The sequence below is a fragment of the Myotis yumanensis genome, unplaced genomic scaffold (assembly GCF_028538775.1).
Source record: "Myotis yumanensis isolate MYYU_CA2020_CCGP unplaced genomic scaffold, mMyoYum1.0.hap1 SCAF_5, whole genome shotgun sequence".
Classification (NCBI taxonomy): Eukaryota; Metazoa; Chordata; class Mammalia; order Chiroptera; family Vespertilionidae; genus Myotis; species Myotis yumanensis.
Genome location: NW_027223756.1, coordinates 78913258 through 79018818, shown reverse-complemented (window position 1 = coordinate 79018818; position 105561 = coordinate 78913258). Strand labels below are relative to the sequence as shown.

The 105561-nt window shown below is 53.0% G+C and overlaps 6 protein-coding genes and 1 long non-coding RNA gene across 17 annotated transcripts in view; 1 reads left to right on the top strand and 6 right to left on the bottom strand.

Moving 5' to 3' along the window:
* FSD1 (fibronectin type III and SPRY domain containing 1) overlaps window positions 1-6186 on the bottom strand; it is a 13652-nt gene extending 7466 nt beyond the window's left edge. For both annotated transcript variants that reach the window (XM_070415826.1, XM_070415827.1), the window contains exons 1-7: window positions 5946-6186; window positions 4908-5003; window positions 4607-4738; window positions 3795-3896; window positions 2045-2067; window positions 1724-1845; window positions 974-1183 (exon numbers count right to left, since the gene is read on the bottom strand). In XM_070415826.1, coding sequence (XP_070271927.1) covers window positions 974-1183; window positions 1724-1845; window positions 2045-2067; window positions 3795-3896; window positions 4607-4738; window positions 4908-5003; window positions 5946-5960 — 700 coding nt within the window. In that variant the 5' untranslated portion in view covers window positions 5961-6186. The remainder of the gene's footprint in view (window positions 1-973; window positions 1184-1723; window positions 1846-2044; window positions 2068-3794; window positions 3897-4606; window positions 4739-4907; window positions 5004-5945) is intronic.
* A 6992-nt stretch (window positions 6187-13178) lies between these two features.
* Window positions 13179-20782, bottom strand: SHD (Src homology 2 domain containing transforming protein D). The gene is made up of 7 exons (XM_070413890.1): window positions 20455-20782; window positions 19582-19899; window positions 17469-17574; window positions 17202-17390; window positions 15897-16020; window positions 14698-14817; window positions 13179-13651 (listed from the first exon to the last, which is right to left on the bottom strand). The coding sequence occupies exons 2-7, from the start codon at window positions 19867-19869 to the stop codon at window positions 13432-13434; spliced, it is 1047 nt and encodes a 348-aa protein (XP_070269991.1). The 5' UTR covers window positions 19870-19899; window positions 20455-20782; the 3' UTR covers window positions 13179-13431.
* Window positions 20783-34253: 13471 nt separating this feature from the next.
* Window positions 34254-41563, bottom strand: EBI3 (Epstein-Barr virus induced 3). The gene is made up of 5 exons (XM_070413889.1): window positions 41293-41563; window positions 40142-40273; window positions 38900-39078; window positions 37672-37829; window positions 34254-35078 (listed from the first exon to the last, which is right to left on the bottom strand). The coding sequence occupies exons 1-5, from the start codon at window positions 41358-41360 to the stop codon at window positions 34926-34928; spliced, it is 690 nt and encodes a 229-aa protein (XP_070269990.1). The 5' UTR covers window positions 41361-41563; the 3' UTR covers window positions 34254-34925.
* A 1425-nt stretch (window positions 41564-42988) lies between these two features.
* On the bottom strand, window positions 42989-59918 carry ANKRD24 (ankyrin repeat domain 24). Of its 5 annotated transcripts, none has more exons than XM_070413886.1 (21): window positions 59863-59918; window positions 58899-58985; window positions 58655-58785; window positions 58485-58573; window positions 57449-57513; window positions 56867-56924; window positions 55327-55397; window positions 55029-55135; window positions 54708-54895; window positions 54191-54219; window positions 53557-53637; window positions 53310-53417; window positions 51582-51626; window positions 51396-51494; window positions 50468-50540; window positions 50129-50247; window positions 48441-49958; window positions 46159-46326; window positions 43905-44030; window positions 43576-43641; window positions 42989-43495 (listed from the first exon to the last, which is right to left on the bottom strand). In XM_070413886.1, exons 1-21 carry the CDS (start codon window positions 59899-59901, stop codon window positions 43439-43441), a joined length of 3324 nt encoding a protein of 1107 aa, XP_070269987.1. In that variant the 5' UTR covers window positions 59902-59918; the 3' UTR covers window positions 42989-43438. The 5 variants fall into 5 exon arrangements, with proteins under 5 accessions (XP_070269987.1, XP_070269985.1, XP_070269986.1 ...); XM_070413884.1 differs by having other exon boundaries at window positions 42989-43472; XM_070413885.1 differs by having other exon boundaries at window positions 42989-43472; window positions 46159-46320.
* An 11153-nt stretch (window positions 59919-71071) lies between these two features.
* Window positions 71072-82194, top strand: SIRT6 (sirtuin 6). Of its 3 annotated transcripts, none has more exons than XM_070415824.1 (9): window positions 71111-71179; window positions 72835-72876; window positions 73391-73518; window positions 75488-75670; window positions 77912-77971; window positions 79933-80028; window positions 80112-80192; window positions 80727-80850; window positions 80938-82194. In XM_070415824.1, the coding sequence occupies exons 4-9, from the start codon at window positions 75510-75512 to the stop codon at window positions 81277-81279; spliced, it is 864 nt and encodes a 287-aa protein (XP_070271925.1). In that variant the 5' UTR covers window positions 71111-71179; window positions 72835-72876; window positions 73391-73518; window positions 75488-75509; the 3' UTR covers window positions 81280-82194. The 3 variants fall into 3 exon arrangements, with proteins under 3 accessions (XP_070271923.1, XP_070271925.1, XP_070271926.1); XM_070415825.1 differs by having other exon boundaries at window positions 71130-71179; window positions 72838-72876; XM_070415822.1 differs by lacking the exon at window positions 72835-72876 and having other exon boundaries at window positions 71072-71179.
* A 720-nt stretch (window positions 82195-82914) lies between these two features.
* CREB3L3 (cAMP responsive element binding protein 3 like 3) lies at window positions 82915-92890 on the bottom strand. 4 transcript variants are annotated; one of them, XM_070415818.1, is made up of 10 exons: window positions 92780-92890; window positions 92158-92286; window positions 91467-91767; window positions 90474-90586; window positions 88301-88438; window positions 87645-87751; window positions 85820-85888; window positions 84210-84294; window positions 83898-83994; window positions 82915-83697 (listed from the first exon to the last, which is right to left on the bottom strand). In XM_070415818.1, exons 1-10 carry the CDS (start codon window positions 92804-92806, stop codon window positions 83384-83386), a joined length of 1380 nt encoding a protein of 459 aa, XP_070271919.1. In that variant the 5' UTR covers window positions 92807-92890; the 3' UTR covers window positions 82915-83383. The 4 variants fall into 4 exon arrangements, with proteins under 4 accessions (XP_070271919.1, XP_070271921.1, XP_070271920.1 ...); XM_070415820.1 differs by having other exon boundaries at window positions 83898-83950; XM_070415819.1 differs by having other exon boundaries at window positions 91467-91764.
* Window positions 92891-94622: 1732 nt separating this feature from the next.
* Window positions 94623-100443, bottom strand: LOC139010845 (uncharacterized). Its single transcript, XR_011471564.1, has 3 exons — window positions 100387-100443; window positions 99022-99146; window positions 94623-95217 (listed from the first exon to the last, which is right to left on the bottom strand). It is a non-coding gene; the product is annotated as an uncharacterized lncRNA (long non-coding RNA).
* Between the last annotated feature and the right edge of the window lie 5118 nt (window positions 100444-105561).

Below are 105561 nucleotides of genomic sequence, written 5' to 3'. Positions count from 1 at the left end.
TTTGATTCCCACGCAAAGGATAAACCAATCGCTTCTCAGGCCATCTTGTAGGCTGGTGGCTTTTCTTTCCCGCAATTAGCATACTTATTATTAACTATGTTTGCTAATTACAGACCAGGAACAGGCTGATTACAGCCCAGGAGCTGTGGTGCTAGTTATCCTGCCAGCAAGGCTCCCCCGCCCTGAGGGTTTCCCTGGCTCAGGACGGCTCTGACACCCAACTCTCTCCCCCATCAGACCCTCCCCTACCAGCTGGGTGGACTCCCCCAAGCTTTCTTTTTTTTCTAACAAGCTTTTCTTTGTTTTTATTGATTTCAGAGTAATAATTGTTATTATTACTTCCTGAGAGAAACATCAACACTGCCTCCTGCACGGATCGAGCCAGCAACCCAGGCACGTGCTCTGACCGGAATCGAACCCAACCTCCTGGTTCATGGGAGGACGCTCAACCACTGAGCCACACTGGCAGAGGCTTTCTGCTTTCTTATACCTGCCCAGGAAATCCCCCAATCCTGAGAGGGTGGCCCCAGAACACCAGCTCCATGAGGGGAGGGATTTTTGTCTGCTTTCTCACTGCTGTAAGGACAGCACCTAGTACAATGTAGTCACTCAATAAACTAGAATGAATAAATGAATGAATGAATGAATGAATGAAGGAGAGTAGAGATAAGATGTGGACAGAGGGTGCCTTCTTCCCCTGTGTTCCCTCATCTGTAACATGGTGATAAGCCTGCCTGTTACATGTGGGTAAAAGGTTTAGCACACGGTGAGCCCTCAGTAAGTGGTGCAGGTGCTGTCATCAGTATCCTTGTTATTACTACTTCCTGCTGCTCCTGATCAGTCCATCCAGGCTGCTCTCCCACCCATGAGTATGGGGGACCACCCACCAGCCTCCAGCTGGCTGACAGGGAAACGGGAGCCAGGAGGGACTGAGCTGCACAGGGGGGTTGGCAGCTAGGCCGAGCGCCCTTACCGGTCAGGGTGTACTCTGTCTGCCGGATGCCCTCCACAACCATCCAGGGCTGGTCCTCCTTGAGGCGGGGCGGGCCCTCGAAGTTCGTCCGTCGGTACTCCAGCACGTAGTGGTCAATCTTGTTGTCCTCCTCCGGCATGCGCCACACCAGCGTCACACAGTTGTCCGCCACCAGAGACTCGGCCAGGTCGATCACGGGGGCACTGGGGACTGGCCAGGAGAGGGTGAGGGGTCAGGGCCCTGCACCAGCAGGGCAGGCCTTGCTGACCCCGTCCACAGGATAGGCCTCCTTGGGGATGAGGCCTCCTCTGGATCCCATGCATGGGGGACCCTTCAGAGTTCTGGGGCCTGGGAGTGCAGCCTCATCAGGTTCCATTAAAGCGTGGGCGGGGGGGGGGGGGGGGCAGAGCTTTTTCAGGGTTCAACCAAGAAATGGCTGGGCCTTTTCAGGATGCCACCACCTACAGGTAGAACATTTCCAGAATTCTCTACCAACTAGGGGCGTGGCCTCCATGGACCGCCACCACTGCTGGGCGGGCCTTTGGGGCTCTGCCACCAGGGGCGGGGCTTCCTCAGGATGCCACCAGGTGTGTGGCCTCCTGGTGGCACCAGGGCGACTTCTTTATGGCTCCACCCAAGGGCATTTTTGGGGTCCCCACACCTGGCTGTCAGCCTTACTCCAAGCCTTCTCTCAGGGCCTCCCAGACACCCCAGCCACTTCTCTGAAACCCTGGGGCGGTCCCCTCTCACCTGGCAGGAACTTGAGCGCCTGTAGCATCCTCCTCTCCTGGGCAAAGTCCACCATGAGGTGACTCATGTTGTCGCTGACCTTGGCTTTCAGTGACAGCCGGAAGGCAGGGGCCATGGTCACACTGCAAGGAAGGAAGTGGAGGCAGCCTGCTGGCAGGCATCTCCGGGGGGGGCCCCCTGGCCTGATCCTCTGAGGTATGGGGGTAACTCCCTTCCCCTGGTTTTGGTCCAGTGCTCTGGGCCAAGGGACCCTCACCTGGGTGTCCCCACCGTCATACCAGGGGCGGGGCACTGGGGTGGGGGCCAGATCCAGTATCTTACCCATCTTTAAGTTGCTTGGCAGCCTAGAAAGAGGGACAGAATAAAATTCAGAGTTGTCGCGACTGCATTAGAAAACCACTGTACAGACAGGAAGACTGAGGTCCAGTGTGGCAGCCATGCTAAAGTCCCTAGCGCTGGGGCAGAAACCCTTGGCTGCGCCATGAAAGGGCAGAAGGGCAAAGACACCACCCCTCCCCCATCTCCTGCCCAGTGCCCAGAACATACAATTGGCAGAGTTAGCAAATAAAAAATACAGGACAGCCAGTTAATTTGCATTTTAGATCAACAATGCTTTTTTAGTATAGGTATGTCCTATTCAATATTTATAACATACATATACAGTAAGTCCTCATTTAATGTCATCAATAGGTTCTTAAATATATATATATATATATATATATATATATATATATATATATACATACATATATAGATTTCAGAGAGGAAGGGAGAGGAAGAGAGAGGTACAAATATCAATGATGAGAGGGAATCAATGCTTGGCTGCCTCCTGCACATTGGACCGAGCCTGCAACCCAGGCATGTGCCCTTGACCGGAATCGAACCTGGGACCCTTCTGTCCGCAGGCCGATGCTCTATCCACTGAGCCAAACCCGGTAGGGTGTCAATAGGTTCTTAGAAACTGCAACTTTAAGCGAAATGATGAGTAATAAAATCAACCTTATCATAGGCTAACTGATATAAACAAGAGGTAGGTTCCTATAGCCTATTTCTGGTCACAAGAACATCACCAAACTTCTAAATAAAGACCCCAAACACTTCTAATATTACACATGGAAATAACTGTGAGCTGTACACCCATTTAAGAAGGATTAATAAAAACAAGAAAGAGAATGATTTCCAACCTCCTGATTCCAGTTCAGGGTTGCAGATGGCCAGAGCCTCTCCCAGCAACTCAGGGCACCAGTAGGAACCCACCCTGGGCAAGACACCTTCCCATCACAGGCGCACTTACACCCACCCCACACTCGATTCGGACTGGGACAGCGTAGACACGCCAACTCACCCCACCTGCCCAGCTTTGGGATGTGGGAGGGGACTGGAGTCCCTGGAGAAAACCCACGCGGATATGGAAAGAATGTGCACACTCCACACAGAGAGCGGCCTCAACCAGAATTTTCCCCCCACATCAGTGTTATAACAAAACAACTTTGAATAAAATAATGTTATCCAAGGACCTGCCGTACTAAATATTGCATGGGATATAGTATACTAAAAAATTACTCATTGTTAAATTTAAATTTCAAATACATAATTATTTTAATACAAATATGTCCTATGCAACATTCGAGAAATACTTATATAAACATTTGCATGGGATATACTCATACTAAAAAAATTATTCTGTGTTAAGTATGAACTTCAGGTTAACAACAAATAATTATTATTTACTTATTTTTAAAACTTTTATTTCTTGATTTTCAGAGAGAGAGAGAGATTTGTTGTTCGACCAATCCACACATTCACTGGTTAGTTCTTGCACGTGCCCTGAGCAGGGATCTGCAACTGTGGTCATTGGAATGATGCTTCAACCACGCCACCTGGCCAGAGCCAATAATTTTTTTTTTTTGGATAAGTATGTCCCAAAGATCACATGCAACATACTTATCCTAAATATTGCATGGGCCATACTTTACTAAAAAGTTACTCGTGGTGGCCATGAAATGCAAACTTAACGGGGTGTCCTGCATTTTGTCTGGCAGCCCTACCAGCGTGGCTTCTGAGGCCCCACCTGAGGAAAGTCCTCGCTGTCTGTGGCCTGCAGGGTCTGGTTGGCCGTCTCCAGAAGCTCCTCGGAGCTCTCCAGGGCCCGAGTGCAGGCAGCCAGCTGGTTCTGCGGGTGGCAGGGCACTGAGGGAGGAAACCTCTCACCCCAGTGCATCAGACCCTCCCCGGCCTCCCCGGGCCTGTGGGATTCAGGGCACCACACCCTTTTCCAGCTCCAAGTGGGAGCGGGAGCTGGAGAAAGGTTGGGTGTTGCTCCTCGAAGAACATCGGCATCACCTGGGGATCCTTCCTCAGACACGCACGCGCCCAGGCCACACCTGAGCCCAGGGCTCTGCGTCCCCGGGGGTGGGGATCTGGGGTGTTAAGAAGTGGCCCAGGAGGTTTCAATACAGCCCCCACCAATCCCACAGGGAACCATGGGGGGTGTATGGCCATCAGATCTGGGGGACCAGTGGGAAGGGCTGAGAAACGAGTCACTGGGTGAGAACAGGAGGGAGGAACAGCCAGCTGTGGGGGCGTGGCTGTGGCAATGGAAGAAGCGGGCGGAATGGATGGGGGATTAAGAGGGAGAACAGGTGGGTGGGGGACTGATAGGTCATGGCCAAGGAGGGGACAGGCAAGAGACCAGGGAAAGAGGCGGGAGGCCAGCATCATCAGGGTGTCTGGCTCTGGACACTGGGAACACGGGAGCATCTCCAAGAAGGGACACAGGAAAAGGGGCAGGTTTGGAAACAGACATGAGGCCAGCTGAGATCTGAGGGGTGCAGTGGAGATGGCATCTGGGCAGGGGTCTTGGAGAGTCCCCCGAGCACACACCTGCAGCTCGTAGGTCCGGCTGGCACGGTCCTGCTTTATCTTCATGAGCATCCCCTCCTTCAGCTCCTCCAGGAGGGAGAAAAGGGACTGGAACTCCGCCTCCAGGTCCTCCTGCACCTTGGCGGAGTTCGCCTTGGAGAGACGTTGCAGGTCTGAACAGCCAGGACTGGCCAAAGCCCATGCTCAGATGGGGAAACTGAGGCCTGGACATGGCAGCCGGGCCCAGAGTTCCACGGTTATCAGCAGCAACAGGCTCGCTCACAGGGCTGCCCCCGCCCTCCCGTCCATCACCTGCCCTCACCTCCATGTTCAGCAGCATCTGCTTGAGGGAGTAGATAAAACTCTGAATCTCTTCATTCTTCACAGCCAGCGTGGTGATGATCTTCCGCAGAGCCTCCTGCCCCCAGGGGAAGCGCACACACATGGCCAGTAAGCCCCTCCGCCTGGCCCAGCTCCCTCACTTGGAGCTCATGGCTCCAACCTCCAGAGATCCAGGGAGATGTGGGGCCACTGTGCCAATGCGCTTGGGCACTCAGCAGGAGGCAGGCCCTGGGGGAAGCTCTGGTCCTACCTGCCCTCACCCAGCAGGTGGGCACCATGAAGATACCCATTTTACAGGCGAGGTGACTGAGGCACAGAGTGAGCCTCTCAGTAAGGAACAAACCCTAGGCGGGAGCACAAAGCCTGCAAACCTCCGTCCTGAGGGCGGGGCATGATCAGGTGAGGGGCTCGCTCGGGAAAAGAAAACCCCAAAGGAAAGTGATGCCTGCAGCAGATGGGCTGACCTGGGGAAGGGGGGCCCTCGGAAAAGGGCTTGGCAAGGAGAAAGGAAGCTGAGGAGAGCGGGTGCCAGGGAGCCAGGTAAGTGGGGAAGGGGATGGTCTGGAGGAGGGGATGCCGGGAGGGCATGCCGGGAGGGAAGGCGGCGTGGGAGGGTCTTGCTGGGGCCTGTAGCTCTGACCCAGGCTCGGACGGGTCTGTTTTCTGGGGGCGCAGGGTCGGTGGAGTCACCTGTGCTGAGCTGGTGGGGCGGGGGCCGGGACACGCGGTCCGCAGTCCGGATGGAAGGCGTGGGGGATGGGGTCCAGGTTGCGCCTGGGATACGGGGCGGAGGTGGGGGTGGGGGTGGGGCTGGGGGCTAGGATTATACGGGGTCTCCGCAAATGTGGGGGGCTACGTTCCCAATGGAGGGGCTAGACTGGCCAGACTGCGGCGGGGGTGGAGTCTGCACTGCAGAGCAGCTGGGGGCGGGGGCGGGAGGGAGGGCGCTGCGGCATCCCCTGGTCCCCTCTCTTTGGGTACCCGAGGCGGGTGCCTCCGCGCCCCGCCCTGGTCTTACCCTCTGGTCCTCCATGGCTGCAGCCCAGCTCGTCCCGGCCCGGCCCGCGGGCCCCGCTGGCTCTTCTGGTCCCCAAGCTGCCTTGGCCGCTGCCGGGAGCCAATGGCCCGCCGAGCCCTCGCCGCGCCGCCGCGCCCCCCTTCAGCGCTCCATCACTGGCCTCAGCGCGCAGGCGCGACCCCCACCCAATGCGGCAGGCTGGGAAATGTAGTCCCGCGCTGGGGTCTCCGCGAGCAGGGAGACCCCTAATCGCTCACCCACCCACCCACCGCCAACCCCGCACCCCCGAACCTGGGACGCACTCGGTGACGTTGGTAATTGGCGGTGATGGCTGAGCGGAAGGGAGCCTGGAGCTGGGAGATAGGACGTCTGGGTTCGACCCCAAGCCCTGCCCTGTGACCTAGAGCCCATCCGAGTCCTCCCGGGGCCTCAGTCTCCCCACGGGATCACCCACACTGCTGCTCACGCTGGAGTTCCACCGAGAACTGGCCCCCGAGATCTGGCCCCTGACGACTCACAGCCTTGCATTTACTGAAAAGCCAAGGTCTTTGCCCAGCGGACGTTCTGGCTTCCATGCCTTCTTTCCCTCCGAGATCTGGATTCTGCTCTTCCACCTCCACTGCTCCCCGTCCCCATGCCCCACTGCCCACTGCGGCATCACCTGCCCTTCCAATCCCCCCCCCCCGCCCCGCCCCCCCCCCCCTCGCGCCGCCAGGTGTGTTTATATATAGTCTTCCAGAAAGATCTCCACTCACTGGGACACATTCCCACTCACATATGCAGATGCCTTTCAAATAAAATAAAATAAAATAAACTTCGAGAAACTGAGGCAAAAGGTGGCTGGGAATGGAGCCCCCTGCAGCATTGTTCCCCAGACGTCTGCTGCCTGCCCAGCTGACACACCTGCCTCTGTGTCTGGGGCAGAGATTGCGGAAGGAAGTCTGTCACATGAGAGGGATAGAGGTGGTGGTGGGTGCCAGCCAGGAGAGGAAGGCCCGATGGGGCAGGAATGGGGTCCATGGGCACAGCCCTGGTCCTCCTTGGGCCTCTCTCCCCTCTGCACCCCCTTCTGTTGTCCACCACTCCAGCTGCCTACCCCTTCCGCTCAAAGCTCCTCTAAACCTTAGTCTCTCTGCTCTGCCAAATAAGGCCTGTCTCTCTCTGATACTCAGAACCTTAGGAGAGTTGAAGGGGTCTAGCAAGGGTCCTCAGAGGGGGCCCTTAGGATAAAATTCAACCAAAACCTACATACCAGCCTTGCGTGACCTGGCCTCACTGGCCTCTCATCACCACATCACCCCCGCGGCCTTCCCTCCCTCCCCCTTGGCCGCCCACTGGCTTGTCTCTTTTTGTTTTTTTCCCAGCACACCAAGCTTGATCTCTCCTCTGGGACTTTGCACATGCTGTTCCCTCTGTCTGAAACACTTCCCTGGATTTCATCTCTCTATTCTCAGCTGCAATTGTGTCTCAAATGCCAGGAGCTTAATGTAAACTCACCCCTTCTGGAGGATCTAACAGGTGCCAAAAGCAAACTCTCTTTCTAATCAGCCCTCTTCTTCTCTCTTTTTACCATTCAGACCCTGGCTCAAATGTCACCTCCCCTGAGAGGCCTTCCTTGACCACCCTCAACAAGTAGATTCTCACCTCATCCTTATCCCCTATTGCCACTCCCTCTTCCTTTCCTCCATTATTATTCTTATTTCACGACTTCCTGTGTCTCTCTCTGCCCTGGGCCATCAGCTGCCCGAGGGTGGGATTTTTGTCTGTCTCTGTCACCTCTGTGTCTGTGTCCACAGTGTCCAGAACAGGGCCTGGCACATACAAAGCGACGTTTGTGTGGCTGAGAGCTGGGCATGTCATAAAGTCCATCTTGAAATTTCACAAGTGCTGAGAGAGTTATAGTCATTTCACAGATGAGGCCACTGTAGCTCAGCAAGAAGAAGTGAGCCTGCAAAAGATCATACAGACAGCAAGGTTCAAACCTCTTACTGCCTCACCACAGTGAGGGGCTCTGGGAGTAAGACCGCACGTGTACACACACACACACACACACACACTGACACACTGAGAAAGGCCTCACTCACCTCTTCTGCTTCCCAGCCTGGAAGGAGCCACAGGCCTGAGTGTGCAACAGAGGCCCATGTTGCTGCAGGGGAGGCAGGACAGCCAGGTGACCTTGACCTGTCAGGTGGCACAGTCTCAGGCCTGGGAGCAGCTCCTTGTTGAGTGGACCCAGGACAGTGTTACCTTGTGCCCACCATACATCGCCAACAGCAACCTCAGCCTGGAGGTCTGAGAGCCTCAGGGATGACTCTTCTGGCGACCACCTGGCAATCTCGCTGCAGCTGGACCGTGTGACTATCAACAACAATGGGAACTACTTGTGCTGGGCAACCATGGAGATTCCTGAATTGGTGGAGGCCAAGGGCGATGGAGCACAGCTCCTGGTGGACAGGTGTGAGAGCAAGTGGGGAGAAGAGGCAGGGACTTGGGACTTCCAGAATCTTAAGACTAGAATTTCAAACAGCTGGAAACATAAGCTCTAAATTCAAATCAGATTTTTAGGAACAGAAATCCTCCAAATGCCAAGAACATCAAATTATAAATCACAGAACCAAAGGCATGCTGAAACTTACAACTCTAGAACAGGGCTCTGGCAAACTTTTTCTGTAAAGGGCAATCTAGTAAATAGTTTGTTTTGTGAACCAGGGGGTCTCTGTTGCAGCCACTCTGCTCTGCCTCTGTAACCCCTGTAGAGGACAGTAGGCTAATGGCGGCGCTGGGTTCCAATAAAACTTTGAGCCCTGGCTGGTGTGGCTCAGTTGGTTGCGTTGAGACTTCACAATTCCATTCCTGGTCACCTGACAGGGTTGTGGGCTCAATCCCCAGTGGGGGCTGTGCAGGAGGCAGCTAATCAATGTTTTTCTCTCTCCCCCTCTTCCTTCCTTTCTCTCTCAAATCAATAAAAAAAGAACTTTAAATGATATAAATGAAAACAGTGATCATCTATGGGGGTGGTATGTACAGGGAACTTTCTGCAGATTGAAACATTCTATATTTAGATTGATATGTTGTTTATATGTGTGAATACATTTTGTAAGCACTTATTGAATTATACATTTAAGATTTATGCATTTCACTGTAGGCAAATTTTAAATTAATAAAATATTTTAAAGTATAAAATAAAAAATATAAAAAGGACTTTATTTGAAGAAACAGGCAATGGGCTGAATTTGATCAGCAGGCTGTATAGTTTGCTGAACCCAGGTCCAGAATATCACAATCATAAACTCTTAAGTACATATAATTCTGGAGTTTTTATTAAAAACAATTCCAGCCCGAGCCGGTTTGGCTCGGTGGATAGAGTGTTGTTGGCCTGCGGACTGAAGGGTCCCAGGTTCGATTCCGGTCAAGGGCACATGCCCTGGAAATGGGCTCGATCCCCAGTGAAGGGCGTGCAGGAGGCAGCCAATCAATGATTCTCTCTAATCATTGATGTTTCTCTCTCTCTCTCTCCCTTCCTCTCTGAAATCAATAAAGAACATATTTAAAAATAATAAAGTGAACTCTTCTCTCTTTACAAAGGAACTACTTTTCCAGGCCACTAGATACCACACTCACGGCCTTCACAGCTGCCCCCTGCCCCCCCTCCCCCCCACAACACTATCTTGATTTCTAGCAGCATAGATCCATTTTGCTGGTTTTCTATTTTATTTAAATGGAACCATAGAGTGTATTCTTTTTTGCATCTGATTTCTTTTACTCCATGTGTCTGGAAGACTCATTCATGTCGGTGCATGTGGTAGAGTATCCCAACATGTGACCCCACTGCCATTTCTCGGCCCGATTTCTACTGATGGGCACGTGGGCAGCTCCGGGCCTTGGCTCTCATGAACAAGGCTGCCGTCGATTCTCTAGAAGGTGTCTTTTCGTCAGCTATGTACACAGTTCCGCTGCACCTGGGACAATTCTAGAATCTCGAAGCACAACATAGAATCTTGCCGTTCTAGAATCCTAGGGCTATAAAATTCTCAGCTCTCAGAACTATAGCTTATAAGGGGTGGTGAACACACTGCAATATACAGATGATGTATTATAGAATCATATACCTGAAAACCTATATAACTTCATTACCCAATGCCACCCCAACAAATTCAATTAAAAGTAAACACCAATGAACCAAATGGACACTGCAGACTTAAAAAAATAAAAAGAACTGAAGTGTATGTTCTCACTGGGGCAGATCACTCCCTAAAGAGGCAAAAATCGGTTCTTGGGGAGCAAAGAAAATTTTATCTTTTCTATGTATAAACCATAAATATGCACTTAATGCACAAATAGATTTACAGTATATCTGTGGTATTAAAATTTCATGGGGGAAGAAATTAAGATTTTTTAAAAAGACTCCTGAGGGGAGGGGTGACAATAATAAACCGTCGAGAAACCCTGAAATAAAGGAATGGACGGTTCTAGAATCTTAGAACTGCACTATGGCAAACACTTTAAATAAAGAGACGCTTAGAAGTCTGCAGTCTGAGTAGACCAGAGAATTCTAGAACCCAGAACTGAAAGTCACTGACTCAAAGCTGGAGGGAGCTTTCCAGACCAGCAAAGGCAGCTGCCTTGTTTTGCAGACGGAAAAGCTTAGGCGCAGAGAGATCCAAGTCATGCCTGTGACACACACAAGCCAGCGCAGCAGCGGCTTTCCCTCCAGCCCGGCTCACACACTCCCCACTCTGCACAGGACGGCCTCCTGGGCTGACCCTGGAGCAGGCGCAGGAGACCCAAGCCGCCTCGCCAGGGCTCTGCTCTCTGGTGGTTTCTGATGGCCTCGGGCCCATGCCCAGCCCCTATCAGACAGTGCAGCACCGCCCTGGCTCCCAGCCCCTCTCAGACAGAGATGCCCATTCCCCGTCAGCTGGCAGGACCGCCCACTGCCTGCCTCCAGGGCAGTGGACTCTGGCTGTCCTGGCACCCCTGACCCCTCCAGTGATGAGGGGGCCAATCACCAATGAGCAGAGGCACCAGGCTGTGAGCTGTTGGCAGCTGCAAGGGAACGAGTTGGCGCAGGTCCCCGTCCTCACAGTGGCTTTCCCGCCCCGCACAGCTGTCTCACAGCCCCCAGGCACCACTGCCGACCTTAGGACCTGAAGATGGAGGTTCAGGTGCAGCAGCAGGAGCCTTTGGCTGGGGTCATGCCAACTGCACAGACCTGGAAGCATGTCCCTGCTCCGCCATTCACTGCTGTGTGACCTGGGGCGGGGACTTGACCCCTGGTGAGCGGGGTGACGGAGGTCACCGTGAGGGTGATTGAAGCCTGTGACCCCATGGAGCTCATGATGAAAAAATCCACAGCAACCCAGCCAGACAGGAATGTGTGTCCTTTTCTCAGAAGAGGAAACAGGTTTAGAGTCGGCACCTGCCCAGAGTCCAATAGCACGGCAGGCCCAGGGACCAGAGTTCCCACCGGGGTGGGAGGCTGGGCCCTGAGACAGAGGTTTCTCCTCCGCAGGAGGCCTGCTACCCAACGAACCAGACCCCTGGCTTCCCAGGGGAGCCTCACCTGGGGTCCCTCCTGCGCCACCCCTGCCGAGTGTGTCTCACCCACCTCCTGCCCTTTCACCCCAGGCCTCTTCATGCTGCTGGAGGCCGGGGTCATGACCTTGGCTGTATCAGGCTGGGCACCTGGCTTTGGGGCTCCTGCCTCAAGGACGCAGGTGAGGGCGCAGGTAGTCACGCCAGGGCAGATGGTTCTGGACCCTTCTCCGAGGGGCGTAGGTGGGAACTGCAGCCCTTCACAAGCATGGACTGTCCCCCCACCTCCCACTTCTGGAAGGAGGGAGGGAGGGCTGAGGGCTGAAAAGAGGGTAAGAGGTGGAGAAGGCTGCCCTGTCCATCCATGCTCTTCAGAAGCAGAGACAAAGCCCCCGGAGGTGAGCTGAAGAAAAGCCAGGCTCTCTTAACTGATTGTCCCTTCTTTATTTTCTTCTTTTTAAATATATGTATTTTTATTGATTTCAGAGAGGAAGGTAAAGGGAGAGAGAAACATCAATGACGCGAGAGAATCATTAATCAGCTGGCTCCTGCACACCCCCCACTGGGGACCAAGCCCACAACCTGGACATGTGCCCTGACCGGGAATCAAACCACCACCCCTTGGTTCATAGGTTGACGCTCAACCACGGAGCCACACCGGCTGGGCTGGCTGTCCCCTCTGGGTCTTTGTCATCCCTCTACAGCAACACCCTCTGCTGCCCAGCGGGTCCCAAAGAGGACGGAGGCAAGGCCTGTGGAGGGGAAGGGGCTGGACATCCCCAGGGAGGACCAGCAGGGCCGTACCTTCCATTCCACCGTGTTTCCCCATCCCCAACCCTCGGTGGCATCTGGCCCCCAAACCTTGCCCCAGCCCCAGCCCGTCACCCCACTTCTACAGGCAGAGCCTCTCCTGGCCCAGGCTTCTCTGGGCAGCCACGGCCAAGACGGGTCCTTAAAGTGGGAAGAGGAGTCAGAACCCCGGGGACTCAGACAAGACCCGCCAGTGGCTACACGGGATGTGACTGGTCTCGGGAGTCCAGCAGCCCCTCCTGAGACCCCTGTCCTACTTCTTTGACCCTGGACCTCTCCCTTGTCCCCAGAAAACCCCATAAAGGCTCATGAAGAAAGCAAAGCCAGAGTTTGTGGCAATTTGGGGGTGCTAGAAAGATTCAAGGGGTCCTCTGGAGCCCCAGAGATGGCTGAGAAGTCAGTCCATATGGCAAGGGGGCTCCCATCTCGTCCGTGGAGGGACATGTCCAATTAACAGAGAAGCGACACCCCCAGCCTCCACACAGTGCCCAGGGCTGGAAGTCCCTCTCCCCAGCTGGTACCCCCCAGGCAGCTCGGAGATGGGGGGGTGGGGGGGGGGGGGGGAGAAGGACTCCCTGGCACTTATCAGCCTCCTGGGTCTCCTGCCCAACAGTCACCTTGAAGTGACACCAGCTGGGCCCAGCTCCCCTCCCCCACTCCTGCCGTTTCCATGGGGACAGATGTCCTTTCAGCCAGCAGCATCAGGCCTCAGCCGCCCGCCCCAATGGGGAGGGGAAAACGGGTAGGGGTGGGGCTGGCCTGAGAGCCCTCTCTGGGTTTCTTTATCTTTTTTATCTGCGGGACTCCGCTGACTACAGCTTTCTGAGTTTTGGTCCCTGCCTGTGAGCCATTCAGGCTCCAATCCCAGCTCTTTCTGCGAAACGAGGAGCTGGGGACCCCCTTCTCCCTCCAAGGGTCCATCTTTTTCATCCTTCCCAGTGGCTGGGGTCCCAGCCTCCCAGAAAGGACACTTGAAACACACAATAACTTATTTATTTTCTGGATTGGAGGAGGACTTTCTTACAATCTTGGGCCCTAGGACCCAGAAGGGGGCTGAGAGGGCAGCCCCGATGCAGCCGGAGAGCCTGGCCGACCAGGAACCTTTCCCTCTCATCTCCTCCAGGACTGGAGCGAATCAGCCTCACGGAGCAGGGCCGGGGGCAGAGGCTCCGGGGCAGGGGCTCTGCGTGACCACCGGGTACAGCAGGGCCAGGTGCTCGGCGCCCTGCACGGGCAGCGGGCGCGAGCTGTAGTGGAGCACCAGCTCGGGCACACTGGCGAAGGGGCCGCTGTGCTGGCCCAGCACCAACTGGTTCTCTCGTGTCCACGCAAACTTCAGATGCAGGAAGCCCTGGCTGCTTCTGGGGAACAGCATCACAGGGGCCGTGAGCACCCCAGCCCCCAGCAGGCTCTCCAGCCCTGAGGCCACCCCATCACTGCTCCTGGAACCCGGGCACTGGTGTCCCCAGATATTTCTGTTAAACAGCCAGTTGGTGCCAAGGCGTTGGCTTGCTCCGCAGCAGGAATACCTTCTATGCTGGTGGAGGAGGCCCTGCCAGGGGATAGCCCCTCCCCTGAAACATGAACTGACTTTCTCTCCAAACCTCCTGACCCCTGGTGCCACCCCACCTGACCTCCCCACTAGTTAACCCCCAGTCTGGGGTCTCTTTCCTTTCTCTGTCTCGGGTGGGTGGAATGATGTAGAACCTGGGAATCATTTTATCCACATCATTAATATGATTCAGGTACTTCCTGTTTCTGGGGCACTATTCCCAACATTTTTTCATGTATTTTTTTCCATTTAATCATTGCAGTATTACCATGAAATCCATGCTATTATCCTTTCATAAATGAGGAAACCAAGGCCCAGAGAAGGTGAGTAAATGAGCTAAGGTCACACAGCTAGAAAGTGGTAGAGGCAGGATTTGAACCAGCCTCCAAAGGCCTCTTCAACCTTGGGCTTTTAGGGATCTCACGCTCAGATGCCTAGAGGATCTTAGGAGTGCCGTATGCTCAGACACACCTCGGAGCTTAGGCAGAGAAGCACGTAGCGCCAGGGTCTCAAACTCGAATGCCCAGAGGGCCACTCAGACTCCAGCCCCGGGACAGACACAGTGAATATACTTTAACTTTTGGACTGGGGGGTCCACAGAAAACTGACATCTGCTTCTCCATCTCACCCAAGTCCCAGATCTCCCGTGTGGCGTCCACGCCATCTTCTTGCATACCTCCTGTGACAGGGAGCTCATTCTCCGTAGGTCTCCCTGGAGGTCCCACCGATAGGTCCCATAAGTCCCACCCCTGGGCCTGAAAGCCCAGCCCCCTGGCTGCTGGAGGTACACCCCTCTGCTCAAACCTGAAAACATGCCGCATGCAGTCCTGTGACCTCCAGGAGGCGGGGTCTCACCTGAGGGACAGGGAGCAGTCTTGGGGGCTGGTCTCGCTGAGCCGCACGAGGTAGCTGCCTTCCTTGCAGAGCAAGAGGAGGTTCTCGGCGTCTGCCCGGCTCAGAGGCCCGTGAAACCACCTGGTGTGGGGGCAGACGTCTCAGGAAGGGCCACCCCCCTTCACACACACTGGGGGTCTGGCGCAGGCACAGTGGTTAAAGGGCTTCTGGCCCCCAGGCAATGAAGAGAAAAACTCCCTTGGGTTTCTCAAGAGGAGCCTGTTTCCCCCGGGGAGGCGGCAGAGCCCAGGCCAGGGTGGAGCCGCTCCACCTGACCTTGACCTTAGCCTCCCCGGCTGGATAACTCAGCCCCGCCCTAATTCCCCAACTTGAATCACTTGCTTATCACTCTCACAAGATTTGCTCCATCCTGTATCCCCACCCACCTGGACCGCTCTTCACTTAGCATTTTTCTTTAACGTGTGCAAAGAGAGGTAGCAGCTGCAAGCAAGGTGTCAGAGAGGGATGCGCATCAGGGACTTCGTGGTTGTTTGTATTGAAAGAAAACTGAAGAGAATAAACGTTTCTCCTGTGCGTCAGTGTTAAGTAGCCAGGTTGGTATCGCCCACCTGCAAGGTTTGGGAACGACTGTGATGAACACAGCCACGGGGCTCGGACCTGGGTGGGGGCTTAGGGAGTCCCTCAGGGCTCCCGGGCTGGAGGGACACAGAGAAGACCCTCACCCGCCCAGCCTGTGCCTCTTCACAATCCTGTTCTCCCCAGTTTTACCCCAGGCCTGTCCTGGGGGTGAGAATCTCTCTGGCTCTTCGTTCTCAGGCTTATGCGCCCCACTCAAGCGGAGGGAGGAAATCCCCCCTTTACTCTGGTTGAGCCAGGCACCATCTTGGGGGGTTTCAGCTTAAGGCCCAGATAAGTGACAGGCTCAGATCCTGTCGCCAGGAGATACAGAGCAGGGATCCGAACCCTGAGTCTGATGCCAGAGGGAGTGGAGACTCCATCTGATCCTGCTTTGCACCTAGCAGCTAGGTCCTAGCTAGACGGTCTGGCACACAGCAGGCGCTGGCGCCCGAGGAAGAGTAGTTGAAGAAATGAATGAAATGAATGAGTGCATGAACCAGCTCCCCTAGTCCGGTGGATCTGTAGCTGTATGGGGCCAGGAGGGATGCGACCCAGGCCCTCCATCTTGTTTCCCCACTCACGGCTGTTTCTCCAGGGGCAGGGCAGGGTCCACACGCTCTGCGAGATGGGGGCTTCTGGGTGGGGGTTTCCGGAGCTCCTTGGCCGAGCCTGGGGTCCTTTCCCACTCGGGACTGTCAAACTGCACTGAAGGGGGGGAGGGTTGGAGAGCAAAGGTTTAAGTCCAACCTGCCTGGGAGGAAGGGGTGGGGGCCCGCCAATGGAATTTCAGTAGGAAGGCGGTACCAATGGAATCCAGAAGAGGAGGGGCTGGGGCCGAATTGGTAAAGGAACGACCAATTGACTTTCAGAAGGGTGTGGTCATCCGCAAGTCTAGTGGCAGAGAAGGGCGGGGCAGCTTCATGAGTGACAAATCAGAGAGCAGGGGGCGTAGCTAAAAGGGTGGGTTGGAAGTTCTGTCCCATTCCCGGCAAATCACAGAACTAGATAACAACTCCCCATTATACAGACAAGTAAACTGAGGCACTGAGCTCAAATTCCCCTCCCAGTCTTACAACATATGGGGCAAAGTTGGGTTCTCACAACTCTTCCTGGTCCAAGTTATTTTCTTTCTTTCTTTCTTTTAATATATCTTTATTGATTTCAGAGAGGGAGAGGGAAAGAGAAATAGAAACATCAATGATGAGAGATAATCATTGATCGGCTGCCTCCTGCATGTCCCCTACTGAGGATCAAGCCCAAAACCCAGGCATGTGCCCTTGACCAGAATCGAACCTGGGACCCTTCAGTCCGCAGGCTGACATTCTATCCACTGAGCCAAACCAGCTAGGGCTATTTTATTTCTTAAAGCTGACCTTATTGTTACTCCTTTTATAGGAGAGGAAACTGAGATTCAGAGGCTTGTCCAAGCTTACCCAAGTCTACCTGATGACAGCTGCTAAGAAATGCTACTCTCTCCCCCAACAACTCCTATGTAATTGAGCACTTTATAGCACTCAATTTCCAAGCACCCTATTCTGTGGATACCATGATGACCCCCATTTTACAGGTAAGGAAACAGACTTAGGGAGATAAAATGATTTGCCCAAGTAAGTGACACAAACCCAGGTCAAAGCCTTCCCCTTCACTATACTGAGCAGAGTAAGTAGGTCCTATTGCACTCTACAAGGTGTTCCTGTTTCCAAGGAAGATAGTTTCTTCTGGGAAGAGAAATTTATGGCTATTAGTCATTCACACTTTAGTGAGAATTAACATGCCACCAAAGTGGCAGATAATTGGGGTCCACTTTGTAAGTTGAAACAGGGGATGTGACCAGAGCAGAAAATAGAGGGACTCAAGCATTGAGAGTGCCTGGGTTGGAGAAGCACCTGCAAATGCCTTGGAGATGTGGTCTTTCTTCCACTCCCAGGGCTGATCATACTCATCCGCTGGCCTTTCATCTTCCTGGGGCTGCCGGCTCTGTCCAGGCCTTTGCCCTGAAAAAGGCCTGTCTCCTGGCTCCCCATCCTGCTCCTCATAGGGAGTGTCATACAGCTGCACTGCCCTACAAGGCAGTTCTGGGAGGCCAAGGACACTGGTCAGATCCCACTCCCACCTGGGACCAGGTCATCCTCCCCCAAGCCCTGCTCACTCACCACTCACGACCCGCTGGGCATCATAGGGTTCCATGTAGCCATCATCTGGGGGTGGCGGATGAGGCTGGGCATCAAAGGGGTCCGAGTACTCGGTGTCAACTTCTGACTGGGGAGAGAAGGAAAGGGACACCAGGTGGCTCTGGATACGCCCTGCCCCCTCTGAGCCCTCTGACACACCCCCTTTCAGCAGTTCTCTTTTCTGGGGGAGGAGGGAGTCTCCGCTACCACCCAGGAATGTTTGCAAGAAAGATGCCAGCTTCCCCTACTCCCTTTCTTCATGCAGTTCTGATCCTTCCCGACAGACCCCCTCACCTCCTTCCTTTGATCATTTTTTTATATATACAGTGGGGCCTTGACTTACGAGTTTAATTCGTTCCGAGACCGAGCTCATTAAGGAGCTCGTTAACTCAAATTATTCTGTCAACTCAATGCAAAAAAATCGGCCGAGAGACAGCTGGTATCTCAAAAAACTCGTTAGTCGGGACACTCATAAGTCAAGGCCCCACTGTATTTTCATTGATTTTAGAGAGGAAGGGAGACAGAGATAGAAACATCAATGATGAGAGAGAATCATTAATTGGCTGCCTCCTGCACGCCCCCTACTGGGGGAATCTAGCCCGCAATCTGGGCTGTGCCCTTGGCGGGAATCAAACCTGGGGGACCCTTTAGTCTGAACCCGGCTAGGGCAGGGTTTTTTTTTTAAAGAGAGGAAGGGAGAGGGATAGAGAGTTAGAAACATCGATGAGAGAGAAACATCGATCAGCTGCCTCCTGCACACCCCCTACTGGGGATGTGCCCGCAATCAAGGTACATGCTCTTGATCCGAATCGAACCTGGGACTTTTCAATCCGCAGGCCGACGCTCTATCCACCAAACCAGAGCAGTCAGGGGTAGGGCAGTTTTTTTTGTTAATCCTCACCCAAGGATGCTTTTTTCCATTGCTTTTAGAGTGGAAGGGAAGGGGACAGACAGACAGAGAAACATCCATGTGAGAGACTCATCCATTGGATGCGTCCCACTCACATGTGCCTGAACCTGCAACTGAGATACATGCCCGAGACCGGAATTAAACCCGAGACTCCAGTCCTCTGGCCAACACCCTCTCCACTGAGCCAGACTGACGAGGACTTCAATAATTTTAGAGTTTATCAGCTGCCAGCACTGTTCTAAATGCTTGTTATATACTTACTTGTCATATCAACATTCCGTAGACACATTATCCCCATTTTACAGAGGAGGAAACCAAGGCACAGAGCGGGTAAGTCACTTGCTCAGGGTCACAGAGCTGGTAAGAGGCAGGTTTTGATCCCAGGTTGTCCGAGTCCCTGCCTCCTACTCCCTTTCTCTGTACCATCAACCCAACACAGTCTCTCCTAATCCTCCCCAAATCCTTCTCTGTTTCCACTGAGGGTTTGCAGTGATCCTCTAAGAAAAATACTATAGCCCCGCCGGCGTGGCTCAGTGGTTGAAGGTCAACCTATGAACCAGGAGGTCACAGTTGGATTCCTATTCAAGGCACACGCCAGGGTTGTGGGCCCGATCCCCAATAGGGGGCATGCAGGAGGCAGCTGATCAATGATTCTCTCTCATCATTGATGTTTCTATCTCTCTTTCCCTCTCCCTTCGTCTGAAATCAATTTAAAATATATATTTAAAAAAGAAAAAGAAAAATACTACAAAAATCATGGGCACTGGAGGCAGGTCTGGAGTTAGACCGTGACCACAGGCAAATTGCTTCTATACGTTTCTGTGAGCCTCAGTTTCCAGGTCTGTTAAATGGGAATAATAACACAGGCAGTTCAGGGAGTAGTGGTGAGGATGTTTTAGTGCCCAGTAGGGGAGCGAATTGCTCAGGTCTGTTTTAGAAAGCTTCCTCCAGCTGCCCAGAGGAAGGACGCTGGGGGAGGGGCCTGGAGAGGGAAATCAGGGGCGAGGACAATGCAGGGCCATCAGAGAGGTGGGTGGACCAGCACTGTGCGCTGCAAAGGGGCAGACATCAAACTTCGCCCAGCAGGTGAAGGGCTGGGGAGTGTCTGCGGTCGCACATTCAACATGCTCCCCAAGTCCAGGGCCCAGCCTGGTCCTCCCCGCCCAGTCTCTTAGGGCCACGCACCTCCGCCCCTGCACTGCCCAGCAAGACCTTGGCTCTGGCCACCTCGGCCATGTCGGCTGCCTCCACCTTGATGAGCCGGTGCTTGGGGGAGTCGTACTTGGAGTCCCCGGGGCCCGCAGGGTCTGGCTCCAGGCGGCTGTCCGCGTCCTCATAAGGGTCCTCGAAGTCCAGGTTCTTCTGTTCCAGGTAGGCCCGCAGGATGTCGCTTTCCGTGTAGTCGGGAGTGGGTGGCTGCGGAGGGGGCCTCCGACCGCCAAAGCTCAGGTAGTCCCGTAGCCACTTGGCCATTTGGGCCCGCGTCACCCCAACACCTGGCTACTGTAAAGGGGAGACACACATGCCCTCTTCCGGGCGCCTTCCTCAGCAGATTCCCCGGGGAGGAGGGGGAGGAGGGGGAGGAGGAGGGAGGAGGAGGAGGAGGAGGAGGAGGAGGGGGAGAGGAGGAGGAGGAGGGAAGGGGATGGGGAAGGGGAAGGGGAGGAGGGAAGGGGGAGGAGGAGGGAGGAGGAAGAGGAGGAGGAGGGGGGAGAGGAGGAGGAGGAGGAGGAGGAAGGAAGGGGGAGGATGAAGGCAGGGAGAGGAGGAGGAGGAGGGAAGGGGAGGAGGAGGAGGGAAGGGGAGGAGGAGGAGGAGGAGGAGGGAAGGGGGAGGAGGGAAGAGGAAGGAGGAGGGGGAGGAGGGGGAGGAGGGGGAGAGGATGAGGAGGAGGGAAGGGGATGGGGAAGGGGAAGGGGAGGAGGGAAGGGGGAGGAGGAGGGAAGGGGAGGAGGAGGGAAGGGGAGGAGGGGGGTCAGGTGTGCCCCTTGGCTGGGCTCAGGAGAGGGTGAAAAGGAGAGAAAAAGGAGACGGAGGGGGCGGAGACGCAAAGCCCACCTGAGCCCGGCTCTGGAAGGCCACGGGGGAAGGGGGTGCTCCGCAGGGCCCCGAACGCCGAGCGCGAGGTCGTCCGGCCAAGGCGAGGGGCATCCGCGGGAACGCGTGGAGCTCCTGCGGGCGGCGCGGTCCCCGCGTGCACCTCGGCCACCAGGCGCCCGGGAAGCGCCGGGATCCCTCCCCGGGGCCCAGGGGTCGAGGAAAGCGCCGCCTGCGGACGCCCCAGCCCCGCTCAGACGGGGCGCCTGGGTTCGCGGCGCAGCGGGCGGGCTCCCCCGGGGCGCGCGCCCCGCCCAAAGTTGGGCCGCCGGGACCTTGACCCCGACGCGGTGTGCCTCCTGCGGCGCTGCCCTCTGCTCCGGGGGAGCCCCCGGCCCCCGGCCCCCAGCCCCGCCGCCCGATGCGGCCCCGCCCGCGGCACAAAGGGAAATAAACCCCGCAGAGCCCCTTCGCGTTTTCGGAGACTTTACCGCCGCCGGCGCGCGGCCGGGAGGTGGGACTCCGGGGAGGGGCGCGCAGGCGGGCGCTCCGGTCCCTGCCAGCCGCGCGCCGTGTTGGGGGCAGCGAGGCTAAGGGTTCTCCGCCTCCCGCTCCGCGGCTGCCCCCTCCCTCCCCCTCCCGCGTCCCCTCCGAGGTGCCTGGACCTTCCGTTCTGGGGAGGGAGGGAGCCGCGGCCACGGAGGGAGGGGGTGCGAGGCAGGAGTCGCGGCGCCGCGGGAGCCGGACACTGACCCGGAGGGCAGAGGCGGGCGGGAGCCGACAGGCGCTGACCTTCAGGACAGTGAGAGGCGCACGGGCGGGTTGGGGGAGAGGGCGGTGGAAATTGGCCGGGAAATGGGGGGCTGGACTTGACCACGAGACAGGGCGGGTTGACCAGCAGAGGGGGTGAGAGTGACCACCACGACTGGGCGTTCAAATTGGACCAGGGTCTGGCGGCGAAGCTGACCCGGAGATGGGGGTGTGGGGATTGTCGCAGGGGTCACCGCAGCGAGGCTGACACAGAGGAAGAGAGAGGGAAGCAACGCCGGGGATCGGCTCCCCCCCCCCCCCCCCAGGACTCCCCAGGGGGACTAATGGCAGGATGGGGAGAGGGCTGGGGCAGCTGGGCAGGGTAAGGGAGATGGTATCTGCCTGGCGAGTGTCCTCAGCATCTGTCCCTTTGTGGCTTCTGGGGAGGGGGCAGGGAGAGGGACAGAAATGAGGGGTCTGCTGGGCCTGGCGGCAGCTGCAGTGTCTGGGGACGAGGACACTAGAGGTTTGGGGGAGGGAGAGCGGCCACTTCCAGAGCCAACACATTTGCCTTCGTTCCCCATAATGGATTGCTCAGTCCCCTAATACTGGAGTGAGAGAGGGTGGTCAGGAAGGGTGGGATCCCAGCCCCCCAGGCTGGGCAGGTGCCTATGGCGCGGAGGGGAGGGAGGACCCGAAGTCAGAGCTGACGGTGCTGTGAGCTGCCCCTGGGAAGAGCAGTGGGGCTAGGGCGATGGAAAGGGGCAGCAGTAGAATTTGGGGAACCAGCTAGTACTGTGAGGAACATTAATCCTGCTCTGTTCACCGTGATGGTTTTATTCTGATGAAAGAAGGCACATTCCACCCGGGCTGGAGCTGACCCGGAGACGGAGACGCCGCCCTTCCTCCCCACTTGGAGCTGCCTGTTCTCATGGAAAGATGAACAACTTTGTGCAGAAACCGGAACCGCCAGCCCTTTGAGGGTCCCCAGCCCTTTTGCACACCTGCAGGCCTTTGCAGACCTCCAGCCTGTACCTGTTAACTGCCCATCTGGCACTCCTTTTGGCTATTTCCCTGGGTAACCCCAGCCCCTGCATATCACTCAGCCCTTTGAAGACCCCTAGTCCTCTTGCACATCTGTGAACGGCCCTTTTGCCTACTTCTCCTTTGTACTTTTACTATATAAGCAACTGGCTCATGGTGGGTGCAGAGCAGGTTTCTGTGGCTACTGTAAAGGGGAGACACACATGCCCTCTTCCAGGCGCCTTGCTCAGCAGATTTCCCAGGGAGGAGAGGGAGGAGAAGGAGGGGGAGGGGGAGGAGGAGGGGGGAGGGGGAGGGGGAGGGGGAGGGGGAGGGGGAGGAGGAGGAGGAGGAGGAGGAGGGTCAGGTGTGCCCCTTGGTTGGGCTCAGGGGAGGGTAAAAAGGAGAGAAAAAGGAGGCCGTGACTCAACTCTGTCTCTGCTTCATTGGCTCGAGTAGTGACAGGCAGCAGGAACCCATTGTTTGCCTGGTTACTTATTCGCTGCCCCTGGGAAGAACAGTGGGGCTAGGGCTATGTCTATGCTTCTGCACTTTGCTTTCGTGGCTTAAAATATGGGACTTCTGATAGGAAACCCCCAAAGAGCTAGAGGAAGGACTGCCCGAGGGAGAGCCATTTTTTCCTGGTGGGGAAACTGAGGCATGGGGAGGGAGCAGGACCCCGCAGCTCATTTCTCCCTGGACGCCAGGATATGGCCTGGCTTGGGGTGGCATTAGAGACCCACTAGAGTCTCTTCACGGAATCAGTGGCTCTCCGTCTCCTCTCCACTGCTAGCCCCATTTTCCAGATGGGAACACTGAGGTCCACAGCTGACAAGGCAAAGCCTCTAACAGCAGCAGGGGCTTGCTTCCCTGTGTCCTCCTCTTTCTCGCTTTGGCTGTGTCACCCAACACAAACCTGTTGAACCCAGTCCTCCCTCCAGAAGCACATCCATTCAGCCTCCCAACCCCAACATGCCCACTCTGATCAGGCAGCATCCCTGGGGACCGCTGGGGAGCACAGCGGGTAATTGTCCTGTTTTCTGTCCGCCGCCAGGCAATTCCAGGCTCGGCTCAGGGCTGAGCTGATGACAGATCTCATCAAATCGGAGTCCTCACCCTGGCGAGTAAACACCCGGCGTCTGAGGTATAAATATTTGAAAGGGCCTTCTAATTACAGTTTGTGTCAGGAATAGCAATGAGAGGCCCCGCAGGCGAAATCAAACGGCATTTGACTTTCCTGTGCTTTTGAGCTGGCTTCTCCTGGGGCTGCCCCTCCACCGCCAGGCAGGGAGCGGGGAAGCGGGTGGGGAGGAGTTGGAGGAGGGGGACAGGAGAGCCGGGCTGGGCATCCTGTGACCTTGAGGTATGACCTGTGAAGCCACATAACCTCTTGGGTTTTGGCTTTCTGATTGGAGACCAGGGAGCCATGGAGCGATGCTTGGAGGGGGCCCTACAGGACAGAGGCAAGAAGGTGGGTGGTCTGGTATCCTCCCTTCCCCCAGCTCCACCCCCAGGCGGTTCAATAGGGCTCCTCCCGGGTGGGGCTCAGCCTGCCTGACCTTGGGCAGTGATTTGGAGTGTTCTCCCATCTTTTCTATGGGAAGGTAACAGCTCACCTCTGTTGAGCACTTATTGCCTGGCACTGTTTGGGGCACTTTTTATTTTTATTTTTAAATAATTATTTTTAGAGAGAGAAACATCGATGTGAGAGCAGCCCTAAGTTGATGTGGAACATCAACCCGCTGCCTCCTCCCCTCCCCCAATGTGAACTGAGCCCATAGCCTGGGTATGTGCCCTGACCAGGAATCTAAGGGACAACCCTTTGGTGCACCGGATAACACCGAGCCACACTGGCCAGGGCGAGTGGGCACTTTTTAAAAAGATATAATCCACATACCCTATATTTACCCGTTTAAAGTGTATACTTGCGTGGATTTTAGTATGTTCAGAAGATTGCGTAACGCTCTCCACTATCTAATTCCTGAACATTTTATCACCCCAAATTTAGCAGTAACCCCTTATTCTCCCAAATCTCTATTCCATGGCATCCACGAACCTACTTTTCGTTCCTGAGGGTTTGCTGTGCTGGACATTTCACATAAATGGACTCACACCCTGTGGCCTTTCACACCTGGCTCCTCAAGGCTCACCCCTGTGGCCTGTGTCGGTGCTTCAGTCCTTTCCATGGCTGAGTAATAGTCAGTGCACGGCATGAGCAGGTGCTCACCATGTGCTTAGAGTGGATGGGACCTCAGGAAGGAGCTGGGGGGCGGGTGGGGGAGGCCTGGCTGGGGGCTGTTCCTGCCCCTGTTCCCGCTGGATCAAGTCTGGAGTGGCGATGGGAGCCAAAGCAGCAGGACAGAAGGGACAAGGCAGGGACGCTCACTGCTGATCTGAGGGAGGAGGTGTGACCCTGCTTTAGGAGCTCCCAGTCTGACAGGGGAGACAATCTTCGCTCCCAGAAGCTCCTAGACTCAGACTGCCTTTCTTAACGCAGTCTGAAGGGAGAGGCCTGGTGGATCGTGCATGCCTTCATAGGCTCTGACAGGGAGACACGGTCGGCCCTCTGGAAGCACCCAGTGTGATGGCAGAGGCATGGCTCTGACTCCAGGGGCTTCTAAGCTGATGAGACACATGGCCCTGCCTCTGATGGAGACATACCCCTGTCCTGCCCTTTGAGGTTCCCATCTGATGGGAGAAATATGCACTTTCTAATGGAGGAGACATAGCCTTCCTCCAGGGGCCCAGTCTGATAGGAGAGGCACAGCCCTGTCATCACGAGTCTCCAACCTGATTGTGGTGACACAGCCCAGCCCCCGGGGGCTCCCTTCAACAGAGCATGGTGACCAAAGCAGCCTTGGAGCCTCGCAGTATTTTTTACTTTAGGGAGAGGAAGGGAGAGACAGAGAGACCTGCGTCTAGGAGCTTCTGGGAGCAAAGATTGTCTCCCCTGTCAGACTGGGAACTCCTAAAGCAGGGTCACACCTCCTCCCTCAGATCAGCAGTGAGCGTCCCTGCCTTGTCCCTTCTGTCCTGCTGCTTTGGCTCCCATCGCCACTCCAGACTTGATCCAGCGGGAACAGGGGCAGGAACAGCCCCCAGCCAGGCCTCCCCCACCCGCCCCCCAGCTCCTTCCTGAGGTCCCATCCACTCTAAGCACATGGTGAGCACCTGCTCATGCCGTGCACTGACTATTACTCAGCCATGGAAAGGCCTGAAGCACATGCCCCAACCAGGGAGTGAGCCAGCAACCTGGGCATGCGCCCTGACGGAATCAACCTGCCACCTTTCCGTGTACAGGACGATGCTCCAACCAACCGAGCCACACCGGCCAGGGCGGAGCCTTAGTTTTAAACCCAGGCCTTGCGCTTCACTGGCTGAGCCTGGGAGTCTCCCCTCCTCTGTAAAATGGGGCAGCAATGGAGCATGTGTCCAGGGAGTGGGCAGCAGGCCCGGGTGTGGAGGGAGTTTGGTGCAGGGCCTGCCTAGGGTGACGGCAGCCCCTCCTCTGCTGTGTGAGACACAGGCTCAGGTAGGAGTGGGCTCCAGCAGGAGGGGCGGCCACCCCTGCCTGTCCCTCTGATGTGCTCAGCCAGGCAGTTCCCAGGGAAGTTGATAGAGATTCTGGATGAAGCCTGACAGCTCCCGAGAACCAGATGACAGACAGAGCTCCTGGGAAGCAGGACTGTCAGCAGTGATGGGGGAAGGGTAGCCTCCAGATAACAAGTGTGTGTGGTGGCTCCAGGGGAGGAGAAGGGAGGGAGGGAGGAGAAGGGGGGACAGGCAGAGGCCCAGGAGGGTCTGCACACACGACAGATCCCATCCTCTGCTCACTGGGTCCTGGGAACCCCCACAAGGGAATTGGGGGTCAAGAGCAAAGCTGCTCCCAGATCACAGGGAGAAAGACATGTAAAAGCCAGGAGGGAAAAGAAATTAATGAAGCACTACCAGTGGCAGGGGGAGGGCTGGCGAGTGGTGGCGGAGCGCAGGCGGAACCAAGGCCTCCCTGGGCCTCGATTCCCTCACTATGAAATGGGAGACACCCACTCAGTCAGGCTACAAACATTTCTGAACACCTACTAAGTGCCTGGATGGTCTTAGCTGCTGGGGACACACTCATCAACATGACACCTCCCCTTGCAAGCTCACTGTGGATGGGGGTCTGGCAGCCCCAATGGCCCCTGATGGACACCCATGTGCAGGCCCCTCCCCTTGCATGTGGCTGGGACCTGGGGCTGGCTTCTCATCAGCGGAACCTGCGAAGGTGATGTCACTTCAGGAGACTCTCCTCTGCTGGTCTGATAGAGCCAGTGGTAGGTCCGTGGCAAGGAACTGGGCAACCACGTGAGGAAGCTTGGAAGCAGACCTGTTCCCATCGGGCCTTCGGAGGAGACCCCAGCCCTGGCTGACATCTCAGTTACAGCCATGAGACCCTGAAGCAGAGAACCCAGCAAAAACACGTCAGGTTCCTGTGTTTTTAGCTGCTAACTTGGGTCATCTGTTATGCAGCACTAGATAACTCATACAGGGAGGAACGGGCAGAAAATACACCTCCTTAAGGCACCCTCTCAGAACTTTTTAAAAATATATTTTTGTTGATTTCAGAGAGGAAGGGAGAGGGAGAGAGAGACAGAAACATCAATGATGAGAGAGAATCATCAATCTGCTGCCTCCTGCAGGCCCCGTACTGGGGTTCGAGCCCGCAACCCAGGCATGTGCCCTTGACCGGAATCGAACCCGGGACCCTTTAGTCCGCAGGCCGACGCTCTATCCACTGAGCCAAAACAGCTAAGGCTCTCAGAACTTTCTTACCTTGCTTTTTTTCCATCATCATTACCACCACCTCTAGTACCCATTTATCTTATTTTTATTTCATTATTACATTTAGTTATGTTTACTCTATTATTCCCCATCTTCCAACAAGAGCGTCACCTTAATGAGTGGAGACTGTTTTTCTTCACCTGCTGTAGCGCCAGTGCCTGAAACAGAGCTGGGCATATAGTGGATGCTCAATAAATATTGTTTGAATGCGCAAATGGGTTAATACACTTGCACTGGGAAACTAAACACGTGAGTTTGTATAACGAGCTTAGCACAAGGTGTGGCCCATGCTAAGTGCTGCACCAACGTTAGCTGATGTTGTTACTCATTAAATGGACTCTGGGTACCCCATCCACCGGGTCACACGGAGGCGAAGGAAGCTGGTCCCTTCCCTAGAGATGACCGCGGCCAGCAGAGTGGCAGGGACAGTGAGAGCTTAGACACTGGGAAAGGGATTTCTTGGCCACCCTCCCCTGGAGGCTGTGGGCAGCTGAGTTGAGGAGTGACCCTAACGGGCCAGCAAATTTTTTCTATAAACATGTTGGCTTTGCCGTAACTGGTTTGGCTCAGTGGATAGAGCGTCAGCCTGCGGACCGAGGGGTCCCAGGTTCAATTCCGGTCAAGGGCATGTACCTTGGTTGCGGGCACATCCCCAGTGGGGGGTGTGCAGGAGGCAGCTGATCGATGTTTCTCTCATCGATGTTTCTAACTCTCTATCCCTCTCCCTTCCTCTCTGTAAAAAATCAATAAAATATATTTTTAAAAAAAACAAACAAAAAAACATGTTGGCTTTGAGGCCATGGAGTGTCAGTTGTAACTGCTCAACTCTGCCACTGGAGAGTGGAAGCAGCCATCCATGCATGATATGAACACAAATGTGCAAGCCAGTGTGCCAATAAAACTTTATTTACAAAAACAGGCCATGGGCCAGGTGTTGCATGGACTGTAGTTTATTAAGCCATGTGTTGGAATGGAGTTAGGTTAATAATTATAGTAAGTAAATAACAGTAATGGTGCACGCACAGGGCAAAAATTACGGTGGATCAAGAATGACAGAAGTACAGGAAACAGTCTGAAAGAATGAATCAAGCCCGGCTAGTGTGGCTCAATGGTTGAGCATCGACTTATGAACCAGGAGTTCAGGGTTTGATTTCCAATCAGGGCACAGGCCTGGGTTGGGGGCTCAAACTCCAGTAGGGGCTGTGCAGGAGGCAGCCAATCAATGATTCTCTGTCGTCATTGATCTGTCTCTCTCTCTCTCTGAAATCAATAAAAATATATTTTAAAAAATAAAAACAAATAGCTCTGGCTGGTTTGGCTCAGTGGATAGAGCATCAGCCTGCAGACTGAAGGGTCCTGGGTTCGATTCCGGCCAAGGGCATATGCCCGGGATGTGGGTTCGATCCCCAGTAGGAGGCATGTAGGAGGCAGCCAATCAATGATTCTGTCATCATTGATGTTTCTTTCTCTCTCTCTCTCTCTCTCTCTCTCCCTTCCTCTCTGAAATCAATAAAACTATATATTTTTTAAAAAATCAAACAAATAAATAAAAGAATGAATCAAAATGCACCAGAGGAAAAAAAAAGAGAAAAAAATGCCCCAGAGGCCCTGGCCTGTGTTGCTCAATGGTTAGAACGTCACCTGCGCACCTGAAGGGTCTCGGGTTCGATCTCAGTCAAGGGCATATCCCAGGGTTGCAGGTTCGCTCCCCACCCCAAATCAGTGTGCCTGCGAGAGGCAACCAGTCGATGCATCTCTCTCACATAGATGTTTCTATCCCTCTCCCTTTCACTTTCTTCGAAAAGCAATGGAAAAAGTATCCTCAGGTGAGAATTAACAACAACAAGCACCAGAGAGGCCTCACCTCCCCTGTCCCTTCTCTTTTCACAACTCCTTGTTGGATGACTTTTTTAAAAAAATGTATTGATGCCCTAACCGGTTTGGCTCAGTGGATAGAGCGTAGGCCTGCGGACTCAAGGGTCCCGGGTTCGATTCCGGCCAAGGGCATGTACCTTGGTTGTGGGCACATACCCAGTAGGGAGTGTGCAGGAGGCAGCTGATCGATGTTTATCTCTCTCATCCATGTTTCTAACTCTTTATCCCTCTCCCTTCCGCTCTGTAAAAAATCAATAAAATATATTTAAAAAAAATAATGTATTGATTTTGAGAGAGAGAGATTTGTTTTGTTCTTGTTAATCCTCACCTGAGGATGTTTCTCCATTGATTTTTAGAGAGAGGGGAAGGGAGGGGGAGAGACAGAGAGAGAGAAACTTGATGTGTGAGAGAGACACAAATTGGATGACTTAAAAAAAATACATATTTATTGATTGATTTTAGAGAGGAGAGGGAGAAACATCGATTTGTTGTCCCACACATTTAAGCTTTCATTAGTTGCTTCTTGTATGTGCCCTGACCAGAGATCAAACCAGCACCCTGACATGTCAGGAGGACGCTCCAACCAACTGACATATGGTCACTCAAAAGTGGTGTAAAAGACAAGAGGAGAAATAATGGATGGGTTAGATGGGGGTTCAAGAGGAGCTCTCTGAGGAAGTGAGATTTAATCCAAGACCTCACGGGTGAAGAAGAGTCATGTGAGAGCAAAAGGAAGGGTGTTCTTTCTAGGCAGAGGGAACAGCGTATGCAAAGGTCTTGAGGTAAGAACAATCATGGCTGCCGGTGGAAGTGCATGTATGTACAGGGCCCCATCCCTGTGCTCATACTTTCACTATCAAAGATCAAGATTTCGAGGCAGGCACTGGCTGGGAGCTCTAGGAGGGCAGGGAGCTTAAGCCTGAATGGTGGGAAAGCGGGGCTTGGAGCCGTCACTTGCTCACTGTGAAGATGTCTGAGCCAGGACTGGAGACCTGGTCTGAACGCCAGTGATGAGCCACTCCCTGGACTCCAGACATCAGATCTGTCTGCCACAACTGGTGTGGGGGGCCATGTGGGGGCACTCACCTCATGTTGAAGGGAACCATCAATCGCACCATGTACTGCCTGCCGGTCTATGGGGAGCCGTGTCAGGGTCCCCAAGACCACTCCTGGGTTTAATGATTTGGTAGGAGAACTCCTGGGGTTCAGCATATGGTCATACACATGGCTACCATCTATCACAGCAAAAAGTTAGAGAGAAATCAGGAAAGGGAAAAGGCACGTGGGACAGCTTTAGGGAGATCAGGCACAAACTTCCAGAGTCTTCTCCCAATGGAGTCACACAGGTCGTGCTCAATTCCCCCAGCAATGAGCTGTCACAACAGGTGTAAAATGTCTCCTGGAGAAGCTCATGGAGACCCGGCATCCAGAGTTCTCAATGGAGACTGGTCATGCTGGCACCTCTGCCCAGCAAGGACCACGATTCCAGACTCCAGGAGGAGAGCAGGTGCTCAGCATAACTGTTTGTGCAAACAGTGTAAGCCCAGGGAACAGTGGAGGCCATCCTGAAATTCAAGTTCCCAGGTGCCAGCCAACGTCCAACCCTGTAATCTGGCCTTTCTAAGGACAGCAGCCTCCGACTTGCTGAATTAAACTTCCTGCACAGGAGCCTGAAATGGGAGACATAGGAAAGCGGGTTTGGATTATGAAAAATAACTACATTAGATCATCAGAAAAAAAAAGCACTTTGCGTTTCTGAGCACCTACTGGGTGCCGGGCACCACATGGAACACTTTGTACAGCTTTCAAAGTCTCCATGAGACAGAGAGTGATGCATCCATTTCACAGAGGAAGCTCAGTCCTGGCGGTTCCAGTTACTCAGAGTCACAGAGCATGAACTGCAGAGCCAGGATTCAGACCTGGGGACCCGACTCTGGGGGAGACGGTGTAGAACAGTGACTAGGAGCATAGGTTACAGAGCCAGGAGCCCGGGTCTGGCTCTCCCACTCCCTAGCTATAACATATCCTCGCTGGGCCTCAGTTTCCCCATCTGAATGGATATAACTTGTGAGGATTTGATCCGCATGGCACACAGAAGGATCTAATAGCAAATTACAGAAATGGATGGCTCCCAGTTGGATGCTCACGGTGAAAGGACTTTCAGGGACACAAAGACCTGCACACTCCGCTGGAATGCGAAAAGGCTGGGGCTGGATTCCTAACATCGGTGTTTAAAAGATGAAGGCACCGAGTCACAAGAAAGAACATCAACTCGACTTCAAACCTGGGGCTCCTGGCTGTCGGTCCTGACATCTTGGACTTACTCCCAGGCCGGAGAGCGCATTCCCCTTCTGGGAGCACAGCTCTCCTGGGGTGAGGACCGGCGCTCAGAATTCCGGAGCTCGCTCTTCCAAGACCCTCTCCACCCAAGAGTGCTGGCTTCACCCCAAAAGAATTGGGAAGAGAAGTTGAGGGGCCCCTGAAGCCAAAGAAGAGTTTCTTTAGCAAAGCTGAACCCCTTCTAGGAACGCAATAGGCCAGAGATCCCAGGAGGGGCGGGGCTGAGCAGAGTCCCGCCCCCGAAGGTGAAAGAAAGTGTCGAGGGAACAATATTTTAAAGAAAGCCCCGCCCCCAAGGGAAGTGATTGGATAATATCTTTCGGAAACCCAATTATGGGAAGTGATTGGGTAAATAGTCTAAGCTCCCCGCCTGTGATTGGGCAACTCCCGGGAAAAGTTTAGCGAAAGCCCACCTCTTGCGGAAGATGACTGGGAGGCCGTTAGGCTAGAAAAAAAGGTTCCAATAAGAGAGGATCATCTCGGCCAGAGTTCCGAGATATGCCGCCCTGGGTATGAAGCCCTAGACATCCAACACTTACTTTTAAAACTTTCCGCTCCGATATCTTTGTCTCCCACTCGTCCCACACGTACCAGAAAACAGGTTAGGGTGGCTGTTTACTGGACTTCCCCGCGGTCCTTGCACTTCCGATACTGTCACTCCTCCAGCCTCCAGGATTGGCTGCCGCCTACGCAGCCTGCTTTTGTCATTGGCTGCGACTCCCGCCTGTTAAAATCTGAATCCGGTTGTTTTCCCTCCGGGTGGCAACTGCGATAGCTGGCAACGAAGGTTCCGGGGCGTCTGGATTTGGCGTTCTGAGGAGGTGCTGAGTCCTAGAGGTCAGCAGCGGCTTGTTAAAATTTCTTCGTGATTCGACGTAGCTGTTGTTCGCGATACCCCCTGTTATTCATTCTTTTATTCAGCAAATAAAATGTTCAGTGTTGGGTGGTAAACCCCTTTGCTGGCCTCTCGGAACCCACCCATCCTCCCTGTGTCCTTAGGGCTCACGTGGGGACTGCGGTCAGTTTCCACGGCTACACAGGTCGCGGGCAAAAGAGCGCCCTGACCGCCCACCCCAGTGGTTCTCAACCTTGGCTGCACATTAGAATCGCCTGGGAATCTTTTTAAAATCCTGATTTCTGGGCCTCATTAGTAACAAATTTCTGGAGGATGAGGCCCAGAAATCAGGATTTTAAAAAGATTTCCAGGTGATTCTAATGTGCAGCCAAGGTTGAGAACCACTGGCCAACCCCTTATGCTGAGCCACAGGCAGACTCAAGACCAGGCTGCAAACCCACTTCCCCTACACACACACTGGCTTCCAATGTCCCCCATAACCAAATGCCCTTTTTCTTTCTTTTAAATCCTCACCCAAGGATATTTTTCCATTGATTTTTAGAGCGAGAGAGGGAAAGACAGAAATATCAATGCACATCAGTTGGTTGCCTCCTGCACGTGCTGACGTGCCCTTGATCAGAATGAACCTGGGACCCTTTGGTCTGCAGACCAACACTCTATCCATTAAGCCAAACCCGCTAGGGCCCAGATGCCCTTTTAAAGAGGAAATCCCACCCCATTCCTTCCCAAGCCTCCTTCCTTCTTTTTTATTGTATTTTAATTTTCTTGTTTATCCTCACCCGAGGATATTTTCCCACTGATTTTAGAGAGAGTAGAAAGAGGGAAAGGAGAGAGCGAGGGAGAGAGAGAAATATTGAGAGACAAATATCCATTGGTTGCCTCCCGCAGGCACCCCCACGGGCTGGGGATGGAACCAGCAACCCAGGTACGTGCCTCGGATCTGGAATAGAACCCTCCACCCTTCTGTGTGTGAGAGGACGTGCTAACCATTTAGTAACACCGGCCAGGGCCTCCCTTTCTCTGATGTTTGTTCTGTTTATTTTTTTGTTAATCCTCACCTGAGGATATTTTTCCATTGATGTTGAGAGTGGAAGGAAGGGGGAGAGACAGAGAGAGGGAAACAGATGTGAGAGACATAGATTAATTTCCTTCCACCTGGGCCAGGGATCGACCCTGCACCTGAGGTACATGCCCTTGTCCAGATCAAACCCTGGACCCTTCCGTCTGGGCTGACGCTCTAGCTGCTGAGCCAAACCGGCCAGGGCTCAATGTTTGTTGTGTCAGATATGTGCTCAGCCTTTAGGGACACATCAGAGAACAAGACCCCAAGATTCCTGTCCTCTCAGGGATCATGGTGGGACAGAGGGACAATAAATACACAAAAAGGACCTTTTCTGGTTTGGTAAATGGTCTGAAGACAAAACAGCGTAACTGTGGAAAGTGAAATGGTGTGTGTTTCCTACGGCTGTTGTAACAAAATACCACAAGCTCACTGTCCTGACACACAGCGATTATCTGAGTCCTGGCTGTCAAAGTCTGATACGGTGGCAGTGTGGATCCGTCTGGAGGCGCCAGGGGGGAATCCATTTTCTTGACCTTTCCAGCTTCTGGAGACGCCTGCAACGCTTGGTTTATGGCCCTGCATCACTCTGACTTCTGTTTCCACTGTCACATCGCTGTCTCTGCCCCCCTCTGATCTCCTGCCTCCCTCTTCAAAACAGTTTTTTTAATGTTTTTATTGATTTTAGAGAGATAAAGAGAGAGGAAGAGAGACAAACATCGATCAGCTGCCTCCTGCATGCCCCCTAGGGAGCAAGCCTGAAATTGGCATGTACCCGGCTGGGAATCAAACCAGTGACCTTTCGGTGAATGGCGATGCCCAACCAACTGAACCACACCAGCCAGGGCTCCTGCCTGATCCTTGTTATTTTCTTGGGGCCCCAGGATAATAACTCTCCTTGCTGTTCATTAACTTAATGAAAGATAATTAAACTTTAAATTAAGGAGTCTTATCATGATTCTTAATTTAATCATACCTGCAGAGTCCCTGTTACCAGGTAAGGTACCCTATTCACAGATTCTGGGGGTTAGATGTGGTTATATTTTGTGTGGCGGGGGGGGGGGGGGGGGGGAAGGGTATTATTCTGCTACCACAGATGATGTGTTCAGGGAAGACTTCTTGGAGGAGGTGACCTTTGAGATGAGACCCAAGTGAAATCCACAAACAAACCCATGGATTGAGAAAATCCTTCCAGGCCTGGCTGCTTTGTCCCTTCTTCAGAGAAATCTTCCCAAACAAATGATGTCCCATTTGTGTCTACTCACATTGGGGCTCACATCGTTTGAGACGATGGGGGAACCAAACTGCTGAGCTGAATGGCTCCCACCATCCCGTCCCAGGCAGAACCCCTCCACACCCACCCCAACTCCTCAGCTGCGGTCTCTTCCTCTCTCCAGCCCTGACCCTGTCCACGGAGTGGGGATTCACTGTATGTGTGTCCTGCTCTGTTCTGTCCTCTCTAACTCCTCTCTGGGTCTGTTGAACAAAGGGAGGGAGAGTCTTTATTCTAGTAACAATGGTCCTTGTCTAATTAAACAATAAATAATACGTCACATTCACAGTTCTGCAGTCAAAGGAGAGAGTACACCCCCGATTCACAGATTAGGAAATTCAGTGTCAGAGGCAAAGTCACGTGTCCAAGGTTGCCCAGCCGCTCAGCAGCAGCCCCAGGCTGGGCCGGTGAGGTCCCATCCACCTTTGAGTGGGTAGCGGTGAGGGGAGGGGATGTCAGGAACCAGCCCCTCTCCGGGTGCCGGGAAGCCCCTGCTACTGGCCCAGCGGCCCCGAGGCCGTGGCAGGGAGACTCCAGTGGCTTGACTGCCCGTAGTCAGTGAGGTCCCGGGCAGCCACCTGGACGCAGTACCGGGCGTGGGGCTTCACAGCCCTGAGGGTGAAGGACGTGGCTTCGATGGGCCCCACCTGAGAGCAGAAAGAGTGTGGTCAGTGGGATCGGTGTGACTGAGCCTCCAATCCTCATGCTCCATCCTAAACCGGTCGCCCTCCACAGCCCCCTCCCAGGCTGTGGCTTGTGTGGTCCTGACCTGTGTGGACTTCCTGCTGGTCCCAGAGCCAACTCGTTCAGGAATCCTTCCTGGACCGCACCGAAGCATGGTTCCGTTTCGAGGGGTGTCTCAGTGGTGAGATCCCTCACTCCCAGACCCCTCCCCCCCAATCCCATTCCTCCTCCTGGCTCTAAACCAGAGCTTCTATCATTGACTTCAATGCCTCCCTCCCCAACTCCCCAGGCCCACTGTATTAACCGTTTTAAATTTTTTTTTTTAAATATATCTTAGGATATTTTGGCATCTTAACATCTTGCTGCCCGGGAACAGACTGCCCTTCTTGGGGTCAGCCAATTGTTAGGGGTGGCAAAGGGGCACGCCTTTCATATACAAACTGAACAGTCCACCCTTTCCTCTAATTCCCCCACACAGGCCAGTATTCCTCCCGCCCTAAGTCACCCAGTGCCAGGTGCCAGGCAACCTGAGATCACCCATGTAGCCCAGAGCCCCAGGATTATTCACACTCGCCAGCCCCCAGCATGCACCCACCCTGTCCCCTTCCCCAGGGAAACCCCAGCAGAGCTCTGCCTTGGCTCGCCACTCCCTCCTGCTCCAGCCTCCTGCATCCTGATGCTGCCTGTAGCCCTGCATGGCGCGGCCTCCCGCATCCTGATGCTGCCTGTACGCCCTGCATGGCTCGGCATGTCCCCTTCTCTCAGGAAATGTAGTCAGTTCTTCTCTCGATGGCCTTGGCCTCTCATGTCCCCACGCAGGGACCTCCAAAGATTAGAGTCCCATGGGTACGAGTGAGACACCCACTCAAGTCGCCTTCCCTGCTTTCTCCCCCGTCCATCTTTTCTCCCCTGTCCCTGCTGCTCCACACTCTCCCTCCCTGACCCGGCCCTCCCTCCTTCCATCTCCCACTGAATGGTCAGAATGTCCCACTCCAGCCCCACACTCAGCTGCCCAACCCAGGCCTGCCTAGCTCCCTTCCCTGCTCTGCCTGAGTGTCCCATATCGTAGGCCGATATGGTGCTGCAAGTTGTAAATTTAGGTTAATGGTTGCACAATTTATGAACACTCTCAAAGCCACTGGCTTAAGCACTTTAAAACAGTGACTTTTCTGGCATGTGAGTTCGATCTCAATTTTAAAACTGCAAAGACTTAAGAAAATTCATGAACACTGGTAAAATGTAAAAGGCAGTTCCCGGGCTAGTTGCCACAGCCACCCGTAGTTCATGGCCACTGTCCTGGAGCGGACGGAGGAGACCCCCCCAGCACCGAAGATGCCCACACCGCAGGGCAGGCTGTGAAAAGCCGAACTGCAGACTCGCTTCTCAGCCCAGGATCCGGCTCTGCCCAGGCCACCACCGACCTTCGGATGCTCACAGAACACTGCCGTTATTTTTTATTTTTTAAGAAGTTAAGACAACACCAGCTGGGTTGGCTCAGTGGATAGAGCCCCGGCCTGTGGACTCAAGGGTCCCAGGTTTGATTCCGGTCAAGGGCACATGCTCAGGTTGCGGGCTCCATCCCCAGTGTGGGGCGTGCAGGAGGCAGCCAATCATTGATGTTTCTCTCTCTCTCATCATTGATGTTTCTCTCTCTCTCTTCCTCTCTGAAATCAATAAAAAAATATTTTTTTAAAAAAAGAAGAAGAAGTTAAAACAGCCCTGGTTGGTTGGAGAGTCATCCCGTACACCAAAAGGTTGTGGGTTCCATTTCTGGTTTGGGCACATACCTAGGTTTCAGGTTTGATCCCAGATCAGGCCATGTATGGGAGGCAACAGATCGATGTTTCTCTCTCTTCCCTTACTCTCTCTCTCTCTAAAATCAACAAAATCTTTTAAAAAAAAGTTAAAACAATATAGGTTGTTTTCAATCAAGGTGAAATTTACATGGCATAACATTAACCATTCTAAAGTGGACAATTCCATATCCCTTAGTACATTCACAATGTTGTGCAACCAGCGCCTCTAATTCTAGAAAATTCCATCACCCCCCCCCAAACCCTGTTTTCATCAGCAGTCACTCCCCACCCTCCTCCTCAGCCCCTGACAACCCTGAATGTACTTTCCATCTCTGGATGTGCCTGTCCTGGACATTTCACATCCATGGAATCACACACTTTGTGTGTCTGGCTCCTCTCACTGGGCATCATATTTCAGGGTTCATCCACATTGTAGAGAGTGTCAGTGCTTCATGGCCGAGTAATATTCAGTGTGTGGATGGGCCGTGCTTTGTGAATCCACTCACCCGCGGGTGGACATTTGAGCGTTTCCACCTTTCTGCTATTGTGACTAGCACTCTGTGACGATTCTGTTTGAGTCCCTGTTTTCAAGTCTTTGGGGCAGATACGCAGGAGCAGCAGTGGAGTTGCGGGGCTGCCTGCATTTTGCGTATTAGCCACAAGCAATCAATCTCAAGCTACCCGGGAGGCCTCAGTGCACCTTTACACGTGCTGCTCTACCTGGGACTCACCCTCCCCAGCTGCCTCTCCTCTTCCTCACCTGGCGAAAGCGGGCGGCTCCATGACGCTTGTAGCGGATCCAGTACTTGAGTGAGAAGATCTCCGGGAAGGGCCAGGACCTGGGAGGTTCCCACTGCACCCTCAGCCCCTGCCCATGCAGGGGTCTCAGGTGCACGCCTTCTGGAGGGTCTGGTTTGACTGACAGATGAACAGGAGACAGGGTCAGCAGAGGGCAGTTCCATTCATGCATGCAAACAACCAACCAATATTAATAGGGTCCACTGTGTGTCCAGTGATGTTCTGGGCCCCGGGGACACAGCAGTGACCAGTAGAGACCCAACCCGTCTCCTTTTGGAGCTCAATCCACAGGACAGAAGGCAAGAGACTAGAAGGAAATCTACTGATCATAAAGAGGAGGGAAGAGCTTTAGCAGTGGCAGCATCGTAGCCAATGAGGTTTATCCGGGGCGTGAGTATTGCTATTTGGAAAAAAAAAAGAGTAGGGGAGAAAGTTCAGGAGTGCAAGGAAGAGAGTGGCTTGCAACTTTTTGAGACAATTCGCATACCACAAAACTCACCCTTTCAAAGTGTACACTTCAATGGTTTTTAGTACATTCACAATGTTGTATGAACACCACCACTATTTAATCAGAACATTTTCATCACCCCCAAAAGAAATCCACACCCATTAGCAGCAGCACCCCCCGCCCCCCATTACTGCTAGGGAGCAGGCGGGTCAGGTCATAGGAGGACTTGGGCGTTTACCCCAAGGGAGGCGGGAGCTAGAGCTGTGGGCCGAGGGGCGGGACCTGACTAGGGTGCCCACAGCGCCCTCTGGTGGCTGATTTAGGGAAGGCGCCCTCTGGTGGCTGCTGAGGGAAGAGGGTGGGAACCGGAAACTAGGGTGAGGGGACTGTGGTCCAGGTGGGCGGTTAAGAAGTGGGATCGGGCTTGAGTCTAGCCGGTTTGGCTCAGTGGTTAGAGCACCGGCCTGCGGACTGAAGGCCCCCAGGTTCGATTCCGGTGAAGGGCACATGCCCGGGTTTCGGGCTCGACCCCCAGAGGGGGGCATGTAGGAGGCAGCTGATCAATGATTCTCTCTCACTGATGTTTCTAGCTCTCTCCCTCTCCCTTCCTCTCTGAAATCCCACAGGATCCGCGATAGAGGACAGGACTGTGTGACAGGTAGAAGGTGGGGGTACCTCGAGAGGGGGAAGAGCGCAAACAAGCCAGGGACCCTCCTGACCCCCAACCATGGCCCCCACTCACTGATGTGCTCTGGGACAAAGGTCACGAAGCTGCTGCTGCTGCCCCCGGGGTGGACAGCGGTGATGTTCAGCATGTAGGGCACCATGGAGAACATCTGGACGTCCGGGATGGTGCAGCTGGTGGCTTCCGGTGTGGGCTGGAGGCAGGGCTGGCTCTCCCCACGGGCGGCCACTCCCAGCCTGGACACGGATGGGCACTGTGAGGGCCTCAGCACTCCCGCTGGCCCTGCCTGTGCCCTCGATCCCAAGTGGGGACAGAAGTGAGGAGCCCTGGCTCGGGGTCCTGCTCTTGCCTCTGTGACCCTCACTCGGGGGAGGCACTCACTTGACATCACAGGCCCCACAAGTACCCAAGGTTTGGGGTGAAAAGCACGCTAGATGCTCGGGTCCCAGATTCTACAGGTTTCTGGGAGATCAACATTGCAGCCTTAGAATTCCCACATTCTGAGGTCTACAGAGTCACAGACTCTGGAATCTGAAACAGGGAGATTCTGAGACTTGAGCTGAGTGCCATCCATAGAACTTTCTACAGCATCACAACGTCCTGTTTCTACATTGTCCCATGCAGCAGTCATTAGCCGCCTGTGGGGTCAAGCGCTTGAAACACGGCTAACGTGACTGAGTGGGACTTTAAGTGGGATTCATTTTGTGTAGCCTAAGTGTAATGTTTCCAGTTACCAGAACACTTGGGAAAGTTGTTTGGAACAAGTTGGGTGCATGAATGTATTGCTTCAACTGCAAATTTTATGAAATCCAATCAGATCAAGAATTTCTCATGAAAGTTTAGTATCTGAACTGAAAGGCACTATATTCATAAAATACACGTGGAATTCTGAAGACTTCGTATAAAAAGGAAGGATGTAAAATATCTAATTTTTAAAGTAATGATAACGATAATATTTTAGTTATTTCTATATTAATTTCTATTCTAAATTTAAATATATACATTGGCTATAAGTATGTTCAATTACATTGTGCTCAATCATTAAATGATAAATATTTAGAAATATAGATATTATTTACATAAAATATTAATTTCACCCATTTCCTCTTACTTTTTAAATGTGGCTTCTAGAACATTCTAAGCGACCGCTGGTGTGACATGTGTATTGTAGGAGGCACATTTCTACAGGACCCGCTGCCCTAGCACTCGCAGGTTCCAGGTCCGCGCTGGCTGCAGTCGCCCTCCTCCCAGGGGTCAGGCTCCGCTGCGGAACCTCCAAGAAGCCCTCCAGGCTCTGACCTGTACGTGGCAATGAAGGCTGTGGGCCTGGTGGAGTTGGCAGCCGGCGGCAGGGTCCAGAAGCAATCTACAGCCATCGGGTACCTAAAGGCCCTGCACCACACCCTGGACTGGGTGGGGGCTGCAGGGGGGAGGGAGGAGGGAGGAGTGTGAGCTTTCAAACCACCCACAAGTACCCAGGGTTTGGGATGAAAGCCACCCTCGGTGCTCAGTCCCAGATTCCACAGGTTTCTGGAATGTCAACATTCCAGCCTTACAATTCCCACATTCTGAGGTCCACAGAGTCAGACTCAGGAATCTGAAACAGGAAGATGCTGATTCTCTCCATTTCTGAGACACCAGGGCTGTAAAGGCCTCCCATGGGTTCCTCCCCCCACCCCCCCAGCCAGTGCCGGGCATACGGGAGGCACCTGATAGGGCTGGTGGAATGAGTACATGAGTGAAAGGCACCTACGTCACCTCTCACCCCCCTACAACCTGCAAAGGTAGGGACTATTGGCTCATCCTCCAGGGTTAACAAGTCACAGAGGAGACCCCGGTAGTGGAGAACCCAGATGGGAGGGAGATATTTCACTGTATCCCTTCTTTGTTACAGAGTTTTGGTTTTGTTAATCTTCACCCGAGGCTATTTTCCCATTGATTTTTTTTTTTTTTTTTTTTTTAGAGAGAGAGTGGGAGGGGGAGAGACAGAGAGAGAAACATCGATGTGAGAGAGACACATCAATTGGTTGCCTCCCCAATGTGCCCCAACCAGGGCCGGGGATTGAGTTTGCAACCGAGGTACGTGCCCTCGACTGGAATCGAACCTGGGACCTTCAGTCTGAAGGCCGACGCTCTACCCACTGAACCAAACTGGCCAGGGCTACAGTTTTGTTTTAAAGCACATGAAATGAGTGTATGCAATTAACCCCCACCCCTCCTCTCTCTCTCTCTCTCTCTCTCTCTTCCTCTCTGTCTCTCTCTCTCTTCCTCTCTCTCTCTCTCTCTCTCCAGGCGGTGGCTGCCACTACCTGGTGTCACTTTGGAGTAGGATTCATCTGTGTCTCACTTTCCCATCTGTGGGACCCCCTCCCACCCCACCCCAGAAGGTTCCACAGCAAAGTCCAGCCCCCAGACCGGCCCTGTCCCCCAGCCCCCAGGGGCCCTACATACCTTCTCTCCCACTGCAGGATGAACAGCCAGCCCAGAGGACCAGGGCCAGGAGAAGTCTTGGGGCCATGACTCCTGTGGGCTCCGCTTCCAGAAGCTGGGCAAGGGGCCCCTGGGGAGGCGGGGCACGCAGACCCTGCCAAGCTCCCCCTGCCCTTTCTCTGGGCTGGACTCACTGGCAGGTTCGTGGGGCCGAGGAGAGTCAAGCAGGGGCAGCAGATCCGCCAGTTCCTTTGCTGGCCACCCTGGGACAAGGGTGCGGAAGGCTCTGAGGTGGGGGCGGGGGGAAGAGGCCACAAAAGGGAGAAGTGGAGACCCCGTGGCCTTTCCCAGCACAGTCAGTCCTTCCTTCCGGCTGCAGTGAGGAGGGGCCGGGGAAACCCCAGAGGGGACGATCGCATGGAGCAAGACAGAGACAGAGGTAGGAGGGGAGACTCAGAGGAGAGGAGAGAGGGGGGTGGGAGACTCAGAGGAGAGAGGAGAGGGGGTGGGAGACTCAGAGGAGAGGAGGGAGGGAGAGGGGTGGGAGACTCAGAGGAGAGGAGGGAGAGAGAGGGGTGGGAGACTCAGAGGAGAGGAGAGAGGAGAGGGGGTGGGAGACTCAGAGGAGAGGAGAGAGGAGAGGGGGTGGGAGACTCAGAGGAGAGGAGAGAGGAGAGGGGGTGGGAGACTCAGAGGAGAGGAGAGAGGAGAGGGGGTGGGAGACTCAGAGGAGAGGAGAGGAGAGGAGAGAGGGGGTGGGAGACTCAGAGGAGAGGAGGGAGGGAGGGAGGGGGTGAGAGACTCAGAGGAGAGGAGAGAGGAGAGGGGGTGGGAGACTCAGAGGAGAGGAGGGAGGGAGGGGGTGGGAGACTCAGAGGAGAGGAGAGATGGAGATAGACACACACAGATAAGAGAGGAGACAGAGCGATAGAGACAGGGAGAGAGACAGGAGCTAGACATAGACGAGAGGGACAGAGATTGAGACAGGGAGAGATGAGATAGAGAAATAGAGACAGAAAAAGAGAAAGTCAGGAAATGGAGAGATAGAGACACAAAAGTCTAGGAAAAAAGACGGGGACACGGGAGACCCGGGCAGCTACACAGCAGATGCCCATTCACGCGGAGACCACCGCGACGGGGTCCCCGCTTACCGGCCAGAGAGAGACAGAGCAGACCTGGGGGCAGCCCCTCCACGGACATCCTCCCAGCCACGGGGATGCCCGGCGGCTGAAGCCCCACTGGACACCCTGCCTGCCCTGGAGGAGCGAGGAAACCCCCGGGGCCGGCTGGACACGGGGGTTCACGGTCTTAGTCACCTCCTCCCGGCTGGAAAGGGCTGAGAAGCACCAGGGGATTTCAGGGAAGTTGCCAGGGCAGGGGGTTGGGGTGGGCTCTCCCTCCCAGGGGCTGGGCCCAGGGTCAGGAGAGTGAGGTCAGCGCAGGCGTGGCTCCCGTCTTCCCTTAACTCTGGGGGATTCTGTTCAGGGTGAACTTTCTGGCATCCATTTTGACTTTTTAAAACATTGCATGAGCCCTAACCGGTTTGGCTCAGTGGATAGAGTGTCGGCCTGGGAACTGAGGGGTCACAGGTTCGATTCCGGCCAAGGGCATGTACCTTGGTTGCAGGCACATCCCTAGTAGGGGGTGTGCAGGAGGCAGCTGATCGATGTTTCTCTCCCATCGATGTTTCTAACTCTCCATCCCCTCTCCCTTCCTCTCTGTAAAAAATCAATAAAATATATTTAAAAAAATAAAACGTTGCACGAACACAGTGTTCATCATGGGGCTGAGACTTGGGTGCGGGAGGGGGTGCCTCACTCTCCTCACCCTGATCCGGGCCACCCCCTCCCCTCCTCGAGGTGGGAGCCCAGCAATCAGGCCACACGTGTCCTCTGCTCAGTGAGCTTTATTCCTGGGCTGGTGTCTGGCAACAGGACGTGAGCCAGGGAACTCAGATTCCCTGATTTGGGGGGCAGGGGGGGGCCCATGGCCCGGGCCTGAGAAATGGACACCCAGGGGCTGTCGGGCCGGGTCCAGGCTGATCCCCACGTCCGGAAGGCCAGTGCATGGGCCCCAGCTCGCCCTGTGCAGGTCCCAGCAAGCAGGGCCCGTGTGCGGAGGCTCAGCGCCCCTGAGCCTGGAGCCTCTGCATCTGCAGGATCTGGCTCAGAATCCGCTGCACATCTTCATCCATCTGGCCCTGCGGGGGGACAGAGGGGGAGCCTGGGCGCCCTGCCACGGTACAGACGGGGCAACGGGGGCCAGAGAGCAGCCGGGGGATGGCCAGAGCCAGGCTGACTCACCTGGATGGCGTGTAGGAGGTGGCTCCGATACAAGGCCACCACTGCGCTGTGCTCCCTGGCAGCTTCCTGTGGATGTGGGGGGTGGGCGCTCAGCAAAGCAAGACACCCCAAGGTGCCAAAGTGCCCCCTGCGGACCCTGAGCCCCTATGTCGATGGCATGGACCAGTGAGACGGTGCCAGTTGACAAAATACTGCAATGTTTCCCTCCCGTGCCTGGCACGTGCCCCCAGCCCTCTCCTGGGGTCCTCCCATGCCTGGCACGTGTGCCCCAGGTGCCTGCGTGCCCCCAGCCCTCTCCAGGGTCTCTGTGGGCCCGGTGCGGCTCTCACCTCCAGCTGCCCCTGCAGGGCCTCCACCTGGCCGCGGAGAGCCTCCACCTCGGAGCTGCCCGGGACTGCTGGCTGGTCCTTCAGCGCCTCCTTAAGACTGAAGACCTCCTTGGAGAGCTCTGTGATCTGGGGGGGGGATTGCGGGGGAGGGGTCACCCTGGTGACCCCGAGCTCAGGGCTGGGGCAGCAGGGGTGAGAGAGGTGGGACAGAGGCTTGCGAGGGAAGGTCACATCCGACCTAGACCCTGTCTAGAGGCTAGCAAACTGGCCCTCAGGCTAAGAATGGTTGTCATCGTTTTAAATGGCTGGATTAAAAGTCAAAAAGAGAACGCTATTTTCTGACACGTGAAAATTAGGTAAAACTCACACTTCCGTGTTCACACATAAAATTGAATTGGTGCATGGCCACGCCCATTCGTATTCATGTCACCTATGGCTTCTCCTGCAATGTCAGACCTGGGCCCAAAACGCTAAAAGTTTGCGGATCCTGCCACACCCCCTCCTGGAGTCTGGACAGGGAAGGCTGGTGGAACAGGGCGGGAAGCCGGTGCGGCTGTCAGACAGCTGGGGTTGGGTCCCTCTCCATCCCTTTCTCTAAGGAGATCTTGGGAAGAGGACTCAACCCCTCTGAGCCCAGTTTCCTCATCTGTAAGGAGAATCATGGTTCCCACCAGTTCACTGATTCCAAACAGTGACTAAGTTTAACCATTTGTACGCCGTAAGCGTCTTTAAATGCATGCGGTGGACCTTTTTTCATTAAATTCAAAATATCATGGCAGTTAACTGGCTAAACTGCTTGGCAAAGAGCAGGCACTCAATAATGCTAAACGTCATCATTATTCCTACGGATAAAGGTTCTCATCAGAGGCCATGCTGCCCCCAGAGGACACCTATGGCTTCTCCTGCAATGAGAATGTCTGGGGTGCTCCTGGCATCAAGTGGGTGGGGCCAGGGATGCTGCTCAACAACCCATAGTGCCCAAGACAGCCCCCCACACAGAGTGACCTGCCCCTTAATGCCACCAGTGCTGAGAAAGAGAACCTCTGATACAAATAAAGCACAATCCCTATTACAGCTTTATCTTCATTTTACAGATGTGAAAACTAGGCTCAGAGAGGTCAAGGGACTTATCCAAGGTCACACAGCGAGTCCTATCTGGGTGACTCTTTGCTCTAAAGCCCTTGGAGCTCTGAGGGTCACATTCACTATCCAGTGACATGCTGTGTAACTTTGAGCCATTCACTTTGTCTCGCAGCGCCTCAGTTTACTCATCTGGAAGATGAAGATAAAAATGCTTTCTGGCTCTTAGGGTTGTAAGATGTGTGAAAAACAGCTGAGTAATAACCAGAGGCCTCCGATATCATTATTCTTACTATTTAAGAAAAGAACTTGGGGCCCTAACCGGTTTGGCTCAGTGGATAGAGCATTGGCCTGTGGACTCAAGGGTCCCGGGTTCGATTCCAGTCAAGGGCATGTACCTTGGTTGCGGGCACATCCCCAGTAGGAGGTGTGCAGGAGGCAGCTGATCAATGTTTCTCGCTCATGGATGCTTCTAGCTCTCTATCCCTCTCCCTTCCTCTCTGTAAAAAATCAATAAAATATATATTTTTTAAAAAAGAAAAGAACTTGGGAGCTTGGGTTTGAGCCCTGGAAGAGTCACTGCACAGCTGTGTGACTATGGGCAAGTGGCTTCATCTCTCTGTGCCTCAGTTTCCTCAAATGGGACAATAAAAACAGTGATCTTATTGGAACTTAATGCGAGGATTAAATGCATTGATCCATATTGAATGCACAGCACAGGGCCTGACATGCAATAAGCAGCCAATAAATGTTACTGTGGCCCTAGCCGGTTTGGTTCAGTGGATAGAGCGTCGGCCTGCGGACTCAAGGGTCCCAGGTTTGATTCTGGTCAGGGGCATGTACCTTGGCTGCGGGCACGTCCCCAGTTGGGGGGGTGTGCGGGGGGCAGCTGATCGATGTTTCTCTCTCATCGATGTTTCTGGCTCTCTGTCCCTCTCCCTGCCTCTCTGTAAAAAGTCAATAAAATATATATTTTTAAAAAAATGTTACTGTGTAAGTAATTAGTAATCGGATCAGTAGCCTGTGTGTCCGAGTTGTCCCCTTCCTTCTCTGTCTGTCTCCTCTCTGGAAAATGGGCTCGTTTTCCAGAACCCTTTCAGGGGGACATTCTTAGATTCCCCCCAATCTCTACTGAGTGGGGACCTCCAACGAAGCACAGGAAAAGGAGACCCACCTTCTTGTCCTTCTCTCTGGCCCTGTCCAGGGCCTCCTGGGCGCGGCTCTGGGCCTGGCGGGCCTTCTCCGCCTCCGTGCGCAGCCCGCGCAGCTGCTGCTCTGCCGTGGCCAGCTGGGCCTCAGCTGCGTGCCGTTCGCTCTTCATGAATAGGGCCTCGCGCTGCACCTGTGGCCCAAGCCCACGTGTGACCCTGAGGACACTTGGACCCCAAAGATGCCTGAACCCCAGACTTCCTCTGACCCTCTATTTTGTCCTGAGGATCTTCAAGCCCATTTTGACCTTGAGGAGTTTGATTCAAGCAAGTCCCAACTCCACAGGGCATGATAAACATTCTGACCCTGCCAAAGACCTCTGGTCTGCTAGCTGTGTGGCCTTAGACAAGGGACTTAACCTCTCTGTGCCTCAGATTCCTCATATGTGAAATGAAAATAATAACAGCTCCCCACTTCATAGGGTGGTTGTGAGGATAAAATGAGCAAGTGCATGGAATACAATTAGAACAGTGTCTGGCACACATAAGTGCTATATTCGAGTTGGTGGTATTATTATTACCACTAATGTTCTTTTCTCTGCTAGTGGTTGAAGGTTTGTAGATTTCTTACAAAATGAAAGAAAACTAGAAGAATTTGGATGAAAAGTAAACAGATGTTCAAAAGTTGATGACTGCATTTTCACAAAAATATCAAGATCAGAGCAATGTGAGATTTGCAAAAATCGATCCTAGAGGGAACACTGACCTTTATAGAAATAACAGCTCCAGGGAAAAGTGGATAATAACTAGATGTTTCAATTAGTATAGATTGGCACACATTAACTATTTAAATAAATCCTAAACCGATTGATAAATCAAATCAGGCTTGTATAGTTTACCCAAAAAAGAAGTGATCACAAGGAAGGTAAAATTGCAAAGACATCATGAAGATGGTTATACTTAGGTTGGACTGTGACCAAGAGTTTAACTGGTTTAAAAGAGGGATTTCTTCTGGCTGATGCTTGAGCATCGTCCCATGAACCAAGAGATCACTGGTTCAATTCCTGATCAGGGCACATGCCCGGGTTGCAGACTCAATCCCCAGGAGGGGCCATGCAGGGGGAAGCTGATCAATGATGTTTTTCTCTCATCAATGTTTCTATCTCTCTATCCCTCTCCCTTCCTCTCTCTGAAAAGCAATAAAGGGGTAAAATAAATTTTTAAAAAGGGTGTTTGCCCTGGCTGGTTTGGCTCAGTGGATAGAGCATCGGCTTGTGGATGAAGGGCCCCAGGTTCAATTCCAGTCAAGGGCACATGTCCAGGTTGCAGGCTTGATCCCCAGTAGGGGGCATGCAAGAGGCAGCCAATCAATGGTTCTCATCATTGATGTTTCTATCTATCTCTCCCTCTCCCTTCCTCACTGAAATCAATAAAAAATATATTTTTTTAAAAAGAGGTTGTTCTTGGAGAAAGAATAATTCTGGCTGTCATCTATAGATTGCTTGTACCATCACTGTCCTAAGTAGCTAATATAAATTAAACCACTTAATTTCCATGTGAGGACTAGGAATTATTATCTCCATTATACGGGCAAGTTAACAGAAGCTCAGCCAAAACCGGTTTGGCTCAGTGGATAGAGCGTCAGCCTGCGGACTGAAAGGTCCCAGGTTCGATTCCGGTCAAGGGCATGTACCTGGGTTGCGGGCACATCCCCAGTAGGAGATGTGCAGGAGGCAGCTGATCGATGTTTCTCTCTCATCGATGTTTCTAACTCTCTATCTCTCTCCCTTCCTCTCTGTAAAAAATCAATAAAATATATTAAAAAAAAAAAAAGTTAACAGAAGCTCAGAGAGGAAAATGCTTTCCTGACAAGTAATGAACGTAGCTTCTTATTTACATATTTGTTAAAACAGTTCCCAGTTTTGTTTAATTTAAGAAAAAAGATGGAGTCCACCATCAGGGACAAAATGAATAACAAACAAACAAAAAACTCAGCATAAAAATCTACTGGATTAAAAATCCCTGTGCATGAATTCCTCCTCCAGAAGGGGTTAAAGCATCAAATTGACCATAAGATAAAATGACAATCTCAAAAGAGCCAGTTGGGGAAAAAAAAACATAGGGTCATTTTGACCAGCAGAGAAAATGGACGTTTGGTAAAAACATCAGGGTAAAACCCCCAACCTAGAAACACTGGCAGGGGCTAGTGTCTATAGGATTGAAATCTATGGGGTTGAAACATCCTTTGGCTGCAAGGTCACAACAGATGGCTGCTAGGTGTGCCTGGTAGGGGCTCGGCCATGCTCACCTGGAAGACCTCAGCACTGGTCTTTTCGTGGCGGCGTCCTAGTTCCTCCAGCTGCCCCTGCAGCCGGGCCACGTCGGCCTGAAGTGCACCCACTACGCGCTCGTGCTCCAAGCGGGACACACTGCCCACTCGCTCCCGCTCTAGCTCTGCCCGCAGCCGGGCAGCCTCCTTGCCCGTGGCCACCACCTCCTGCTCCAGGCTGGCCGCCCGGCCCCGCAGCTCAAGGGCCTCCTCCTGCAGCCGGTGATGCTCCGAGGCTGGCACTGCTGACTGGCGGAGCACCTCTGAGGCCTCGCGCAGCTCTGCCAGGCCCCGCCGAGCCTCCTCGCAGGCCTCGGCCAGCTCAGCAGCCCGGGCCTCTGCTGCTTCCCGCGCTTGGCTCAGCTCAGCGGCAGCTGCCCGCTGTTGTTCCTCAGTGGCCGTGGAAGTGGCCAGCTGCTCCCGTAGCACCTCCAGCTCCCGGATTTGCTCCAGCCTCACCTCCTCCCGCTGGGCCAGCTCTGCCCGCAGGCCCCGAGCCTCCTCCTCGGCCAGCAGCCTGGCCGCTCGGGCCTCGTCCAGCCAGGCCAAGGTGGCCTCCAGCTCCCGGAGGCGAGAGTCCCGGTCTCGGAGGTCCTCCCGGGCCTGCTCCAGGGCTGCCCGCAGTTGGACCATGTCACCACTGCCACCACCAACAGCCTCACCCCCCCGCTCCGGCAGCCGGTCAGCCTCAGCCTCCGTGGCCTCCCACTTGCCACGGGCTGCCTCCAGCTCGGTGACTGCCTCCCGCTCCCGCTGCCACAGGGCCTCCTCCAAGCCACGAATCCTAGTCTCCAGTTCGGTTTGCAGCTTTTCCGAGGCCTCGGCAGCACCAGGGTGTAGGACGGGGCCAGTGGGGACACTAGGGGTGGTGGCCTCCACTCCCGTGGCCTCTACATTTGTGGTCTCTGAGCCTCTGAGCTCTCCTTCCACTTCGCTCACTCCATTGGCCTTCATTTCTGGTTCCTCTGCTTTCATATTTGTGGCCTCTGCTCCCGTGGCCTGTGCTTCCAGGTTTCCTCCTCCTCCGAGAGCGTTCGTTTCTGTGGCCTCAGCCCCTGTGGCCTTTGTTTCCAAAGCCTCGGCTCCCGTGCCCTCTGTTTCCATGGCCTGATTGTCCGTGGGTTTAGTTTCCATGACCTCGGTCCCTGTGGATGCTGCTTCCAAAGTCCTGGCTTCCGTGGTTCCAGCTTCTGCAGCCTCATCATCTGTGGTCTCAGCTCCATTCACTTTTGTTTCTGGAGTCACAATGCCATCAATCTCCATTTCCGTTGGGCCATTTTGGGTGGTCTTGGCTCCTGTGTCCTTGCGCTCCCCAGCGGCTCCCTTCTCTTCTCTGGGGGTCCCCTGTACTTCCTGCTGCTCCAGCACCCGCACAGCCTCGGCATGCTGCCTGCGCAGCTGGTCCAACTCAGCCCGGAGAGAGTCATAGAGGGCCAGAGGGACGACCTCGGCTGATCCATTTGCCTCCATTTCATCCTTCTCAAAGTTCTCCAGGATCTGGAGGTGGGAGTGGGGGTGAGAGGAAGCCAGTGGCAGCTGAAGTGGCCATGGGGGCACACGGTAGTCTTGCCACCTTCCCTGCCCATGGACTCAGCCACGTGCCCATCCCAACCCCCTCAGATCTGTCCCCGGCCCACAGACACTCTACCAGGCCTTGGTTTCCCCACCTGGACCTTCTCCATCAGCTCCTGGTTCTGTCTGGTGAGGGTGGCCACCTGTTCCTGCAGCGAGGCCAAGAGCTCCTGGGCTGACGGGCTGAGCTGCTTGGAGAGCAATGTCTCGGCCCCTGGCAGCGTCACAGAGTCAGACCCGGGGGTCCCAACCGCAGGGGATGGAAGCTGGGGTGCTTTGGGGCCCCCGGGGCATGTGAAATAAATAACAACTGAGGGCCAACCTTCCTTTCAGCTTCAATCTCTCTCCATGCCTGTGGGCAGAAGCTCTGTCTCCTGGGACCCCAGGGACCAGGTGGGTGGGGTGCATGGGGGAAGGACAAGGCAGGGGCTCACCTGGAAAGTCGGGCAGCTCACCCTCCTCATCCTGCAGGGTGGCCACGTCATAGCTGGTGTTCTCCCGCTCATTCTGAAAGGGAGCCCAATGTCTGTCTTGGGGCCCTGCTCTCCCACCCCAAGGAACCCCCAGGAATCTGGAGTGGACAGAAATGTTCACGGGTTTATTTGACCCCACAAACATCAAACTGGCTGTGTTTCGCCCACAAGTACTATATAGAGTGCCTACTGTGTGCCCGGGATTATGCTGGCCTCCCAGGAAAATTAACAAATGGCCCAATCACTGCCCAAGTGTGTGACCACAACCCCAATGACGGGTTGTATGTGCAGCCTGGACACCTGGGACTGGGAGGGGGACAGTGGGTCCATCCTGGCGAGGGCGTGAGGTTGTGGGTCTGCAGTGAGCACGTGTGTGCGCATGTGTGTGTGTGCCCTGTGCGCAGTGGCCCTTGCCTCTCCTGTGTGAACTCCTGTGACGGTGTGATTCTGCACTTGTGTTTTAGTCTGTTGTGTGTGTGTGGTTGCATTCTGAATGTGTATATGAATGTTTGTGTAATTATGTATTTTGAGAAATGTGTGTTTATACGTATCTGGGGGTGTGTCATCTGTGTATGTGATTAAATGAGAAGTGTTTGCTGTATGCACATATTTGTAATGTGTGTGTGTGTGACTGTGCTTTCATGAATTTGTTTGTTGTCTGTTTGCCTGTTATATCACATGTATATGAGCGTGGCTGTCCATCTCCTGTGTATGTGAGTGTGTGTGATTGTGTGTTTTGGGAAGTGTCTTTTATGTGTGTGTTAGCTGTATGTGATTGTGTTTGTATGTTTGTTGTGTGTGTGTTTGCATGTGTGCGAGACTGTATATTAGTGTGGTTGACATGCAACTGATTAAGAGGGGCCCCGCCCACACTCTCCACCCCGCCTACCTCCAGCAGGGACAGCCGGCTCTGCAAGCTCTCCACCTCCCGTCCCAGGCTCTCCTTCTCCTCCTGCTTCTCTGCCAGCAGCTGCTGTAGCTCTTGCACCTGGAGGGAGGTGGTGGAGGCTCAGCCGGTCTCCAGGAAGAAACACTGGGCAGCTGGGTGGCTGGCTCTCCCCGAACTTCCACCTACCTGTCTCTCCAGGCTGTGCAGGGAGCTGGCCTCCGCCTCTGGCAGCTTATGAAAGAAGTGGGGACAGGACTTGGATCTGGGCTGGGGGCATCCCTGGCCCACCTCCTGCTAGTAGCCCTCTGTCCCAACCACAGACATCTGCTGTGCATCTACTGCACACCCAGCACTGCTCTACCCGCCCGCTCACTCGTTACTAAGTACTTACTGAGTGCCTTCTTTGTGCCAGACCCCATTTTTGGCCACTAATTCATTCATTCATTCACTCATTCACTCACTCATTCAATATCTGTCCATCCTATAAATACTTGTCAAGCATCTACTGTGAGCCAGGCACCATTAACTATGCCTTCCTTCCTTAGCTTACCATCGAATGGGTAAACATGAATAAAATACATAAATGTCCAATAACAGTAAGTGCTTTCCATAAAAATAAAGGGTCCTGGCTGGTGTGGCTCAGGTTGTTGGGTATTGTCCCGTGCACCAAAAGGTTTCTGGCTCGATTCCAGAACAGAGCACATGCCCGCGTTTCGGGCTCCTTCCCCAGCAGGAGGGCGTGCAGGAGGCAGCTGATTGATCTTTTTCTCTCCCCCTCCCTTCCGCTCTAAAAAAATATTTTTTTTAAGTAAAGGGAACTGAGAAGCAACAGAAGAGTGTTACAATCCTATATAATAGAGAGCTAATATGCAAATGGTCATCATGCCCTCATGCCCTCACACCATCACGCCTAACTGCTCAGACACTCAACACTGGGGAGAGAGGAATGGGGACCAGCCAGGCTGTGGCCCGGGAGAGGGACAAGCTGCACATCCCGCAGTCCCAGGCCTCAGTGGCTGCACCTGTGCCTACAGCCTGGGAGAGGACAAGCTGCACACCCCATGGTCCCCGTGGTCCCAGGCGCCAGCACCTGCACCTGTGGCCTGGGAGAGGGACAAGACGCCCGCCCCGCGGTCCTGGGCGCCTGTGGCTGCGGCACGGGCAAAGCTGCCCGCCCATGGTCCCCAGCGGCTGTGGCTGGCCTGGGTGAAGCCGACCCAGGTCCTGGGTGCCTGCAGCTGGCCAGAGGGAGGGAATCCTGGGTCCCAGGTGCCTGCGACCGGCCAGAGGAGGGAATCCTGGGTCCCGGGTATGGGGTGAGGCAGAGGCGGTTAGGGGCAATCAGGTCAGCAGGGGAGCAGTTAGGGGTGATCAGGCCGGTAGGGGAGCAGTTAAGGGCAATCAGGTAGACAGGCAGACGGGTTAGGAGTGATCAGGCAGGCAGGCAGGCAAGCGGTTAGGAGCCAGCGGTCCCAGATTGCAAGAGCCAGTCGGACATCCCCCGAGGGGTCCCGCATTGGAGAGGGTGCAGGCCCCGGGCTGAGGGACACCCCCCCCCCCCCCGCATGAATTTCATGCACCAGGCCTCTAGTTTTAAATAAGGTGGGCAGGGAAAGGATCTTTGACAAAGGATCTTTGAGCAAAAACCTAAAAGAGGTAAAGGAGGGAGGCTGGAGAGATCTGAGAGGAGTGTTGTAAGCAAAGGGCACAGCACATGCAAAGGCCCTGAGGCAGGATTGTGCCTGGTGAGTTGGAGGAGCAGTGAGGAGGCCCAGGAGGCTAGAGCAGCGTGATCAGGGGAAGAGGGGGAGGAGATAAGGGTGGGGAGGTAGGAGCATTCTTCCCCTCAGAATTGCACCCCACCCCAGGCTCAGCCCCAGGCCTGTGTTCCTGCTTGTTCCTACTGCTCCTTACCTCCTGCTTCCTCCGTTCCTTGTGCTGCTCCAAGCCCCGGATCTTCTGAAGCAGGCGGCCCTTCTCCTGTCGCAGCCGCACAATCTCCTCATAGGCATCTCGATCATCCTGTTCCCCCGAACCCAGGACCCCTCACTTTTACTTGAGGCTCAAGGGCTGTCCCGTCCCATACTTGGGCAGGAGCTTCCTCCCCCCACTCCCACCCCTGAGGGCCCCCCTTCTTCTCCACGGCCAGGGCATCTCTCACCGGCATCGGGGTGCTGGTGGGAGGCTGAGGTGCCTTCCGCTTCTTGGGAGCCCCCCGCTTCTCATGACTGGACACAGAGTTCTGGTGGGAGAGAGGGGGTGCACATGGGAGACCTGCTAGCCTCCCACCAGATAAGTCAGCCCACTGAACTCTGCCCTCACATCCCGTGTGACCCTGCCTGTCTGGTCCTCACTTATCCAGCATCAAAGGGGATGAGACCATGTTCCCCAAGAGTTCCAGCTCTTTCGCTTTACTTTCTGCTCCGCTCCGCGCCTCAGGACTTGGCCCACCTGGACCAACTGTCTCCAAGCGACCCTTCCCTGGAGCTGAGGTGCTGCAACCTGGGAGACAGGAAGGGCAAACCTGCTCCTTCCCTGACTGCATCAGCTCTCACCAACCTCGCTGCCCCCCACCCCCCAGCCCCAGGATCTGACCTCATCCCCACAACGTCTCAGCCAGTTCTGGGGGTCATGCTGCGGGTGATGCTGTCACTTGGTGGCAAGGGTCCTGACAGGTCCTCCTGAGTCAGAACCCCGGGGCAGGGGCCACCTCTTCCTTCTCTCCCCACAGAGCTTAGAGTGAGGGAGGCAGTGTGCACAGGGAGCGGGGCTCGGTCACTGCTTAGAGACCATACCTGAGATGATGCCTCCCCCGAGTCTTCCTCTAGGAGGGCGGGGAGAAAGAAAAGCAGGGTCAGGCTGGGTGTTCCCGGACTCCACCCCCCACCCTAGGAAGGGCATTAGTGAATCCAAGGGACTTGTGCGGAGGAGCGAGGAGCTCCTGATTGCCCAAGAACCAGAACTTTTAAGTTGGAACCAACCACGTTGGCAGAACGCTGAGGGGCCTTGAAACTCTCAAAAAGAGAGAACAGTGGCATCTCCGCGATGGAGCAAGTGGGACACCAATTCTTAGAAAAGGCAAAGACCCAAGAATAAAGATGACCCAGGAAAGCAGGGTGGACCCCTAGACTATTCTAAAAGCTCTGGTGCTCCTTGAAACTGTCCTGATTAGGGTCAGGGAAGCCAAGAAACCTCCTATAATGCAGCACACAAGGATACCTTGAAACTATCCACAGAAGGAAGGGAGAGGGGTAGCAAGAAACTGCCTAGAAGGGGGGTGCCCGAAATTGCTTAGAGGCGGGGCTTGCATACCGCTGGGTGGAGAGGGGCGCTGGGCCGCCTCCTGCAGGAGGTGCAGGATAAGTTTGTCCCCTGCCAGGGTGCCATAGTGAGCAGCGTCCTGGCCCAGTGCGTCGGTGATGCCTGGCTGGGCCCCTCCCTGCAGCAGCACCTCCACTGTCTCAGGGTTAGCCCCCTCACAGGCCAGCATGAGGGCTGTCCTACCAGGAAAAGGGGCTACTGAGAGGGTAAGGACATCCTCAAACCCTCCCCGCCTTCAACGCCAGCCTGGGTTAAAGGAGCATGCCAACAAGATCCCCCCCAAACAGACACCTTAAGAGGAGAGAGGCTCACCTGCCCTGCAGGTCCTGGTCGTTCACGGCAGCCCCCTGCTGCAGGAGGAGGCGGCACAGATCGGTGTGACACATCTGAGCTGCTATGATGAGGGGCGTTGTACCCAACTGGTGGGAGGTGGGGGAGGAATGAGTCAGAGGCTGACCCTGGGAGGTGGGGAAGCCCCTGTGTAACTGCCCCTGAGCTTCACCTGAAACGTTCCCGCACTTTTCGAAGGCTGCCTGCCTGCGAAGCTACCACTTGGTGGCAGCATGTGTCAAGCACAGTATCTTTCCCCCGAAAGACCCCAGAGGCTCACCCGATCCCGGGGATTCAGATGTGCCTTGAAGGAGCAGAGCATTTCTGAGCAGGAGACGCAGCCGCCAGCCGCTGGAGAGAGAGAAGAGGACGGGGGGGTAGTTAGGGCAAAGCTTAGACATCTCCCGGGAGCCTTTTGTGTGGGTGTGATTATCTTTATTTCATGAGAAATTCCCACCTCTCCTGAAAGGTCAATAACAATGGTATGAATCCATTTTACAGTTGAGGAAACTGAGGCCCAACCAGGTCCATGGTCACCCATGGGGGTCGGAGGCAGAGCCATGATTAGGACCCAGGTCTGCTAGCACCCAGTCCCAAGCTCTTTCTGCCTCCCATTGTGGTTCTCCCTGAAGGTAGAACTTGGGGCTGATTTTCATGTCTTTGTCCTCTTCGATTCACCTAGCATTTATTGTGCACCTACTATGTCCCAAACCCTCTGTACAGGGAGTGTTACTGTTTACCAGAGGGATCAGATCTCAGCTGAGGTGTGGCAGGCTTCTTGAGGTTTAATCTGAGTTGTTTTTTGTTTTGTTTTGTTTTTAATTTTAAAAATATATCTTTATTGATTTCAGAGAAGAAGGGAGAGGGAGAGATAGAAACATCAATGATGAGAGAGAATCACTGACTGGCTGCCTCCTGCACGCCCCGCGCCCCCCCTCCCCCCACACACACACTCCCACTGGGGATCGAACCTGCAACCCAGTCATGTGTCCTTGACCGGAATTGAACCCAGAACCCTTCAGTCCTCAGGCCGACACTCTATCCACTGAGTCACGCCAGCGAGGGCCTGAGTTGTGAGTTTTAAAGGTGAAAGGGGGAAGGCAGAGGATACCGCACAGGCAAGGTCTTGAAGTGGAAGCTGGGTAAGGCCGACGTGGAAGAAGATATGGATGACTGGAGCCTCAAAAAGGGAAGGGAGGGAGGGCTTTCTGCTGGGAGGTGTCTCTGGACAAATCAACAAACTGTGATACCTGCTGTGTGCCCAAGGGAGTAAGGATTTTGTTTGCGGCTATAATCCTAATGCTTAGGACAGAACCTGGTGCACAGCAGGTTCCCTAGATATATTTACTGAATGAAAAAAACCAACGAGCTTCCATAGTGTGACCAAAGGCATGGCCACCACTAGGTGGCAGCATACTCCAACTACAGGGACTTGGAAAGTAAACTCTAAAGCAAACCCAAATTTATTCTGTGACGGACATTTTGGATTTGATGAGTTAAAAGGCTGCCTGGGCCTTCGGCCTTCCTGAGATCCCCTAAGCGTTCCTCCAAGGAAATTACACTCTGGTCATCCCCCGTCAGGACTGGCATGCAGTAGGCTGTGCTTTGGGGTCGGATGGCCTAGGTCCTCCCAACTGTTTGCGGGTGAACCGCAATCACCTTGTCTGTCCAATGGGATCATCATGGCTCAAAGAGTTGCTAAGACCCAGTGCTGACACACAGTAGGTGCTCAGGAAGGAAGAAAGAGAAGGCAAGCATCTCTCCAGGGCACCGGGTAGAATAACCCCCACGCCTAGCAGGACAAGCTGGGCTGCACCCACCTGCATGATGCAAGGCCGTCCACCCACTGCTGTCCACAATGTCCACCACGCAGGATGCCTGGGGAGGGGGAACAGGTCATTTGAGGAGCCAATCCTCGTTGTTTCTGGTTTCTATAGGAACTGCCCCTCCTTGGCTCTGCTATTTCACTGTCCTTGCTTCACCCCCTCCTCCCCTCCAGTTACCTGCTCGGTGGAGCCTGTCTTCTCATGGGCCTCTGAGTGACTCTTTGTTATTATAAAAGTTTGTGAGAAAAAGGGAATAGCTAGGATCTCAGATGCAGCTGGGGGTTTGGGGAGTGGATGGGAGCTCTAAGAGTACTGGTGGCCAAGCAAGTGCCTAAGGTTTGGGAGAAACTGGGGCTCAGGAAATATCTGATATTGGGAATGTATCTTGTAGGAAGTATCTGGACACTCAGGGAGTATCCAGTTATCGAAGGAGTAGCTCAGGAGTAAAAGAGGCCAAGGAATATCTAGGATTCAGGGAATATACGGGGGTTCAGGGAATTGCTGTAACTCGGGAATAATCAGGGCATGGGAGTATCTGGGAGTTCAGGGAGTATCTGAGATAAGAAAGGAAATGACCTGGAGCAGTTGCTTCAAACACTGTGGATGCCCATACTTGGCAGCCAGGTGGAGGGCATTGTAACCTGAAAGGAAGAGAGGATTTACGAGGGCTCCAGATACTCAAGAAGCTCTGACTGCTCCCCAAACTGTGTCAAGTATTTGTGATGACTCAGTTCCCCTGTATCTAGCAAGTCCCCAAACCCAGGTATTTCTCAAAACCATGCTACTCCCTGTGGTCAGACTCTCCAAGCCCTAACTAGTCTATGTCCCAGACAATCTCATCTTAGTTACACTCCACACCCACCCACTCCTCAAGCCCTACTGCCCCAGCTACTTCCCATATCCCCAGCCACTCTACATGCTCAGCTACAGTGAAGTACCATCTATGCCCCTCAGAATCCACAGTTGTTCTGTATGCCCCAGCTAATCCATCTACCCTTGCTATCACATGTGCCAGCTATGTCCCTGCCATGATACTCTACAAATCCGCAGTTACTCTACATATCCTGGCACAATGCCTGTTGCCGGAAGCTTCAGACATGACTATGCTCCATGCCTAGTTACTCCCTGAGCCCCAACTACTCCTTTTGGCTGTGAAGTATACCTCAGTTTTTCCCTCAGGTCCTTAGTTAAATCATAAACTCAGAATTTCCTTTTGTTCCAGCTATTCCCAGAGCTCCAGCTACCTATAAACCCCAGCTACTCCACACACTCAGATACTCCCTCCAAATTTACTTATTATTCTCGTGCCCTCAGCTACATCTCAAGCTCATATGCTCCTCTGTCCCAGCTACTTCCTCTGATTCAACCACTACCTGAGTCCCAGCTACTCCTCATCTACAAGTTAACTCACCTTGCTTGATGATAGCCATGGTCCCTGTCCTTGGGCACCGGTAGACTGGCATGCCCCCGTGACTCCCTGTGGACACTAAAGGGAACCCCTCCCCCCTTTTCAGCAAGACACTAAGGACATGAGGCAGGGCCGGGCTGGACCCCCAAGCGGGGCACCTGGTCTGAGTTCCTCTTCCCTCCCCTGGGGCCTGGGGCGCAGTACCTGCCCCGTCTGTGCTCATGACGTTGGCGCCGTGTGCCAGCATCACCTCCAGACAGCTGGCTGCACCCCTCATAGCTGCCAGGTGGAATCTGGAGGTCAGAGGTGAGGGGTAAGCAGCAGGGTGGCCACCCCTCTGCCATCATACCCCCGCCCCGGGCATGGGCACTCACGCGGACTTGCCCTCAGGGTCCAGCTTCGTGGGCACCAGACCCTTGCGCACGATGAGGGAGGCCACCCGGGCGGCATCATTGCTCTCCACTGCCTGCAGCAGCCGCTCATCACTTTTGCCCCAGTCCTGGCTCTGTGGGGCACACCCAGAGGATGATGGGGCTGGGCAGCCACTGCCCCCTCCCCCCCTCCCCCCTCCCCCGGGCAGGGGCTCTGGGCTCTCACCACCCGCCCCTGGGCACTTGCCTGGCGTCTGACCCTGGATGCTGGCTTCGGGATGGGACAGGGACCACAGGGCGGGCAGGAGCCAAGGTCGGTGGGGCTGAGCCGCAGCTGTGGGGGGAGGTGGTCTCGGTGGGAGTCTGAGACAGGGTCCTCCAAGCCTGTGCCTCCCAGCACCTGCCCCTAGGCCCATCGCCCCAACGGTTCATCCAATACCCAGTACCAGCACCCCACCCCCATTAAGCCATCCCAGATAAGCCCCCAGCATCTTTCCCCAAGTTGCCCCCCATGCCTGGACCCCAGTCTGTCCCTTAATGAACAGCCATCTTCCCAACATCACCCTATTAAACTGATCCACACATCTTTCCAAACTACCCTCAGAAGTCTTCCCATGGGAACCCCTAAAATGTCCCTTCAAATGTCCCTCATAACCATCCTTTGCATTCATCCTTCTACCACTCCCCCTGAAATACCACAATTGTCACCCAAATGTCCTCCAAGATCTGTTCCCCAAAACCATAGCCTGAAATGCATTCCAAAATGTCTCCCCAAAGTTTTTGACGTGTTTTTCAAAACTGTCCCCCCAAATGACCCCATCATCTGTCCCAAAAATGTCCTCCACAAAATCTCTCAAATGTCCTCTGAAATTGTTCCTCAAATGCCAATCTTTTTCCAAAAATGGTCCCCCAAAATAGCATCCAAGATCTCCCCAAATGACCCCATCCGAAAATGTTCTCTGAAACTGTCCCTTCAAATGCCCTCTCAATTATCCTGTGTTCCTGTGTGTCCTCAAAGTCCCCATCTGTCTCCCCAAAAGCCTCATCCATCCCCCACCTCTGCCCCCTCCCAGCTCATCCTCCCCCGGTCTGGGCGTGGGGGGTCTAGGCCCCTGTGTGATCAGGCCCCCATGGTCAGGGGGTGGGGAGGGGCGGGCAGGGGGAAGAGTTAGGACCCCGGTCCCTGGCTCCAGGCCCCTCCCCCGGCCTACCGCAGAGGAGGTGGCGGCGCACAGACACAGCTGCTTCATGGCATCCTCGCCCTCGGCCAGAGCGGCCGGAGGGAGGGGCAGGAACAGCCAGAGCTCCGTGATCTGGCCCAGTGGTAGTGCCAAACCCAGCACCGCCCCTTCCTCCCCCCCTTACCCGCTTGCTTGCCCTTCTCCTGGTGTCCTCTCTCTCAATGTGGGGGGGAGTAAGGAGGGGGCTGGGCTGGGTGGTGGGGGAGGGGCAGGGCTGGGCGGTGGGGGAGGGGTGGGGTGGGCAGGGAGGGGTGACCGGACCTGATCGCCCTGAGATGTAGCCAAGGGGCTCGGCTCCCTCTTCCCTGCAGCTGCCCACTGTGTCTCCCAGGAACTGCCTACTGTGTGGTCTCCACCTCCTTCAAGCTGGCCGGGGCTGGCAGGAGACTCCTGGCCTGAGCCCTGGACAGACAGAGCCTCCCACTGCCGCCCTGACATCCCAGCTCACTCATCAATTCATGCATTCACTCACCCGTCACTCATTCACTGACTCATTCACTCACTCAACCCCCAGTGGGGGTCTGCAGCTTGATCAACCCGAATTTGAATCCAGGGCCTCACTCCCTGCACCGCCACATGTACCATGTGACTCCACTAAGATACTTACCTGCTTTGGACTTTACTTTCCTCATCTGGGAAATGGGTTCCAGAATAAACAGTAGCTACTGCAGAGGGTTATTGGAGGGCCACATGAGATACTATATGTGAAGCACTCAGCACAGTGCACGGCAGATAGTAAATGTGCCATAAATGTGGGTCACTGACCAAAAAAAAGGTGTGGCTGGACCTGTGTGCATTCTAATGCTGAGTCCTGGGGGTGTAGGGCAGAGCCGGTGCTTAGTTAATTCCCTGAAAGACAGAGAAGACACAGCCTTTGGCTCTAACTCCAAGGGGCTGGCTTGTCCAGAGAAGAGACTGAAATGGATCTCCTGGCTCAGGCCTCAGGTTTCCTCCTGGAAGGCCCCCACAGTGAGCCCGGGGCACTGCCGTCCCCCCAGGGGCTCAAGCCAAGTTTTGGCATCATCTGACCCCTCTCTCACTGCACACCCAGTCTACCAGCCAACCCCACTGATGTAAACTACGTTCAAGTCCACCCCTTCCCGCTGGTGGTCCAGCCCCATCACCAAGGTTCCATTTGGACTTCCAGCTTTTAGCCTGGTCCCCTTTCCTTGTCTACCAGCTTCCTAAAGCCTGCATCAGATCCTCTCTTTCTCTCTCCTGCTCCAAAGCCTCTCACGGTCTCCCCCCGCCCCCCCCTCCCCCGCCCCCGCCCAGGTGTCTTTTTAAAATTATTTCTATTTTTTAAAATATTTCAAGAAAATGATTTTAAATATAATAATGTTACATGCAATCCAGCGATCTTACTTGCATAAAATGCAGACTGCTCACAGGCCCAGGAAGTCCTGCGGCAGGATCTGCACACAGTGATGATCCTCCGCCAAATCCCACCCCTGCCTGGTCTGTCAGGCTCAAGGGCTCAGAGTGAAATTTACACTTATAAGTGGTTGGGGGAAAAGAAAAAGAATAATATTTCGTGACACGTGAAAATCATGTGAAATTTACATTTCAGGGTCCACAAATAAAGTTTTATTGGGACAGAGCTATGTCCATCCATTAAAGACGGCCATGGCTGTTCCCAAGCTGCGATGGCAGAATTGAGGCCTGAGGGCCCAAGAAGCCAAAAATATTTACTGTCTGGCCCTGAACAGGAAAAATGTGCCCACCCCTGTTCTAAACACCCCCGCCCCTTGTCAGGTGCCTGGGCTCATCTCCCCCTACGTTATTTCCCCTGGCCCAACCCGTCCTGCCACAGCCTCCTTTCCGGGCGCCATCCCTCCCCTGCGGCCCACATGGCTGATTCCGCCCCTTGTCAGGTGCCTGGGCTCATCTCCCCCTACGTTATTTCCCCTGGCCCAACCCGTCCTGCCACAGCCTCCTTTCCGGGCGCCATCCCTCCCCTGCGGCCCACATGGCTGATTCCTCTACCACGGTCTGCACTGGGAGCCACTCCTTCAGACAGCCTGCTCTGACCACCCTGTCACTCTCTAGCCCTTTCGTAGGGTTTATTTCTCCTTCATTGCTCTTGTCACCATCTGATGTCATACTGTGTACCTTTCTGAAAACATTGTTTCTTTTTCTTTTTTTCTTCTTCCATTCTGTTTCTTCTTGGCCTCTTCCCTAGAAAGTCATTTCCACACGGGCAGGGATTTTGGTCCATCTTGGTTACTGCTGTATCCCTAGCAGGTACTGGGGACAGATTTTGCAGGGCCCAATGCCAAAGGGAAATTCGGGGCTCCCTTGTTAAAAAATTATTAAGAATTTCAAGGTAAGCCCAGCCGGTTTTGTCTAGTAGTTAGAGCATCAGTCCACAGACTGAAGGGTCTCAGGTTTGATTTCCTAGTCAGGGGCACATACCTTGGTTGAGGCTTGGTCTCTGGCACTAGTTGGGGTTTGTGTGGGAAGCAGCCAATCAATATGTCTCTCTCACATCGATGTTTCTCTCTATCTCTCCTCCTCCTTTCCACTCTCTCTTAAAATCAACAGAAAAAATATCCTCGGGTGAGGATTAACAATAACAACAAAAAATTTCAAGATAAGCCTGGCCTGTGTAGCTCAGTGGTTGAGCATTGACCTATGAACAAGGAGGTCACAGTTCAATCAGTCAGGGCGCATGCCCAGGTTGCCAGCTCAGTCCCCAACAGGGGGCGTGCAGGAGGCAGCTGGTCAATGATTCTGTCTCATCATTGATGTTTCTATCTCTCTCCCTCTTCCTTCTCTGAAATCAATAAAAATATATTTAGAAAAAAGAATTTCAAGGTAAGGGGTGGGTGGAGGTGGGGGAGGATATAAGAGGGATAAATGGTGATGGAGGGAAAAATAAAATAAAGAGAAAAAAATAGCCCCAGCTGGTTTGGCTCGGTGGATAGAGCGTCAGCCTACAGACTGAAAGGTCCCAGGTTCAATTCTAGTCAAGGGCACATGCTGGGTTACGGGCTCGATCCCCATTAGGGGGTGTACAGGAGGCAGCCGATCAATGATTCTCTCTCATCATTGATGTTTCTATCTCTCCCTCTCCCTTCCTCCCTGAAATCAGTAAAAAAAAATATATATATATATATATATACATTAAAAGAAAAAGATGACTATGTTTAAATAATTTCAGGACAGTGAGAACAGAGCATTAAACCACATAAGAACCTAAACAGGGCCTGACACACTGTACGTGCTTAATAAATGTTTGTTGAATAAATATGAGAGAAAGAGAGAGATTGGTTTTCCAGGAAGCACTGAGGCACTGGGAGTCTATGAATCTCTAACACCCCAATCTTCTTTCTTGTGGGATTTTTCAAAACCCGAAATCAGGGCAGCAGGTCCGTGGGAGACGAGCCCCAGTTAACTCCTATTTGATGGATGGGAACACCGAGGCCCAGAGAGGGCTGCGAAAGGCCCAGCTCAAGTATTGCCACCTGCCGGGGCCTTGAAGAAAAGGCTGGTATTAGAGGGAGCAGAATGGAGCGGGAGGCAGCAGAGAAGGACTGGAGCAAAGGTGTGAGGGCTGGACCGTGTGTGCTGAGAAGAGAGGAATAAAGGTCCGCAGAGACTTGAGGTGGGATCTCTGCAGGCACGGGTGTTTGCTTTCTTCCCTCGGGGAGCTGAACAAAAGCTGAACCTGACTCCTGCTGCCTGCTGAGAAACTGGAGCCGGGGCGGAGGGAGGGATGGCAGATGCTGGGTGTGGGGGGGGCGGGGGATGGAGGACAAGCTACTCCCCCAGGCCTCCCAGCTGCTGCTACAGCTCCAGTTCCCCCAGCCCAACCCAGGCGCCTCCCTGCTCAGAGCAAACACTATTCCCACCCCCCAGACACCCGGAGACCCTCACACCCAACTGGACATTTTAAAACCCTCCCGTCCCCGTTCTCTCCCCCTTGACTCTGTGCCACACACCTATCAAAACACACCCATGCCCTGAATTAGGAGTCTTTTTTATTTAGTTGCACAAAACTTTTTGAAAGACTTTATTTCAAAATAAGTCGGCTTTTGAAATTAAAGTTATTTGTTTGGTTTAACTACTGGCGACAACTTCTCAGAAATTCTTGGGGGCTAATGTGAAAAATTCAAGTTAGGAATCGATTCCAAACTGGAGGTAAAAATTTAGGGTCATTCCACAGTAAATGAAACTGAGCTTATGTCATGTTTTGTAGGTTAATGAGTCAGTTATTATTTTTTCTCTATTTCGCTCTCTCTCTCTCTCTCTCTCTCTCTCTCTCAATCTCTCTCTCGTTTTCTTCTCAATCAATGCACTGGCCCCCCCCCCCGCCCCCCCCCCCCAAAAGTCAAGATCATGTTCACAGCAACACAGCCCTGGGAGATGGAAGTCTGGTGTCTCAATTCCAAGCTATGTGACCTTGGGCAAATTCCTTAACCTTTCTGGGCTTCCATTCCTCATATATAAAATGGGGATAATGAAAGCTACCATTTCATTAAGAGAATTAAATGCACTAACATCAGAAAAATACATGGTAAGATATTTATAGCATCTGAATACAAATAAAATAAAATGAATTCAATAATACTCAATTAAAAATGAATAATAAAATTAAAATAAATTTAAAAACGAAAAGCAATGTTAAAATCAATAAATAAAACAAAATTAGCTGAAAAAACTGAGGGAACCCACAGAATGGGTGGCCACAGATCCAAAGTCACCCAGCTTGTCCAGGACAGGCTTCTAACCCAGAGCCACCTGACTTGGAAACCAGGCTTGTGGCCCTGCCCCCGTTTTCTGGCTTTCAAGGACTCCTCTGGCTGGGCCCTCTCTGCCCTCAGCACCCCCTTATGTTCTCTGCTCCAGCCAGAAGAACCTGCTTATAATCCCGTATGTCCCTAAATCAACCAGGCCCGGTCTAGCCTCTGAACCTTTGCCCAAGCTGGTCCCTGACCCCCTCCTGTATGCCTTCACTTGTCTAAATCTTCCCTGTTCTTCCAGGTTCCTCTCCAGTGCTGCCTCCTCCAGGCAGCCTCTCTGATTGCTCTGGGCTCTGCCTGCCGACAGAAGGCCCTATCACTTAGTGAAAAGTCAGGCACATGTGTGTTTGGACTTCATGCTGCCACTTGGCTTTGGGTGCTCTGTGACTGACAGAGGGGAGGTAACCTCTCTGGACCTGGTTTCTTCGTGCTGTAAGTGCGAAGTCACGCCTGATCAAGGTCAGCACAAAGGGGCATTCTGACTCTACGTGCAAATCCCCACTGAGGTTTCTTTTTTAAAAATATATTTTATTGATTTTTTACAGAGAGAAAGGGAGAGAGAGAGTTAGAAACATTGATGAGAGAGAAACATTGATCAGCTGCCTCCTGCACACTCCACACTGGATATTTGCCCGCAACCAAGGTACATGCCCTTGACCGGAATCGAACCTGGGACCCTTGAGTCTGCAGGCCGACGCTCTATCCACTGAGCCAAACCGGTTAGGGCCTCACTGAGGTTTCTTAATCTACGCCCTGGGCTGGCCCCCACATTGGCAGGGACTGGGGGGCAGGAGGGGGTGGGGATGACAGAAGAAGCAGCACTTCCCTCTGGAGGTACACAGTCCAAGATATAGTTTCAAGCCCTAGCTGGTTTGGCTCAGTGGATAGAGCGTCAGCCTGAGGGCTGAAGGGTCCTGGGTTTAATTCTGGTCAAGGGCACGTACCTCCACGGCAGGCTCGATCCCCGGCCCTGGTTGGGGTGCATGCATGCAGTAGGCAACCAAACGATGTTTCTCTCTCTCTGTCTCTCCCCCTCCCTTCCACTCTCTCTAAAAATCAATGGGGGAAAAAATTAATGGAAAAATATCCTCCGGTGAGGATTGAAAAAAAGCTAGCTTTAAGGGAAGCCAGCTGGACCCCACCTCAGGGCCTTTGCACTGGCTATTCCCTTTGGCTGAAATGCAGTTCCCTCAAGTAAACACACAAGTCTCTCCTTCTTTCCCTTCTGGTCTTTGCTCTAATATCAGCTTCTTGGAAAGGCTTTTGCTGACAACCGGTTTAAAAGTGCAACCTAGCCCCGGTTGGGTAGCTGAGTTGGTTAGAGCATTGTCCTGATACCCAAGATTGCAGATTTGATTGGTCAGGGCACACATAAGAATCAACCAATGCATGCAAGAACAAGTGGAACAAATCAATGTTCCTCTCTCTCTTTCTCTCTCTCTAAAAAAAAGTATTTTCAAAATAAAAATAAAATTGCAACCTATTCATCCTACACAGTTCAGTTTCAATTGACTGACAACTGTCTTCCTAGACCAGGGGTCCTCAAACTTTTTAAACAGGGGGCCAGTTCACTGTCCCTCAGACCGTTGGAGGGCCGGACTATAGTTTAAAAAAACAACTATGAACCAGTTCCTATGCACACTGCACATATCTTATTTTGAAGTAAAAAAACAAAATGGGAACAAATACAATATTTGTATTTGCATGTGGCCCGCGGGCCGTAGTTTGAGGACCCCTGCCCTAGACACTCCAATCCCCTTTCCTTACTTTCTTTGTCTCAATGGCACAAAATATGCTTTTCCACTCATTTATCTTGTTTCATGTTCATCTCCCCCACCCGGCTGTCAGCGCCTGACGACAGAGATTTCTGTCTGCCCTGTTCATTGCTGTTTGTTCCATGCCCAAACAATGCCTGATGCAAATGTTTGCTGAATAAATAGTCAAAAGCAAGAGATCTGGTGAACACACAATACAATATACAAATGATGTATTATAGAATTGTACATCTCAAACCTATATAGTTTTATTAGCCAATGTCACCTCGATAAGTTCAATAAAATTTTTCCCCAAGGGTAGTTGGCAGCTTTATCATGTAAAATACTGACAATTAAATGTGACTTGAAAAAACACCTAATATGTGACAGTAAAAATATGTAGATAATGACAGTATTGTTGTTTTTAATCCTCATCTGAGTACATGCTTAGAGAGAAGAAAATGAGAGAGGGAGAGGGAGGAAAAGAGATAGAGAGAGAGAGAGAGAGAGACCCGGACATCAAACCCGCCACCCAGCTATGTCCCTTGACCTGGAATCAAACCAGCAACCTTTCGGTGCCCAGGACGACGCTTGACCAATTGAACCTCGCCGACTGGGCTGAATTGTATTTTTTAATCAATTAAATTCCTTGAATGTGAAGTTGCTCTGACATATGAAAACTATAAAAAAGTGGCCTATTAAAAACAAAAAAAGAGATCAAGGTCCCCAAGAAAGTGAGTCCTCAGAAAATCAAGTGGTCACTGTAGCTGGGGAGAACAGATCTTCTGGAAGACGTGTTATTGGAGCCAAATTAGAAGGGATGGGAAGGGTGTGGGAGGCCACAATTCTGGGAGCGGCATTCCAGGTGGAGGAGCAGCTTAGGCAAAGGCATGGTGGCTGGAAAGCCTGAACAGGAGACCGTGAGGACATCATGACAGCAGGGGGCAGTAGAGAGGAAATAAAGGGGTAAACTGGCGCCGGTGGGAGGTGAGGAACTATGGGAGAGTTTTGAACAGGGAGGACCCTGGTCCTACGGAAGCTGCCAGAAGAATCTGCTGGGCAGAAGATAATGGCCCAAAGGCCCAGTGGATCTTCAGCCAGGCTTTGGGGACAGCCACCTGAGGGTGGGGGACAGCATGCACCTTAGTGGCCTCAGACTTACCTCTGTCTTCTTAAATCGAGCCCGGAGAGTCTTCATGGCCAGCACACAAGGCTTCTCCTCAACCCAGGCCACCTGGGAAAGGACAGGGCGAAGGGGATCAGTCTTGGCGAGCAGGAGGGTCAGCAGCCTTCCCCTCCTCGGAAGGACCACTTCCTCTTCCCTGCGCCACCCTGGCCCCTTGAGCAGGACACAGACATGCCCCATCTCCTAACTGCTGTGTGTCCTTCAGCTGGGCATTTGCCCTCAGTTTCACGTCTCTCACCCTTAAATTAAGGAAGATATCCCCTCTTGACCAACTCATGGTTAGTTTTCAGTGAGGCCTGAGGCATTGGGTCAGCAAACAGTAGGGGCTCAAAAACACATTCGCCACTATTTCCTGCGGCCCAAAAAGATCAGGTTTTTTCTGGTCTCCAAGCTTTTGACTGTGCAGTTATTTCTACCTAAAATGTTCCTTTCTTTATTCCTTCTCTGGTGAACTCCTATTCATCCGATGCAGCCCAGTTTCAAAATCCCATGTTCTGATTGATCAGTTTTGCCTCTCACCAGCAGGCAGAGCTCTAGCTCACCAAATTTGGTTCCTTCAGCCCTGCCTGGGTCCCTTCTAACCCAGCCCTGGCTCCATAAGCTCACAGTGTCTGGGCTAGTTCTATCATCCTGAATAGACAGGGGCTCTGTGGGGGCCAGGCCCAGAGCTGAGGCTCTTAGCACAGAGGCATGTTTCTTGGAGAGTCAGAGAGAACATTCTTGCAGCTAAGTCCCCTTTTACCAGCCTGGCTTCCGCATGAGTAAAAGCATGGAGGAAAGTCACCCACGGGGCGGGGGGTGGGCGGTAGGGTAGGGGGAGGTCTGGGTCGATGGTTATGTGCATGCATATGCACACACAAGCATGAGGCATGTGTGTGCATGCATGCCTGTGCACCTTGGCCTGTTCTGTATTCCATGCATGTGCAAGAATAGGCAGGTCAGACAGGTATGCCTCCAGGGGATGTTTTGCTAGATGTGGGGCTCAGGACCCCTTCCTATGTCCGAGATTTCTGTGAAGGCGTGTCTTTCACCTGCCCAGCTGCCCATGACTTCTCCAACCCATCCTTCTCCCCCCAGCCCTGCAACCCATGCTTAAATCCATCTACCCACTCACCTGTGCATCCATCTTCCTACCTCAGGATTTGTATATCCCCCCCACCAACTCACCCGCCCAACTCATCTTCTCGTGGTCCTTCATGCACCCTCCAACCATGCTTTATTCTCCATCCATCACCCACCCACCTATCCACCTATCCAGCCATCCACTCACCCACCCACCCATCTACCTACCCACCCATGTATGCACTCACCTAAACATCCAAAACCCACCCACCCATCTACTCATTCATCCATCGTCCATCCACCCTACACTGACTTATCAACTTACCATCCAACCATCCATCCACCCTTCCATAAATCCATTCACTCTTCCATTCACCCACTCATCCATCTACTGCCCATCCGTTCATTCACCTCTTCAATGTACTGCATTCACTCAATGTACCCCTTTTGCTCACCACCCACCCCATCCTTTTTCTTTACCCCTGTCTGAAGGACTCAATCACACCCAGAGAAGAGTGTAATGAGACACCCACGAGAGGAGTCCACAGGTTGCTTGAGCAGGTGGGAATCTGTCGGCTTGGGGGAGGGGGAAGTGCCCTCATCTAGGAAGCCGCTTCCCGAAGAGGCGATGATATAAAAACAGGGCCTGAAGGCCAGACAGGATACTAAGCAGCAAGAAAGGAGGGTACATACCCGATACTAGACGGACTGAGGCTGAGAAGTGGGAGGTGCATGCACCCACAAGTGCGTGTCTGTCAGGGTGCCTGGGCAGTCCCTCGGTGTGGCTGGGATATATTCCGGCCCCTCCTTTCTCCCACCTGCTAGGGCTCAGGGGACAGGAACCTGAGGTCCTAACGGGGCCCCCATCCCAGGCCTCCCTTCTCTCCTTCCTCTCCTACCTCCTGCAGCTCCAGCGACTCCAGCACCAGGCCACTGTGTGCACTGCGGGCTCCGGTTACCCGCTCCCTGCTGGGCCACCAGCGAGCACCAGAAACACTGTGCACTCAGCTCTGACACCCGATCAGCTCTGAGCGGCGGCAGCAGCCCCAGGGGGCCGGGGATGAGCTGAGGGAGGAGGCAGGTTGGCAGCGGGGCTGCCCGTTGGCCAGAGGGATCTAGTGGGAAGACACCGATGTTCTTCCCTATCATCACTGGCCCTAGTTCAGTTTCGGGAATGAGCTACTCTCTTCCTCTCCTCCCAGCCTTTGCACTTGCTGTTCCCCCTGCCAGGAGCGCTCTTTCTGTGCCCCATGTCACCCCCAACTGGATCCTTCTCCCCCTCTCACTCCTGCTCACCCTTCAGATCTTGGCTGTGACATCCCCTCCCCCAGGAAGCCTTTCGGGATGCCCCGGCTGGGTCGGTGCCTCCTCTGAGTTTCCTCCTTGCACCTCAGTCACCTGTCACCACTGCCCGGGCACTGGTTTGTAGCCATCGTCAGCCACTTCTGTTCCCGGTGCCTCCTTAGCACACAGGAGTAGGTGCTCAACACGTGTGGCGGTTTTGCTTGTTTGTTTTGAGAGCACATTTATTAAAGCTGGGGACAGTGAAACAAGGAGGGGCTTAGCCTAGAAGAAGCAACAGCAGAGAACCTGGGGGTGGGGGTGGGAACTGCTTGTTATAGGAAGAACTGAGCCGCGGTGGGGCTGCTGTTGACTCACCAATAAGTCACAGGGACAGGAGTGAGTGGAGGCAGAGCTGCTGTGGGCTCACTGAAAAGTCAGAGGAACGGGGGCCTTGGAGACAGGTTCAGGGGTGAGCCTGGGATGAGCTGCCGCTGCCCACGGCTTCCCTGGTTGCAAGTCTCTGGGACCCTTAGAACTTGGGGGAGGAGGGGAGCAGGAATGAGAAAGAAATGGGGAGCAAGGGTGGGCAGGCTCCAGAGGGGCCGCTCGGGACGTGCTTCTTCAATGCGCCCTAAAGGCCGCCTTCTCCGCCTCCGGTGCCCACGGGGCCATCCTGCCGAGCGGCCATCACCCACCTGGACAGTCAGATAACAGTGCCACCCAGAGTTCTCTCTAGTGAGGCTCCCCGCCTTACATACACTTCGCTTGTAACTTTATAAACTTCTGAAATGCGCGGTGGGAAGCACCTTGGGCTTCTGGAAGTCCGAGTCCCGGGACCCTTCTCTGTGACTGCATCCTCCGCAGGGTGGGGGCGGAGGCGGGGCATCAGTTTACTAATTTATGAAAAGGCGCAATGGCTGTGTCCCTCGCACCAGCGGCGACTGAGAACACTCACGCGGGCGGCCGCCCCGCGCCCCGCGGGCTCACAGCCCCGCCCCCGCGCCCCGCGAGCGGTGGGAAGCGCGCCGGCCTCTGTTACCAGCAGTAAACATGGCGCCTGAGGCGTCAGCCAGAGGCGCATGCGCCTTGGAGGGAGCGGCGGGGCGGCCCCTCCTCTGCCGCGCTCCTCCCGACTTCCGGCGGAAGTGGCCTCAACAAGGGAAATTTTATTGTTCCCGTGGGGGGCGAGGATGTCGGTGAACTACGCGGCGGGGCTATCGCCGTACGCGGATAAGGGCAAGTGCGGCCTCCCGGAGGTGAGCGTGGCCGGGGGTCCCCGCAGGCCGCCCCTTCCGTGGCCGCGGGCCGGGCGGCAGCGGGGCATGGGGACTCTCAGGAGGCACCGAAGCTAGACAATGGGAGGGACTTCCCCCTGAGGATGGGTGGGAAGTGACGCCCCCCAGCGCGCCCGGGGGCGCGAAGATGCCCAGCCCGGGCGGGCGGGGCTGGTACGAAGGGAAGGGCCTGCGTGGCCAAGTCCCGAAGTTCTGATGGGGGAGCCCGGGATGTAGTTCTCGGCGGAAGGCGCTGCAGGGGCCAAGGCGGGGGCGGGGGCGGGATAAATGCGCTCGGGGACAGTAAACTAGAGGCAGGCGAGGACAGCCCTCCATGCCAGCCCCCATGCCAGACCCTCCATGCCAGCCCCACATGCCAGTCCCCCGTGCCAGCCCCTCCATGCCAGACCCTCCATGACAGCCCCACATGCCAGCCTGGGGAGTTGGCTGTGTCCTGTGGGCGATGGAAGCAGTTTGTGAGCTGGGCAGGAACCTCGGATGGATGGATGTTCCCTCCAGCTACTCCGAGAGAAGTCCCCTTCGCATCCTGAGACCTCGGGCTTGTCACCTCCATTCTGAAGAGGAGTCTCCCCTTCTGTAAACTTGGGGGGCTGGCGGGGGATTGCCCTCATTCCATAAAAGCTGCTCGGTTCGTTCTGAGTCAGACACACATGCAAGGAGCTCTTAGATGGTGCGAATCCCTCTGGAAGCCGGGTTCCTCGCCTGCCTGTGTTGGCTTCATTCCTCAACTGTTTATTGAGCACCTACTGTGCACCAGGCACTTTCTAGGTCCTGGGGCCACAGCAGGGGACAAAACAGACAAAAACCCCTCATTCCAGGGGGGAAAGAGAGAAGCAGCAAGTAAATACAGGCAGTGAGGCGGGAGCTGAGAGGGCCTCGGGAGGAAAGGAAGCAGGCGGGGGTGAGCGCGGGGGCTGCATGGAGCCAGGTGGCGGGGAGGATCCCTGAGGTGGCTTTTTCAGTGTTTTCTGTTATGGCGAAGTGCACCTTTCATAACACTTGTCATCTTACTGTGCACTTACAGTCAATGGCATAAGTATATCCATGTTGCACAGCCATCCCCACCACACATCTCCAGACCTTTGTCATCTTCCCAAACTGAAGCTCTGACCTCATTAAACCCGTAACTCCCGATCCCCCTCCCCTGGCCCCTGGCACCCATCATCTGCTTCCTGTTTCTATGGATTTGATTCCCTTAGGAACTTCATAAGTGGAATCACACAGTATTTGTCCTTTTTTTTTCTTTTAATCCTCACCCGAGGATGTTTTTCGATTGATTTTTAGAGGGAGTGGAAGAGAGAGGGAAGGACAGAAACATCGATGTGAGAGAAACACATCAGTTGGGTGCCTCCTGCATGAGCCCTGACCAGGGCCTGGGCCAGGGAGGAGCCTGCAACCGAGGTACATGCCCTTGACCGGAATCGAACCCGAGACCCTTTGATTCGCAGACCAACGCTCTATCCACTGAACCGGACTGGCTAGGGTTGTCCTTTGTGTTTGTTAACCTCACCTGAGGATTTTTCTTCCCACTGAATTTTAGAGAGAGTAGAGGGGATGGAGAGAGACAGAGAGAGAAACATCGATGTGAGAGAGACCCATAGATTGTTTGCTTCCAGCAGGTGCCCTGACTGGGGTTGGGGATCGAGCCTGCAACCGAGGTATGAGCCTTTAATCGGAATCCAACCTGAGACCCTTCAGTCTGTGGCCGGCGCTCTAACCACTGAGCACAGCTAGGGCAGTATTTGTCCTTTTGTGTCTGGCTTCTTTCACTCCAAACAATGCCCTCAAGGTTCATTCACCTTGTTGCGTGTGTCAGAATTATGTTTATCCATTCATTCATCAATGGGTACTTGGGTTGCTTCTGTGTTTTAGCTGTTGTAAGTAATGCTAGTGTGAACCTAAGTGTATAAATGAGGTGTCTTCTGAACCAAGACCTAAAGGAGGTGAGGGAGGCTAGGAAAAGAGAATTTGGGGCCACAGGGAGGACTTGGGCTTTGGCCCGAGGAAGGTGGGAGCCCTGGAGGGCTGTGGGCAGAGGAGGGACATGATGACAAGCTGCCTTTTCGGATTCACTCTCGTCGAAGCAGGGGCAGCTCGGTCTGTGGCTAGTGGCCTTGCAACTGTGGGACAGGTTTTGATCACATCACTGCCCTTTGCTCTCTCGCACAACAGATCTTCGACCCCCCTGAGGAGTTGGAGCGGAAGGTGTGGGAGCTGGCAAAGCTGGTTTGGCAGTCCTCCCATGTGGTGTTCCACACGGGCGCTGGCATCAGCACCGCCTCGGGCATCCCTGACTTCAGGTCTGTAGGTGTGGAGGGGCAGTCGAGGCAGGACCTGCTAGCTGCTGAGGGCTTCCCTGTGAGCCACAGATACCCAGGCATCGGAATCCATCCTGCTGCCTTCCCCTCGCTGATCCTCCATCCCCTGGGTATTTGGGATGGGAAAGACCCCTCCCCTCCAGACTTGTCCGTTTAAATCACACCCAGCATTTCACTCACCCCAAAACTTGGTCACCTGTCCATTCCTGGCTACAAGGGATGCGGGGCTCACTGTGCATAGCTAAAGATCAGGCTACTATTACCCAGAAAACAGGGAGATTCATATCAGGGTCAGTTAGCGCCACACTCGCAAATATTTTTCTTTCAGACCTGGTACCTGGCAAGGGGCTTAACCATTTGGACCTCAGTTTCCTCACCCGTAACTGAGGGTGTGAAATCTGATAAACCACCCACACTCCAGGCAGCCTGTGTGACAAGAATTTTGTAGCTGAAAAGCAAGGTTCTCAACCTGGTGGCCCCCGAATTGCTCCTGTAGTTGCTGAGTTCGCAACCCTGCCCCAAAGGGCAGGCCTATTGCATTTATACTGTTTTTCAAGTTCCTGGGCCAGTAGCAGAAGAGCAGATTCCTTGGAGGAATGTTAGAATTCTAAGGCATGAATTCCCCGCCCCCTCCTCCATAACCTGCCATGGCTCCCCATTGCTCCACAGGAGAGTTCCAAGTCCTTCCCCACCCAGCCCTAGGTTATCTCCTCAACCTCCCGCTCCCGTTGTAGCCCCCAGGCCACTTGCATTTCCCCAAAGGCACAGGCTGTTGCCAGCACCCCAGGCCTTTGCTTACCCTTCTGCCTGAACTGCCCTGCCTTCCCTCTTACAGTGTAAGAGACAGCTCAGCCTCCTCCAGGAAGCCTTTCCATAGTCCTCACACAACCCTCACTGCCTCCACCGGGTCAGCCCAGCCCTCAGGGCTGAAGGGTCTGTGCCCACAGTGTCTCCCCTGACAAGATCAAGGACTCCTTGGGCAGGGCCTGGTTCCGCTAGGTCCCCAGCATCACCCAGCACAGGGCCAGGCTCAGTGCAGCGACAGTAACTTGGTTGAACTGAATAATTAATTTTTGCCCTTGGTGTACACTATTCTCTCTTCTTCCTCCTCTTCCTCCCTCTCGATCTCTCTTTCCCCTACTTTCCAAACCCTTTGTCTCATTCTCTCTCTCTGTCTTTCTCTGTCTATCTTCAATTCTCTGTCTCTCTTTTTTTAAAAATCCTCACTGGAGGATATGTTGTTATTGATTCTTAGAGAAAGAGAGAAAAACATAGATCAGTTGCCTCCCGTATGCTCCCTGAATGGGGATTGAACCCACAACCTAGGTATGTGCCCTGACCGGGAATCAAACCTACAACCATTTAGTGTACGGGAAGATGCTCCAACCAACTAAGCCACCCAGCCAGGGCTGTCTGTCTCTCTTTTTTAAAAAAATTGATTTCAGAGAGAGGAAGGAGGAGAGAGAAAGAGGTAGCAACATTAGTGATGAGAAAGAATCATTGATTGGCTCCCTCCTGTACATCCCTTACTGGGGATCGAGCCCGCAACCCAGGCATGTGCCCTGACTATCAAACTGTCACCTCCTAGTTCAGTGATGGCGAACCTTTTGAGCTCGGCGTGTCAGCATTTTGAAAAACCCTAACTTAACTCTGGTGCCGTGTCACATATAGAAATTTTTTGGTATTTGCAACCATAGTAAAACAAAGATTTATATTTTTGATATTTATTTTATATATTTAAATGCCATTTAACAAAGAAAAATCAACCAAAAAAATGAGTTCGCATGTCACCTCTGATGGGCGTGTCATAGGTTCGCCATCACTGTCCTAGTTCATGGGTCAACGCTCACTACTGAGCCACACCGGCCAGGCTGTCTGTCTCTTTTTATGTCCCCCCTTGCTCTGATCCCTAAACTCTTTGTCTGCATCTCTCCCCACATGCCACCTTCAGAGGCCCCCATGGCGTCTGGACGATGGAGGAGCGGGGCCTGGCTCCCAAGTTCGACACCACCTTCGAGAGCGCACGGCCCACACAGACCCACATGGCGCTGGTGCAGCTGGAGCGCGTGGGCCTTCTCCGCTTCCTGGTCAGCCAGAACGTGGATGGGCTGCACGTGCGCTCTGGCTTTCCTAGGTAACACCCGCTCCCTCTCTCTGGACTTCGTTCCTTATTTGCAGAATAGAGGTTGATGGCAGCCCTCCCTTGGGAGGGCGATGTGGCGGTTCAGCAAGGCCACAGGGGACAACACTTGACACTGAATAGGACTTCTCCCACCAGAGCTGTCATTGTCAGTGCTTCCTGGGCACATCTCAAGAATTCGTCCCCTTTTTTCAGGTCCCAGGGTGGCTGCAATCTCCCTTGAGGTGGGGAGGAGGGTGGTCAGGGTCTAGGATTTACAGTTGCATTTTATTTATTTATTTTATTTTTTAAAAATATGTTTTATTGATTTTTTACAGAGAGGAAGGGAGAGGGATAGAGAGTTAGAAACATCGATGAGAGAGAAATATCGATCAGCTGCCTCCTGCACATCTCCTACTGGGGATGTGCCCTCAACCAAGGTACATGCCCTTGGCCGGAATCGAACCTGGGACCTTTCAGTCCGAAGGCCAACGCTCTATCCACTGAGCCAAACTGGTTTCGGCTACAGTTGCATTTTAATATTCGTCTTGATAACTTTTACTCTGAATGTGAACATTGGTTTTGGGCAGAAAGGTTGATTCCTTAATGCCAAGTGTGTCACCCTCCCTACCCACTTTCCCTGATCTTACCCTTGGGGACAACGAGAGCCCCAGTTAGTTCATACAAGTAACCAGGCCCTCCAGGCAAGCGGGGAGGGAAAGGACTTGTCTCTGCTTGCAGAGGAGACTGAGGCAGCCGTCCTCTGCACTTCTGAAATGGGCCGAGTCCTAACTCCAGGCTTCAGGCACAAATAAAATTTCTCCAGGAGTCAGACAGCTCTTCTGACCTAGCAATGTCTCCAAGTTCTGGGCCTTCATCTATTTCAACATGTAAATACCTGAGAAAGGAAGACCCCAGCCTTCCTGGCTGGGTGACCCTGGGGCCCTATTCGAGCTGTAACTGCTGGGCACATTATTGTCCCTCCAAGCAGAGTAATTCACTAGGTAGGTGGCTGCAGACCTAGCCCTTACGGCCTGTGTAGACGTTTCTAGAAATAAAAGCAAACGTATAGCAAATACATTCCTGTGGCACGGGTGTTTAGAGCTTCTACAAAAACACAGAAGTCCAGGTCCCTACACCTGGGCAGCATTGAGCTGGGGTGTGTAGGTGGATGTGACAAAGCCACCAGAGATAGAGGGGAGCCGCTGCGGGGAGGGGACAGGAGTGTATCTGGGGATTTCAATGCCTTCAGTTTCCTGACTGATGGGTTTTTGGTCAGCTCCCTCGCCTTCACCCAGGCCACTCCCAGCATGCACTGCCCACTGCTCAGTGACACCAGTCTCTGTGTGCAAATTGGAGAGATACCAATTCCCCAGCACCACCTGGGTACAGGTAGGAGCAAAATGGGCCACACTCAACAACTATTTATTGAGCACCTACTGCATGCCATCTCAGTTCTAGAGGCAGGACATAGCATACCAGACAGACAGAAAGCCCTGCCCTCCTGGCTTATGCTATAGTGGGAAGGAAACAGGCAGCAAACAAGATAAATAAGCATACGTATTAAATTCTATGTCCGACAGTGATCATTGCCACAGAAGAAAAAGAGAGGGTTGTGCAGGGAGGACTGTGTGGGGAATTGCAACTTTTGACAGGGAGGTCAGGGTGGCTGTGACATTTGAGTAGGGACATGAAGGAGGTGACAGAGGGAGCCATAGAAAAGAGCCTTCCAGGCCTAATCATTGTTCCCTCAAACATCCTAAGAGTTGGACACTGTCATCCTATTTCACAGATGGGGATTCAGGCACAGAGAGGTTAGGTGACCTGCCCAAGGTCACACAGCAGGGAAGCAACAGTGCTAAGAGTTGATTTCATATTCCTCTGTGTCAGAGCACATGTTCCAGAGCCACCTATCACCTCAATTTCTTCCTTTGCAAACTGGGAATTAGAATTTCCATCCTTCAGACCTGGTGACAGTGGGAGGTTCCACCACCCTTATGGGTGGATTTTGTTAATAGAATGGGCTGCCCAGGTATGGAGGTAGGGTAAGCTGTGAGGTTAATGATTCCTTGGGCTCCGAGAGGTTGGGCCAGCTGCCTGGGGTTGCACACCCGGAGAAACCAGAAGGAGGGAGTCCATGGATCCTGTGGATGAGGGTTTAGGTAAGGCTTCCTAGAGGAGGAGGACTGGGCACCAGACCCAAAGCCTTAGGATTCAGGGAGCCCAGGCACCACCAAACCTCTTCTCCTCCCACAGGGACAAGCTGGCAGAGCTTCATGGGAACATGTTTGTAGAAGAATGTGTCAAGTGTAAGAGGTGAGTGTCACAAGGGCGAGGGGGCAGGCAAGGTATGGTGACCCAGGCCCATTTTTTGTCCCTTCCAGGTTGGGCTCTGCAAAAGGGCCTTATGAGTTGAATCTGAGACCAAGAGACCCAGGGTGGGGGGACAGGACTGGGGTCTGACCCTGGGGGTGTGGGGCAGCAGGACACATCTTCCTCCTGGGGAGGTGTATTCATTTCCTGTGGCTGCCACACATAATCACAAACCAAGTAGTTTAACACAACAGAAATGTGTGTCCTCACAGTTCCGGAAGCTAGAAGTCCAAAATCCAGGTGTTGGCAGGGCCGTGCTCCCTCTGAAACCCGCAGGGGGATCCTTCTGACCGCTCTGGCTTCTGGAGGTTTCTGACCTTCTGAGCGTCCCTTGGCTGTAGATGCAGCACTCCAGCCTCTGCCTCTGTTGTCACATGCCCGTCTCCTCTGTGTCTCCTTTCTTACAAGGATACTAGTGTGGGACCAGGGCCACACTACTCCAGTGTGACCTCATCTTAACTATGACCTCTGCAGCCACCCTCTTTCCAAATATGGTTACATTCTAAAGTACCGGGATCAGGACTCCAACATATCATATGGGGCACACAGTTCAACCCATAATAGGGTTGTGGGCTGACGGGTGTGACCCCGGGTCCGAGAAGGCTGAGCCAGAGCCCTTCCTGGAATAAGTGGGCTGTGGACGTGTCTTCCTCTGTGGGGGAGCCTCACAGATATGGATAACTGTGGGTGTCAGTGGCAGGAGCGTGACCCTGCCCACCTCCTGTACGTGGGCTCTTGGGAACTGGGGCACAAGTGAGACCCCCCCTTCCCACACTTACACTTGGTATAAAAATTTTTTTCCTCCATATTTGAAGAATGTTCAAACCAATGGAAAAATGCATAAGAATGTATGATGAACTCATACTTAACCTAGACCAGCAGTTAAACATTCCTGTAAAGGGCCAGATGGTGCCGAAACCGGTTTGGCTCAGTGGACAGAGCGTCGGCCTGCGGACTGAAAGGTCCCAGGTTCGATTCCGGTCAAGGGCATGTACCTGGGTTGCAGGCACATCCCCAGTAGGAGATGTGCAGGAGGCAGCTGATCGATGTTTCTCTCTCATCGATGTTTCTAACTCTCTATCTCTCTCCCTTCCTCTCTGTAAAAAATCAATAAAATATATTAAAAAAAAAAAAGGCCAGATGATAAATATTTTTAGCTTTGTGGGCCAGACTGTTTTTCTCATGACCATTGACTCCGCTGTTGTAGTGCAAAAGCCACCATAAGTGACACATAAAGGAATCGGCATGGCCATGTGCCAATAAAACTTTATTTATAAAAACATAACAGGAGGGCCAGATTTGATCCCTGGGGCCATAGTTTGCTGACCCCTGAATAGATTCCCAATATTACTGTTTTGCCACAATTTGTCTTCCCTTCTCTCTCTGTTACCAGGGTTTGCTGTGCTGTTCAAGAATAAGTGGCAGGCTTCCTGATCCTTTGCCCCAAAACCCTTAAGACATTTATCTCCCTCAAGCTTCGGTATTCTCTTCCCCAGCCACAGTGTAGTTGTTAAAGTTGGGAAATGTAAAAACCACGTAACATGATGATTCCATCTCCAATTAATATTCCCCGTGCTCCCATCATTGCTATTTTTCTCCTCGTCCAAGGTCCAAGCCAGGTCACATTCTGCATGTCACTGTCACTTCTCTTTAGTCTCCTTTGTCTAGAACAGTTCCTGGCCTTTCTCTGTTTCCCATGCTGTTGATGTTGCGAAGCAGCTGTTTCATGGAACTCTCCCTCCCCTGCCCCTCCTCTGGGCATGTTTGATGTTTCCCTGTGCTTAGATTCTAGTCATGTAGCCCTTACTTCCCTGGGAGAACAAGGACCACTGGGTGGGGCCCTAAGGTGGGAAGGTGGTGGGCTTGACCAGGCCCCACCATCCCTCTTTCCTTCTCCAACGTAGGCAATATGTCCGGGACACTGTGGTGGGCACCATGGGCCTCAAAGCCACTGGCCGGCTCTGCACCATGGCCAAGGCAAGGGGCCTGCGGGCCTGCAGGTAAGTGACCCCTGTCCATGCCTTGGGCTCCCGGGGAGGCGACAGGTCTCCATACTGACTCCCCCTAACCCTCACCATCGCAGGGGGAAGCTGAGAGACACCATCCTGGACTGGGAGGATGCTCTGCCCGAACGGGACCTCACTCTTGCTGATGAAGCCAGCAGGTCAGACCCCCGGATGAGCCCAGGGCGGGGCAGGCAGAGAGAGGGGCAAAAGCACAACCAGCTTCAGCACAGGGCAAGGAGCTCCAGCTCAGAGGTGGAGTCAGGAGAGGCTTCCTGGAGGAGGTGGCTTGAACCCTATTTGGGCATTGATTTTCCCTAATAATGGCAGCTGCTAGGTACTAGCCCTCTTACATACCTGACCCTGGGTCAGGGGCTTCATAGACACGGTACTCACCACAGCCCAGGGGGTTCTACACTGGGCCCATTTTACAGGCAAGGAAACTGAGACTTTAGCAAGGTGACTCCTCTGTCCAGTGCTACCCAGCCAGGATTCAACTCAGGAGTCCAAGTGTGGAGGTCCCGCCCACATCAGCAACTCCCCTCTGCCAGCAGTGGGAGGGAAGCTCGGCCTCCCGGGGTGCACCTGGGCATGTTGCGGTAGAGTTTGAGACCCCCACCCCCAAGGGTGAGGCCAGAGGAGGGCTGCAGAAACCCTTGTAGAGAGGTCAGCCTAACCCCGCCTCCCGGCCCCAGGATCGCGGACCTGTCTGTCACACTAGGCACCTCCCTCCAAATCGGGCCCAGCGGGAACCTGCCGCTGGCCACCAAGCGCCGTGGAGGCAGGCTGGTCATCGTCAACCTCCAGCCCACCAAGCACGTATGTGTTGAGCCCGCCCCTGACCTTTCCCCCAGCCCAGGACCCGATGCACCCTCTGCCTCCGCTCATGCGTCCTTGCCCCCGCAGGACCGCCAGGCTGACCTCCGCATCCACGGCTACGTAGACGAGGTCATGACCCAGCTCATGAAACACCTGGGCCTGGAGATCCCCGCCTGGGACGGGCCCCGCGTGGTGGAGAGGGCGCTGACGCCCCTGCCCCGCCCGCCCGCCCCCAAGCTGGAGCCCAAGGAGGAGGCCCCCACCCAGTTCGACGGTCCAGCACCGGCCAGCCCCAAGCGAGAGTCCACAACCGAACCCCCTGCTCAGCACAATGGTTCCGGGCCCATCAGCCCCAAGAGGGAGCAGCTGGACAGTCCTGCCCCCCGCAGGACCCCTAAAAGGGTGAAGACCGAGCTGCTTCCCAGCTGACCAGGGGACCCGGGCGGGTGGGCTTTTTGTAGAAACCGTGTGTTTGTCTTTTTCTTTTTTCTTTTTTTTAAAATATATTTTATTGATTTTTTACAGAGAGGAAGGGAGAGAGATAGAGAGCTAGAAACATCGATCAGCTGCCTGCTGCACATCTCCCACTGGGGATGTGCCCGCAACCCAGGTACATGCCCTTGACCGGAATCGAACCCGGGACCTTTCGGTCCGCAGGCCCACGCTCCATCCACTGAGCCAAACCGGTTTCGGCCGTTTGTCTTTTTCTTACCGTCTCACTTTGTGACCTGCCTCTGTCCTGGGGCAGATCTCAGGGCAGTGAGAGCTGTGCTATACCTGCCTTCCATTGGGGCTTCCTTTATCAGCCGTAGGCAAACTACGCGGGCCGGATCCGGCCCGTTTGAAATGAATAAAACTAAAAAAAAAAAAGACCGTACCCTTTTATGTAATGATGTTTACTTTGAATTTATATTAGTTCACACAAACACTCCATCCATGCTTTTGTTCCAGCCCTCCGGTCCAGTTTAAGAACCCATTGTGGCCCTCGAGTCAAATACTTTGCCCACCCCTGCTTTAGCTCCAGGGGCCTGTGGTAGGGGCCTGGGGAGGAGCCACCCTGCCCTGGACCCTGACCTTAGAGCTGACACCGCAGGTACCTTCTCTACTCCAGCCCACGACTCAGGACGTTTTCTGGGGGAGATGTGGCCACGCCCTCCCTCGGTTTCCAGCCTAAACAGAAATTAACTCCCTCTGCTCCCTGGGCCCTCACACCCCCAACCCCTGCCTCCCCCAAATGGCCTTCACGGTCCCTCCAGAGGGGGAGGGGCAGATCCTCCATTTCAGAGCCAAACTTCGAGGTGGGACAGGCAGTAGGGTGTGGCACTGCGTTGGACTGAAGGGAGAAAGGGGCCCACCCAGCTCCCTCCAGGCTTCCAGAAAAGTCTTCAGTGCAATAAAAGCATTCTTTCTTGCATCTGGGTCTGTGTGTAACACCCACAGCCTGCACCGGGCCCTGGGCCCTGGGCCATGGGGAAGGAATGTGTGGCTCCCTCCACCCCCAGGACGTCAGCCTGGGCTCCCATGCAGTCCAGACGCAGGGCAATAGCTGCTGGCGCTCCTTAAACTTTCAGTTTGTAATTGTGTACCTATCTGCATGGGTTTTAATATTTGCCCTCACTGCTAGGCTGTGAACCACGCAAGGAAAGATCCTTTGGTCGCGATTGCAGCCCTGGGACACCTGCGCAAAGGGGCAGGGCTGGGGTGACCCCTAAGAGCTCAGGTGAAACTGGGTTCCACCCCAACCCAGCGGTAACCTTAGACAGGCCCTCAGTCTCTTCATGGGTGAGGCGAGCAGGTGGGCAGCCCGGCCCTCTCGGAAGGAAGGCGGATGCTCTTGCAGGGCGTCTGGAGGCCGCCAAAGACACCAGGACCTCGCGCTCCGTCGGCTGCCGCTCTCCACGGTGCTGAAGACATGCCTGGCGCCTCATGGGCCGCCTCTCCAGCCTGGGTGCCTGGAATCTCCCACTTTACTCCCCCACCCCAGGCTCGCCCAGCCCCACCTTCTGGGGGTTGGAGAGCCCCACACTCCAGCTTCTATCCAGTTACACTCCCACACCAGCCATGTTCTGTCACAATATTTTATTAAGGATCACGGCAGTCAGAGAAGGTGGAGGGTGGCCACGGCCATCCCAAGTTCAGAGCCCAGCCACGGCTTAGGGGCCAGGCCCCCTGCAGTCTCAGTCACTTCCTCCTCCCTGTGTGTGAAGGGAGGGGAGGAGTCCCCAGGCAGCGCAATTGTTGAGGCACGTTGAGTGTTTATGTCTGTCAGGGTCTGTGGGTCACATGTATCTGCCTGTCCGTCCTGTGCCTGGGTCTGTCTGTATTTCTCAGGCTTTGTGGCCTCAGGGTTGCCCTGGGTCTGAGCATCAGTTTCTGCTCCTGTGTCTGGGTCCCTGGGTATGTAACTGTGTGTTTATGCATCTCCATCCTGGCATCTCCACAGGGGTCTCTCTCACCTCCAATCCCCTGCCTCCACTGCAGCGCCCACCACACGGCCCCTGAGCAGAGGCCTGGAGTCACATCCAGGTGGCACTCACAGCTCCTCCCCCACCGCCTCCAGCCCCACCAGACCTGGGCTGAGTGCTGGCTCAGATGAGGCCCAGTCCAGCAGGGTGGCCTGGCTCAGCTCCTCTGCCCAGTTGCCCTGGACCAGGGTCGACTTGTTCAGCTCCTCCGTCGAGTTTTCCAGAGCCAGCATGTCCTGGGATTTCCAGTGCACCCTGGGGCTGCGTGGAGACCCTCCCTGAGGTGCGCCAGCCTCGGCCTGAGGTCCTGGGGCCTCGGAACCTGGCCTGGTGTCGGGGGCCACACGGGAAGCGGCGTCGTTGTGCAAAGTTCTGGAGAAGACTGAGAGAGGGTTGGGAGTTCATGAGGGATGGGGTGGGGAGACTGGTGGTCCTTCTTTCCTTATCTCCCAGCTTCAGGGAGTAGCTGCATGGGGGGCTCCTTCCCCCTCCCCCAGAGGCCCAGTATTGGGACGTGAGGAGCCATGGGGATGTCCATGATGCAGCCCAGAGGGGACCCCGAAGTGATCCTGGCCCACCTACCTCGCACAGGTGTGAAGTCTCCGGGGCTCTCGGCTTTGTTGAGGGCAAAAGGGCTGATGGAGGGGAGGACGATGAGGGCAAAAGAGAGCAGCAGGACCTGCCAGAGATGGGGGTGGGGTCACCCCATCCCTCCACCATCCCTATAAGCACACCCATCTTTTGGGCAGGGAAACTGAGGCCCAGAAGACTGGATTATGCTTGAACTGGGGCCAGGGCCATGCTACTCACACCTTTCCCCCTCCCACAGGCCAGTCTGTCAAGGCTGAGGAACCCCTTTATCCTGGGGGCCATCAGAGCAGGGGTAGAACTCACCGCTATGCAGGTGCCTGCCTGGGCTGACTTGCTGGTGGACTGGACTACAATGGCCTGGAGTTTCTTCAGCTGCTCCAAGAGGGACCTTAGTGGAACGAGCAGCCTTGGCTGAGCCCTACAGGGCCTTACCCTGGTCCTCTGTCCATTTCTTGGGTTCCCCAGCATAGCTGATGTCTGGATTCTGTCCACCCCTCAAGGCCCCCCTGCTCTTACAAGTCCCAGCTTTGGTTTGGTAAATCTCCAATGGCATCCCACCCACTTCTCTGTCACCCCATCCAGGCCTCCAGGATCGCTCACCTGGATGCCAACCCAAGCCTCCTCTCTGGTCCCCCTCAGCTCTACCCCCCCTCCTGCCCCCCTGCCTCTCCTGCCCCCACTCAGCAACCGGAGACGCTTTCCAAACGTGAAACAGCTTCTTCCAACCCTCTCAGGGCTCCCACCTCCCTCAAGTCCTCTCTGCAGCTGAAGCCCTGCACAACTTGCCCCTGTTCCCTCCCTCGCCCTCACTCACTCTGCTCCAGCCACACTGGCCTCCTCACCATGCCTCCAGCATGCTGGGCCCCAGGACCTTTGCACAGGCTATTCTCTCTTTTAGGACACTGTTCCCCCAGGTCTCTTGGCAGCTGGTTTTTTTCTCATCCCATTAGGCCTCGTCTCAAATAACACTGTATCTGACCTTCCTATCTGAAATAGCCCCGCAGCCCTGGCTGGGTAACAAAGCACCAGACGGTTAGAGCACCGTCCCGATTTTCCAAGGTTGTAGGTTTGATCCCTGGTCAGAGCACATACAAGAATCAACCAAAGGCCCTAGCCAGTTTGGCTCAGTGGATAGAGCATTGGCCAGTGGACTGAAGGGTCCCAGGTTCTATTCCAGTCAAGGGCCCGGGTTGCGGGCTCAATCCCCAGTAGAGGGTGTGCAGGAGGAAGCCGATCAAAGATTCTCTCTCATCATATATGTTTCTATCTCTCCCTTTCTCTCTGAAATCAATAAAAATATATTTTTAAAAAAAGAATCAACCAATGAATGCATAAATAAGCAGAACAACAAATCAATGTTTCTCTCTCTCAAATCAATATAAAATAGCCCTTCACTCTACTTTGTTTTTCTTCCTAAGAACTATCACTATTTGTGTGATCTTTCATATATTTTTGTTTGTCTTGAGTATGTCTCCCACTAGACTGTGAGTTCTTTAAGTGGAGGGACTGAGTCTTTGTTCATTTGTGGTCCCAGTGCCCAGAACTATGTCTGATGCAGAACAGATGCTAAATAAACTGACTAAGTGGATGCACCCCTTAGATGGAATTATGTATAGTCTCCAATACACCATGCTCCTAGCCTCAGGCCATTCATATGCCATTTCCTCTACAGAGAGTAGCTTCCCCCATGAACTCTTATACATTTTTTAAGACCCCAGATCCAAATCTTCTCCGCTATGCAGCCTGCCTCCTTTCTAGGTGGAATCCTTACCTCCCCCCCCCCGCCGTCCCTGACCCCCGCTCTGCCCTGCCATCACAGAAGTTGCCCCCCTCCCCCACAATGTTCACCTCTCCTGTCAGGGATTTGGGGGCCGGTTCCCCCTCTCCTCTGCCCTGGCTGGACCAAGACTCACTGGTTCTGCTTCTCGAGATGTAAGACCTTCCTCTGAAGCTCCTGGTTCTGGGCAGTGCAGGCCGACATGCTGCAGGGACAAGGCACAGTGACATTCAGGGTATGCCGGTCACCGACGGTCCCATCACCTCTTCCTGTGAGGCTCCACTTCCCAGGCAGGGAACCCGAGGCCAAAGAGGGGAAGTCACTTATTCCAAGTCACCCTGGCAAGTCCGAGGGCCAGGGTTGACCCATGTCTGCCAGGTTTCTAGGCCCCATCTCTGCATTGGTGTGGGGGCTTCATTCAAGTCTGAGCCCCCCTGATTGGAATGGAATGCCGAAGTCAGGCAGTGATGCTTCCAGAAGATGAAATAGCAGGGAGTCTGGGCGTCCAAGGAGAACCAAGTGACACCCTTCACCATCCCTGCGACCTTGAGCCACTCAGCTCTCTGACCGGACCTCAGGCCCCTCATTTGTAAAGTTGGGTTACAATTAGTTAGTTCACAGAGGGGCTGGGAGGATGGCATGAAGCACAGTTGAGTAGGGGCTTGGCAGATTGCATTTGAGGAACAAGACAATGACTATTGTTCCATCTAGGGTTCTGATGGAACACCTTTCCCTCTGCATCCATCTGTGAACCTGGTCGTGGCCCAGACCACTCAGATGTGGAGTCTAAATACTCAGATCACAGCAGCAGGTTGTGTCAGTCCTCACATCACAACCAGGGAAGAGAAGACACTCCCTCTCTGAAAGGTCCTCTTTCTAAATAACTCACAAGATAAAGAAGAATTAGAGAACACCTAGGGTCCACATGGCAATGACAGTAGTACAAATCAAAATGTGTGAGACGCAGCGAAGGTGGTGCTGAGAGGGAAATTATAGCCTTCATTCAGCTCAATGAGCTAAGCAACAGCATAAAATCCACCACCACCACCCCACACACAAAAAGCCAGTCTAAGAAAGACATAACAAAGCTTACAGTAGAGATGAAAGAACGGGAAAAGAAAAATACAATTGGATGGGAGGGAAAGCCAGAAATCCATTCTTTGCAAAGACTAATAAAATACACAAACTTCTAACAAGATTGATCAAAAAGATAAAAAAAGGAAGAGAAGGCACAAATAAACGAATTATTAAGAAGGGCAGAATTATAAGCCAGCCAGTGTTGTGCAGTGGTTGAGCATCGACCCATGAACCAGGAGGTCACAGTTTGATTCCTGGCCAGGGCACATGCCCGGATTTCAGACTCAATCCCTAGCGGGGGGGGGGGGGGGGGGGGGGGGGGATGTGCAGGAGGCAGCCAGTCGATGTTGATGTTTCTCTCTCATTTATGTTTCTCTCTCTCTTCCTCTCCCTCTAAAATCAATAAAAACATTTAAAAATAATAGGAGAAAACTAGAAGCCATTTTATGTCAATAAATTTGAAATCGGCATCTTCACAGAAAAACATAACATCCCAAAACGGACCCAGGAATAAGTAGGAAACCCAAATAGACCTGTAACATTCCATAAAGTCATTCTTGGCCGTCACAACAGCTCTGGGACCAGTGATCTCAACCAGGGCCGTATGCATCCCATACCCCATGTTCTGGCACGGAGCCAGACAAGATGGATAATACCTCCCTCTCTCTTGGTACCACATATTCTGGAGACAAAGGGACCCTGAAACCCTTGCCCTGAGCTAGCTCTAGGCATATCCCATCCTTGCAACTCACATGAAAAAAGGTCTCCCCTGGAGAGGGAAGATGACCCTAATTTTGTCAGACCTTAAAAACTGACCTCAGGCCCATTACACCCCTTTCTCTGGGCCTCAGTTTCCCCTGAGTGAGCCCAGGACCCAGCCTTACCGAGTCTCCAGGCCATCAATATATTCCTTCTTCTTTTTACGGCTTTCTTGGGCTGACTGTTTGTTCCGGATTTTCCGGCGGATTTTTTTCAGGATTCGCTCCTCATACTGCCAGGTGACATGGAGAACAGGCTGAGTCAGGCTAGGGTCTCCTCTGTTGTCTGGACCCCACAATTTCACCCATTCTCTTCCCAGGGGAGCCATCCCAGGCCCGGGGACATGGGGGCAGACTCCTGATGATTTCAAGTCCAGCTTTCCTACCCCTAAATTCTTGCAGAGTCCCTAGGAGAGTCCTGGGTCCTGGAATCTATCCAGCTCCTATTCCCAGTTAGTAACGTGCTACCACACTCTGTGTATGGTGCCGTTGCGCCACCTTCTGGTCATATCTGAGACCAGTGCTTTTCATGGGGCCCGCTGATACCAACACTAATGTCTTCCAATTGGAATGGCAAACTCGGGTGTTGACATTACGTGAAAGGGCTGGGTGAGAACTGTGGCGAGAGAAAGAGGTCCTGCTAAGCTGGCTCTTTGGATGACTTTTTTACTCCGGTGGTAGACACGCCCAACTGTTTTAGTGTGGGAGGCCTAAAGGTGAGGCTCAGGGGCAGCTGGCGGCAGGAAGGGGGAAAGACTCAGCCACGGGTCTCACCAACTCACCTTGGTGAGGGGCAGCTGGGTGGGCAGGGAGATGCCTTCTTTGGCCAACAGTTTCTTCTCGTCCTCGGTCAGCACTAGTTCCGGGCAGTGCCCAGTCCCAGGTCTCAACAGGTGGGGTGCTGCCAAGGCATGCTGTTGCTATGGAAAAACCAGGGGAATTTCGTTGGGGGCAGAGAGAGGGACAGCCTTTGGGAAATGAAAGAGGCATCAGATTTGAGCAACAATCCATCCATCTGCTGTAGAGTCCCCACTGGCCAGCACACAGCCCTTTGACCCAGCAACTCCTCTTCCAAGAATTGGTCTTACAGATACCCTCCCACATATGCAAAAGCAGGGACATACAGGATTTTCATTCACTTAACAAAGACACGAGACAGCTGTTGATAGCCACCTACTACATTCCAGGCACCATTCTGGGCTGTGCACACTCATTGTAACACTGTCTGCAATGGCAAAGGATTGGAAGCAATAAAAATATCCAGCAAATAAGGCACGGCCCATTTGCACAATGGAGTTTTACACAACCCTGAAAAGGGACGGCTCTCCACGTCATGCTATGGAGCGATCTCCATAATAAACTGTCAACTTAAAAAAAAGGGGTCAGCCACGGGTCTCATTGTTGCATGTGGCCCGCTACCTTTTATTTTAAACTTGTTTTTAAAGGTATCTCTTTTTGGAAAAAAACTGAACCTGTGCGGGGAGCTGGGTGTCTGGGCAACGGGGTGAGAAGGTGGGTCTCCCAATCTACGCATTTGTTCCGTTGGAACTTGGACTGTGTGAATGCATTTCCCTATTCAGGATAGTTTCGATTAAATTTAAATTATTCAAGATAAACATTAAAAATGAAAGAATCTTGTCATCAGAATGTCCAAGTCTTAGCAATGTCACATTTCTAAGGAGTGGGAGACTCAGGCATAAAGGTGGAGATTGGGGGCAGCCTGTCATTCTTTGGGTCAAACTCCACTACCTAGAACTCCAGTTCATTGATGAGTCCAACCATTTTCTCTCCAGGGCCCAAGCCTCAGTGTGCTCATCAGTGAAATGGGGATAAGGTCTCCCACATCTTAAGGTTGTTGACATGAAGAACAATGATACTGAACTTGATGCATTTACCAGACCCAGTTAGCGTTTCCAAAGCAATCATTCTCCTTTCCTATCCTTCAAGGCCGCTAGGGTTCCACCTCCTCTAGGATGCCCTCCAGGACCTGCAGTGACCCTCCAGCCTCTCTCCCTTATTGGTACACTTTCATGAGATCCCCAGAGACTGAGCACACGGCTGGTGCTCACCCCACATCTTTCAAGTTGGGAGGGGCATTTTGGTCTAGCCTAGAGCCTGTCTGGATGACTTTCGGTATTAGACAAACTGGAATTCAAATCCTACTGGGCTACGTGTTTGCTGTGTCACTTGGATTTAAGCTCTCTGGGCCTTGACTTTCTCTGGGCCTTGAGGAGTGAGGGCACTAATTGGGTTGTTAGATCTGGTTGAGAGGTACTTGAAGCCCTCAGTCAGCATGGAATGGGCCCAACAGGCCCAACAGGCCAGCCCAGGGATGGAGCCTGCAGCCGCTGGGTGGCTAAAGGCAAATGAACTTCTCTGTGCCCATTTCGTTATATCTAAAATTAAGATAATATGAGTCCCTGCCTGGCCAGGGTAGGTCAGTGGTTGAGCGTCAACCTATAAACCAGGAGGTCACCGTTTGATTCCTGGTCAGAGCACAGGCCTGGGTTTCAGGCTCGATCCCCAGTAGGGGGAGTGCAGGAGGCAGCCAATAGATGATTCTCATCTCTTTCTCCCTCTCCCTTCCTCTCTGAAATCAATAAAAACTATTTTTAAAAATATATAATATGATCCCCAATCTTCAGGGTTATTGTGAATTAAAATATTATACATTTAAAGCATGTAGAAGAGTGTCTGACCTGTAGTAGGTGCTCAGTAAGTTTTAGATTTATTTTTTATTTTTTTACTACCACTATAGTAGAAAATGTCCCAGCTCAGGAGATAGAGAACTCAGGACTGGAAGCCACAGACTTGATTTGGATGTGACCCTGGACGAATCCAGCCTTTGTCTGTGACTCAGTTTTTCAGTCTCTGAAATGGGGATGTTGGGGCTCCGTGCACCCCAGCGGCCCTCCCAGCTCTGATGCTTGGGAGCTGGGGGTAGAGGCTGCTCACCAGATCTCCGCCACTGCCGGAGAGGAGGAGGTCTTTCACCGTGAGGTTGCAGCTCGGGGGCGACACTGCCAGCTCAGCCTGCTCCTCAGGATAGAGGCCCGGGTTCCACATTTCTAACCCGGGCAGACGGGGACAAAAGCAGGGAGAGTGTCAGGTGGGGGGCTCTGACCTCCCAGCTTCTACCTGCCTCCTCCACCAAGGCTTCCAGGATTGACCGCAATGTGCTAAGGATTTTTGGTACAACTTGGGGCCCCGAGGCCTGGGTTGAAGGGGACAGACCCGGCTGGTGCCTCAGGCTCCCCTCTCTGGAAGATAGAAACCCAAATTCATCAGGACATAGTCGAGGGGCCCACTCAGGAGCTGGGGGTAGAGCCAATCAGGAGAGAGAGGCTCTTATCGCCCAGGATTCTCAACCAGATTTGCAGCCAGCCAGGCCTTATCTGCCTTTGGGGCAGGGACCAGGTCTGATTCACCTCTGGCTCCCTCCCACCTGTGCCCGGCCCACTGTCAGTGAGCTGCTCTCCAGAGCACAAACCTTAGCGTCTCATTCTCATGGCGTGAGACGTGTGCCCTTGGGTAAGTAACTAAACCTCTCTGAGCCTCAATTTCTTCAACTCTCCAAGGGGACTCACAAGAGCTCCCACCCCACTGCAAGGCTCAAAGGACAAAGGATGCCCTGCTGGGGTGTCTTCTGCATAAGGCCTCCCCCGAGAAGAGGCCTTCGCCATGGGGGTCCACGACCTCTCTCCCTGTCATGGAGCATCTACTAGGACCCAGGCCTGGGAGGTACAAAGACGAGGTTGGCCGCATGACACCTGGTGCCACGGCCAGCCTGCCGTGGGTGCATCCCAGCTCTGTGACTTGGACTTGTTGCTTAACCTCATGGGAACTCAGTTTCACCATCTGGAACAGGGGCCCATGAGAGCATCCATCTCAAAAGGGTGGGTATGTGTGTAGAGAGGCAAGGGCAGTGAGAAAAGACACAGAACTCACCCAGGTCTATAGCCACGGAGGCCTCGAGCACTTGGGCCACTGGCCCAGGAGGCCTGCTGGGGCTGTGGGGGACAGGAAGGTAGGAGGGGCAGAGCCCCTTGCCAGACTCCGAGAAATGGCAGCCGGCCGGGGCGGTGGCGGGCACGTTGTGTGGAGGGGTGTCCTGGGGGTCGGAGGGCAGATCTTCAGAGATGCCGCTGTCACTGTCCGCAGGAGACCAGAGAGGAGAGCTTGGCACTGAGTCTCCAGAACCCAAGATACAGTTGAAGAAATCCTCCGAGTCCGGGGCTGGCAGGACCTGCTGGGAGGAGGGGGCGGGAGTGAGGAGGTCTGTGCTTTGCTCTGGATTGCTGTGTGACTCTGGGCAAGCCCCTGACCCTCTCTGGGCCTCCCTTGTCCTTTCTACCAGAATGAAGGCTTGTGGGGCTTGAACACAATCATGTGCCGTGAGAACGCCATCCAGCCTGGTCAAGGCACGAGCCCTGAGTTTGAGTTTGGACCCAACTCCAAACTGCTGTGCGACCCAGACAAGGGACTGGGCCTCGGATTCATCACTTCCAAGGCACCGATGCTGCCCGCCCCTGGGGGAGCTGAGAGGTTCAATGCAACAATGTGCTTTGCTGAAATCACACACCGTGAGCCGGACATGCTACCGAGCCCAGGGAAGTTCTATCTGCAGTGGGGGCCTCACCTGGTCTCCGGCGTGGCCCCAGTCCTCGCCCAGATCTTCATGTCTCAGGATTCCATCCTGTTGATCAAACAGGAGGTCCAGGAGCTCCAGGCTGTCGATGGGGCCCACCAGGGAGGTGGAGGACGCCATCTGGGGAAGGACGGACAGGCATGAGGGTCACACAGCCCCTCCCCTCCCCATCTCCCATCTGCATACACCCCAGGCCTGCCCAGCCCAAGTTCAATCTCCACTCAATCCCTAGGCCTGGCTTCCACCTCCAAATCAGTGCTCAGGGGCTGACCCAGAGTTGGGGGGGTTGGGGGGGAGGTGAGAGCCAGTTTCTTTAAAAAGTGCTAGCAGATATACCCACAGGGATAATCAGCCTGGTCACTCCCTGGAGGCGGATAGAGTTGGCCCTCTCATTGCCAGCCTGCCCATGTGCCCCCTCCTGGGGAGGCGGGGGGCCTGGGAGAAATCAGAGAGCAGGCCTGGAATGGAGGCATGGTCTTGGTCACTGCGTTCTCTCTCTGGGCCTGTCTTCCCAGCTGTGCCATGTGTGGGGGCTCCCTTCCAGCGCTGGGAGCTTGGGGAGAGTTTCCTGGCAGAGACCTTCCCTCCACCTTCGGACCCAGGCAGGGCTCACCTTTCCAGCTGGTAAATCTCCATTCATGAGCTCGGCCAGCTCTGCCTCCAGCTACTTTCCGTGGCTCTGATCCGTAGAGGCTCACCCCGAGTCTTGTTCCTGTCTGTGGATCTGTCTCCCCACCCCCCAAAGATGCTGAAATAGTCCTGGGGTGCTCCCAGCCCACCCCCGGCTGCTGATTGGGGGACAGGCAAGACGGACAGGGTAAAGGGCCAGTGATACCAGGGCAGGCTGGGGGGAGGGGAGAGAAGACCCGTTATCTTGATGTTTTGTGCTTTTCCTGCAGGCAAGGGGCAAAGGCCGAAGTCTGGGTGCCTCTGCTCTGCCATGACCTCTTCCCTACTTTTGGGGACTGTTTCTTATCAGAGTCCTAGACGTCGGGATAAAGGAGAGTCCAGGGCTCCTGGCCGGTCCAGTCCGCTCCTGGGACAGAACCCAACAGGAGGACCACCCAGACCTTTGCCGAAGCCGTTCTCTCCGCAGGCGCGCCCTTCCCTCATCACAGCTGGCAACCTGCTACCACCCTCCAGGCCCTCCAGGGCTGAACCCTGTAACCAATTCCTTCTAGGATCTTCTCTAGTTAATCTATTCAACAACTATTTACTGAGCCAAACTATTTTTTTTTAACGGAGCCTAACTTGTTTCCACTTCAGGGCCTTTGCATGTGCAGTTCCCTCTATCTGGAACTCCCCTCTCCTCCACCCCTGACTCGGTCACTGTGCCCACTTATTCGTGAGTGTTTGATATTTGTGAATCAGCCCATCTCTGACCCCAGCAGAGAGAAGACCCCTCCCCATGTATCTTTATCAGATCCTTGTTTTCACTGAACTCATTATTTAAAATGTTCTTGTGTATTAACTTGCTTGGTGTCTTCCCTCAGTTCTCCCCTCCCCACTGCACCCAGAATGGAAGGGCGGGGCTAGAATAGAGTCACTGCTGGGTCCTCAGTGTCCAGGAAACGCCTGGCATACAGTAGGTGCTCAATCAACTCCTCCTCATTGAGCACCTCCTATGTGCCAACCACCATTTAGGCCCTAGGGGTGAGGCAGTGAACGAGCTAGGCCATAAACGTATAAATAAACCAGTAAACAGATAAAGGGGTTAAGTACTACTGAGAAACTAAGCGGAACCATGATAAAGGTCACCTGAGGACTAGAAAAAGCCCCTTTTAGAAGGTGACATTTAAGTATAGCCCTGAATGATGAGACAGAGGCAGCCATGGGAGAGCCAGAGAGAAAAAAATAGCATAAAAAAATAGCATAAGCAGAGGCCCTGGGAGGGCTGTGCTGGCAAGTGGAGGAAGGTGGAGGGGCTGGGGTGCCTGCAGCAGAGTGAGGAAGAGGGAGAGAGGGAGGCGGTAAGAACAGAGAGGGCACAGGAGCAGGGCTCTTTGGGCTGAGGCAGGCGTTTGGCTTATACTAAACATAGCAAGAAGCTGTTGATGCCTGGCTGGTGTGGCTCAGTTGGCTTAGCTTCGTCCCATGCACCAAGAGGTGGCTGGTTCGATTCCCAGTCAGGGCACACACCCAGGCTGTGGGCTGGGTCCCTGGTAGGAGGCATTCAGGAGGCAGCCAATTGATGACTCTCATCGGTGTTTCTCTCTCTCTCTCTCTCTCTCTCCCTCTCTCTATAAAATCAATAAAAAAAATTGTTTTAAAGGCAGAGATTCTTAAAAAAAAAAAAAAAAAGGAAGCTGTTGAGAACTTAGTGAATACACAGCTATATCAACACTTCTGTATGCCAGGCATGATGCTAAGAGCTAGGTTTACAGCGGTAACTAAAAACCCTCCTTGCTCCCAAGGAATTTACATCCTGGTGTATATTTCTCAATGCATCAGTCATTATTTATTCATGCAACAAAAATTTAATGAGGGCCTACTATGTGCCACACATGATGTGCTTCTTGTATCCAACAATAAGTTACATTGCAGCAGTTGCCCCCCCCTCCCCCAGGGGCACTGAGCAATGTCTGGGGACATCTCTGGTTGTCACAACTGAGGAATATTCCTGGCATCGAGTAGGTAGGGGCCAGGGATGCTGCTTAGCACCCCACAGTGTCCATGACAGCCCCATAGGGAGTGACAGGACCCCAATGTCTGCAGTGCCCGGGGGAGACCCTGCGTTACAGTAACTGTCCCCTCTGGATGCTGGTATCGTTACCTCGTCCTTGGCTCCCGGATCTCGCCTATTTCCTTTGCAATCCCTCTGAGGCGGATCTTTAAGGGGTTTGTTTGGTTTGGCTTGTCTCTGGCGATCCAGTCATAATATTTACTCAGCTTTCGCTGTGGCGGCACCGCGCCAGGCCCGTCCTGGCAGGTGTACCAAGTAGGTGAAATCTGACTTCTGGACTTCTCTCTGCCTCCCCCTCACCCCATTCCTGACTCTCAGGAGTCCAGGTTCCCTTGAAATAGGATTCCTCCTCCTCCTCTTGTGAAAACCTGCCAGAAAAAAAGGAGGTGGCATTACTCATTTATATCTTCATGGAGGTTAAGACCCTCCTACTCCCCCTCCCCAGGATATTTGTATTTCTTTACATGTTTATAATTATAGACTTCAGAAGGCTTCCCTAAATCCCAATGAAGAAATGTCTGAACAAGTAGGATAGGGATAAGCATTTGAGGGAGAGCCGGCCTTTTCGATGCCCCTGACATCACATTATCCCACTGACTAAACACAACGCCTACTTCAAATGTCCATGATAGATCCCACCAATATGTTTACGTGTGAAACACAGCCCCAAAGGGATGCCGTGGCCAAACCAGATGAGGGAACACTGCGCCAATAGACAGCTGTGCAGGACTTATCAGAGCCTTTACACCCTTGGAGGGAACAGAGTCTGTAGCATTTCCCAAACATACTTGTATAGGTGTGTTCTGTTTTTCATTTTTACTTGATTTATTCTGAACCATTTCTGACATGTGAAAACGCTGAGAGATAACCACTAGAATGACTAAAATAAGAAGATAGACATCAGATGTTGTCGGAAGCTTTGGAGCAATTGGAACTCTCACCCACTGTTGGTGGGAATCAAAATGGCCCAATCGCTTTGGTAAACTTTGGAAAACTGGGCAGTCTCTTACGAAGTTAAACATTTATTCACCATATGACTTAGCAATTTCACTCCTGGGTATTTACCCAAGAGAAACGCAAGTGTATGTTCACAAAAAAACGTGAATGTTCATGACAACTCTATTCATAATTGTCCCCAACTGGACAGAACTCAAATATCCAACAACAACAGAATAGATAAGCAAGCTGGTATATCCATACCACACAATACTACTCAGCCAACACTCATCAAATCGAACACACATAAGACGTGCATTATTATTGTAAATTAATCCTACTTCAATAAAAAGTATACAAAATATATGATAAACCATGCACATAAAACATTTAGAAACAACCAAAACATCCATTTAAAAAAATCCATCAAGAGGGCATTGATTAATAGAGTCTGATGCATTCGCATAATGGAATATTATGTAACTGTGAAAATGAATAAGGATTATTTGTACATACTGACAGGGGACAATATTATAAACATGGCACCATATGTTTTCTTTATTGTGGTATGCATCCAACACATTTGTTTATTATCATTATTTTTTTAGTCCTTATCCAAGGATATTTTTTCCATTTATTTTTCTTTGAGTGAGTGGGAGGAAAGGGAGAGAGAGAGAGAGAGAGAAACATCAACGGGTTGCCTCCCACACATGCCCTGACCTGGGCTGGGGGATCAAACCCGCAACCGAGGTACGTGCTCTTGACTGGGAATAGAACCTTGAGACCCTTCGGTCCACAGGCCAATGCCCTAACCACTGAGCAAAGCTAGCCAGGGCTCAACACACATTTATTGTCTATTCTGTGTTAGGCAACAAAAATGCCTTTTGCTCCTTCCCTTCATCTATATTGGATCAGGAGCTTAGCTAGTCAGAGAGAGGAAACGGTGTGGGGTGAAGAGCTAAAAGTCTCCAGCTATGTCCTGGCCAGTATGGCTCCGTTGGTTAGTGTCGTCCCGTGCACCTAAAAACGTTGCTGGGCCCTAGCCGGTTTGGCTCAATGGATAGAGCGTCAGCCTGCGGACTCAAGGGTCCCAGGTTCGATTCCGGTCAAGGGCATGTACCTTGGTTGCGGGCACATCCCCAGTAGGGAGTGTGCAGATGGCAGCTGATCGATGTTTCTCTCTCATCGATGTTTCTAACTCTATCCCTCTCCCTTCCTCTCTGTAAAAAATCAATAAAATATATTACAATTAAAATAAAAACCATCATTCTCCCCTTTAAAAAAAAAGTTGCTGGTTAGATTCCCCATCAGGGCACATGCCCAGCTTGTGGGCTCGATCCCCAATAGAGGGCATGAAGGGGGCAGCCGATTGATTTTCTCTCCCTCTCTCTCTAAAATCAATAAAGACATATTTAAAAAATAAAAATAATCAAAAAATAAAGTCTCCAGCTAGGATTCATCTGTAAAATAGGGACAATCATCTACTGTGTGCAGTATCCCCAGTGCCTGGCACCATGCCTGCCACACAGTAGCTGCCCACTCAATACTTAGAGAAGGCACAACTGAACATCTATAAATATAACTGCTGTGTTTAGTGTATAACTGACAAACTACAGCCTGTAAGCCAATTCTGGCTCTCTGCTTGTTTTTGTAAATAAAGCTTTATTGGCACACAACCACACCCATTTGTTTATGGAATGTCTGTGGCTGCTTTGTATACAATGGCAGAGTTGAGCAGTTGCAACAGAGACCCTGTTGCCTGCAAAGCTGAAAATATTTAGTATCTGGTCCTTTTCAGAAAAAGTTGGAACTTGCTATTATTAGAAACTAGAGAACTGATGCATGAAATTCGTGCAAGGGGTTTGGGCCCCTGCCCGCCGTGGTTTCGTCTGAGAGGTTGTCTGGATGGTGGTCCGGAAGGACATCTGGTCTAATTAGCATATTATGCTTTTATTAATATAGATAGCAAGGTTTAGCAGATTAGACCTGCTCTGCCCAATAAGGAGCCACAGGCCACTATGGCTATTGAACACTTGAAGTATAAAGAATGTGATCGAGTACCAATGTTACTTCATTTTTGTTCATTTAAAATTTAAAACCAATACTCAAGTCACTTACTGGACAAATTTTGAGTACACATGAAACAACCCGGGTTTGTGAATCTACGCTTTTTACTATAAACTTTCTGAACTCCATATGTGCACATCAAGGATTTCTAATAAAGATTTAGTGACCAAATTGATAAACACATTGGATGTACAAGATTAGTATGAAGAAAAAATGAAGTACCATATTCATAATTTTGATATTGACCACATGTTGAAATGAAAATAGCTTGATTTATTAATCATTTAGATTAACAAAAATATATTCAGATGAAAGTTATTTTTACTTTGTGCTTTTTAAAATGTAGCTGCTAGAAAATTTAAAGTGATACATGACATTTCTCTCAGACAGTGCTGAGTTAGAACAGGGCCTGGGTTCAAATCCTGAGTCTGCCACTTGTCACTATGTGACTGCTTCTCCCTGCCAGTTTCCTCATCTGCAAAATAGGGGATAAAGGACCTGCTCCATGGGGTTGCTGGGAGGATTCAATGAACTAAAACATGCGCAATGCTTGGAAGGCACCTCCGCAGAGTCAGGTCTGAAAACCCGGCCGGCATCACGGTTGTTGCTATTATTACTGGGATGAGTCTCTATGAGAAATACGTTGTGCTCCAGCCCTGAGACGCTTGGCAGATGCCCACCTGCCTGTCACAGTTGGGTGGCCTCAGCCCTTTGGCCATCGCACAAGCCTGGCCCTAACGACAGTCCCCGTTCCGCACAGGCGGGCAGAGGGGCTAATAAGGGGTTATGACTCACTGTGGCCATGAGTCAGCCGCAGCCGAGACAACGCCCAGGTCCTCTGCTCCAGACTGGGGCTTGCCCCTTGTCACCCTGTCACCTCCCCTTTCTTTTGGCTTCTCTCTAAGGCCGGTTTTGCAGGGAAGAAGCGAGGGGTTCTGGGAGCAGCAGCTCCTTGACCAACTCCTCCCCCGCCCCCTTCCTCCTCCCCTCCTCTGGGTCCCTCCCTTGGGATATGGCCTTGCCAGGGAGTGAGTAAAACCCTTGTGACACGGGTGTGGCGGGGGCAGGCCAGGGGCTGGGGGAGAGGGGGAACTCTGATCTGCCTCTTGGGCAATGCTAACTGATTAGCACCTAATCCTGGAGACTGCCCAGTTCTTCTCTCCTCTTACATCATCCTCTGCGGCATTTCCAGAAAGTTCCGGCCTCCTGGGAGTGTGTGAAGACAGGGCGTGAATCAGGGTCTCCAAACACCATGGAGGAAAACTTGGTGGGGAATGGGCTCCCTCTGCCCTTCCTAAAGAATGAAGGATGTTATGTCCAATCATTCATTCATTCATTCCTGCGACCACTATTTATTGAGCACCTACTGTGTGCCAGTGTTGGGGACACAGCAAGGAACATAAATATTCCCCACTCCCTATCCCAGTGGAGCTTATTGGGGGAGACAGATGCTAAATAATATCATTTGTGCATAAGCAAGAAAATAAGTAATATTAAGGGACCATGTATAGCAATAAAGCAGGGCCCGGCCAGTGTGGTTCAGTGGTTGAGCACTGACCCATGAACCAAGAAGTCAGCAGTTTGATTCCAGTCAGGCACATGCCTGGGTTTAGAGCTCGATCCCCAGTGCGGAGCGTGCAGGAGGCAGGCAATCGATGATTCTCTCTCATCATTGAGGTTTCTCTCTCCCTCTTCCTTTCTTTCTGAAATCAATAAAAATATACATTAAAAAAAACATATTAAAAAAAAGAAACCAGGAAAGAGAGGTGGAGAGTGTGGGGGTGACTTGTAATTTTATATAAGGTGGTCAGGTGGGAATGTGGAAAGTGCTGAGAGCAGAGAGCAGTCAGTGTAAAGGCCCTGGAGTAGGAGGTGCACGGGGCTGGAGCAGAGTGAGCAAAGGGGAAGCAAGAGAGGGGACTGAGGGCTTTGTTCCCCTCGGGAAAAACGCTGATGGTCAGTCCTGTGATGGCTCTGGAAGTTTCTAGAAGGGGCTGGGTGGGACATGTGTGTGGACAGGGTTAAAAGGCCTGGGTATCAGGATACTGTTGTGTGGGTTTTTTTTTAAAATCCTCACCCAAGGATATTTTTCCACTGATTTTTAGAGAGAGTGGAAGAGAGAGGGAAAGGCAGAGAGAAACATCGATACGAGAAAAACACATCAATTGGTTGCCTCCTGCACGCGCCCTGACCAGGGCTCAGGCTGGGGAGGAGCCTGCAACTGAGGTACACGTGCTTGACAGGAATGGAACCCGGGATCCTTAGGTCCGCAGGCCAACGCTCTATCCACTGAGCCAAACCCGTTAGGGCTCAGGGATCACTCTTAGCTTCACACAGGAAGGTGGTTCAGGAGGAGTGGTCCCTGGGGCAGTGCCCCATGAAGGCCTTGAGCCTGGACCAGCAAACACGGCCGGCCCCCCCACGCATCTCCCACCCCCACCCCGCTTCTCCCACCCCCACCCTCCCTCCATGTCTAGCCACCATCTCATCCCGGTGATTGCTTTATGGCTGGTGGGTCCAAGGTCGAAGCGGACCTCTCACCGGCCAAAGGAGGGCTCTGCTGGCTTCAGGTGTGGTCCTCTCAGCTTCCTTCCGGTTGTGGGGGAGGAACAGAGAGGGTGTCTCCTCCCGTTCCAACCTGGGGCCCTGGGAAGGTGCCCAGGGGGCGGGGTGGGAGGCATCTCTGGGTCTCCAGGCACTGAGTGCGTCCCGGCTGCTGAAACAAAGTGACACAGACTGAGTGGCTGAAACAACAGAAATGTATTATCTCCCAGTTCTGGAGGTTGGAAGTCCAAGATCAAGGTGTGGGCAGGGCTGGTTCCTCCTGATACCTCTCTCCTTGCTTGTACATGCTGTCTTCTCCCCGGGTCTCTGTGTTCAAATGTCCTCTTCTTATATAAGCACACCAGTCACATGGGTCAGGGCCCACCTTATTGACCTCATTTTAACTGATCACATCTGTTAAGATGTTATTTCCAAATACTGCCACATTCTGTGGTCCTGGGGGTTGGGAGTTCAACATATGAATTTGGGGTGGGGTGGGGTGGAGTGGGGAGAAGACACACGTCAACCCACAATACCTTTCCAAAGCTGTTACAAACCCCAACCCTGGTGGTGTTGGCTCAGTGGTCACCTCCCTAGGAAGCTGCCCTTATCACCCCAGCCAAAGTCACCCCAGCCCCAGTCACTCTTGCATACACCTTCGAGGGGCTCTGTTTACGCACCTATGTTATCTGTTTACACCAGGGAGCAGGGACCTGTCTGTTTTGGTCACTGATGTGCCCCCCCCCCCCCCCAGCCCTGAGAAGGATCCCCCACCAGCCAAGTGGCTTCAATAGACCTGTGGAATGAGCCCCACACTCAACGTGCACAGTAGATCCCAAGAGAAATGGGCCTGCTCGAGGCCAAGTTCAAATGTCAGCCTTGTCTCAAATCAGTTCATAAATTTCCTATCTTGTGCAGAATTACTTTCTGGACTGGGTGCCAAGAAACCAACACCCTGTCCCCAGCTCAGCCACACACTGGCTGTGACACCACGAAGTCACCTCTCCCCTCTGAGCCTCCGTTTTCCTGTCTGTCAAATGTGACCACTGATCTAAAGGTTATAAGAAGGTCGAACGTGGGATTAATGTTTAATCCCAGGGAAAATCTGATCAGGAGTGGTGTTCGACTGAGTCATGGGCCAGGCTGTGTACCTGTGTGGAGAGGCCCTCCGCCCCAGGTGAGCGAGGCTGGCCCAGCTGAGCTAAGGAATCACCAAGCCTTGGTTCTCCTCCCTGAGGTTTCTCGGCCGGAATGTCCGTCAGGCCCCAGCAGAAGGCCTCTAATCTCCGCCAGCATCTCCAGGTTAGAGAATGCCAGAGAGGTCACCGCCTGGAACAGGACAACCCTCGGCAGGACTTGATCACATTTATTTTCACAGGGCATGACTTTTTACAGTTCCCTTCTATTTGGGGTCTCTGGTACTGGTCTCAATTTACCATTTTAGAGTGGTTTTCTAAAATAAATGTATCAAAGGAATAAAGCGAAGTTGATAAAGCCGAAGATTGGACCAACCTTTTTCTTCAACAAATTTATCTTTAAAGGAAACATTACAACACTAGGGTAAACTAAAAGAAGAGCACCAGGTACCTAAAACAGGGGCAAGGGAAAAGAAACAATGTTATTAGGCCTAGCCGGTTTGGCTCAGTGGATAGAGCATCGGCCTGCGGACTCTAGGGTCCCGGGTTCAATTCCGGTCAAGGGCATATACATTGGTTGCGGGCACATCCCCAGTGGGGAGTGTGCAGGAGGCAGCTGATCGATGTTTCTGTCTCATCCATGTTTCTAACTCTCTATCCCTCTCCCTTCCTCTGTAAAAAATCAATAAAATAAATTTTTAAAAAAGAAACAATGTTATTAAATTCTAGGCAGCTACTATTGCCTCTGGAAGGTTCTGGACTAGGTGACTCTGTTAAAACAACATTAGAAAATAAGTGTTTAGCCCTGACCCATTTGGCTCAGTGGATAGAGCGTCGGCCTGTGGACTGAAGGGTCCCAGGTTCAATTCCAGTCAAGGGCATGTACCTTGGTTGCGGGCACATCCCCAGTGGGGAGTGTGCAGGAGGCAGCTGATCGATGTTTCTCTCTCATCGATATTTCTAACTCTCTATCCCTCTCCCTTCCTCTCTGTAAAATATCAATAAAATATATTTTTTTTAAAAAAAGAAAATAAGTGTTTAAGACACATCGGTACCCAATTGATTGCTTTTTTATTTAATCAGAAGGTTTAAAAGAGGATTGACAAGGACGCAATTTCTTTTTTTTTTAAACATATTTTATTGATTTTTTACAGAGAGGAAGGGAGAGAGATAGAGAGCCAGAAACATCAATGAGAGAGAAACATTGATCAGCTGCCTCCTGCACACCCCCCACTGGGGATGTGCCCGCAACCAAGGTACATGCCCTTGACCGGAATCGAACGCGGGACCCTCGAGTCTGCAGGCGGACGCTCTATCCACTGAGCCAAACCGGTTCTGGCAAGGACGAAATTTCTTATCTTTCATTGGTTTCTTTTTATATGCAATTTTCTACATGCAAGCATGCATGGAGAACTCACTTTGTGCATTGAATCCTCTCAACACCTCACTCTTTTGCACTTTTTTCTCCAAGAAAAACAGTGCCATTCCTCCTAGGCCCAGCTTCCAGGTCTAATAAAAACCAGAGCTAGGCCCAGCAGGCATGGCTCAGTGGTTGAGCATCGACTTATGAACCAGGAGGTGACGGTTTGATTCCTGTCAGGGCTTGATACCCAGTGGGGGACGGCAGGGTAGGGGGAGAGGGGTGCAGGAGGCAGATGATCAATGATTCTTTCTCATCATTGATTCTTCTATCTCTCCTCCCTTTCTTTCTGAAATCAATAAAAATATTTTTTTTAAAAAAACCACAAACAAACAAACAAAACCCCACAGCCAGTATTTATTGATTACTCACTCTACCAGGCACTGTGCTAACTATGTGGATCCTCCCAAACCCCCAATGAGTGGGGGGTTTTGTCATAACCATTTTATAGATGAGGACACCGAGGCTCAGAGAAGAGATGTCTTGCCCAAAGTTGCAAGCAGTGATGCCAAAATCCAAAGCCGGGATCTGAAGCCGGACTGGCCCCTGGGGGGCAGTGCTTATGGCGACGTCAGGCAGATGATCGGGGCTCTGCCATGTCATCGAGCACAGAGGGGACATCACAGCTACAACTCTCTGGGTTCAACCCAAGCCCCACTCCTCGCAAGCTCTGTGACCTTGAGCCCGTTACTTGGCCTCTTTGTGCCTCAGCTTCCCCCTCTCCAAAATGAGGAGAATAGTAAAGATCCAGTTAGCGCCCATGAGGGCGCAGCCCGCCCCAGGCGTTATCAATGAAGGGGGGCACTGTCTTTTGAAAATTCAAAAAGGAGAACAAACCCTATTTTATTAGTTGCTTTTCTATTATCGCTGTGTATAAGGCAATTCTGAACCACGTCAGTGATAAAATACTCTCCCCCTAAGAAATCTGTTATTGGTCTAAACCAGAGGTCAACAAACTTTTTCTGTCAAGAGCCAGAGAGTAAATATTCTCAGCTGTGCGGGCCGGACGGCGATCCCGACCCTGCAGCTGGCAGTCACAGTGCGAGAGCGGCCGCAGACGATCCGTGAACGCGGGAGTGTGGTTGTGTGCCAGTCACCTTGAGATGTGGATGCTGAAATTCAAATCTTCTTTACTTTGTACATGTTGTGAAATATTATTCTCCTTTTGATTTTTCCCCCAACCAGTTAAAAACACACACAACATCCTTAGTTCCTACAAAAATAGACATTGGGCTGGGTTTGGCCAGCAAGCCCTGGTTTGTCAACTCCTGGTCTACATCAGCAATTTTCAATCTTTTTCATCTCATGGCACACATAAACTAATTACTAAAATTCTGCAGCACGCCATAAATATATTTTTGCTGATCTGACAAAAAAATAAGTATAATTTATAATTGTCTTCGTTTTGTTAATCCTCACTAGTGGATATTTTTTTCCTTTGCATTTTAGAGAATGTGGACGGGAGGGAGGGAAGGAGAGAGAGAGAGAGAGACATTGATGTGAGAGAGACACATCGACTGGTTGCCTCCACGCACATGCCTGATCAGGGGCGGGTAGCGAACCCACAACCCGGGTGCGTGCCCTTGGCCCGGAATCAAACCCAAGACCGTTTGGTATGAGGACCGACGCTGCAACTACGGAGCTATTGTTGTGTTGGCTGTTGTCATTTGTTTTATTTGACAATCTAAGGGGGAGGAGATCAGTGCCCCTGACTAAATAGTCAAGCACTGCATGTTTTAAAAACTGGTGTGGCACACCGGTTGAAAATCGCCGGTCTAAACATTTGCTGTGGTTACTGTTGATGTTTAGTAAGCTGTGAATGAGCACAGGCTTACGATTTATCCTTGAATAAACACTTTTGACAACTCTTTATTAGACATCGGGACACACACAGTGGCTACATATGCTCATTTTGAGAATTAATTCTTAACAATTCAAAATCCTTAGAGTTCTCTTTGGGCACAGTTCATGTCACACATTCTTCTGTTTAAGCCGTAGATCCTAAATAAACAATGATAGCCCTGTGATTTCAAATGCAAAGAAATTGAGTTTGGCTGCACCGGTTTGGCTCAGTGGATAGAGCGTTGGCCTGCGGACTGAAGGGTCCCAGGTTCGATTCTGGTCAAGGGCATGTTCCTTGGTTGCAGGCACATTGCCAGTAGGGGGTGTGCAGGAGGCAGCTGACCGATGTTTCTCTCTCATTGATGTTTCTAACTCTCTATCCCTCTCCCTTCCTCTCTGTAAAAAAAATCAAGAAGATAAATTAAAAAAGAAAATTGAGCCCTAGCCGGTTTGGCTCAGTGGATAGAGCATCGGCCTGCGGACTGAAAGGTCCCGGATTTGATTCCAGCCAAGGGCACATGCCTGGGTTGCAGGCTTGATCCCCAGTAGGGGGTGTGCAAGAGGCGGCCAATCAATGATTCTCATCATTGATGTTTCTATCTCTCTCTCCCTCTCCCTTCCTCTCTAAAATCAATAAAATATATTTTTTTTTAAATGAAAATTGAGTTTGAGCAATTTCACTTCCTTTATTCTGTCTGATCACTTGAAGAATCCATCTGTATTTAAAATTTTAAAGTGAGCCAAACTGTAAATTATATCATTTTTAT

What these genes read in the sequence shown, in the direction of transcription:
- SIRT6 (XM_070415822.1), top strand. Translation starts at nt 71,114, where the DNA reads ATGTCGGTGAACTACGCGGCGGGGCTATCGCCGTACGCGGATAAGGGC. An exon ending in TCGGGCATCCCTGACTTCAG is followed by an intron (nt 73,519 to 75,487) that starts GTCTGTAGGTGT and finishes TGCCACCTTCAG; the next exon opens with AGGCCCCCATGGCGTCTGGA. An exon ending in GTGCGCTCTGGCTTTCCTAG is followed by an intron (nt 75,671 to 77,911) that starts GTAACACCCGCT and finishes CTCCTCCCACAG; the next exon opens with GGACAAGCTGGCAGAGCTTC.
- EBI3 (XM_070413889.1), bottom strand. Translation starts at nt 41,360, where the DNA reads ATGGCCCCAAGACTTCTCCTGGCCCTGGTCCTCTGGGCTGGCTGTTCA. An exon ending in TCCTGCAGTGGGAGAGAAGG is followed by an intron (nt 40,274 to 41,292) that starts TATGTAGGGCCC and finishes TCCCTCCTCCCT; the next exon opens with CCCCCCTGCAGCCCCCACCC. An exon ending in GAGCCGCCCGCTTTCGCCAG is followed by an intron (nt 35,079 to 37,671) that starts GTGAGGAAGAGG and finishes TTCTGCTCTCAG; the next exon opens with GTGGGGCCCATCGAAGCCAC.
- ANKRD24 (XM_070413884.1), bottom strand. Translation starts at nt 59,901, where the DNA reads ATGAAGCAGCTGTGTCTGTGCGCCGCCACCTCCTCTGCG. An exon ending in GTTTGAAGCAACTGCTCCAG is followed by an intron (nt 56,925 to 57,448) that starts GTCATTTCCTTT and finishes CCCCCTCCCCAG; the next exon opens with GCATCCTGCGTGGTGGACAT. An exon ending in CGGGGGAGGCATCATCTCAG is followed by an intron (nt 53,638 to 54,190) that starts GTATGGTCTCTA and finishes CTCTCCCACCAG; the next exon opens with AACTCTGTGTCCAGTCATGA.
- CREB3L3 (XM_070415818.1), bottom strand. Translation starts at nt 92,806, where the DNA reads ATGAATGGAGATTTACCAGCTGGAAAG. An exon ending in CCGGCAGTGGCGGAGATCTG is followed by an intron (nt 88,439 to 90,473) that starts GTGAGCAGCCTC and finishes GTTTTTCCATAG; the next exon opens with CAACAGCATGCCTTGGCAGC. An exon ending in AGGCAGGCACCTGCATAGCG is followed by an intron (nt 83,995 to 84,209) that starts GTGAGTTCTACC and finishes CATCTCTGGCAG; the next exon opens with GTCCTGCTGCTCTCTTTTGC.
- SHD (XM_070413890.1), bottom strand. Translation starts at nt 19,869, where the DNA reads ATGGCCAAGTGGCTACGGGACTACCTGAGCTTTGGCGGTCGGAGGCCC. An exon ending in TGCCCAGCGGGTCGTGAGTG is followed by an intron (nt 17,391 to 17,468) that starts GTGAGTGAGCAG and finishes TTGGCCTCCCAG; the next exon opens with AACTGCCTTGTAGGGCAGTG. An exon ending in CATCTCCAAGGCATTTGCAG is followed by an intron (nt 16,021 to 17,201) that starts GTGCTTCTCCAA and finishes CCCCCCCTTCAG; the next exon opens with TGCAGTTTGACAGTCCCGAG.